At 41.6% G+C, this 144,179-nt stretch overlaps 8 protein-coding genes across 15 annotated transcripts in view; 3 read left to right on the forward strand and 5 right to left on the reverse strand.

Moving 5' to 3' along the window:
• pah (phenylalanine hydroxylase) overlaps positions 1-1,267 on the forward strand; it is a 20,258-nt gene extending 18,991 nt beyond the window's left edge. For all 3 annotated transcript variants that reach the window (XM_084049996.1, XM_084049997.1, XM_084049998.1), the window contains one exon: positions 464-1,267. In XM_084049996.1, the coding sequence (XP_083906122.1) occupies positions 464-507 (44 nt within the window). In that variant the 3' untranslated portion in view covers positions 508-1,267. The remainder of the gene's footprint in view (positions 1-463) is intronic.
• Positions 1,268-3,018: 1,751 nt separating this feature from the next.
• On the forward strand, positions 3,019-12,049 carry th2 (tyrosine hydroxylase 2; the record flags this gene model as incomplete). Its single annotated transcript, XM_084049911.1, has 12 exons — positions 3,019-3,261; positions 3,628-3,802; positions 4,006-4,094; positions 4,284-4,351; positions 4,489-4,539; positions 5,027-5,172; positions 6,222-6,357; positions 6,461-6,530; positions 6,639-6,695; positions 6,980-7,075; positions 11,472-11,605; positions 11,890-12,049. 12 exons carry the CDS (start codon positions 3,019-3,021, stop codon positions 12,047-12,049), a joined length of 1,425 nt encoding a protein of 474 aa, XP_083906037.1.
• Positions 12,050-17,187: 5,138 nt separating this feature from the next.
• nup37 (nucleoporin 37) lies at positions 17,188-33,702 on the reverse strand. Of its 2 annotated transcripts, none has more exons than XM_084050243.1 (10): positions 33,641-33,702; positions 31,169-31,382; positions 30,941-31,062; positions 28,659-28,731; positions 28,340-28,434; positions 19,776-19,866; positions 18,605-18,786; positions 17,722-17,772; positions 17,508-17,601; positions 17,188-17,402 (listed from the first exon to the last, which is right to left on the reverse strand). In XM_084050243.1, exons 2-10 carry the CDS (start codon positions 31,322-31,324, stop codon positions 17,289-17,291), a joined length of 978 nt encoding a protein of 325 aa, XP_083906369.1. In that variant the 5' UTR covers positions 31,325-31,382; positions 33,641-33,702; the 3' UTR covers positions 17,188-17,288. The 2 variants fall into 2 exon arrangements, with proteins under 2 accessions (XP_083906369.1, XP_083906370.1); XM_084050244.1 differs by having other exon boundaries at positions 31,169-31,379; positions 33,641-33,694.
• Positions 33,703-34,651: 949 nt separating this feature from the next.
• parpbp (PARP1 binding protein) lies at positions 34,652-47,145 on the forward strand. Of its 2 annotated transcripts, none has more exons than XM_084050514.1 (11): positions 34,652-34,721; positions 36,079-36,233; positions 36,591-36,827; positions 36,950-37,057; positions 37,888-38,061; positions 38,519-38,673; positions 42,278-42,446; positions 42,583-42,764; positions 42,958-43,045; positions 45,380-45,575; positions 46,163-47,145. In XM_084050514.1, the coding sequence occupies exons 2-11, from the start codon at positions 36,084-36,086 to the stop codon at positions 46,465-46,467; spliced, it is 1,764 nt and encodes a 587-aa protein (XP_083906640.1). In that variant the 5' UTR covers positions 34,652-34,721; positions 36,079-36,083; the 3' UTR covers positions 46,468-47,145. The 2 variants fall into 2 exon arrangements, with proteins under 2 accessions (XP_083906640.1, XP_083906641.1); XM_084050515.1 differs by having other exon boundaries at positions 46,166-47,145.
• Positions 47,146-47,238: 93 nt separating this feature from the next.
• Positions 47,239-49,517, reverse strand: pmch (pro-melanin-concentrating hormone; the record flags this gene model as incomplete). The annotated part of the gene is made up of 3 exons (XM_084049525.1): positions 47,239-47,297; positions 47,748-47,889; positions 49,278-49,517. 3 exons carry the CDS (start codon positions 49,515-49,517, stop codon positions 47,239-47,241), a joined length of 441 nt encoding a protein of 146 aa, XP_083905651.1.
• Positions 49,518-60,469: 10,952 nt separating this feature from the next.
• igf1 (insulin-like growth factor 1) lies at positions 60,470-80,463 on the reverse strand. Of its 4 annotated transcripts, XR_014600199.1 has the most exons (6): positions 80,271-80,463; positions 76,637-76,805; positions 66,000-66,262; positions 65,664-65,699; positions 64,379-64,665; positions 60,470-64,141 (listed from the first exon to the last, which is right to left on the reverse strand). XR_014600199.1 is itself a non-coding variant. In XM_084049723.1 (5 exons), the coding sequence occupies exons 1-5, from the start codon at positions 80,304-80,306 to the stop codon at positions 64,606-64,608; spliced, it is 483 nt and encodes a 160-aa protein (XP_083905849.1). In that variant the 5' UTR covers positions 80,307-80,463; the 3' UTR covers positions 64,375-64,605. The 4 variants fall into 4 exon arrangements, 3 of the variants coding, with proteins under 3 accessions (XP_083905849.1, XP_083905848.1, XP_083905850.1); XM_084049723.1 differs by lacking the exon at positions 60,470-64,141 and having other exon boundaries at positions 64,375-64,665; positions 66,081-66,262; XM_084049722.1 differs by lacking the exon at positions 60,470-64,141 and having other exon boundaries at positions 64,375-64,665.
• A 6,311-nt stretch (positions 80,464-86,774) lies between these two features.
• On the reverse strand, positions 86,775-101,289 carry LOC311039802 (uncharacterized protein). Its single transcript, XM_084049789.1, has 7 exons — positions 101,150-101,289; positions 98,741-98,946; positions 97,433-97,534; positions 95,976-96,071; positions 95,686-95,796; positions 94,690-94,816; positions 86,775-89,902 (listed from the first exon to the last, which is right to left on the reverse strand). The coding sequence occupies exons 1-7, from the start codon at positions 101,175-101,177 to the stop codon at positions 87,234-87,236; spliced, it is 3,339 nt and encodes a 1,112-aa protein (XP_083905915.1). The 5' UTR covers positions 101,178-101,289; the 3' UTR covers positions 86,775-87,233.
• Positions 101,290-108,008: 6,719 nt separating this feature from the next.
• The window catches only part of LOC311039748 (ankyrin repeat and BTB/POZ domain-containing protein 3-A), a 182,527-nt gene continuing 146,356 nt past the window's right edge, over positions 108,009-144,179 (reverse strand). Inside the window, exons 4-18 of the mRNA XM_084049710.1 lie at positions 142,707-142,914; positions 137,205-137,357; positions 132,712-132,877; positions 128,337-128,426; positions 125,014-125,115; positions 121,555-121,648; positions 119,927-120,062; positions 116,198-116,433; positions 114,350-114,528; positions 113,866-113,971; positions 111,648-111,750; positions 111,369-111,450; positions 110,258-110,326; positions 109,862-109,975; positions 108,009-109,056 (exon numbers count right to left, since the gene is read on the reverse strand). Of these exons, the coding sequence (XP_083905836.1) occupies positions 108,823-109,056; positions 109,862-109,975; positions 110,258-110,326; positions 111,369-111,450; positions 111,648-111,750; positions 113,866-113,971; positions 114,350-114,528; positions 116,198-116,433; positions 119,927-120,062; positions 121,555-121,648; positions 125,014-125,115; positions 128,337-128,426; positions 132,712-132,877; positions 137,205-137,357; positions 142,707-142,914 (2,072 nt within the window). The 3' untranslated portion in view covers positions 108,009-108,822. The remainder of the gene's footprint in view (positions 109,057-109,861; positions 109,976-110,257; positions 110,327-111,368; positions 111,451-111,647; positions 111,751-113,865; positions 113,972-114,349; positions 114,529-116,197; positions 116,434-119,926; positions 120,063-121,554; positions 121,649-125,013; positions 125,116-128,336; positions 128,427-132,711; positions 132,878-137,204; positions 137,358-142,706; positions 142,915-144,179) is intronic.

The raw sequence follows: 144,179 nt of genomic DNA on the forward strand, positions 1-144,179 counted from the left end.
TGTGCCACGTTCAGCCATGCATGCATGTACATGTGCTGTATTTCTTTACTGTTAACTTTAGTAACCACTATGACAATGGTCAGGTTGATGTGGGAAAAGTACAGTTAGATGAATCTACATGTGTCCGACATCTACAGTGTCCAGAGAGCAGTTAGGGGTTAAGTGTCTAGCCTCAGTCAGATAATCAGGCTAGGGTGGGACACCTGATTGGTTGACAAGTACAGAAGTACAACATCTCCGCTCCCCTGCCTGAAGCTCATAAGTGCAACATCTCCGCTCCCCTGGCCAAGCAGGGAGTCCTGTCTTGGAAGAACTTTGGTAGACATTTGGTCTCATGTGGAACCCGGGTAGGACATAAAAGTAGGACATACATATAATGAATTGCAGCTGTAAATATATTTTTAGTGTCTTCCATCTATTAGTGCACCTCCCCTTTGAAACATGTCTTTGTGCTTTATTTCAGGTGAGATGGGAATTTTGTGCAATGCCCTGCGGAAACTGGAGTAAGCCAGAGTGGACATGGTCTTTGAGCTGATGCGCACATACAGAATCTCTCATTTCTTTGATAGAAACTGTCATTTGTTAATGAGGTTGTTGCCCTCATCAAGATATTAGCAGGCATATCGATTACTTTCCTTTGTATGGTACATTTAAAACAATTATGCAAGACAAATAATGACAATACAGTATGGCTGTAATCCCAAATGTAGTATGTTGTTGTCTATACACACTATGGCAAAATTATTATTCAAAAATAATAACCACTGTTTGTTTTCCGCTAATAGCTAAAATTGTCTTATATATCTTATTGTAAATATTACTCTATCATTTTTTTCTTCATAATGTGTATGATTTTTGTTAATCAGTAGAAACAAATAATCAGCAATTTTAGTAAAGCAATTTTAAGTTTAGCAGCTCATTGATAGTGCTATCGGCTACATCAGCTAATGGTTAAAAGAATATGCTCATTTGCTTCAATGGGTAACATGAGGCAACAGAAGTAGGCTACATGTAAAATCCATGGGTGTTAATTTAACTCTGAGAGAGTACTATTAAATGGAACCAAATGGACCGCCAATGTACTGTCTCAGAGCAACATTAACACTGAGGATTTTACTTTTAGTTGGACAATTTTCTAGGGCTTTGGTGTATGAGTGAGGTTGTTTCCCTTTAGTCTGCATTGCAATACCACTTAGCTAAATGAAATGTTTTGTATGCATGAACTGTTTTGTAATTGATGTGACAAATAAATACCATTACTGTTGTATTCAGCTTTTAACGTGTGCAATCCACCTCAATTGAAGATCTGCTGTTTTCGGCGCCTGACACCATCATATGACGGAGCATAAATTAAGCCCAAACAAACCCTCAAAGCTTTAAGGTTTATTTTGTTTACTTTGAACTGACATAATTTCCAGAATGTAGACAATCAATGACATGTTTCATAGCAAAAGCCAATGGTAGTGATCACTTCCATAATGGGTTATTTGATATGAAAATCTTTAATGAATAGTCTATTTGAAAATGAATTTAATATAATTATTTTTTTATTGAACACCAGAGGGCCTACTCCAGTTTGTATCATGATAATGTGTCAAAATGAATTGAATTTATAAAATTGAGTTTATAAAGATTGTTATTAATCAAATCAATCTTATTGAATTTTCGATTTGTGCAACGGGCAACGGCCATTCTCTTTTTACGAATGGAGCGAACTGATTTGATTCTGCTGCTGCACAACACAAATATATTTTACAAAATAATCAGAGTGATTGACTCTTGTAGCTCAATACTCTGCCAGACAACAGAAATCGGATCTTCGGATCTTTAACAATATTTCTTTAGGGGGATATATTTTCTGGATACAGGTCGATGGGCACCTAAACATGTTGTTGGCACTGGGCAACTCAAAATATTTGTTTTCCCTATATTTGTAAAATAAAAGTAAATACAAAATAAAATATCTACAAAATAATATATATTACATACATATATTACATACATACATACATATATATATTCATTTTGCTGCTCTTGTCTCTTTAATCAAATCATTAGGCTGATGACAAAATGTCATTCAAAACCACTGTGGTAGCCTACTGTATATCAGGTATTGTTATTTAACGGCTAGACATTAATCATTAGCCTAAGTCCAATGCTAATATCGAAATCATTTTGTGACGAAAATCATTTGTTTTAGAAAAAATGGGCGCACAGTTCACCAGGCCAAAAAGACAAGGTGACTTGTTTTGGATACACCTTACATTGTGATTGTATAATCTAGGGCAGGGGTCTTCAATAGGGGGTCCTCATAGTTACTACAGGGGGGCCATCAAATGCTTGTGTGATAGGAACTGTTTTTTACATATACCACTTGAACCCTAGAATTCCTTTTCTGAGCGAACATTAGCCAAAAATCTACAAGATCTACAAGCTTACAACGCCTCATGATGCGAGGTGCTGTGAGCTTGTAGATCGGCTATTTCCAGAAAAGAGGTTTGGTGTAGAGGAAAAAAGAGCATATGAAGTACAATTTTTCTAAGTACTGAGGGTTTAAGTGGTTAACTGTCTGAAAATACACATTAACATGAATCCAATATGAAGCTATGAAATCTATGAAAAGGTTTAATCTGCAACATAATGTTATACAATATGTAGTGGGGGCCCCTGCTTCATCACTCTCTCAGCTAAGGGGGTCCTTGGCCTGAAAAATTGAAGACCCCTGATCTAGGGCCTAGGTCTACTACACTTTGAATAGCATTAATTGCGGTTAAAGTGGGCTAATCTTAGAGAATGAAAAAGCCTGGCATGGCTGACGCAAATCACCAAACATGATTTGCATAAAGCATTCGGATGACATGGTAGTAGAGACTAGGCTATATAAAACCTGTCTGTGCCTTTGGCACATTCAGAGGATCTGTCGGCACATTACACTTGAAGAAGGGGGGGAATATCATCCTCTCTGGCTAAATTATTATCTTGAAACCTGCTCGGACTCTGCTTTGGACAGACTAAAAAATGAAGACGGATCAGAGTGTGGTGCAGACTGGACCATTTAGTGGTAGACGGCAGAGTCTGATTGAAGATGCTCGAAAGGAGCGTGTAAGTGGTTCCTCTTCCCCGGGGCCAGCATCAGCATCAAGGTGCGGAGGAGAGAACTTCGTCTTCGAAGAGAAAGATGGCAGGGTCACACTGAACATCCTTTTTGCGCTCAGCAATGAAAAGAACGCATCTTTTTTCAAAACCGGAAAAATATTCGAGGTAAAGTCTAATGTTTGCTTTAAAAGAATATATAATATATATTCTTTATTCTTTAAAAATCGTAAAAATGTGTGAAAATCTTTGACTATATTATAGTCAAAGATTTGCACACATTTTCACGATTTTTCAAAAATAGCAGATCTACAAGCTCGTAGCGCGGCACGAAGTGACACGCTACGAGCTTGTTTATCTGCTATTTTTGAATAGCCAAAGTATAAAATAATGCTATTTGGCTAAAATGACACAGATGTTTTCCTGGTTTTAATGGGTTAAAAGGTTTGTAAAACAACTCATTTTTTATTTTTCTGTGAAAACGTGTTGGGACTTCGTGATTCTCTCAACATCCTCGCCTTTATCTGTTTTTAGACATTTGAAGCCAAACTTCTGCATATTGAAAGTCGGCCGGGAAGGAGGTCGAAGAACGGCGTCACAGACCTGGATTTCTTCATGAAATGTGAAGTGCACAGCGCTGACCTTGACATATTCATCAACTCACTCAAAAGAGTGGCTGAAGATGTTCGCACACTCCCAGAGGACAGAGGTAGCGTATCCTAAGTCTTTAGATATAGGATATTATTACATTGTATTGGCATAAATTACGTTTTATGATTTTGCTATAAATGCCATTAATTAGTGAATACATCTAACCATCCATTCAATATCTTCTTTCTACTTATGGTTACCAACAGCCTATATGTGTAAACCAGTAAGCCAATTAACATCTTTGTTTTCTTTTGTTAACAGTTCCCTGGTTTCCCAGAAAGATAAAAGATCTGGACAAATGCAACCTGCTAATAACAAAATTTGACCCAGACATGGACCAGGAGCATCCAGTTAGTATTTCCCTCTCTTACTTAAATTTGTTTTGCTATATTGTGTGGATAATCAAATAAAGCCCCTTTGACCATTCACATTGTGACCGTTTTGCTTTCACGTCATACCCCAATTATGATGTAAGAATAAAATACCCATTGTGTTAATATGGTCAATGAAGGATAAGTTACAACACATTTCCTTTGCAGGGATTCAGTGACTCGGAATACAGGAAAAGAAGAGCTTTCATATCTGAACTGGCCTTCAACTACAAACAGTAAGTCCCATCGCAAAACAAAACCCAGGAAATAAAAATCTGCTGAAAAACGCTTGTACGTTTGCACGTCTCCAGAAATATTATTTACCAACATACAAGAAAATGTCAGCATCTATGCTGTCTCCCAACTCCTGCAGGGGTGACCCACTACCCAGAGTGGAATACACAGCAGAAGAAACAGCCACATGGTGAGATTCCTTTCTACACAATGTAGCCTACTACAGATGTCAGAATGACTCCAAACATGAATATGTGATAATATTACGGGCATCATGCGTCCCAGACGATGGAAACTGCCACCCCCTAGCGTTCAAAGTTAACCTCTAATTCAGATCCTCTGTGCGTTTTTACATGAGTAATCTGATGTTAGATCCACGCTGAGTGCATCTCAGTCCACAGTTGTCCATCTAGATGTGACACCTGTTGTCTGCAACCATACATGCATTTGCCACTTTAAACCTGGTGTCTCTATTTTGTGCAAGTCATTGTAGGCGAACATTTTCAAAACCTTTTAAATTTTTTAAAATGGGCTAAAATAGCTGATCTATGTGTCGCATCACAAGCTTGAAAATCAGCCATTTTTGCTATTTTGTTAAATAGGGCTTAAGTGGTCAGTGGTACGTGTTTTTTTTCCGAATTGACACCTCTCGATACAATGTTGCTGTCATGTTAAAGGAAGGAGGTATACCGGACCCTGAGGGGAATCTACCCCAGCCTGGCGTGCAGGCAGTTCCTAGACGGCCTGCAGCAGCTGGAGAGAGAGTGTGGCTATGGAGAGGACAGCATCCCACAGCTTCAGGATGTCTCTGCCTTTCTGAAAGGTACAGTAGGGGGAGCTAAAGAGAGAGCTCTGCGGTGGTTCTCAATGTGGGCTCTGGCGACCCCCAGGGGTCCCCAGGAGGCAAATGGACCCTTACAGGTCTATAGCTCTGACACTATACAAACGGAACCAAATGAACCCTTACTTATCCTTCTTTTCTTCCATTTGAGTTAAATTAGCAGTGATGATTTTACAAGGTAGATTGGGGTCCTGGGTGGGGGTCCATGGCCTAATGGGGGTCTTTGGCCTATTAAAGGCGGCTTTCCATATGCATGGCCTCACCCCACACCGACCACTTGTGCCTCGGTTTCCACTACAATGAAGTGGGTAGAGTGGTGTGTAAGTGGTACTAAACTGGTGCCTAAAAAGTACCCAGTCCTGGGTAGGTCTGAGCTAGGCCAAGCTGGGCCACGTGCACAGGTGATTTGCATTTGTATACAGGACAGTTGGCCACTCACCTACATTCCATTGTTAGGCAAAGATTTACATTACAAATGAGTGTGAATGACCGGAGTCTGCTACTCATACCTGTGGATTTGAGCAGGGGTACTTTTGTGTAATGGAAACGGTAGATATTTTGATGCGGTGTGGTGTGGTGTGGTGCTTAAGCTGCAATGGAAAGGGGGCTCATATCAAACTGGAGGTCCTTGAAAGGAAAAGGGCTGATATTCAGTCAGAAATGTACTATTCTGTGTCTGTACAGTATGTGGGCACCTGTGTGTGCATGTGCAAAAGATAAACTAAAGTCAAAACCATGAATTCCAAGACATCACATACTATACATACATATTATTATCAAAACACAGCAAAATCCTGCACATTACTGTGTTAGTTTAACTCCAGTTTCAATGTTAAGTCCGATTCATACTTTGTCACACGGCGGTGCCTTACACCAAAAATAGCCGGCCTACAAGCTCACAACGCATTGCAGATGCGACACGTTGTGAGCTTGAAGGTCTGCTATTTTCGGCATCCGACACCATCATGCAATTGACCATGAATTAGGCATCACGCGTCTCTTATCCCCCCGCTCTCTGTGCACGGCTCCAGAGAAAACAGGCTTCCAGCTACGTCCGGTGGCAGGGCTCCTGTCTGCCAAAGACTTCTTGGCCAGTTTGGCCTTCCGGGTGTTCCAGTGCACACAGTACATCCGCCATGCCTCAGCACCAATGCACTCGCCTGAACCGTAAGTCTGCCTTGCACTGGGCATCCATCTCGTTTTATCTGTTCCTTATGGTGCCTTTACTTTTAATTATTGAATTAACTTTCGGCTTAATCCTCTCTAACAGGGACTGCTGTCATGAACTACTAGGCCATATTCCCATGCTTGCAGATAAAGAATTTGCCCAGTTTTCTCAGGTAAACACACTGTTGATTATTTTGTCACCTCTCCATTTGATTTAGCCTAACTGGGAGTTAATCTGTTACATATATGACATGGGCAACTTTGAATATTTCAAATTCCAGGAGATTGGACTGACATCACTTGGAGCATCAGATGAAGACATTGAGAAACTCTCAACGGTAAGATGATCATGTGCACTCTCAAATTAGTCCAATTCAGCTACTTTTCATTTCATGAGACAAAAACAAAACAAGGAGCACCACATGTTAATAAATCAAAAAAGAAATCAAACCAACTGAAAGCTGTGTTGAATTGATGTTTCATTTTTAGAGATATTATCATTAGAATGATAGCTCTTTGCCACCATCTAGTGACCAAAGTAAATAGCTGCATGTTGTGTCTTCATTCCCATTCATACTAAATTGATAAACATGTCCCTCTGTTGTTGACCTCTCCCTCACAGTTGTATTGGTTTACTGTGGAGTTTGGACTCTGTAAGCAGAATGGAACGGTCAAAGCTTATGGTGCTGGCCTCCTATCCTCCTATGGAGAGCTAGTGGTGAGTGTATTCATTTTGCACTTTCCTTTGATAAAGCACACCCCATTGAAGCGTGGCACTAACATTGTTAGGATTGGAGTTACATTTCCCACTGGGTCCATCAATGCCGGTTTACTTCCCGTATATGCTTGAAGTAGGTGGCCGACCTTTCTAGTCTATTATTTCCAATGGAAGAGTGAACGTGAACACAGCTTCTGAACAATGCTTTAGCCCCATGGTCACTGAACTAAATATTGGCACCATAATGACATGACATCAGCTTGTGACTGCAATTTGTTCTTGTTCGCGGATGACTTGGTTCTCCTGGTCTCGGACAAGGACAAATTGCAGGTCGAAAAAACCCTTAGCTCTGAACTCGGTAAAATCTGTACCTGGCTCGCTGATAACAAACTATCATTACACCTGGGTAAAACTGAATCCATTATCTTTGGGTCCAAAATAAACCTCTACAAGGCTGATGGCTTCACAGTAAAAGTGGGTGACAATGTTATCATAAGAAAAGAGGAAATTACCTACCTGCGTTGTATTTTAGAGGAAAATCTTTCCAGTGAAAAAATGGCAACTAAAGTAATCAAAAAGGTCAACCAGAGAACAAGATTTTTGTACAGGATCTCCTCACTGGTCAGTAGGAATACATCGAGGACTCTAGCAGGAGCACTCATCCAATGTCACTTCGACTATGCATGCACCTCATGGTACCACAGCACCACAAAGGCCTTAAGAACAAGGCTCCAGACATCCCAAAAGGCTATACACTAAAAACAAACGGTGCTATATAGCACCAAAATCGGTTCTTTGGCTCGTAATCACAGGGGAACTGTTTTTGGTGCTATATAGCACCAATCTTTAAAGGTACTATATAGCACTTTTGTCAAATGGTGCCATATAGCACCTGTTATTAAGGTGCTATTTAGCACCATTTGTCAAATGGTGCTAAATAGTGCCAGTCTTTAAAGGTGCTATAGCACCTTTGTCAAAGGGTGCTATATAGAACCACAAAGGTGCTATATAGCACCACTAGAGATGCCAAATAGCACTATATTGTTTACAGTATAGTACGGCAATTAAATCATGCCAGCTACCACCATAGATTACTTAATATATCATTAATAAATATACACTCAATGTCGCTAACTTGAACATCAGCGCTGAAATGTCAGGACAAAATCTAGAGAGAATACTGACTCCTACAAGCTACTCACAGATGGAGTTGTACATTCTTTTTTACTGTGACAGGAAGTTTGCCTGCATCCTTCAATTTCAGAACAACACAACTCCAAAAAGGTCAGTTTCTTGTTCAGTCCTTTAGGGTACTGGATTCTGAACACAAAATATACACACAATAGGAGTCCTAGTGCCATGGAGATGTACTCACTCTCATCTGTGATCACCTGGCCATCCAATGTGAGCACAATGTGGTCATACTGCATTGGTGTTGGACATGCCAGAAGTGCTGGTCTGAGCTTGGCCCTGGGGAAAAGGGAATAGCATTAAGCATAAGCATCTTGTCTCACATTTATTTGAAAGGCAAATTCAACTACTTTCATACTACTACTGAAATTAGTGATGCACAATATTAACATTTTGGCTGATATCTGATTAACGATCAATTGCATACTCAAATCGACTGATAAAAATACTGGTATTGCAATACAAGTGTCCAATAAGGTTTACCTTACACCTCTTACAGTAACTGTAATACTGGGTACAGATCAATAAGGAGGCAATTAACACATGACTGTACTAACTAGGATGAATGTTAGCCTATAACCATATAATCAGCATGCTAATTTATATTAAAATAAAATAATAAAATCATCAGTAGCTAAATAAATTACTCTTATGGTAATCTCCATCAGCATCTCAAAAAGGCTTAACTCTGTTTTTAGGAGGGAATCACAATGTATGAAATCCACTAATATAGCTTATTATTATGAGAAACCAATGAAAGTAGAACTAAACCTAATATGTGAGCATTTGTAGGTATAGGCTAAGTGGGCTATGCAGGGGGTTTACTTACTTAAAATCTAGCCATGGTACCTCAGTTTAAACACAATGGATAAGATAAACACTAGCCTAAATAATCTTCAATGTGATGCATTAACACTTTCATACCAATACCTACTCAGTTATACATAAATAATGTAAATAGATAAATATGGCGACTATAAAATAGGGTTATAGTGGTCAATAACTAATTTTGATGCTATTTTAACTAATTTTGCTTGGGGCCCACTGACAGCCCTTTAAGCCCCTGGACCTTACTTTGAGAACCACCATAGTACTACATAGCTAAATAGAGTATAAGCTCATGTCATGTGTCACTATGCGACCATTGTGAGCTTGTTGTAAATAGGATGTTTTCCCTATTTTCACTTATAATGACATGTCCAAAAATAGGGACGCCAGGTTGACAGTTGTTAAGCTCTGCTCTCAGAGCGACACAATGGTTCTAATAATACTATCATTTGGGCAACTCTACCCATCAAGTGTTTTTTCCACATGGGAGGCTCATATTGTTAACATACTTAATATCCATAACAGCCATTATCACCGTCTTCAAAGCCACCAGAATACACAACAAAAACATGGTAGCCTAGGCCTACAAAATCGCAAATTACCAAAATAAAGTTTCCCCAGTAACGTCAAAAGCCACATTCTTTGCCATTAAACACTCACCTGTCTTTAAGCTGCTTTCTTCTATCTTCTTGATGAATCAACAGTGAGTTATATTATTTTATTCTCAGGAGGATTGTACCATTCTGCTCGTGACGAACTTCAAAGCTCGCGCTGTGGTCCAGCGTCCCTTCCGCTCTCATCTTCGCTTGTCAAAAAGGACAGATCTACAAGCTGCACGGTTGCAATGAGACCTGTTGTTAGCTTGTAGATCTGTTGTTTTGTAACATGACACCCTGCATTGTGAACTTTGACTTGGAGCCAAGTCAGCCAACCAATAAGAAAGAAGCACTGATTTTACGTCACTTGGCAGCCATTTGTAGTTTTCTTCAGTTTCCAAGAGAGTCCAGGAGATACACCTCGGGCTTAATAGCTTACTAATAGCCTGTAGGCTATTAATAAGCTACTTATTGATGATGAACAAAAAATCATGTATTTGACTGACATGTGTGCATGCCTGTTTTGTTTGAATTAGACATTTGGGCAGGCCCCATATAATTATTAGATGTATTCGATATAGTGTGATTATGAGAATGCTGTATTCAACTACCCCTACAAAAATAGCTAGGGCACCCACATATATATATATATATATGTACACATATACATATACATACATATGGACAGGATTGATATATTGAAAGGATTGAGAACCACACTGTTCTATAGGACTTCAGTAATTGTGCTGAGGTGCTATAGCATCACAACTATCCCAAAGAACCACTGAAGAACCCTGAGGTGCTGTATAGGACTTCAGTAATTGTGCTGAGGTGCTATATAGCACCACAACAATCCCAAAGAACCACAGAAGAACCCTGAGGTGCTATATAGCACCACAACAATCCCAAAGAACCACTGAAGAACTGCTAAGGCACCACAACCACCCAAAGAACCACTTACACCTTACACCTACACCTCATCTAACCCCTGCTAATTTTTGCTAGGGTGGGATGACTCAGGGTAGAGGACAGAGTACAGCAACTTGCAATGGGCCTGGTCTACAAGATACACTACACCACAAAGACACCCATATACCTGCAAACTACTTCAAAAACGTCAAAGATGTCCACAAACACAACACCAGAGGGAGCTCCACAAATCACGTTCAACCCAGATTTGTTTCAAACAAGGGGTTAAATTTGTTCTACTATGCCACCAAAATGTAGAATGCCCTACCAACAGTCATAAAAAGTGTGTGAATCCTTACTCTCCTTCAAAACTGCTCTAAAAGAACACTAACAGGTGGCTGCAAATCGAAGTCCAAGCCTATCACCAGATCTTTTTGATTACTAGTTGTTTATGTGATGTTGTTGCGTAGTATTGTATATTTGTCTGTCATTAAATGTTTCGATGAATTGAATACACATGGACCCCAATGGAAACAAGCCATAGTGCTTTCTTGGGTTTTAACCCTTTTAGTAGACCTTGTATAGAACTGCACTTTCTGTTCTTTTTTTTTGGCACGCTGTTAATAACTTTTCAATCAATCAATCGTCAAAAGCCACATTATCTCCCCACGATTTTCAGACTAAAATGAGCACCTCAGACACTCAGATCCGGCTGAAACCATGCCCAAATTTAGGACCATACATCATAGATGACTGATGGCATAGACTGACCAGAAGACTGAAACGCTGTTATTAGACCCTGGCTTGTTTTCTCTCCTGTGTTGAAATCCCTTATACTTGCTACAATGACAATCTTGGACTTGTTGTTCCAGTACGCCTTGTCCAATGAGCCAGAGTACAAGCCTTTCAACCCAGAGGAGACTGCAGTTCAGCCTTATCAGGATCAAGACTTCCAGCCGGTGTACTTTGTATCAGAGAGCTTTGAAGATGCCAAGGTTAAGTTGAGGTATATATGAATGAGTATTCCATATTTCTGCTTTAAAAGTAACTCAACACAAGTAACTTGTTATTCAATACTGCTCATATTAAGACGATATTACTATTATCATTATATTAGGTATTATTATGTCCGTAAAAGTGTTATTTTGTTAATAGAATGTCCAAATGTCGAATTGCTTTTGGGTGAAAGCATATTTTAGTGTATTTCTGTCATACAGACCTAATACGTAGAAATGTGTATATGTATTACACCTTATTATATTTGCCTGTATATCCATGCTCTCCCCTTAGGAAGTACGCCGCGACAATCAAGCGTCCGTTCTCAGTGCGGTATGACCCGTTCACATGTACCATGGAGGTTCTGGATCAGCCCAGTAAGATCCAAGGCATGCTGAGCCAGATGAGAGAGGACCTGAAAACGCTTCAGAGTGCCCTGGAGAAGCTGGGCTGACATCAGGGATACAAACAGAGCTGTGTGGCCATAGGACACTTAACGTTGGGTAGACTGAAACATTTTATGGCAAGAACAAGGCCATATATTTTGTCCCGTGGAACAATGGTCAACAGGTGGAAAACGCTGAAAGTGTAAAGATAGACGCATCTTAGCGATGAGCGAGGTTGTGTGATCATGTATTTTGTTATGTATTGTGGAGAGAATGTAAAATGGTTTATTTTCATGGCAATCACCAAAGAACATCACAGCAAAATAAAAATTGAGCTGAGAAACATTTGTCTGAGTTACAGAAAATGATTTAAGATAATACACCGATGTTTGCCATACTGATGAAAAACAGAGAGACAGAGAGAGAGAGAGAGAGAGAGAGAGAGAGAGAGAGAGAGAGAGAGAGAGAGAGGACCACTACAATGCAGGACATGCATTTCTACCATCTAATTCCAAACCGACTGTTTCCATTTGGAACATTTTTTGGAAGCCATTTGTCTTCGCGTGTTATTAAGCAAAAAGGAAGGAGCTAATTATGAATGATTTAAGTATCGTGTTCCCTGTGTTGGTCAAGGCTCGAGCCAACACTGGGGCCCCAGTGCATCAGTTGGTCCAGGTCACCACGACCGCATGGCCGACAGACGCACTTCCGTCCTTTTTAGCTTTTCTCTTCGTGTGAAACATCTCCTGGAATCAAGCCTCAAATTTGCTTGATCGATGAAAATGTATGACGGAGTCATCCCCCCCCATCTGCAGTACTCATAAAGCCTTTAGAAGTAGCCTACATGGTGGCGGGTGAGGCCTCCAGTGGTCCAGCATGTGTGGGAAGCCTTCCTTTCCCATAATTCCACTGTATAGTAAATCAAGCCTGCTTCAGCCTCTCTGGGAAACCCAAGCCTCTCTGTTTGCAGAGCAGAGAGAAAATGGGAGAGAGGGAGAGAGTGAGAGGAGGGAGGAAAAGTGGGAGAGAGGGAGAGAGGGGAAAGAGTGATCTACTGCTTGACTGGTGTGCAGAAAAGCACACACATCCACTTTCTCCAACCAGAAGTCAAACACTTAATAATTTCTAGTATCTCATTCTACATCCAGCACACTCAAATCCACAAATCCCCATGAAACCGCTGCTGGGATCCAAATCTGCTGAGCTCTAAACAAAAGCCAGTTACCATGGCAATAAGATGACTAGTAAGCGTTCCAGCTAGATTCTTGTGCCTAGCATACTCGCCACAAATCCCAAATGCTGTATCATCCTGCCTCCAACCATAAGTGTTTCCTTTGTTGATGTCATGGCCTCCATCACTACCTTGGCTTGGACACCTCTTCTCCGAGTTGGAAAGAGGGTCGTGAGGTTCACCTTGTCCTCAGGCCCGACGACTAATGCCTAATTTATGCTCCGTCGTATGACGGTGTCGTGAGACGAAAATATCTACAAGCTCCCAATGCTGTTGTACGACGAAGCACAAATCCAACTTAATAAAACATACAAAAGGGAGGCCACTGCATACAGTAGGACAAAGTGCTTTCACACTATAGTGTTGAAGTCGTTATGGTGTCTTCTTACAAATAAGTGTGTGGTAAAAATGTTGATTAGTGGAGATAATCTTGAAGAAAACATAATTTCATAAACCTTTGTTTATTACTGAGTGCATTTTATTAATTTAACCAAATGAAAAAAAAAAACGAAAGAAACCCAACAAAAAAAAACGCTGAAAATCTACATCCATGACATAAGTCACTCGTGGGTTAGCCTACAAAAAGATGCTATCCACACTCTATAGGTGCTGGTCAAAATTAGATTAACCACAACCGTTTATGTCAACTATTATTGCACACTGAGATTATCAGTGAGAATTCTGCTCATATTCAGTGAGTGATAATGACTCTTTGTACTCAAAGATCAACATAATCACTTCATTCTGGGAAAACACGGCACAACAAACCAGACACGAGATTAGATCAAAGCCCAGCCTCAAAGAGCTTTAATCTCTCTTTTTTTTTGTTTCTACTCCTATCATTCTCCTCATTAGTTTTTTATTTCCTTTCCTTTTCTTGAAGCCCATAAAGCTTAGCTGGCATGCAGGGCAGTGCGGGAATTAGCCAGGAGGAGATTAGGAGGAACCGGTGAGGAGTGTATAGACTGTCTGATCTCCCTTTGATCCATTTCACTCCGTTATCACATCTCTCCACTAGATCAAACTTTATGCAAAGAACAATGGCTTCATTCAGATTACATAAGAGGTAACATGAAGGCCGGTGGCCATAACATTTTGGACAAGAAATCATGGTTAAGTACTACGGTGTGATAGATGGGATGATGAAGAGGGTGGTTTGTCCTCCTCCTGTCACAATCCAATCAATGTAATACTTTTTTTTAGATTGAGGGTTATATACTGCCACAATCCAATCTGTTTATTTATTTGTCTAAAATTTACTTTGTCTTGTTTATTGATGCTGACATTGATTGTCACTAAGAAAAAAGAAAGGAGCAATTCACATCCATATTTGTTTACGACGACATGCTCAAACAAACATGTTCATTTGAAAGACATGCCGCTTGGCCAGTCGTTTCCTGAACAGGGTTAAAGGAGACTCGACACTCAAAAATAGGGTGCCGCTGACCTAGCGGCTAAGGCACATACCACATATTGGCTCTAAAGCCTGGGTTCGATTCCCGAGCCCGACGATCTTTGCTGCGTGTCACTCCCCGACTCTCTCTACTGTGTACTATCAACAGCTAAGGCAGAAAAAGGCCAAAAATATATATATTAAAAAAAAGGTGAAGGTGGATTGACAAATGTAGGATAACTGTGTTATTCCATTTACAAACCATCAGATGGCGGCCTTGAGTCATTTTGAATCACAAAGGCACTAGTCTCTTGAGATTCGTGACTCACCTTTCTGAGAAAGTGTAATCTCAAAGAGCAATTCTCTTAAAAAAGAAGTTAATATACCCTTTTACAATACATTCAGTTGGAGGGTACAGAAGAAAACTGAAGCTTCTTGCACCGATATACTGATGTGTCTGTGTCTCATGCCGAAGCTCCAACACCACTTATTCCTAATAACACAGCAAATGTACAGTGGAGACCACTGCAAAGCTTTAAAACGAGAGCACTAGAGAGCAGTAGCATGTTTTGATTGTGGATGGTGGTTTACGTGTCGTGTCCAAGAAACACACAGGTTGACGGAACAGGTTTGAAAGAGCGCCGGTCTCTTCTCTCCCTATAGCCTACCTGAACCCAATCTTTGGTGCAGATCGCTGCACAATAAAACCCACTGTTTCAGTTCTCACATGCATTAATGGGGTACAATAAAAGGATCAATTACATCCCAAGACACCGCTAACCAGGGTTCGATTTGTAAAAAGAGTGGGAGACATTTTCTTAACCACTTCTCTGCTATTTTAACCATTTTAGAAAATTGCCAAAATACGGATGCCAGGGATAATGTGATAATGTGATAATTTTAATTAAATTGTTAAATTGTGATATTATCAGACAAATACAGTTAGTATATCAAACATACCAGATCCAGTATATCAATACCAGACAGTCTACCTTTCAGAAAAGGGTATCTCAGTCTGACCAGAAACAGGGATAAAACATATGCCCACCGCACCAGCAATAAAAAAAGAATGACCAGAGGGGTATATCAAAAGCACAGGCATGACCTTTCCACCTCCAGAGAAACGAACCCTGCTGCTAACATATTACACACACACACACCCCCCTTGGTAGGAAGTCAGGGATGTGTGGAAATATGCGATCGGCTGTCTCCCACAATGATTCACGATCAAGTTAATTAAATATGTGTCCTCTGTAGTTTACTGGATGCATAAATGCCATGTAGTGGATAGGGTGGATTTCTCACGCATAGTATCCTATGACAGTACAACGAGTCCATGTTTTGCCACTGGGTATTACCAGCTTCTGGCACAAAGCTACTCGTCTTGCATGTTCCGTCTATGGACTGCTGACAATTATTCACACCCGCTGTCACGCGATGCGCATCTCTTCTACTTGCATGCAATGCATCCTTATTCTCTGAAAAGACCAACTCCCTCATCTCCCCTGCCAGGCAATCGGTGCCAGCCACCCCCGCCCCCCCTTTCCCCAAGCTTTTCCTCCGATCACACTTCTTAGGCCCTTTCACCACCTCCTGTTTCCTGCTCGTCTTCAGGGTTTATCCAATAGCTGGGCTCGGTGCCAGACACTGGGGCTCTTGAGTACCTTCCTGGAATTCCTGATCTCGACTGTTCCATGCTCTGCACGCAGGTGTAATTGAAGCTAACTGTTTTTAGTACCCGACACCTGTTGTGGATAAGCGAGAAATGGAGACAGAGAGAGCGAGACAGACAGAAAGAGAGCAAGCGAGGGAACACACCTGTGCGGTGATGATCATGTTGACCAGCAGAGTGGTGGTGTGCTGGGCTCGCACATTCCTGTTTAGCCCATTCAATCAGGGAGCGCATCTCTGTCATTTTATATTTCTTTGGCTATTCAAAAATAGCAGATATACTATGAGCTTCTAGATCTGCTATTTTTGGAAGAATCATTTTGTGCAAATCTTTGAATATATTTTAAAGCAAACATTTGTAACTAAAATCTTCGCTTCTGGGGGGTCCCTGGAACAAAGGATTTTAGAAATGTTCGCTTTAAAAATATATATATTCAAAGATTTGCACAAAGATTTTTCTAAAATAGCAGATCTGCACGGCACTATGAGCTTGTGTATCTGATATTTTTAAATAGCCAAGCCAAATCTAAAATGACAAGAGATGCGTTCCCGGAGTGAATGGGTTAGTACAGCTCACTCTCAGCTTCTTGGCAGGACATCACAACAGACTACTGATACAAGCAACACTTCAGAGAAAGAAAAGCAGGCAGCTCACAGAAACCAGACCAGCACCTGGCCTCTATCCCAATCTGACCTGAAGTGGCAGTCAAGCATAAAAAAAATAAAAGGATACATGTATCTTTTTTCAATAACCACGTGAACCTAGCGTCCCTATTCTGGGGTGAACATTTGGCGAAGATGGGAGATCTACAAGCTTGCGATCTTGTAGATCGGCTATTTTCGGGGAAGATAGCCGATAGATAAGTACATAGGTTAATGCATAAAGTCCACACAAACTCACAGGATACTCACAAAAGAAATACTTTATTGAAAATATACCAGAATAGAAATAGTGGACCATGTGTGTCTTAATGTTTTTGCATTGATAATATATCATATGTGCCATTAAACGTTACATCTCAGTCATCCAAAAAGAAAGCTTGCGGTCACCTCCGATCACGCAGAGTGGTAGTGTTCTGTGCCAGCTTAATCCCGCCCCTACTCTGGCTGATCCAATCATCACGGGCTGTAATGAAACGAGGAAATGTCCTGAGATTCAAAACAGCACGTTATATGAACACAAAAGTACCCTGTGCTCATGCCATGCCACTTAAATAGGCATTGAACTGACCTGTGGGTGTCCAAGATGGTGGATGAGTAACTGGCTATTGATCTTTCCCGGACATCCAGTAGTGCAGAAGATGTTCTCATTGGCTCGAGACCATCTGAAATAAACAATGAAATCCCTTCAACTGCAGTTGTCATTGCTTTACATAGCATAATCGTTTACATCATCGCTACTGAGAAGGAATGGCTGTGAATAAGGGAAAAATACAAATTCTTACTTGAACAGCCGTGCTTTGTCTATGTGAGCTGGTCTTTTTTCTTGCGGGTAACTGCAGAGGATCAAAAGAAAGAATTAACCACATTAACTTTGGCGTCCCTATTTTGGGCAAAATCTTTCAAAATATGCCAAGCTTTTCCAATTATTATTTCTAAACAAATTTTCAAAAATATAGAAAACAGACGATTTGCAAGTTCACAGCTTGTACATCAGCAGTTTTTGCTATTTGTATACAATGAAGTATACAGGGCTTAAGTGGTTAAAACCGTGTTAGGCAACAAGTGGCCCAAATTCTAAATCCTGACCTTTTTTGAAAAACTTTTGAAAAACCCAAAAATGTATGTTGCTATATACTGTACATATAGCAACAACTACCCCAAAAGGGGTTCCCGGATTGAAAGGCATAGTTACAAGTTTCATAAGGTTTCTATCTAAGAGAGAACTTGAGCTCCTGTTCAATGAAAGCGATTGTTTATCTCTGTAAAAAAGGGAGAATGTCTATCCGTCTGCTTTTTATTTTACTTTACCGAAAGGTCCTCATTCAAGGATGTGGACTTCACAAAATTATGACCTCAAGTATTTCTGTGCACCTGTGACATTTGATAACACACACAGTTCTATCAGTATGCAGTTAAAACACACAAATCTTTCTTTAGTCACTTTTATAGCAAATATTGATTATTGTGTAAGACGGTCTGCCAAAGTTGCAGATCTTAAATTAGCCTTTGACTGTGTTCTTGCCCGTCATCTATTGACTTAGAAAGAAATTGGCCCGAGGCCAAACTTACTTGCTGACCCCTGGGTTAAAAGATCACACAGTGCACGATTAATCCAAATCTGAAACATCTAGCAGCAATAGAACAAGAGCCGCATTTCCCATTTACCTGGAGCGGGTAATGTCCCAGATGAGCCAATCGCTCCCCACCACAGCGCCAACCTTGATGGTATTGGTGAGGCACCAGTCTGCTGACATCAGTGGTGACTGGCCACAGTCCAGCGACAGAATGGCCTGTTGGGTAACCAGGTCATAGAACCGAATGGTTCCCTTTTTCTCCGCCACCATAAGCTGGAGAAGACAGTGTGTTTTTTTTTTGTATCAGTGCAGTGAGGTCATTTAAGCCAGCATTATGACAGTGTGACATTGTTTGTGATTGATGCTACAATTGAGTTTACATACAAACGACCAGTCTAATATTATTTGGCACACGTAAGCATCCTGGTTAGCCCATTTAGACCGGGAAAGTATCCCGTGTCATTTTAAGATTTCTTTGGCTATTCAAAAATAGCAGATCTACAAGCTCATAGCGCGGCAGCGAGTGCCGCGCTATGAGCTTGTAGATCTGCTATTTTTGAAAAAAAATCTTGAACATTTGTGCGAATCTTTGAATATGTATATTTTGAAAGTGAACATTTTAACTCAAATCTTTGCTTCTGGGGATTCTACAAATGTCTTCTAAATCCTATTTTTCCCCCCCTTTTTTTTTTTTACGTATGTTGCTATTTATATATCAGTGATTCTCAAACTTTTTCATGTCAAGGACCCCCAAAATTATATGTATTAGGCCGCGGACCCCCATCTGATTAAATATTTAGTTCGACGGACAGAAGCAAAGATTTGAGTTAAAAATGTATTTATATATTCAAAGATTTGCACACATTTTCACGACTTTTCCCCCCCTAAAATAGCAGATCTACAAGCTCATAGCGCGGTACTCGGTGCCGCGCTATGAGCTTGTAGATCTGCTATTTTTGAATAGCCCAAAGACATCTTAAAATAACACAGATGTGTTAACCTTCCCGGCCTCAATGGGTTAAGACCTTCCGTATTGCAAACAAGACGTTTACAATAGTTGTGTGACACTAAAAGAATGCAAAGACTTTATCCTATTCACTGTGGCTTTTTGTGGTCTGTGTATGTTCTGTCTGTTTCCATGGGAATTTTCACAATATTCTCTTATTTCATGTATACTTCTGTGAAATGTTTGACCACAAACAGGATATGAGCCAGTGTGAGTCTCTGGAATTCTCTGTGTGCAATGTGGTGGGACTTCTTACCTTGAAGACCTCCTGTGGATGCCAGCACACGCTGATGCCAGGGGAGCTAAGTCTGAGATATGTGGTTTTATTGCCATCCAGGTCCCAAACCCTGTAAGAGATGTATGAGTTGAAATGAGATATGAACCACTTAGCATCTGAGGATGAAAACATGCCCTTTTTTTTTTTTACTAAAGGAAATGAAAATAAATGCAAAAGAAGGCTGTGGTATACAGTACATACAGGCTGAGAGGTAGAAAAAATAAACTGTCAAACATAGAAACTGTGCATGAGAGGTGTGTGACGTGACAGGAGCATTGCAGGTCCTAGTTTGCTCGAGTGGGAAAATCACAATATAAAACCAACTTCACAGGTATATTTTCACAATATTTAAGGTTTTAGAGTTTCCTTCTAAGCTCAAGTGTTGAGAGTAATATGACGAGTGGTTCTTGAAATTCAAAGAGTCCGCCAGATCAGTTTGTATCATGTCGACGAGGCCTTTTATACAGACAAGATGTTTGATCAGTTCTCAGGCTGGCAAAGTGACAGGCTGCTTCAGCCAACAACATTAACAACTTCGGTTTTAAACAAAACAAGACCGGTTAAGTACTCAATTAAGAACTGAACAATATTTGGATTAAAGCAGCTTTGGACGTCTGTCGGAACAAGACACGAGGAGGACTTGAAGCAGACAGTCCCCATACACATCTCTAGGCTAAACATCAGCAGGAACAAAGACATTTAATAGTGTGCGTTTCCTCTACGATGCAAGAATTCTCCTGCACAGGGCTGTAGCTCAACATTTCCACTAGCATGTCCTGTACACACGACACAAACCTTGACTGGGTTTTGTTGCACAAGACATCCAAGTGCTCTTTCTATTCAGAGTTCATCATTTACCCAACTCTGCCAGTTATGAGCAAGTGATGTGCAGAATTTTCTCTCTCTTCCAGGGAAAAGGGCTTTTGCCTCTAATCTGGGCCCTGAGCTGTGAAGACAGACAGGCTTACCCTGGACTCTTGTTACAGAGAAAACGCCAGCCTCACATTACGGTGAGCGACGATAGCGTAGAGTCAGTGGAGGGAAACATCACCCTAGTCCGAGTCAGGCGCTACGCACCACTCACATTACAGCAAATGTTTCGCTGTGGGCGGCCCGTTGCCATTCACTGTCTGTGGAGGACAGCAAGGATCGGCAGAATGCACGTCTAGCAAGGCAAGAGGGGGCACAGAAGAACCTTGCTTTATGCCATACATGGGAAACTGGCGGCCCGGGGGACATTCACTTAATGCGGCCCGCAGGTTAATATCGGAATACTGATATACCATTGATTTCAGCTATTACAATTCCAAACATGCAAACATCATAAACATGACCCGCTTTAATTACTTTAGTCTATATTAGTAGCTCAATGGCTAGTATTAAAATTCTATTGTCTTTTTTATGTCCAATGTATTTGTATTTAAGTTTATAAAGTTAACGTAAGTATAACTAAATGCATTTGAAATTAAACAAAAAATGCTTTTCAGGATTCCAATTCAAAAATAGCAAAAATAGCAGATCTACAAGCTCGAAACAAGCTTGTAGATCGGCTATTTTTGTTACTTTTGTGTGACATAGAATGCCGAAAAAAGTTAAAATACAAAGAGACAGTATATGCAATGTGGCCCTCTGGAGTGAGTGTGGAAATATAGTGGCCCTCTCCATCATCAAAGTTGCCCACCCCTGCTTTATGCAAATGAAATTGAGGGGTTGCGTGAACGCTGCTGCAGCCAATCAACATCAAAGCTCTAAAAACACAAGCTTTGTGTAAGGGGGGCCATTTGCTGTAGAGCTTAAGATTTCTGCCCGAGCCCGTCGGTCGGAACCCAGCCTAACAGTCTAAATGGAAGGAGGTTAAATCAAAATGTTTTCTACTGCCGTGTGGATTACCAGGTGTCTGTAACGACCACGATTTCAGATCAAAGGCTTCGTTCATAAACGAAAATGAATGAAACTTACTAGGAGTTACAAAGCGATCGATCATTTTTGCCGCTTGTTTTGATCAATTTGATTGTATATAGAAGCATATGTTGAATGAATTCAACAGGAGTAAATGCAGTGCTGCAGGCAGCAGCTGTCAACAGTCTGTCACTAATGAATCAGCGCACCCCCTCACAAATGTTGAATCCAATCGATAACTGCAGAGTGGGACAGTCACTTTGAAAAACAGAATGAGCGCAACTGCTAGTTGTGAGAAGGTAGAATTGTTCTTCATGAATAGCCTAGCCAATAATATTTAATAAAGAGGAGAAAAAGGCTGCTGCTACCGTTCATAATAATGTCGGGCTTCGGGCTGGGTCGGAACCAATTAGTCAATTATGTAACAGGCTTTGGGTCGGGGCTCGGGCTGACGTTCTGTCGGGCTGGGTTGGGCCGGGCTCAAACATTTAGGCCTGATTAAAGCTCCAATTTGCTGGACACTTAAAAGAGCGATATGTTTTTCAATGTAATCACTTCTTAAAAAAGAATGGTCAACTCTACAGCTGAATTATGACTATGATAGTAAAAGCAGCTGAGAAACAGTGCAAACATGCATGCAGATGTAATAAATCACTTGGATGGGAGAGAGCTGTGGCTCCTGAGACCAAGATCTATGGTTAACCACATCTGAACTCAAATACCTCCTTAAACACAACCTCAACAATCCCAGAGGAATGGAGGAAAGGTGGGGATGGGAGAGCGCGGCTTGGGAGGCTGCAAGTGTTTCTGGGAATATAAAAAAACATACAGATGATTATGAAGCATGGGAAGGCGCTGACTGATGAGGTCATGCAGGAGACATCATCTTATAAAGTCCGAAAGCAGCTCCAAAAGATCATCTAAATGTCAAGTATGTTGTTGGAGAGATGAACGTCCCCAGTGATGCGGCATGGGGGGAGAGGATATGCCCCGTCTCAGATGAAGACCTCAGTAAATATTAAGACTTTTCCCTGCCTCGTCTCCCCAGCACCAGCAGCAGCAGATAGAACCCTGTCAAAACTCTCCCCGAGTTCTCCGTTCCTCCTGCCCGTGTGCTGCAGACCCAGCCAGAGCCTCCTCTGTGGAGCGTGAGTGAGGTCGAAAAAAAACCCTCAGACCACACCAGGCAAACAAAGACTAAACCCCTCTACTTTCAGACCAATGGCCAAGCCGAGTTCAATCGCACGCTACGCCACCGCCGGCCAAACCGTGGTCAACCACTCTGCCCTTCAAATGGAGAGGAGCATCTCCCCAGCAAAACATAACCTCTGCCGAATGAGGTTAAAGGCATGAGACACGAAAAACATGAGCAACTGCCTCTGATAAAGCACCGAGCAATTGCACAACACTACGTCAAGCAATAACACTCTGCTTCCATGCACAACAGAGTTGAAAGGAGAGACGAGCATTTGAAGTCCTGCATTGTAATATCTAAGTGAGGGAAAAAAAACTGTACGACTGGAGCATTATGGTTTGTCAATGTTTTCCCTGAAAATGAAGGAAATGGGAACACCGTTAGCACTGCGTGATCTGATTTATAGTATAGCAGGGTAAATAATCACTGCGACTCTCTGGAGACCCGAGAACTGGATGAGTCAAACAATAATCCCACTCCGGTGCCTCGCAGAGCAGCCCAGGTTCAGGCGCACATCGTCCCACCCATCACGACCACATCAGCATCCATCTTTTTCAGGCATGTTCAAGTTTTTTTTTCCCCCTTCTCCAAACAATAACATTATCTTTAAAACCCAGACATTTGGACTGTTGAAATAATTATCAAAGAGATTTGTCATTTTTATTGGACTGGCTTGTTGCCCTTACTGTGGGCCAGTGATAGAAAAATCCTCACACTTGTGTGGATTAAAATGGGGAGAAAAAAGGGAGCAGGCTTGGTTTGTGGCAGTCAAGCACAAGAAAGATCAGTTATGAGGAACAGAAGACACAACATCCGGCTTGTTGGGAGTGGGACTAGTTCCTCTTCCCAAACCTTACAAAATAGGAAAACATGCAATGCTTTACACATTGGATGGCAGTGTCTCTACCTAACAGCCCCAGCCCTTATCCCCTCTCGTGTACTCATCAAAGCCAGCCATCAGCAGGGTGAAGCTGTAAAATTTGATTGCCCAGAAAATACTCCCTTTCCCTTCCATATAGCAAAAACATTAACACAAAGATACAGTACATACTAGGGGTGTCACGATTCACTTACCTCACGATTCGATTCAAAATCGATTCCTAGGGTGCCGATTCGATTAAAATTGCGATTCTGCGATTTATTGCGATTTTCTAGGGTGCCGATTCGATTAAAATTGCGATTCTGCGATTTATTGCGATTTTCTAGGGTGCCGATTCGATTAAAATTGCGATTCTGCGATTAATTGATATTCGATTCTGCGATTTATTGCGATTTTATAAAAAAAAAAAAAAAAATATTTAAAAAAAAAAAAAATCGATTTTAATATTTTGAATCGATTTTTAAAATCGTGGCATTAAGAATCGCGATTTATTCATGAATCGATTTTTTTTGACAGCCCTAGTACATACATACCTATACAAATGCATGGAGAAACATAAGGAATGCAGGTGCTTTCACACAAGTGTACTGCATGATATGATGCAATTAACACCTGATCATGCACTGACTGTGGCATGTATAAATATGGTGAGCAGGCACAGTTGATCTCAAGTTTGGATCAAGTTGGAAAGAGAAAAAGATCTGCTGTAAGTGACTATGAAAGAGTGTTCATTATTGGGGCACAAATGGCAGGAGGTTCAGCCACAAAGACTGCAAAAAGGGTTTCAATAGGAACAACGATTAACTGGGTGTTATCTGCATTTCCACCTATGGGAGCGACATCAGTAATAGGGCTGGAAATTGTGGTCAAAAGCACACATTCAATGGCCGTGATGCTTGAGCATTATTTAACCCATTAAGACCGGAGGCTGATTCTACAAATGTCTTCTAAATCCTAACAGTTTTCTGAAAAACGCATGTTGCTATATCAGTGGTTCTCAAACCTTTTCATGACAGGGATCCCCAAAATGTATATGCATTTGGCCGCCGACCTGACCCGCATATTTTGTTCCAGGGATCACCAGAAACAAAGATTTTTGAAAAATAGCAGATCTACAAGCTCACAGCGTGGCACGAAGTGACACGCTATGAGCTTGTAGACCTATTTTTTGAAAAACTCTTCCTCAGGTGACTGGGAATGACAATGCATTAGGATGTGAAAGATTGTGTCTTCAAGAACAGTCCATTGACAACTACATAGAGAGGGATGTTATAGTAGTAGGGTTGCACTGTACATGAACCTCTAATTACAAAGATTAATGCACATTTGAGAGTTCAGTCAGTGGTGTACAGAAATGTGGAAAAACGTGATATGGTCAGATGAGTCATCCTTCACCATATTCTCCAAGAGGGTAAGTGATGTGTGGCGTACACCAAGAGAATGGCACAAGCCTGAATGAATGCTAGACCCGTTCAGTGAGGGGGCTTCTGTTATGCTGTGAAATGCATTTTCCTGGCATGGTTTGTCCACTTCTCCCCTTAAGGGAAGGGAAGGGAGGGAAGGGTCACTGCAAATCAATAGCGTGTCACTGAGTGATCAGCTTTATCCTATGATTAACCCATTTAGACCGGGAAACAAAAGTCATTTTAAGATTTCTTTGGCTATTCAAAAACAGCAGATATACAAGCTCATAGCGCGGCCCGAGTGCCGCGCTATGAGCTTGTAGATGTGCTATTTTTCAAAAATCGTGAAAATGTGTGCAAATCTCTGAATATATATATATATATATTTTTTTTTAAACATTTTTACTCAAATCTTTGCTTCTGGGGGGGGGTCCTTGAAACAACACATTTTGAGATGGGGGTCCGTGGCCAATTGCATATCATTTTGGGGGTCCTTGACATGAAAACATTTGAGAACCACTGCTTATAGCAACGAAAGTTGCTATAATCTATAATTCTAAGGATTTAGAAGACATTTGTAGAATCCCCCAGAAGCAAAGATTTAAGTTAAAAATGTTTAAAAATATATATATTGAAAGATTTGCACAAATTTTCACATTTAAAAAAAAAATAGCAGATCTACAAGCTCATAGCGCAGCACTCTGTGCCACGCAATGAGCTTGTAGATCTGCTATTTTTGAATAGCCAAAGAAATCTAAAAATGACACGGATGCGTCAACTCTATTAAATACTTTAATCCTGATGGAAGTGGTCTCTTCCAAGGTGGCAATGCACCCACCCACAGTGCATGAGTGGTAACTGAATGGTTTGAAGAGTATGAAAATCTCTACTGATGTGAAAATCTCTACTGATGAAGAGTATGAAAATCTCTACTGATGTGAAAATCTCTACTGATGAAGAGTATGAAAATCTCTACTGATGTGAATCATACGCTATGGCCTTCGCAGTCCAGATCTCAACAGAGTTGTACACCTATGGGATATTTTGGACTGATACATTAAAGATTAAACAGTGCTTTCACCTAGCACCATTGTCAAAACACCAATGGAGGGAATCTCTTTTGTTACAAGAATAGTGTTCCATCTTTCCAGTAGAGTTCCAGAGACCTGTACAACCTATGCCAAGGCACATTGAAACCGTTCTGGCGGTTCGTCATGGCCCAACACCTTACTAAGACATTTTTATGTTGTTTTTTCCCTTTAAATTTGTCACCAGTCTGTATAATGCAGCAGCAGGTGCATGATACTACCGAGTTCATCGATGAACCCGGTCAACCCCAAAATACCTTAAAACAACTGCAGTTCTCCTGTGTGGTCTGTAGGTGGCACATGACACACGCCACTTCATCTAAATCTACTGATGCAAACCCGTGAGCAGGTCACACAACAGAATTTCAGAGTGATAACATCAAACAAAGGCAAACTACGGTGGAGAAATGATGATAATTGAGAGGAGACGAGGCTGGGGCGCCTGATTAAATGCTGTGCCGTGTACTATAACTGCAGACTGCCAATTGACTGCATTAACACGGCTGCATTAACATGGCTGGCGGAGCGGAGACTAAAATGATTGCTGAACAAACTGCCAAAAGTAAAAGGAGTGATGTAGAGGTCATAAGACTACTCGTGCATGCATGCATTACCCACACACTCTCACTCCCTTTTCTGCGGGTCCACTTTTCCCTCTCATATCAGGGGCTCCGTTTGTGTGGGCTAACTGGAAGGTCCTCTACTGTTAACTTGATCTATCTCTCGTTCCGCCTTTCTTCCTCCTGCGTCCCATATTTTCTCAACATGACAGAATTTAAATCTTTCAGCAGATGGAGCACACTCCTGTTTTCTCTGGCCGGACGGCGGAGGGAGGGTGAGAAAAAGAGCGGATGCTAGTGGAAGAGTCTCGTCGCCTGCTCCGGCCTTGATCGCCTCCCATTGCTCATTGTGACTGATGCCTCAGCAGCACTGTGGCAACATAGGGGCATCCAGCAGGTTGTGACAGTGAGTGATCGATCGGTCAGCCATACGAACCGCTGTGAAAGCGGCCATCATAAATCGAAGACACGTGACGCGATAAATAACACATCTAAACACTGATGTCAAGATGTGTGGAGCTCAGCGTCTTCTCCTGTCAGTTATTATTATTCAGTTCTTAAGTGAGGTAATTCATTTAACCCATTAAGACCTGAAGACGATTCTACAAATGTCTTCTAAATCCCAACAGTTTTCTGAAAAACTTATGTTTCTATATCAGTGGTGCTCAAACTTTTTCATGTCAAGGACCCCCAAAATGATATGTATTTGGCGGCGGACCCCCATCCCAAAATATGTTGTTCCAGGGCACCCCAGAAGCAAAGATTTGAGTTAAAAATGTTCACGTTAAAAATATAAATATTCAAAGATTTACACACATTTTCAAGTTTAAAAAAAAAGCAGATCTACAAGATCTACAAGCTCAGTGCCACGCTATGAGCTTGTATATCTGCTATTTTTGAATAGACAAAGTGTAAAATAATGCTTTTTAGCTCAAATAAAAAAAAATGACACATGCATTCCAGGTCTTAATGAGTTACGCAATCCTTAAAATTTGATTTGTAATATGTAACTGTAAAAAAAAAGAAAAAAGAAAGAAATGAATGAGGGGTGAGACTTGTAATGTAAAACAGGTGTTTGTTGCAAGTGACTCAGTCCACTGATGTGAGGGAGGGTTGTCCCTAGGGTGACCCCAGCTACTGACACACTTTGTCCCCTCCTCTCCGACCGCTAATTGAAAAGACACATTTGGGGACCTTGTTAAGAGTTTGCCCCTTGGAGAGGAAAATCTCTGGCTGGCTAATTGGATTTCCATATTCAACCAATTAGCTAGAAAAGCTCCAAAGCGGCCGTGTTCTTACGCACAGTCACACCGGAGCGTGTTGTGCTAAGCGTCAGGTTTCACTGTGGAAACACTGTCAGGGCTTTCTGCACCATTAACAGAGAACAGAACTCACAATCGAGAGTGGAGAGGAACGAACACACGCATGCACGCACGCACACACACACACAGACACATACACACACACACAGAGGAACAGGAGGAGGGAAGAGAAAAAAAAGGAGAAAGTGGTTTGGACCTGCAAGTGTGGTCGTCGCTGACGGAAGCAATTTGTTTCCCCTCCGTGGGCTCAAACACCAGCTGATTAATGTAGCTGGTGTGTCCTCCCATCACCTAGACAACAGCATACAAAAACAAAACATGTAAACAAACACAAGTACACAATCAACTAGCCGTTAGACCGTGTCAGACTTACTCATTCTAGCTAGAGATAAAATATAGGCGTATTATCCAGCATGTCCCTGGGTTTTCTACTCGATACATAATCATTCATTTAATGCCAGCAGACACGGGCAACTTTGGCCAATGTGGTCCAGAAGGAATCGATGTTCCACTACCTTTACTTCATGCTTATCCTGAAGATCTGAAGTCCACAGACGGAGGTTTCTGTCGGCAGCAGCAGTGCAAAATCTAGAGATAGGAGACAAGAGATAGGAAATGGAGAGACAACGAAAGGGAGGTGAAGAGAGACGAAGGCAAAAATAAACAAGAGCAAGAACATCATAACAGAATGACACTATATTGCCCAGACAGACAGACCTATGCCTATTATCTATACATGTCTGTCTGTAACTGCCTAGACGGACACACCGTCCTGTGTGTGTGTGTGTGTGTGTGTGTGTGGTAGAAACTTGGATGACGATCAATAGAATCTCTGCCAGGGAGATTCTAATTGCACCCTAACATAAACATGGAGAAAAACAAGATTCCTCACGCCATTTACGCATTTCTCTGTACAGAACCTGAGCAGAGCCAGGGGGAGGACTTTCCCTCTAATCAGCCCTAGTATATACCCAGCGCCTGCAATTATTCACACAATTACACTAACTCACTTATGACAAGAAAAACACACACATATCACCAGAATAAACAGACAGCGGTTCACACGTTTTCAGTCGCAGCTGGATTTGGCATGATGTCACTACAAACACCCCGACATGCTCCAGGGTATTACTAGTACAGTAGATTAGATTATATGAGCCTACTAGACCTACCAATTAGCTAGTACAGCATGGAACGCATCCGCACTCCCCCCACCCACCCACTTTTTCTTCTCAAAGTTCATTGCCAAAGGCATTTTTCCATTGACCTTTCATAATCATGCATAATACGACAGGTCTCAAACTATTAACAAATGAAAAAGATTTCAGGTGTGGTGCTCCAAAGGTCTGGGATGATGTTTTATATCGACCATATTCACACAATGGCCATTTCTTACTTACTTCATACTGGGGGGGGGGGGGGGGGGCTCTCACCAGAAGTGAGAGGGCTTATCACTTCCACAGCGTATTAGCCAACAAAGTGGAAAAATAACAGCTTGGATTGTGATTCTTTTCTACTTTGGACCTTTAAGCACCGATAGAATGCTGACTTACGATTCCAAAGTTGTGTGTGTCCACAAAATCTCCCACTCATTTTCAACAGAGCAGATCATGTCTGCAGCTCCTCATTGTGACAGCAAACTGGATTCTTTGCTCTCTGGTTATTAGCTTTGAGAGTGAGCGAGAGTTTTGCTCCAATTTCCCAGATACAGAACATGAACCTGCCTCAAAAAAGGTAGGAAATGGCCTGAGAATTCTTACTAGTGTTGATTCGCCATAATAACTTTTGAAAATGTTTTAATCGAACATTGTTAGGTGCACCGGTGGGTAAATGGATAATGCACCAGCCATGTGGTTGCAACATCTCCAGTTTGATTCCGGCCCAGAGCCGTGTGCTGCAGGTCTTTCCCACTCTCTATATTCCCATCTGAAGAAAACAAAAGAAAAACTGTCTAACAAAAAACATTGTAAACAACAGGTGGGTCTGCCTCTCCTTTGCTGATGCTGGACACGATGCAGAAGTGCGCATTTAGGAAAAGACACATCCAGCTCTCACACTGGTCCTGTCCAGGAGGTTGCTGACTGGACACCACAGGCCGGCCAGGGAGAACATGGCAGCCTCCCAGCTCAAGGAACCCCCCCCCCCCCCCGCTTTATCCCCCCCCTATGTAGGCCCCTGCCTTTCAGGCACGCCCGTGAGAACATTGTACTTTTCCTGGAAGGCACGGCTACGTGCAGAACGATGGGAGGGATGGAACCTGAGTGGGCAGCCATCAGCGCAATAACATGCGCGCACGTCACAGGGCCGCCTCAAGGGCCCTGCAGAGTTAACCACAGAGGGCCAGGAAGTATCACTGCCTTTCCTTTTCAATTACGGCAAGCTGAAACACCTCCAATGGGACCACAGCCTTCCCATTCGCCATTCCAATTAGCAGGAAACCCTTGCTTTCTAACAACCCGACAGTCAGGCTACTTTTCCTCCTGTCCAAAGCCACCTGAAATAACTTTGCTCATTTTTCTGGCAGCTGCAGAGTGACACTCTGAGGCTGTGATGATGACTAGATTCCCCAAAGCACAGATGCTTTCTCTCCAACTTCTTCTTGTTCAGGTCAGTAAAAACATTCAACATTCAATAATTACTGTGTGGTGGTAAAAAGGACATGAATGTCAGGTTCTAAATAGGAGAATGAATTATATTTAATCCCATTAAAATGACAGACCACCACTTACATAATTAATTATTATAATAAAGGTGCCCAAGTAGTCGGTACAAGCACAGGCTGAAGCAACCAACTTACCTGACCGTGGGTATCCGGTCCAATCGTGACTCAGGGCTCCAAGCGAGAGCGTCGACGCGCGATTCATGATGGAAAGCACGGAGCACGACAAATTCAACCCCCTCTATCTCCATATCCTCCTCCTGTAGGGAACGCATGGTTTGTATTCATGGAAGGGAGGGGCATGGTTGACACCGGGGGCCAATAGGGCTACAGAATATGGGCATGAAGCTGTGTCGTGTCACTCACCTGGAAGAGGCAGGTGCCCACTACCACGTTGTGATTGCCTCCATAAGCCAGGAGGGAGACGGCGCTTCCACTGTCGAAGGGGCTGAACTCTGCCACATGGACGTAGTCATCACATGCCACTGTGTAGGTAGCAGTACGACTGGAATCCTCTTGCATTCTGTGTCCTGGTAAACGCTGTGTTCAGGCCGGGGCGTTGCACCTTACCTTACACCTGCTTCACAGTGAAAAGGGATGAGCAGCATGGATGGACCAGTTACCTTATATTTGATGGGCTTAAAAAAAAATTATAACAATAATAATGCTTGGCTGACAAAATCAATGTTAATAGTAAATAAAATGCATGTTAATTATGTAAAAAGACAGAGCATCATCATGATCAGGGCTCCAGGCTGACTTTTTAGTTGGTTGCAGAGGTGTGCCTACATTTTCCATTCAGGTGCACCAGCATATAATTTAGGTGTACCCACCCACACAAACACACACACATGCAAAATGTAGGGTGCACTGGTGCGAACACTTTTAGTTGCATTGGACAGATTTTTAGGTGCATGTGCACCCAAAATAGGTGCACTCTATAGTCCTGATCATCATCTATAGTCTATCCTTTAACTAAACTCATTCTGTGAATGAATATACCCATTGCCACTATATATGTCTATGAATTGAATACCAAGGCCCTCATTGGAAACAAGTCCGCAAGGACTTTTATGAACGGACCTGTTAGACAAAGTATTTTAAATGTAAATGTGTTGTTTTACATTCTTTTGCCTAATAAAATATTCAATCAATCAATCAATTGTATATCACCGGAATACTCAGCTCTAATATAACATATATTATATGATATCGTATAAGTTTCTTTAGGTCACTGTCAGCTTTTTGAATCCTGTACGTAGAATGTACACAACTAGCAATTCAATGCTGTAAGTAATGTTTTGCATTCAACGTTTACTTTAATTTCATCACAACTCCAGTGGGAAACCATATCTCTTACAAAGCATCAACAGGCTCCAATGATGACACTCAGCAGAATCATTAATGTTCCTTTGAAGATCATACTGACATATAAACACCATCCCACCATGAGCAACTCCATATCAGGACGGTTAAGATTTATAATGAGATGAGTTATATTATGTCAAATGTCTAAACACTGCATGATTATATTGTTTGTCAGTCACACTGTCTGTCAGACTGTATTTACACCAGAGTGGTCCCAGCTGAGCTCTAACTAGCAGCAAAACGTAGTAGTTACAGTGGTGTAGAGCAGTGGCTTTCAACCAGTGGTCCTTGAGGGGGTTCCAGGGGGTCCCCAGCCAAATTAATAGTTAGGAACCAAATTGACCCTTATGTGTCTGTAACTCTGAGAGTGTACAAATGGATTTGTACACTCTCAGAGTTAAATGAACACTAAAGATGATGATACAGTGTAGATTAAGACACCCAAGGAATCAAAATGGTTGAGTCCCTGGCATATCTTTTCAAATGGGGGTCCGTGGGCTAATATGTGTAAATTTGGGGGTCCTTGACACGGAAAAGGTTGAAAACCACTGGTGCAGAGTAACTAAGTACATGTCATGTACTCAAGTACTGTACTTAAGGACAATTTTGAGGTATTTGTACTTTACTTGAGTATTTCCAATTTCATAATAACACTGGTTATGATCATAGTTATCTTTGGTACGCAGGCGCAGCTATATAAGTAAGCATGGTTAACACTCTGGTCCATAGCGTTAGAAGGAGTTCTAACCTTGCCGCTATGTTATTTTCAAGCCGTTGCCCGCACAGCCCCGGTAGCGCAGGCTGCACAGCCTCTCGACTTTAGTAAAAAATAACAAATACACTTTGGCTACTCACCAAAACAAACACGGTTTTAAAATATAGAAAGCCTACTTTCCTTAGTGGGAACACTCGGAGCCCCCCACCTCACGTCTAAAATACACTTTTTAGCCAGAAAAGCAAACATTTCACCGGAAGGAAAAATCTGGTCAATAGAAGAATTCCATTGACCAGATCTGTAGGGGACGCAGTGGAGTAACTAAAATATATTTTTCCATCTGATGGTTTATGTTACATTTTGGTTAAAAAGTGTATTTTAGACGTGAGGTGCGGGGCTCAGAGTGGTCCCACTAAAAAAAGTAGGCTTTCGACATCTTAAAAACGTCTTTGTTTTGGTGAGTAGCGAAAGTGTATTTTATTTTTTCCTAAAACGAGAGACTGTGCAGCCTGCGCTACCGGGGGGTGTTCAGGCAACGGCTTGGAAAGTAACACAGCGTTAAGGAGAACTCCTTCTAACGCTATGGACCAGAGCTATTAGTACACAGCTAGTCCACTTTATTAGCCGGAGATATAAACACATGGCTTTATTAGCTTGTTCTGTCATTCCAAAGCTCACTGAATGGCCCTATCTAATGTTGCGTAGCGAGGAACGATGATCGCCATTCAAAACACACACTAACTGATAATAATTACCTAATTATTGGCGAATGTCGCTGAATCATGAGGCTGGATCCGCGCGTTTCAGAATGTTTTTCAAGCTTTTTCCGGGTAGTGTGACGTCACGCAGAATGTTCCATTTGACTGAGTAACGGCAGGGGTGCTCGCACTATGAGGACGGATAATCAGTGGGGGGGTGATGAATCGTCGTGTTAAATTGAGATACATGATTTAATGTAGTTGTTTCTTAAATAAAATAAAAGACCAAATGTCCACATCGTAGCTTTTTTTTAAGTTTAAGTAGAGACGAATGTATGTGTTGAGTCAGTAGCTCCAATCGACAATTGGCAGCATTACGGACTCTTCTGATTGGCTAGCTTTGGTCCAGAGCGTTAGAAGCAGTGCTCCTCCCATGGACTGAAAATTCCACTACTGTGCGAGATCTCCAACTTTAGTAAAAAAAAATAAAGACAACTATTTCGCTAATCATTAAAAAAAAAAGCTGTTATATGTTTTTGAAAGACTATTCTCCAGGGTGGGAAGACTCTCAGCACCCCACCTTTTTTGTATAATACACTTTTTGGGCAGAAAATAAAATATGTCCGCCAGATGGAAATTATGTTATTTACTCCACTGCGCCTTCTACAGATTTGGTCAATATAAATTACAATAGACAAGATCTGTAGAGGGCGCAGTGGAGTAGGTAAAATCATTTCTGTCTGGCGGACATATTTTATTTTCTGCCCAAAAGGTGTATTATACAGAGAAGGTGGGTCCTGAGAGGCTTCCCACCCTGGAGAATAGACTTTCAACAACACAAAACAACCTTTGTTGCAATAATTAGCAAAATAGTTGTCTTTATCTTTTACTAAAGTTGGAGACCTGGCACAGTAGTGAAATGTCCAGTCCATGGGAATAGCACCCGTTGCTAACAGAGCGTTAGGGAGAACTCGCTAAAGCTCTGGACCAGAGCTACTGATTGGTCAGAGCATGACGCGTCACAGGCGATTTAAAATTCGAAAACAGCAGCTGTGTGTCGGAGAGTTTATACTTTGTTGTGTGTGGACGACGTGTGTGTTGTTGAGAACTGCGGCGATATCACACTATCTATCAACAGGTAACATTATTAACATTGAAGGCTAATTTGTTGTATGATTCACTCACTGTTGCCACAAAGAGTAAAACTCTGTGTTGCCCATTAGAATGAGATTTAGAGCATATAAACGTGTTGTATACCATAGGGGTCATCAATATGTCTGTACACGGGCAAATGTGTCCGTGGTAATGGTCTTGTCCGTGGCAAATGTATTTTTTACACACTATTATAATGTTGTTATTTTGATCAGAAGACCCAATATTTCAAATAATATCAAGTCTCCAGGTTTTCTTAAGAATATGTAGCCGCAAGCAACTCTTAGATGCTACTTTTGCTTATAGGCTCTATTCACAGCAGCCATATTATGAAGACATTCACAGGTGTTGCCAATGATATTGATGAGGGCTCTGTTCCATTCTGCTCAAACAGAGTCAGGGTGCTGATTGTGCATGTTGGCCCACTGGAAACACTCTGTTACACCAGTGGGTCTACAGTTGGGGGCCAGGGACCCTCATGGGCTTCCAAATGGCCCCACAGGTGTGTAACTCTTGAGAGTGTACAAATGGAACTTACGGGTCCATTTGGTTCCATTTGTACACTCTCAAAGTTATGGGGGTTGTGGAAACCACTGTGCTAGACTAAATGGAACAGAGCCTTCATTAGTATCATTGGTAAAGTGATAATATGGCTGCTGTGCATAGAGCCTAACATCCAAACAGAAAAGTCCTATGATCTGATTGTGAGCTATTTTCACCGTTGTTCCAAACTCCAACACTTAGAACATTTTTCACCTGCATGGAATCTATTGACAAAGTAGCTCATAACATGTCTATGGTGGATTTTTATGAAACTCTGTTTAGATGGGGTGTCAAGGGTTGGTATTGCAGCTCTAGATTCCAGATAGGATCTAGGAGTTCCTTGCGGCTACAGAATATGTATGACACTGATTTACTACACACTATGGCATATTGGGAGTCCAACTAGTACTAGTGGTTCTGAAATGTTTTCTTTGCAAGGACACCCTTAACTCTGAGATTGTACAAATATGACCAAATGGTTCCATTTGAACTGAATTACAGATGTGTTAGCGCTTTGTGTTTCTGGTAATATTATTGTCCACTCATTTTGTATGTCTGTGGCAAACATTGCATTTTGACACAAATGTCCACCACAAGCCAACATGGCGATGAGCCCTAGTTGCATTTGGCTCTTCTTTTATTTTTTAGCTAAACATAAAAGTCTATAATGGAGTGAGGAGAACGAGTGTAGTTTATGACATTATTCATGGCCCTTGGGCGCCAACATTCTGAGCCCACATTTTCTATTTGTGTGTGTGTGTGTGGGTGTGTGTGTGTGTGTGTGTGTGTGTGTGAGACAGGAGCAATGGCAACTGTAAAAGACAATCTGAAGACCTTGGTAAAAGTCTTCAGGAGAGAATGCCATAGAGTTCTTAAATCAGAGAGAACCACGATTCATGGAGCTGATGGCATGCTGATGGTTCTACAACTTACCATGGCCGAAGTGAATAAACAGGTAATTATTAGAAGAACCCCCCCCCCCTCACTGTAGACTTCAAACCACTACTGTGGTCCTAATTACGCTCTTGGTCCAAGTGATAAATCCACCCAAATGTGTAGTAGCTCTATGAGCCAAATCCACATCATCGTCATCCCTGGGTACTTTACTGTACCACCTCAGCCTGAGGGAATCATTAGTCAAAATGTCATGTTCACAACCAATGACATTACCACAGATTTCCTGTTGAGACCGCTCATGTCCCATTTTTAGACTCTGGGAGAAGTTCTGCTTATGGCCTTTAAACCCTGATTGGTTCCAGGCAGCCAATAATCATGGCTGCTGCCTTCTCTGTTTTCTCTCTCTCCCTGACAGGAGAATGGAGAGTTCAAAGTGGCTCTGAGTGATGTTCTGATGGCCTGGAAACACTTACTGTTAGACAAACTTCACCTGCCCCTCGAAAAAAACTTCCTACGCCCAGAGAACTATGATCTCATCCGGGAAGCGTACGAATCCTTCCTAAAACGTTCCAACACCGTGGACCTGGTTGATGTCCACTCTATGTACAAACAGCTGAGACTGGAGATGGACCCAGAGGAGCCTGTGAGCCCAGTGAGTAGTAGGGCCTGATTGAAACCAGGCTTTTGATTGTGGATGATTAGATACGCTACTGTCTAAGAGATGAGGCCAGCAAAGTTTATCGCTGAATCTTTTATTTTATTCTGCTGCCAAAGGTCCAGCTGTTTGATTTTCTGTCGGGCAACAAGGAGGCCCCAGTTTTGGCAGATGCAGCGTCAGTCCCTTCAACGCCATCCAACAAATCCAGGCCTCACAGCTTACAGGTATGCCATCACCATGTTTCATGTGTTAATATAAATGTAAGCTATAGAAGTTAAAATGTTCTGTTAATTGACTGACTACCCTAAAGAAAGCTAATGAACGCACTCGTATATATGGTAGGTGTATTATTAACCACTTTCATCCTGGCATCCATATTTTGGGCATGTCATTATAAGAGGATTCTTTTTAAAAGAAATGGCAGATCTGCTCTCCCACAACTTGTAGATCGGTCACATTGTTTTGAATATGGTTTAAGTGATTAAGAATATGAAATGCTATGTTGTCATGGCATAGACCATAAAGAAATGCAACGGTTACTATTTTTTTCCTTTCTCATTCTGGCATGAATTCATTATTTATTTTCCCCCAGGTTTTGCTGCTCTCGTTTACTCTTTGGAATCCGACTCACTCTTATTAACAGGAACTTTAAATCATATCACTTAGATTTAAGAGAGCAATGTGAATTCAATTACCAGGCAGATGTTTTAAAACGCAACACAATGTGGGCCTGGGACGCAGGCTTCTTTAGCACAGCAGCCTCCTTTCCTGCAGCTGTTCTCTGTCACCTGCTGATTCATGAGTGGTTAGCAGTGGCTTGCTACTGCACTACCAGCTAGGCTGATGAAGTTTAGGAAGTTTGGGTTCAAACACAAAGTGGAAGGCAGACGACTGCTGTTTGCTATAATCTAATGCAGCTGACATAAAACTACTGTTCCTGCTGCCTGCTGAAGAGTACTGCCTCTAATCAAATGTTGAAGTTCCAGTCATTTTCACTCGTAGAAAGTTGGCAGTGTATTTGGATTCATAACCTACATCCTCTCTGCCTTTTTAGCAGATGAAGAGGGTGGTGAGGAGAGTGTTCTGCTCCTATCTGGACTTGCTGGTGAACTCAAAGAATGACTTGGCCTTAGCGTGTACACTGGACATCCCCAGTAGGGCGCTTGGACGAAAAGCCTTCACTGACATAAAGCATGCAGCACGTAAAAGCAACAATTCATTCTTTTTGGTAAGAAAAGAGAGTCCCATTGAACATGCATTTGTTACTTTAGGTCAGGGATCTTCAACGTTTTTCAGGCCAAGGACCCCCTAGCTGAGAGAGATGAAGCATATTGTATGAAATTGTGTTGCAGATTAAACTTTTTTATAGATTTCATAGATGGCTGTATTCATGTTAATGTGTATTTTCAGATAGTTAACCTCAATATTTAGTCAACTTGACCATTGGCTCTGTACTTGGTCTGCTCTTTTTCCCTCTACACGATTCTCCGAAAATAGCCGATCTACAAGCTCACAACCCTAGATCGGCTATTTTCGGCTAATGTTCCCCACCACACAAAGATTTGGCGGACCCCCTGTAGTAACTCTGAGGACCCCCTAGGGGTCCCGGACCCCCTGTTGAAGACCCCTGCTTTAGGTGAAAAAAAAAGAGATTCGGTGCAACATTTGCTTATGGTGTTCAACAGGCTGTTTCATCCTTTGTGAGGGCCATCCAGCTTGGAGGAAAAGGCTACGCCCCCGCAGAGTCCGACCCATTGAGGAAACATGTCAAAGGCCTGTCAGATTTTGTCCAGTGTGTAGACAACCTGGAGGAGATACTGGGAGAGATCCCCAACGCCAGGTACACAGTAAAAGTTCTTCTTAGTCCTTTCTGTCTCGCCTACGTTCTTGGCAAAAGACCAAATACATGTTTGTTTGAGCGAGGGTACAGATGTGCATCACAGCCGAAATTGAACCGCTGCTATGGGGCAAGCCGTAGCTGAGTGGGTAGAGGGTAGTGTCTGGTAGTAGTCAGAAGGTTACCGTTTGCCTCCAGGCCTGCCCATGTCTACTTGGCAAAGTGTCCCTGAGCAAGACACCCTTAAACGCTCCCCCAATGCTCATCACGACCATCTGAGAAGCCATCAGCTGGGTGAAGCTGACACTGAATTCCCACCATGGGGTTAACAAAGGTCTTCCCCTCATTATCTAGTAGGCTACTAGCACACTCCATGACACAATACACATGCATCCATTTGGGTCCACAGTAAGTCTCTTTTTGAAATAAAAAAAAAAACAAATGAACATACACAGGATTTCACTGTGTTTGACGGTGAGCTTTTGGTGTTCTGTTGAACAATTTAAACCCTGTTGTGTATACTTAGTTGAAGGAGGTCCGCAATGGATCTATACTCATCCTCCCCCCCCCCCCTCAAGAGCAAAGTTCCTAGCCAAAGATTGACGATCTACAAGCTCACAACACATCGCATTGCAACTCGAGCTTGTAGATCAGCAATTTTTGCCGAATGTTCGCCACCAGAATAGGGAAACTAGGGTGCATGTGGAAAGACCACACACATCAAGATCTCTGGCAAACTCTCATGATCTGTTTTACCATCATGGCATCAAACCCCACCTGTTCCATTGCTGTATACAGATCATTACTTGTCTCCCTCCAAAACCTTCTAATGACAGCGAACTCGGGTTTCTATGATAACATTGAGATTGCTAAAGCATGTTTATCTTTGCTACAACAAAGCCTTTTTTTTAAATGTTAAATAATTTGTTCCTTCTTAGGTCTGCTTACTTAGATGAATTATCATCAAACTTTCAGCTCCACAGATCACCCTTAATGCTATTACAGAGTGTATATGTTCTTCATCAAGTCTTTGGCAATGCAACACAAGTTGTTATCAGAAATAGTTTGGTAGGACTGAGCTTTGAGGTAAAGCTGTGGAAGACAAATAATTTGAGGAGGACTGAGCTTTGAGGTAAAGCTGTGGAAGACGTCATCCTTTGTACCAGTCCCAGCTGAGTGAATATAGCTCGGTCAAGTTGGACCACATTGTAATGGCAGCATAGTATTGGACTGACGACCTCCTGTAGATGTTTTTACCCCCGGCAGTAGCAGAGGGATCTAAGAATGTCCTAAACTTTGGCCCTAAACGAGATCTCTTGATAACCACTCGCTGAATTCTGTGCATTTACTTTCCTTTACCCATTAAAACCGGTAAAGTACATTTTTGTGTTGGCTATTCAAAAATAGCAGATATATACGAGCTTGTACATCTGCTATTTTTTTATATTTTTGAAAAATCTTGAAAGTGTGAGAACGCATTTGTAGAATCAGCCCTCTCGTCTTAATGGGCTAGACTAGAGCCATTGTCAGGTCAAAATGTCAACTTTACAGACAAGATTAGCAAAAATGTGAATAATTTGGGGCATTGGTTCTTCTCTGGCATCCAGGGAGTGTGCGTGCACAGTTTCACGCCGATCGGTCCTACGGTGCCGGAGATTAGCTGTACACAGACAGACGGACACACACAGACTGAGGGACAGGGGCGAAAACATGGTCTCGGACACACCTTCGGCCTGGCGGAGACAATAAAAATTGTGTGGATGTACTCGGGACACAAACACCAGTTCGAAAGAATACATTTTTGGGGAAATTAATCGCATGGAGAGGAAAGAAATCACCCCCAGAGTGTGAGGACCGTAGGGCTTGTTCTTTAGTGGTTGTTTAGTTGTCAGTTCTTAGTGTCTCCAAAGAGTAGTCCCTTTATGAAGAGGCACCATGTGAACCAAGCCAAAACGGGTCTTTCAACAACCTGCACCTTTTGCTCCCCTTCACACCCTCGGTGGAGTACTGTATTTCCTCACACAAACACCTTCTATGGAGAGTTCAGGGCCCTTTGTTCCGCTAACATCTGTTTTCCCAAATGATTCAGTTACTGAGCCTCGCTCGCTCTCCAGAGCTAGGTCAGGGTTGGACGGCCGCCTTTCCACCTTGCTATGTTTACATTTTCTGATCTCTTTAGCAGGGAGTGCTACAGTGCACACTGCTATTAGGCATATACAAAAGTGATGAAATTGAACTGATATGCCAAAATTGAAGCATTGACCTGGTTTTGCTTGGCATGGTGGCTTGGCTTCTTTTGAACTCCTGATGACTGACTAAAATACATGTTAATGCATTGGCTCTAGAAAGATCACATTTGCAATGGGATGTAGAAGAAAACAATCCACGAAAATGTAAATTATTTTCCAATGACTCTTGGACAGATGTGTTACAGATATACATATGTCAATTGGGCCACATTTTCTCACGTTCAGGAGACGAGAGTAAAGATTTAGTAAAGTTCAACTTTATTTATTTTTGGGTTCAAACAAAGTATTTTGTTAAAATGTTAAAATACTATATTCTGATAGTAATCATTGCTATAGAGTGTTTGTTCAGTAACAGGAGTCTCCATGTCTCTCCAGCTCTTTAATAAACAGAAAATACATTTTTCGGTAGGTGTCAAAATCTCAGCCAATCAGGAGAAAGTACCCATTTTTAAGCTTAATTTGTATAGTGTTCCAGTTCCAATTTTGTCTGCTCATTTCTTAGTGTCATCACTTCCAATTTCACTTGTTTAATCTATATCCTGATTGAGTTCTCTGTCCTGGTTGGATAAAATTGGAAATGAAATTGAAACTGAAACGAAAATGCATTTTCTGTTTAATAAAGAGCGGGAGAGACAAGGAGACTCCTAATACTGAACAAACACTATAGCAATGAGTACTATCAGAATATAGAGCTATTTAACACTTATTTTAACCAATGTAAATCACTTACCCTACCTTTAAGTAATATATCTGCATACCGTAACCTGAAACGATACTCGCCTTTTTCAACTTGGCCCACAAGGCCCTTGATGTCATTAAGAGACAAATTCAGGGGCCGCTCCGTCAACAGTAAATGGAACCCTGAATCGGTGGACACATTACGATGCCCTGGATGACTTTTATAGGGTACATTTTCTGATTCATAACTCTTAGACTACGAGGAAATGAAGCTCAATTGGATGTATAAATAATACTGAGACCCAATATGTCCCAATAAGTTTCCTCAGGGGTTCTGGAGAGGATCCAGTAGACATGCTTGGAGGACCTGGAACAATATCTTAAGTAGAGATTCAGATTAGAACCATGCCTTCTGGTTTCTAGACTAAAGTGAAGTTGTTAGGCGTTCATGGTGATAGGACTCTCTGCAATCATAAGAATAACCTGACCACCATTTTAGGATTTGATTTTCTGTAATCGGTCTGTTTTCTTGAAAGAGATCCTACCTTTGTAAACTAAAGGGTGTGTGTGTGTGTGTGTGTGTGTGTGTGTGTGTGTGTGTGTGTGTGTGTGTGTGTGTGTGTGTGTGTGTGTGTGATGTATCTTACATTTCTTTGACTGACCTAGTATTTGATCCTCAGTGCATGTGGAGCCAGGCTGGTGTCTTCCATCAGGGCAGTGCTTGTGAAGGGACGCAGCAGTGGAGATGAGGTGTGTGCACAGGCTGATGAGACTGCAAAGGACCTGAAGGAGAGGATCTCTCAACTACACCAGAGCGAGACACAGGGAACGGGGATAAGTCCAGCCAGGGTAAATTTATGACCCCTGTGTGCAACCATTTCAGTTTGGTGTATTTTCAAAGTCTATATGCTGCAGTTAGTGCTACAGCAACTTCCTCTTAATTACATTGTAACTACGTTAACTAATAATCCCCCCCCAACCCCAGTTCAAATCACATGCCATCAATCACGCCACTGCGTTGGGCGGTCGGGAGACGGTGAAAGTGCTCCTCGCTATACTGGATGAAGAGGCAGTGGCTCCTCCCTGTACCAACAAGGCAGATCTCCTGTCTGAGGACCAGCCTGTCCTCAGTGAAGTTGAGGGGGCCTGCATCTTTACACTGTTCAGGTTGGCTTTGCACAGCTGCTCATATAAAGATGAATAAGACTCATCTCTGAATATGTTAACAGCAGTCACACTCTGGCTTTTTTTTTTTTTTTTGGGACGTTAATGGGGCCTGAAGCCTCGGTTAGCGTAACCTTCTAGCTCTTGTAATTTATAAACTTATTTTCTCTGCCTGTGTTTGTGGCTCTGACTCCAGGTCCCCCGAGGTGTCTACTGGATCCTCTCCAGAACCCCTGAGGAAACGAGTCCAGAGTCGGCAAGACCTGCTCAAGCCCAAGCCCAAGGTAACGCAGGCCCCCTCATCCATGAGACCAAATCCAAACCATCAGTTACTCCAAATTGAATCAGATGTACAAACATTGAAAATAATGTCTTTACATCCTGTAATTTCTCCCCGGTATTATATTATTTATTTGCTTAGCTGAAGCCCTCATCTTAACTGGCTTCCACCATTTCCGTTTGCACAGCTGCGTTTTAGCTCCAAGTGTTAGTTTAAGGGTGTTATTTGAATCTGTAGAATAAAACTACTTATCGACGGAGGATCCAAACCATCAACCCTTCTGGTGTCCCATTAGCAGTGCTTGGGACCTTGTTGTGTTCACTGCCGTACACAGCTGCATCAGCTTGTCGCATCACGTGTCCTCATATTCCTAAAAAAAATCGCCTCAGGCTTCTGATGGTTCAAGATGAGACATGGTAGAGGTCAGTGACAGAATCCATCACGGTGCAGTTATGAAAGTTGGTTTGGGGTAAACGCTCTTCTGCCTGTGTGTGTGTGTGTGTGTGGGCTTTTGTTGTTGCAATATAGGCTGTAGAAAAAGGTTGATTTCAATAAAAGTGTAGGTTTGCATTTACCTTTTACAAAAGTAACCCACCCACACCAGAGTTTCCTTCACCATGTACTATGTGTCCATAACTGCAGAGACCTATAAGATACTGGCTCCATCATTTACATTGAGAGATGAGGCTTGTTCTTTTAACACAAAACAAACAGTTTGAACTCCTTTCAAACATGTATTCTAAACCATTGGTTCTCAAAGTGGGGTCCAGGGACCCCCACTTGGTCCTTGGAGGGGGTTTCCAGGGTGTCCCCAGCTAAATGTGTTAATACACTATCACAATGATTTAAACCCCTTCATCCATTTCTATGTTGGCTATTCAAAAGTAGCAGATATACAAGCTCACACGGCATGTCACTTTGTGTCGCGCTGCAAGCTTGTAAATCTGCTATTTTTGATTTTTTTTTTCTAAATCTTTGTGGGGGTCCCCGGCACAAAACATTTTCAAATGGGGGGAGGGGGGTCCACGGCCAAATATACGTCAATTTGGGGGTCCTTGGCACGAAAAAGTTTGAGAAACACTGTGCTAAACACATTTTGTGAAATGGCTCCTTTATGTGATTGCGCAAGCAGATGTCATTTCAGCTCCCCACAATCTGGCCGCCTTCCTGTTTGAGTGCGCTGTAATGGTCCCAGGGTAGCTCACCGCTTCCTGAACTCGGTGAGCGGAAGCTTTCTGCATCAATTTCACTTTGAAGATGCCATATCAGTCGCGTAACCCGACTAGCTGGGGGAAACTTGAAAGGTTATTGTTTCCTGTTGTCTGCTGAATGACTTTATCCCCAGACTTCTCCAGCGGTTTCATCATGCGCTGACGTCAACTGGCACACAGCGGCCGATGGACAGATTTCAATTTCTGCATCGGGGATCTCTCAAATTGCTTTCCTCCAATCCCTGAATGGAATAATAAAGCAATTAATGCCAAATTATTTGCTCTCTGTGATGTCGTTGATATTGTGCATTTTCAACCTAATTGTGCTATGCTGTAGGATGTTAACACCTGCTGCGATATCTCATTTCCACTACCGTGTGTGCGGCTCACATACTGTAGAACTTGAGAAATTGCTTGCACCTGCTGTATTGTCTGGAATGTGCTGGTCAGGTGCCTCCAGCGGTGGTTCAGTCGGTGCACAGGGGTTATTTCAGGACAGCCGTCCCCCTGTGGATTGGGGAGCCATTCAAACAGACAGTGCCACCTTGGGCTACCACCTGTTGTAATTGGATTAGATGTTCTCAGTCGGTCATAGTTTTTTGCTATGTTCCTTCTTCCATCCCCTCTCATTGTTTTCTGGGGCGTTCCAGATATGGTTTATTGGCATGCTATCAGGGCAGGCTACATTTTTAGCTCCATTATTGCAGCGCGCCTTGGTCTTAGGGTTACTGTTGTTTTAGGTGCTCTTTTGAGAGGTTCTTTTGAAAAGCCTTTCTCCCAGGCTTTGATCCCTTTGTGCTTTACAGACCCACCCAGCTTTGCACACTGTATTTCTTCCCCTGGATTCCTCCTCCCTACTGGGGCCCACTACACTGAAGGGTGAAATCCTTTTGATTCTGATAATCCGGAGCCGGCGTAGATCAAACAGTGGGTGAAAGCAGTGGATCCTTATGCCCCACGGCTAGGATTGAGGCCCTCTCGTGTACTTGACTTCATTATAACTAGGCTGTCCTAAAAATAATACACCCATTAATGAGCTGCCATGATGCGGTCAAATAGATGTGTTTGTAGTGATGCATGATAAAAAGGTGACCGTTTACAACAAGTTCTGTTTTTATTTATTCCAGGCTAGTGCGCACATCATCCAATCTCAGTTTGCATGTACATATAAAGACGAGGAGCCTCGCCTAAACCGTGTGCTGGACTTCCTAAGCACCAGCCAGGTCCCCACCTGTGTGCATCCAGCCCCCAAACGTGATGACACCGCAGCAGTCGACAAGGACTCGCATCCAGAGCTCACCTCTCTTGAGGACCTGGGCACAGGTACAGATTCAAGCCATATTCCAGGAATCCATCTTTATTTTCACTGGAGACCGCATGTACTGTGCTAACACTGAACGGCTCCAAGTTTCAATACAAATGCTGTAACGTACTGAGTCCCAGATCCCCAACCCCCCACCCCACTCTGTTGGGATAGGCTTCCATTCCCTCTGACGCCACACATCTGGACCGGAGCCCGGTCCCACCTTCCCGGCCGCGGCCTCGAACCCTGCCCAATCCCAGCCCTGGGACTGGTACTTACCATCAACCTTTAAATGATTCCCCATTCTATAAAACCTGCTCACCCCCACATCTGTAGTAAAAACCGAAAGAAGCATGTGCACGCGCACACACACTTCATTTTCTCCCGTTTCCCTTTCACTATTTCTTTCTGTGGGAATTCAGGCTGTGCTCCATCAGATTACATGACAAATGTTCAATTTCAGCTCAGTTCAGTAGAATAAACACACAGCCTGTTTAAACACAGGGCTAACGTCAGCAATTTCATCACGACCCTCTGCCCCTCCCTCCCATTATTTCTTTTACCAGATTGTTAACCTTCCTGTAACTCTTTGTTCCCTTCTTTCCAGCAGATGGTAACACAGAGTCCTCCAGTAAGACGCAGAGAGGTGTACGCCAGGGGGCTGCTTTTGGGCCGAGATGTGGAAATGCCCCGAGCCGTGGAGCCGGTCTGGGCAGTAAGAAAGAGGCCAAAGGCAGCAAGAGGAAGCAGGTGGATGTTGACCAAGACGGCGCAGTAGAAAACCAGCCCCCAACAAAGAAATGCCCCCCTGGTGTCTCTGGCAAAATGCCAGCTAAGAACCCCACCAAGGGTCAGAGTAAAAAGAAGCTGCTTGCTGGACAAGGCAAGCTAACCAGCTTCTTTAGAGTGTAATACTCTCAGTGCACTCTCAGTGCATATCGTTGCTGTTGCGGCAGAAATCTCCATATTTTAACTTTTTGTGTTTTTTTTTTGTAAATTAATGCCCTACTTGATCATACTACAGCGTCACACAAAAGTAGCAGATCTACAAGCTCGTAAAGCGGCACGAAGCAACGTGTTTTGAGTTTGTAGATCTGCTACTTTTGCTGTTTTTGAATCCTGAACATTTTGGACCACCCGACAGAGACGATATGTTTATTAACAGTGTGTCAGCTGTGTGACATTATGGGAGTCGTTTCAAAATGCATTAGATGTATGAAAGCTAATTGAATGCATGCCAGAGATAAACATGGATGTTTTATTTTGTGTGCGAACGCGGCTGTGCGCGTTCGTTCGTTCTCCAGTGGCACAAGAGCCATTGTTGCCCTAAATGTGGAAAATGTTAGTGCTGAGTGCCTGAAACCCAAGCAGATCAGTTTGGTAGCAGATCAGTGGGAGCTTGGATTCAGATTCATCTCACTCCAAGACGCACTGCCAATAACCTTTCTGCCTCAAGCGTCTTTCATCGCTGTCATCGACCTATAGTTTTATACTCCCCAAATCTGTTAATAGCACACCATCAAAATCCACACACTGTAAATCGGCTACAGGATGTTTCGTATTAATAAACTTTTATTTTGTTTTACACATTTTTATGTTTTCTCTTTGTCTACCATGCAACACATTTTCAGGAACCATGCAACACAAGGAAGAAATTTATTTTACAGCAGCTTGAAGGAGAGCCTAGAGAGCTCTCTTATCGTAGCAGGGTCGGTAGACTCTTCCTATCATACATCGCAGAACTAGACACGGGGACAGAAAGAAAGGACATGTAATAAATTGGCTTCATTTTGGGACAAATACAAATATTAGACTATATATATATATACACACATTTTTTTTTCTCTCCACACAACAGAAAAATAAACATTCAGAACCTAACCTAAGGGTGATAGGCGATCTACAAGCTTACACATTGTGAGCTTGTAGATCGACTATTTTCAGCAAAGATATTTGCTGTAGGGGGGCCTAGTATAGACCCCTGGGGGAATCCGGTCAGTAAGTATAAAGGGTGATAGGCGATCTACAAGCTTACACATTGTGAGCTTGTAGATCGACTATTTTCAGCAAAGATATTTGCTGTAGGGGGGCCTAGTATAGACCCCTGGGGGAATCTGGTCAGTAAGTATAAAGGGTTTAAGTGGTTAACTCTAACAATGTAATACACATAGAGTAGGCGTCCCGATACTTACGGTCGAGGTCGGCCTCCCTGCGCTCAACATTGAAACTGTATTCAGCAGGAGTGTGTTCTGAGCTGGGGTCTGTGAGCTGAGCCAGGCCGTGGGCAAAGGCTGGATTCAGACCGCGTCTGCGGTGTCCTTTCAGTCCTGTGTCCTGTGGAGCAGTGCAGCATTTACACATGTGTGGAATGCAGTATAGGAAGATCCATCGACCCATTTGACCCGATATGAAAACATACTGCAAATCTTTGAATATATATGTTTTAGAGCGAAATGTTTTAACTCCGATCTGTGTTTCTGGGGGTCCAACTTATGGAGATGGGGGTCCACGGCCAAATGCATAATTTTGGGGGTCCTTGACATGGAAAAGTTGGACCACCGCTGATATAACAACATACTGTTAGGATGTTGATTTTTTTTTTTTTTTTTTAATCCCTGGATCAAAATATTTGGTATTTTGATTCAGATATTTGATCCATATTTGATATTCTGGGGCAAAGACTCAAATCTTTGTCCCAGAAGCAAAGATTTGAGTCACAAATGTTCTCTTTAAAAATATATATATTCAAAGATTTGTACAAATTATCACACTTTTTTTTTTAAAGTATAAAATAATGATTACAGCTAAAATCTAAAATGACACAGATGCGTTCCTGGATTGAATGAGTTAAAAAGATTGCAAATGACTGGTATACCGCATAGAGAGAACTCTGTTTGCCTCTGGTTGGATCACAGACCCCAACATGGAAGAAATGTGTCCTACTTGGGCAAGTTTCCACTCACACACCTAAGCCATTTGAACTGTGGCAATGGCCAGTAGGCCCGGTTCTTCTGGAGGCCCTATTCAACCAAATGGCTTTGTTTCCTCTCATCATGGCTCCACTCTGTTCCATTACCGCAGAGATAATCACCGCGTTCACGACACGCTGGAGACACGGCTGCCAGATAACGTCTTTACACATCTCAGCCAAACGTTTTGAGGGAACAGAGACATACTGTATGTCATCATTCCTCTCACTGTGTGAACCCAATAAAACCTTTTACACTTTTGTTCATCTGACATGTTCATCACACAGTGTTCCTGGCTTTCCAGCAGTGCAGTAAAAATGTGACCAAACTGGTAATGTTGGTTGCCAATTTTAAGATGTTTAGGATTTTTTTTTTTTAAATGTATACTGTGTACATATACTGTGTTGTCTTTCTTGAAAGAATTCAAAGAACACATTGTCGCACATTGCATTGCTGGACCCTACTTTGCAGTTTGGCGACAAACCCACCTAAATCGGGAAGCATTTCCATACCACATACCCTTGTGATCCATTGAATGAAAGTAGGCTGATCTTTAAAGGATAAACTCTTTATATAATAGGCCTAACTCTAAATCGAGGACATCAAAAAGTAAAAATGTAACTGTGTCTAGTGTCTACTTTGAATAGTGCACACTGCTTTGAATACCTACTCTATAAAACATGGAATTGTTCAAATATGACTTCTGTCAAAAGTTAGATGAGATTAAGTACTGTATGGATGGGTGCCACTTACTGACATGATGATGATCTTGGGGTTTACATCTTCAAGGTTGTCCAGGAAGAGCGTTCGTCTGTAAATGGGGGCCCCTCTGATGGGGTCCGATATCCCCTCATCGTCCAGTAGTGACGCCATGCTGTCTGGTTCCGTTCTGTCATCATCTAGCTTGCCTGCAGGTATGGCTGAACTCACTGAATGGCTGCTCAACTCGGAGAACAGCACCAGAGTAAATAAGACGGAGTATACCGAGATCATGATATCTTTTTGCACGTGCGGTCTTGAGTCAGAAATTGACACTCGGCAGACTGATCTCACCTCACCTGTCAGTGACTGTCAACGGTCTGGCAGCCCCCTTTTATAGCAGTACTTTTAAGCATGTGTGCGTTCTGATCACTGAATGTAGTTACATTTAACCACGTTATAAGGTCTCCTGTTGTGATGTATCTATCAGCATTGGTGGACACATCACTGCGTAGGCCATAGGTCAGAGCATATTTGTCAAGCAGCCACAGGTTCCCCATGGTAAGTGAATAGGAATGAATAAGTTGAATCACGGAATTACTCCTTTTTTATGGCATGGAAGAATTCATTCAATTTAGTGGAGAAAGGATACTTTTTTAAGCTCCTGCACACTGCCACATAGTGTCACCGAGGCCATCGAGAGGTCATAGGGCTGTAATTATTTGCACCTCTCTTCTGTTACAATCCACATGCTGTAATGAGTACAGCAGGAAACCAGACGGCGACCAACTGTGCCACATGAAAAACCTCTATTGAATGAATGCCCACAGTGAGATATCTCTGAGAGGCATCAATGGTTGTTATGATGGACAGTCCAAACATGTAGCCTAATTTAATAAGATCAGTCAAGGGTTATGTCCTCCAAACACTGATCAAGAAATTCAATTGATGATGATGACGACAATGATGATCCTACTTGGGAAATTTGTTTCAAATGTCATGTGTGACAGCTCCCATAGCCTAGAGCAGGGATACTCAAATAGCTGAACCTGTGGGCCACATTACCAAAATGGCAAGGGGCCAGGGGCCAGTTGATAAAATGACAACATTAAAGGGACAGTTCATGCCTATAATTCATTTGGGGGAATGACCCATCAAGTTCATTCAATTTCATTTACAAAGATTAGTGTGCTTGAATAGCTCAGTTGGAAGAGCTCTTGATTTCAGACCACAAGGTCATGGGATCGAATCCTAACACAGGAAACTCAGCATTTGAGCATTCTGGCTCCCATGGGTCTACTAACTTTTTTCTCCTTGAAGTGACCATTGCCATTGACAATGCATTGGGCGCTTAAAGTTAAATATTTCAAAAACTACAAATCATTTCAAAGTAAAACATCTCAAGGATGCATGTCCACAGTAAGGTGGATTTTTTTAACTGTGAATGGAGTTTCTAGGTGAAATTGTTTTTTTTAGGAGCACTTTACAATAATGACCCGTTATAAAGCATTTATAAACGTTTATAAGTAGTTTGTAGACTATTAACAAATCATTAACAACCTGTTTGTTGACATTCGTAAATGATTACTAAAACCTTTATAACTACAGTTACAAATCATTTGTAAAGTATTAGTAAGTAGTGAACTATTCATGAATAAGCCATTTATATACATCTGTAAAAGATTATTAAATCATTTGTAACGACCCATTCTAAAGCATTTATAAACGTTTATAAGCAGTTTGTAGACTATTAACAAATCATTAACAACCTGTTTATTGACATTCGTAAATGATTACTAAAACCTTTATAACTACGGTTACAAATCATCTATAAAGGTATTAGTAACTATTCATGAATAAGCCATGTATAATACATCTGTAAATGATTATTAAATCATTTGTAACTGATGTTACATAATATATACAAGCTATTGGTAGCTTGTTCATGTTTAACATATGCTTTGTTAAACATTCCTAAAGTATCTATAAATCCTTAGTACATGTTATTATGTGCCCTATAGTAAAGTGAAGACAGTTCATCATTTACAACTGTCTGTTAATGTGTTTGTTCATGTTTAACATGCTTTGTAAAACATTCCTAAAATATCTATACATCCTTTGTACATGTTATTATCATGTATGACTGTCTGTTAATGTGGACTTTCTCCTTACCTGTTGCAAACTACCTGGCTTTCATGAATGCAGACACCAAACAATTACTAGAATTATCATTCATGTTAAGCAAATGATGCGTAAGACATTCGTAAAGAGTATGTAAACCATTTGTGGTGTTAGGGACCAAAAAAGTCACTACAAAGTACTACCAATCAACTCTAAATTGCCTGAAACGTACTCCAAACAGGTTTTTGGGGGGACGATTTTGGCCTCCACACTTACTGATTATTTTGGATTTACTTGTCAGCCATCTGTTAGCTCAATGGGTTGAGACGCAGTATTCATGATCCAGAGGCCATGAGTTCAAATCCCATTGATGTCTTTCCTATGATTCTTTCCTTTGCAGACTGGCTTCCAGAAGATCAACTGAAAACTACCAGGAAGGCTATATTTGTCATCCAACTGTTAGCTCAATGGGTTGAGACGCAGTATACATGATCCAGAGGCCATGAGTTCAAATCCCATTGATGTCTTTCCTATGATTCTTTCCTTTGCAGACTGGCTTCCAGAAGATCAACTGAAAACTACCAGGAAGGCTGTACTTGTCAGCCATCTGTTAGCTCAATGGGTTGAGATGCAGTATTCATGATCCAGAGGCCATGAGTTCAAATCCCATTGATGTCTTTCCTATGATTCTTTCCTTTGCAGACTGGCTTCCAGAAGATCAACTGAAAACTACCAGGAAGGCTGTACTTGTCAGCCATCTGTTAGCTCAATGGGTTAAGACGCAGTATACATGATCCAGAGGCCATGAGTTCAAATCCCACTGGTGTCTTTACTGTGATGCTTTCCTTTGCAGACTAACTTCTGGAAAAACAAGTTAAAACCACCAGGAAACCTGTAACTCTCAGCCAACAGCGTAGCTCAACTGGTAGAGCGTCTGTCCAATAACATGAATTGACTTGACTTGGAGTGGGTTCGATTCCCACTCGAGTCAAGTGTCCCCGGTAACTTGAGGCAACGGATAAATTGACTGATATCCTTAGTGATGCTTCCCTTTGCAGACTAACTTCTAGAAAAACAAGTTAAAACCACCAGGAAACCTGTAACTCTCAACCAACAGCTAAGCTCAACTGGTAGAGCGTCTGTCCAATAACATGACTTGACCTGACTTGAGTGGGTTTGATTCCCACTCCGAGTCATGTGTCCCCGGTAACTTGGGCCAACGGATAAATTGACTGATATTCTTCGTGATGCTTCCCTTTGCAGAATAACTTCTAGAAAAACAAGTTAAAACCACCAGGAAACCTGTAACTCTCAGCCAACAGCTTAGCTCAACTGGTAGAGCGTCTGTCCAATAACATGACTTGACTTGACTTGAGTGGGTTCGATTCCCACTCGAGGCAAGTGTCCCCGGTAACTTGGGGCAACGGAGTTAGTCTGCAAAGGGAAGCATCACTAAGGATATCAGTCAATTTATCCGTTGCCCCAAGATACCGGGGACACTTGACTCAAGTGGGAATCGAACCCACTCAAGTCAAGTCATGTTATTGGACAGACGCTCTACCAGTTGAGCTATGCTGTAGGCTGAGAGTTACAGGTTTCCTGGTGGTTTTAACTTGTTTTTCTAGAATTTAGTCTGCAAAGGGAAGCATCACTAAGGATATCAGTCAATTTATCCGTTGCCCCAAGTTACCGGGGACACTTGACTCAAGTGGGAATCGAACCCACTCAAGTCAAGTCAAGTCATGTCAGGACAGACGCTCTACCAGTTGAGCTATGCTGTTGGCTGAGAGTTACAGGTTTTCTGGTGGTTTTAACTTGTTTTTCTAGAAGTTAGTCTGCAAAGGGAAGCATCACAGTAAAGACACCAGTGGGATTTGAACTCATGGCCTCTGGATCATGTATACTGCGTCTCAACCCATTGAGTTAACAGATGGCTGACAAGTACAGCCTTCCTGGTAGTTTTCAGTTGATCTTCTGGAAGCCAGTCTGCAAAGGAAAGAATCATAGGAAAGACATCAATGGGATTTGAACTCATGGCCTCTGGATCATGAATACTGCGTCTCAACCCATTGAGCTAACAGATGGCTGACAAGTACAGCCTTCCTGGTAGTTTTCAGTTGATCTTCTGGAAGCCAGTCTGCAAAGGAAAGAATCATAGGAAAGACATCAATGGGATTTGAACTCATGGCCTCTGGATCATGAATACTGCGTCTCAACCCAATGAGCTAACAGATGGCTGACAAGTACAGCCTTCCTGGTCCTTTGACTTGAACAACAAACAAGACAAATAACTTTTAAAAAAAATGTGTTACAGCATAAATATAAATCTTTTTCATGGGGGGCCCTGACACTACATCTTTTCACATTGGGGTCCACTGCCCAAATACATGTCAATTTGGGGGGTTGACAACAAAACGTTTCAGAACCGCAGATTCCAAGGAAACAGCTGTAGGTGAATGGATAGAGTCACTGACTAGTGAGCTGCAGGTAACAGGTTCAAGCCTCAGCTACAGCAGCAAGTCAGGATGTCAAATCAAATAGGTATTATTAGGAGTGAAATGGTTGTGTTTCTTCACCCCAACTGCACATGACATCAGTTTACATGTACGTTATTTTCAGTGATGAAGACAAACCGCACAGACGTTCACTGTACTTTAGTACATTTTGTAAACTTATGACTCTGAGTAGAGTATAGCCTGACTTAAACAAACAAATAACAACTTAGTATAGTCAGATTATTTTTTACACAACTTACATTTTGTAATCAAACTACCGAAACGAAAGTTGGTCACCACCGAAACGAAAGTTAAATCCGAAATAATCACTAAGTGTGGAGGCCAAAATCGTCCCCCCAAAAACCTGTTTCAGTTTCAGGCAATTTAGAGTTGATTGGTAGTACTTTGTAGTGACTTTTTTGGTCCCTAACACCACAAATGGTTTACATACTCTTTACGAATGTCTTACGCATCATTTGCTTAACATGAATGATAATTCTAGTAATTGTTTGGTGTCTGCATTCATGAAAGCCAGGTAGTTTGCAACAGGTAAGGAGAAAGTCCACATTAACAGACAGTCATAAATGATGAACTGTCTTCACTTTACTGTAGGGCACATAATAACATGTACAAAGGATTTATAGATATTTTAGGAATGTTTTACAAAGCATGTTAAACATGAACAAACACATTAACAGACAGTTGTAAATGATGAACTGTCTTCACTTTACTATAGGGCACATAATAACATGTACTAAGGATTTATAGATACTTTAGGAATGTTTAACAAAGCATATGTTAAACATGAACAAGCTACCAATAGCTTGTATATATTATGTAACATCAGTTACAAATGATTTAATAATCATTTACAGATGTATTATACATGGCTTATTCATGAATAGTTACTAATACCTTTATAGATGATTTGTAACCGTAGTTATAAAGGTTTTAGTAATCATTTACGAATGTCAATAAACAGGTTGTTAATGATTTGTTAATAGTCTACAAACTGCTTATAAACGTTTATAAATGCTTTAGAATGGGTCGTTACAAATGATTTAATAATCTTTTACAGATGTATATAAATGGCTTATTCATGAATAGTTCACTACTTACTAATACTTTACAAATGATTTGTAACTGTAGTTATAAAGGTTTTAGTAATCATTTACGAATGTCAACAAACAGGTTGTTAATGATTTGTTAATAGTTTACAAACTACTTATAAACGTTTATAAATGCTTTATAACGGGTCATTATTGTAAAGTGCTACCCAAAATCTTCCATCGGCCTCCATTATAAATCTCTGGACTTTTAAAGGAGTACAATTCTAAAACTATGAAACATTTTAAAGATTCCTTTTCGGGTAAACATGTCCACAGTAAGATGAACATTTTAAAGTTTAAATGGGGGTTCTAGGTGTAAGTATGTAGGACTAGGACTAGTAGCCTGCCAACGTTTCAAAAACTAAGTTTGTACTTTTTCCCCTTTAAATGTCCATTTTCATTGACAAGCATCTTGGTTCCAGACTGGACTTCTCTCCCTCCGAAGTTGTGAGGGACCACAGAGATTCCAGACTAATACGTTGAATTTTTAAATTGTGAATCAAGTGTATAGGTTAAAGTATGAAGGAACTGCGAGGTGCCAAAGTTTTCAGATGTACGTTTTTGAGTATCACTGTTCTAGATTTGATTTGATTTTATTTGGATCTCTTTTAGCCGAGGCTAATCTTCCAAGAGTCCAGCAAGCAGAAATACAATACATTACATACGTACAGTGTACAATACTGATAAAAATTACAATAAACATATTGCAACATACCATAATGTAAAAACAGTACCAATATACAGAGTTACACAATAAAAAGATGTAACTCATCTCATATACACACCTACTACTAGGCCTTAGGCCTGTTGCACCTAAGGGATGACCATGGATACCCATGATGGACTATGCATGGCAGGGGCGTCTCCTCCCTGAGCCAGGCCTAGACCTGACCGCATACCATTGTAAAAACTATTTATTACTATAAAAATAGGACACAGAATAAAAAAGCACAAATCATTAAACAAACATCCAAATTATTGCAATGAGTTCCATATTTTGACCGCCCTAAAAATAAAAGATCTGCTTCCCATGATAGTTTTTATTTTAGGTTCTAGAGGAGCTTGTGATCCAATACTTGCACATACTGTATCTATATTGAATCATCAAGGATCTGCGCAGAGGTAATGGTCACCATGCAGTTGGTGGGGGAAAAAAAGAAAGGTTGAAGATTTACACAAAAAAACAGGGGTTATATTGCCAGTTTCTCCTCGGCTCTTAAGAACACAGTAGAAAGCTTACCTTAACATCACAGAAGCCATAGCACAGAGATGGAGAAATGGGACATGAATAATAGTTATTGAGCCCAGCTGAAGTGATTTTGCTTGGAGCAGTCAGCCTTTATTTTGTAAGTATTTTTGTTGGAGGGTGAGGACCTCTACTGAAGGACTGAACTGGTCCATAGAGGCATGGTCGTTCCAGCAGAAGCACAACTGAACTTCTGAGCTTCACACTCTGTTTTTCTAACCTCTCTCCCTCTCGCTCTCTCATAATACCCCCCCACCACCTATTTGATTCCATTCATGGGAATTTCTTTTCTTTTCCTTTTTTTCCTTCTTTGCATTATTCTTTGTTCACGCATTGTTGTTCATTGAAGACATTGCATGTTTCTGGAAAAAGAAAAAGGGGGGAAAAAATCCATAATTTGCCTTTCTTATTTTGTGTGTATTTTCCACATTTGAGACCTACATATATCACCCCATCTCACACAGCCCTGCAGCAAAGTTTCTCCATTCCATCAACCACCCTAATCCAATGAACTCTGAGCAAGGGGTGAAGGTCTTTATCTGGTAATTCAGAAATGTTCCTTGGTCTGAAGTTCTAGGAAGACATTACCATAATGCTGTAACAAAGAACATTAGCATAAAAGCCAAAAGTCAAATCATCTTACCAAGACCAGATGTGATTTGATGGGCATCCACGGACATTATTTATCAAACCTCCTTTGAAGTGAAGGGGACCTTCAACCACATTCACTCAAACCATCTATATGTTTACTCACTGGAAATGTTCCCATAGCCAAATGAAACAAACGTCAAATCATAAACATTTCTGATGTAAATAAGGTTTTTAAAGCAATGATTGAGCTGTCATCAGTTTACCATAGTTCTGTCTATGGGGAGTCATAATTCTATCAAGATTTTATGCGCTTCTTGGCACATTTGGTGGACTACATTTTGAATTCCCACGTAGCATAACAGAACATGCTGTGGAATCGTTTTTTCATCACCTCTATCCACTGGTTGCATCACCTGTCAGAGTCCAATGCTGTAATTCAATCATTCTACTACATAAATTCTACAACTTTCTGTCAGCATAAAACAAAACCCCTCAGAAGTCGGCGCCATATGACATCAGTAGCAGCATCATTTCATTGTCCTCCAAGGGCCAACACATTATTTCCTGGTCCTCTGTTAACACACTGCCTTTCATCACAGACGCTCTGCCCCTACAGTAAGAAGCATTGTCACAGTGGAGAGGAGTTTCCAGTTCCAGGGAAATGTGACGCGCCAGTCCTCCACCACGCATGATGCCTCATGTGTGTGCCATCTGACTTGGGGTGCACGTGTAGGGCCTCAAGTTGGGTGGGAGCCTGGTGGGCTACATATACAGCAGAGATGAGTATAGTGATGGTGGTGGTAGTGTGGTGTGTGTGTGTGTTGGGGGAGGGGGGGGGGGGGGGGGGGGGGGCTACAATTGGGCAGGTCTTTTTGTTGCCCAGAGAACAGACCTTGGTTTCCTGGAACAATGCAGCTGATGAGAAGCTCTCCAAGGAAAATAAGGCTCTGACATCATGGGTTCTTAAAGCACACAGCTGAGCCAACACTCTCCTGCTATAATCAAGCCTCAGTGAATTTCCACTGTCGACTGAAATTGGGGAAGAGAATCTCCTCCAATGGGTATAAACACTCTTTTCTTTTACATCGTTGCTGTCTTAATCTTTAATGTAAGTGCTAATATTGATGTACAGGAAGGCTCCTAGTGCTTAGAACCATGTGTGTACACACAGTACAGTATGCCTGATCATGGTTGACAATAGACAGCCACGATTACTTTGGTAAGTTGCCGGACAATGCATAAATTTGTCATGAAAAGGGACCTTGGAGGGGATTGGCGGGGAAGCACAAACAACTGAACTTGAACCGAAGTTTTTATTTCCTTTCAGAAAATCCTGTCTTTAACTGTGTGGAGCATTGAGGCGTCACATTTCCCTGGAACTGGAAACACACATGACAGCAACAATGGTGCTGTAAACCAACTGCCATAGTCCATCAACTAAAACACATAGAATAAAAATGACATTAGAAAAAGAAACATGCCCACCTCATGGTGCAGTCCTCAGGTCAATAGAGAGCCATCTCAGTTGGCCACAGAGGACAAGGGTTAATTGAACACTGTGACCTTGATGACCTGTCCCTGCCCATCTCCATGTCCAGGTCAACACTTAACCCCACCAACTTGCACGTACACACACACACACACGTACACACACGCGTGCGCACACACGCGCGCACACACACACACACGCGCGCGCGCGCACACACACACACACACACACACACACACACACACACACACACACACACACACACACACACACACACACACACACACACACACACACACACACACACACACACACACACACACACACACACACACACACACACACACACACACACACACACACACACACACACTCACACACAATGTGCAGTACATACTGTACCTAATATATTGGGTGACTTCTTTCCATTTGGCCTGACTGACCTCAGGATGTGAGAAACGCTAAGGTTAGACACAGTAGTGTTAATCAATAATGCTGAGTTCACAATACATGAATAAAATTCATCCTCTGGATTTTTAGAGTAGGTAATCAAAACCCAGTGTCCTTTAGAGAAACGAAAGGAGAGATGGAGCCTGATGGAGCCCCACAGCCACGTTTTCCTCCAAAACAACCAAGAGGATAAGTAGTAGAATTGGTTTGTGCCATAAAATAAACCACAAGGTCACTCAAAAGACAATTGTGTACATAAGTTTCCGAGCTGCGGAGTGTGGAGAGATTGTATTTCAGGGTTGGGTCCAAAAATCTGTGTCCTCAGATGCACTCAATCCTTGAGTGCAAAGAGATCAATAAGAAGATATTGTGTTCCCCGTGGAGCCTTCCTACCTATTCAGGATATTCCAACATCTCAATTTGATGTGTCACCAATCCCAAATTAGCAACCACAGCTCCTCAGCAGACCCACAGAAGAGGCTGATTTTTTAACACATCCTGAGGTTTGCATTTTTTGTAATAATTGTAATTTGATGATACATCTGTATTTCCATTGATAATTGGCTTATTTGCCATGGCTTGGTTATCCACCACTATTGCCCGATCACCTCTGGCTCAACAATCTTTTGTAATATATTGCAGTGCACTAGATTATGCATGGATGGTTTCTTTTGGTTTCACTTGAACTCAACATCCTGCAAGCTTGCTCACTGCAATTGGACCATTAGGGTGAAATAATTGATCGGGTATTAGTCATCACAAGGGATGAAATAACATCCATGATAGCCAGACTAGGCCCTTGCCAGCCATCCTGAACCACATTTCAATCTGTTATGTCGGCTGAACCCTGCCAGAGAGCCAATTGATCAGTGAAAACTTGATTGTTGATTCTTGATTGTTCTGCTATGTTTTCCATTAAAAAGTGCTGACAGCGATTGAGTGCACGGCACTGTCAATGTGAGCATCCTCCTCCAAAGAGCTGAACATGCAGCTCTCCCTTCAGTGAACCCCACACCCCACACTGTTTGCCTTGGCAGAACGTGCCATCTTTTTAGGAAGTATCGCATTGTCATTCATCGCGTGTTTGGTTTCATTCAGGGGAGCAGATCTGCAGTTTGAGTTATGGCCCAATAAATACCCAAACGGCCATCTATCCCTTATAGGATTTGCACATGCTTGCAGAGACAAAAGTCTGCTTTGTAATCATCCACTATTTATGTGTCTCAGTCCACTGGGTGCCTCATAAAGTATGCCCCATTCTGCAGAGTTTACCTTTATGATATTGCGTAAAGGGCAGAATACTCTTTACAAGATGATTGTGCTTCCCTGAGGACTTGTATGCATACCTGCCAACCTCAGACCGTCCGATAACAGGAGATCTTTTCCCGGGGGGGGGGGGGGGGGCTCTTGACCACTCTGGGGGTCCCCCCCCAGAAAAATCAGACATATTGGTTGGATCGGCGGTGCCACGTAGGTGTGAGGGTAGCGTAGAGGCCAGAACCTGAGTCTAGTAGAACATAATCACGATTCAAAGAACCACTTTTAGCACTATTTAGCACCATTTTTGTTTAGTGTGACATATGATCTACAGCCTGTAGATCATGTGTTTACCTGTAGACTACAGGTAAACACATTTGAACATGAAGTTGATGATCAAAGTGACAGCTTCTGTAACCTAAATGAGTGCACTTGTGAACTGCAGAAAATAAATGACCAGCCATTCTCTTAATGTTGACAACGTGGTTTATTCAGCAGGAATGGTGAACAATCTGTCATAATTGTATTAAACATTTTCTACAGAAGGCAATAGAGCACCATAAATAACAGCGCTTGAATCAAACAATTTCTTTGACAGTGAAAGTTTATGGAAATCATCGTACACTCGTGAAACGATGATTCATTCCCACATTTTGCAGTTGTAGGTTCTATACAATTTGAGATGGCCGAGTCGGGTCATTTTAAAGTTTGGTTTGTGTTATTATTGTATTTCTTCATTGCCTTCAACTTCACCAGATTGGCTTCCACTTGGCTTACTTCAGTTTTGTTTTTGATACAAGCTTTGCTCCAGGGACTATAGAGACACACTATGGCTGTAGCACTCCATCAATTAATATGCTATATGATCTGTTCTAAAGTTTGGTTGAGACCATTCATACTAGATGGCAACACAACTGTGTGAGGCGTTGTTTTTGTTCAAATGATGCATCTTTGGTATCTACTATACATCTATAGACTTCGGAGGACAAATATTGCCTACTGACCAGTTTCATTTATTATTATTTAATCTGGTTAGATCAACTGATGAGGGGTTTTTAAGAAACTTATATCAAACAACATGCACAATTCAATCTGAAGAATAATGGTGATCATAAGAAACACATAAAAAGCACTGATGAAATGATCAGTGAAAACAAGTTTAAATTGACTGTTTTATTTAACAGTGCATGGTTTGAACGATATAAATTAAATGTCTGGCTTATTCATAAATGTTTCCAATTGTTCAGTACCTAGGCTTTCAGTGAGGTGCATATAGCAGGGTACATACACGTCTCAGGATAGACAAAAGCATACCATGACTTTTAACAATCTTAATACAATTGGAAGATCACAGTTCACAGCACTTTCATCAAGTTCCCCCCACCCCCTTTTTTTTTTCTTTTTCTTTTTTGGCATAGGGATCTGTACTGAGTAACAATAATTTAAAAACAGTAGAAAAAATAGCATTTTGCCTTCTTGGGAACACGACATCTTTTGACTTTTCCATGCATTCACAGATTTCACACAAATACATTTGCTCGCTTACACTGCGACCTTGTTGAAACAGCATACAAATAAAAACACCATTAAAATGGTGGCCGCAAGGCTGTGCAAAAGGGAAGACCTCCAATGTAAGCCCTGCTATCTGTCTGACTTTCTTTATTTGCCAACTCTTGCAAGTAACAAACTACAAAATAGCACCATTATACAGTGGATAGGAATTTCTTAATACAGTTTTGTTATATGAAACCATCATGTACAATGATAGTAGTAGAATGTATAGGATAACATAAGTGGGAGTACTGTTTTATTATTATACACAGCCAGGCAGAGGAGACAGTGCCACAGGTGAGCTGTCCTGGGACGATATTGGGACAATTTGAATGTCACATGGATGCTTGTGCAAACAGACGTTACTGTCAATCACAACACAAGGACTTCTCAGAACTGGCTTTTCATGGAGCTTGTGCGTGTGTATGTGTGTGTGTGTGTGCACACGCAAGTGTGTCTGTCAGTCTGTGTGTGCTTGCCTGCATGTGTGTGCCTGAACCTTGCTCACGGTTGCACAACTCATTTACACTGTCTGTGTTTGTGTGTACAGTATGTGTATTTGCAAAGTATTTATTTAGCTTACTTGTATTGTGAGAGTATTGCAAGTTCTTACAGTAAGTGTTATTTTTGAGTTGCAGTGAGTTGAGTTTTGTCAAGATTACTGTATGTGGCTTCCATGTGTCCATTCATGATGTTATGGAAGAATCAACATTTGTGGCTTCCATAAAATAAAAAAATCAATATGAGCTAAGATCAATCAATTATTAATCGCCCCAGTTTTTTTTACAGATTTGTGAAAGTATATTGAAATATTCAGTTCTGCAAAAGAACAAGAATACGGAATTCTAGTCATTAAAGGCTCAGCTCAGGACTTGAATAAGAATCAGCATGGGGATTATTGAGACAAATACTACTTGGATATATATTGGTTTAACTTGAAATTAACAGCCAAAGATTTTAATAAGTCTCAACCTGAATTGTTGATCACTGGCGACTGGAACTGAGAATTAATTTTTAATCGGATTTGGTGACAGTTTGCAAAAATGATACTGACAAAATGCCCTTTGCCTCATCGTTATGTATTCCCATAACGTACTGAATGTACTCTAAATACAGCGGCGTCTCTCAAATGATCCACTTCTGACCATCTAAGAAACACTATTTACCTGCCAGATAAGTCTTGTTCACTGTAGCTCTGGGTCGTTTGTTATTTTGTTTTTTGACATTCCCTGATTCCTCTTTTCGTACCTTATCTGTGTTTTTATCTATTTAGATTCTCTGCAAGGTCCCTGAGCAGAATATGACAACTGCTCGGTTGCATGTTCTCCATGACATGTGCAACATGGGAGGGATTCGTGTAAAGCCAGATCTATACAACGTCATACGACGGATCATAAATGACTCACACCTTTCAGACTGGACTCAAACATCGTCTTTGTGACTTTGACTTGGATACAGCCACAGTGAAACCAGGACTTTGATGCAAGGTGATTCAACTACAACATCTGTCTGTGATTACATACCATAGATGAACTGCTTGGGATGCATATAGAATATCTACGTATGTCAAAATAAAATCAATAATGCATAATGTATAACGCCAATGCAATGCTTTTTGGGGGGTCACATCTGCAAAAGAAAATGTTTTTTTTTTTTAACACAAAGCTAATCATGTTTAATTAAAACAGTAATTGTTATATGTGAGTTGATGATAATGTATCCTGTCTCACCAAAGAAGTGTAACCAACCATTCAAAGTACGGCCAGACCTCTCAGTGTCAGATTTACCTCCTCAGAGTTCATGGGAGAGGATGACTCTTGGATTGTTTCCCATACATAGCCAACTGCTTTCTGATTGGCCGACTGCCAGACGTGTCCCAACCTTCCAGGAGCCAGGGGATGCTGCTCCTCGTGATGGTATAATAAGCTCTTGCTCACATCTCAGCAGCTGAACTTGTCTCTGTTACATTGCATTAACAACAAAAAACAACAAAATAAAATCGTCCCAATATGGCAGTGTTTCCCAACCTTGGGGTCCAGGCCAACCTTGGTGTGGCGTTAAAGATCACTGGGGAGGCGTGAGGCCATGTCTGTTTGGAGGTATGGTCCAACATTTTAAAACATGTCGCACGAAATCACTTGTTTTCGTCCACTGTCTGCCTGTATGTTCTCAATGTGATATCAGTCCAACTTGTCATACAGAATCTATTATCCTGTAACTTTAACATAGCTAACTTCCACATGTAACATCATTGTAAAGTACAGTAATAGCAACGTATTTTAATGTAACCACCTTCAACCTGCATCCCTATTTTGGGCGTGTCATTATATTGTCAAAAGTAGTCAACGTGTTTTTCAAAATCTTTCAAAATGTTGGGAAAATAGCGGCAATAGCAGATCTACAAGCACATCACGCTAACGCATAGAATGCACCACAATGTGACGCTCTGTGAGCTTGTAGATCACCTATGTTCGCTATTCACTGTATGAGAAGTAAGAGTAGTGGTTAACATGTCTGATAAAACACAAGCGCGTATCTGCGCTCACGTGTCGGGGGACTCGTGTCAGAAGTAAGGAAGGGGGGCTGCAAGGAAAAAAAGGTTGGGAACCCTGTTGCCAGATTCTGTGAGAGAAACAAGCAACCAGGTCTAGGAAAACCAGCCCAAAAGAAGCGACTATGGGCCACATGAGCACTTTAACACATACATCAGCTATTTGAAAATAGCAGATCTACAAGCTGACAACGCGTCGCGATGCGACGCGTTGTGAGCTTGTAGATCGGCTATTTTCAAACGAAATCTTGCAGGGAAATTATAATAAGCAGATCTGGCAACCCTGGTTGGGAACCACTGCAATATGGAATGGCGCAGTGTATAAAATAATCAGAATATCCCTCATCCAATCCCTCACACACCACTTGACTTGCAGGCTTCTATTATATTGTAGAGCTTATTGTACCATTGTTAGCATCCACATTGGGTTGTTTTACAGTGAACCACTCCACAGGGACACCAGGTAAGGCCTCTCCCTCCCCTCTGCCCAGGCTGCTCCACATTTGTCCATTAGCTTGCTCTCTACATTCGGTAATTTCTCCCTCCTGTGTTCCCTCGACTTGAGTTCTTCTGATGCACCTCCTAAAATAAAATAAAAAAAGAGAGAAAGGTTTTAGACACGACACAGGTTAAGCAAGCGGTGTAACAGCTTTGGGTGTGAGATACCCACACAGACAGTGGATGAGTGACTTCATGAAATGGGGGAAACTAATGCCACGTCTTGGAGAAGATTCATACATCGATGCCTCCATTTAAAGTGGCACCGCAAATCCACAAATGAATGAATGAGCGATGAGGAGGCCATTGCGTCCAACGGATAGGTTGAATATGATATGCATGCGTTATGACTGGAGGCCTTTGCATGCATCAATCTGTTCTAGTGAGACGCCGGAATGTCAGCATATGATGTACTGTAGGAGAGTAGAGAGAATTTGCCCTGGGAGAGAGAGTGCTGTCAGGTTGACCACAAAAACCACTTAGTTCCTTCTCTTGCTAATGGTTTTTCTTTTTTCGAGAGAAGGGCAAAAAGCATCGAGTTGAATCTTAAAAGGTTCACGGTGTCTGGATGGTTGTCAAATAGAGGATGAGACAGTCTGCCTTTAGACTTTAATGGTTTCTTTCTTTGGCATAGTGCTTTAAGATTTCAGAACTAGGGGCAAATTAGTTATTTTCTATCAAATTGTTCCCATACTGAGATAAAACCGCATACTGCTGTTGAAGCACGTCACATCGTATCAATGTAATCATTTCCTTCTCACAAAGTAGAGGACGCATTGACGAAAACTGATTATAGTGGGTTGCCATAGTTGGCAGAGTTCTACGTTTATTCCTGTGTCGTTTCTCTAAGTGAGGCATGCAAGGAATCAACTTAATTCCGTGCTATATCATAGTTAGGCATGCGTCTTTCTCTGGTCATGGAAACCCTTTTTTGCATGCTGTGATCCACATACAAAGTAAAATCCTGAGTGTTAACGTAACTCTGAAAGTGTAATTACAAGTCCATGTTTACGCGTTCACAGTTAAAGTAACACTCAGAATGTTGTTGTGTAAAGAGTCCTCATCACCTTGAAGAGACATACCTTGCAAGATGAATGACTATGTCCAGATAAAGGTCTCTGTGGGGGGTGGAAAGGGATCCACTTTAGATGGATTGATTTATGTTGCTACAGTATGCAGTAGTAAGGTACAGTATCAATGTCTGTGTCACTAATCAAGATTTCTATTGATCTTTTTGCCCTTAACATTCTGGGGATATTATGTATGCATGCTTTACGTTTTTTTGCTAAATGCCCTCACACACCAAATGCAAAACCAAAATTACGAAGTCTATACTTCTTTGGTCTGTTTTTTCCCCCCCTTCTGTTTGCCTGATGATTAATCTCTTTTAAAGTGTATCTGTTCGGTGCTGTGCTCACCTTCTTGTTTTTTGTCTTGTCTGGCTGCTGTGCTGTCCTACGCTCTGTGCTCTTGTCCACTTTGTGCCCTGTGGTACTAACCTTAGGTGTTCTTGGTATGTCTGTGTGGCGCTGTGCACGCACAGAGCGAGCTGCCTTGCTAGTCTTGGCAGGTGCACAGTACATCTCCAGTCGCCGCAGCTCACAGCTTTGGAAGCAGCACTCGTCCACAATGCCACGGTTATGTGATCGCCGTGCGTTGGGGCCATAGCCTGTAGGTTTACCTGGGCCAAGAGGAAAGTGGGTGGAATTAATTAATGGTATTGCAAACTTAAAGATGATATGGCTTTCATGTAAGTTTATCACCTTTCCTGCAAAGACATTTGGTTGCTAGTGATGAATGGCAGGGATCTTTGTGTGGGACTTATCTTTACGTTTGTCACAAACTTGACAGCCAAACAGGCCAGTTATGTCTTGAACAGATACAAAATCAACTTGACCCCCCCCGGGGCCTTATATTTAGGCACAGAATGAATCAAAACTCTGTAACAAATGGTGGCTAGCATCCAGACCACGGGGCCTGTAATAGTGGAGTGCTAACGGCCAGGTCATGGGCCTGATTACGCTGATATATGGACAGCCTTAATGACATGGATTTCTTCAGTGTACATTTTACAGTGTATCACATTGCACAGTATGGACCCCTTTTGGCAGTCAGTCTCCTGTAAAAAGGGGGTCGTAGTCACCCCAAAGTTGCGAATATCACGTTCTGCCGTTTTTGCCCAGGTATCTTTTACCCCGAGGCCAAACCACAGGCCCTGTGGGCCTAATCAACCTGCAGAGAAAGCAGGCAGTCCATCAGACCACACCTCCAGTGGCTACGCTCCACTCTTCATTCACATTTTCATTTGGCGAAAGAACCCGAGAGCTCTTATGGCTCACACAGAGCCAACTTGGATGTTGAAGATGGAGGCATGATGCAGCTTTCTCATGCCAGGAAACAGAAGGGAATAGAGGTAAACAGAGGTTTAAAGGTCGACAGAGGTATATTATGCAGAGGACTACAGTGGAAAATGGATTACAGTGATAATAGTTACAGGACCGGTGAAAAGTTGCTGCCTTGCAATTTTGCTTGGGCATGAAGTTTCAAGTTGCAATGACACCAATAGGCAACTCCTTTCACATGCCCACAGCTTTCAACTCCATTCACCCCCCCCCCCCCCCCACCCTCCCCAAAAAAAGAAAATAAATAAATAAAAACACCTTCTTTCAGTGGCCTTTATAAAAACTCCTTCTCTCCATTTACAATTCCCTGCACACCTTGGGCAATATAGCCCTGATGGGCTTTTCCCTGTTACCAAATGAAATAATAATAATTTAATATGGCATTTACAAGGAGGAAATGCCTTTCCCCCTCAGAGTTAATAGCTCTTGGCTCGGAAGGCTGCCGGTGCTGACAAAGTGCATTAACTTCTGCGCGCTCTCTGCCTTGTCCTGACAATGTTGTTTTGGAAGGAGAAGCGGCTTTCATTCAGAAACAGAAGCATCTTTCTCCTTGGAGCTCCCGACACCCAAGATACAGTGGAAGTTGATGGAAGCATGAATGAGAATACCAAAAAAACGTTGTGTTGTGTTGTTCATGCGATTGGATGCTACATGTACGCATACCCATAAGTGCAGTGGGAATTTCTAAAGGGCTCAAGCATCTGAGAAATGAAAAGAAAATATTTCTAGACGAGTAAAACAAAAAACAAAAAAAGGGGGGGGTACTTCTGTAGTAGAAATAGTAGTAATTTCTCACGGTTTAAAATGTTCTTTGGACTTATGCATTTTCTTTGTGTATTTGAATTACAAATTAGAGACGAAACATGTTTTGGAATATATTTGCATACGTATTTTAAAGAAACAGCATCCACTAGCTGACTGGTTCTCAATGTGGGGTTCGGGGACCACCAGAGGTCCTTGAGGGGGTTCCAGGGGATCTACTGATCTAATGATTGATAGTTAGGAAAGAACCAAACTATTTTGTACACTCTGAGAGTGTACAAATGAACCTTGGTACCATAAATTAACAGGATCCTACAGTGTAGATTGGGGTCCCAGCGATAAGAATAATTTTAAATGGGGGTCCGTGGCCTAATGCACATCAAACTGGGGGACCTTGAAATAAAAAAGGTTGAGAATCACTGCAGTAGCTCACCTCTGTCGCATTGTTTGACTATCTATCCTATCCGTCGATTGTCACCCGATGTCTACCAAGACATTTAGAGAAGATATGCTACAGAGCCCCTGTGACTAGGATTATATAATAGCCATTGCAAGCCACGAGTGCTGTGTAGCACTTTGGCCTGTTTTCCAGTTCCACAAAATAAAGCCTTACAAATTAACTTCCGCTATTATTCTCAAAATAGCTCGCAACCCCGCTGCACAAACAGCTGGACAGGAGAGAAAAATCAGCTGGCACGGGTTGTGGCATGTAGAATAATCAGCTAAGGCAGGTTGGGGAAAACATGCATAATAATAATCAGTTGGAATGGGGTTTGGAGGGTTTAAATGCAGCATTTCCAGTGATAGCAGCAGTAATCCCTCATAAACAAAAGGTTTTTTTTTTCTTACTGTTGTAAAACAAATAGGGTCAACACTCTATCCCTGCCAGATGCACGCACCTCAGCTCTCCAAGCCAAGCTATGACAACGTAGGAGGGAACCATGAGGAAACGACCATTGTTTAAGCATCGTCCTTTCAGGTCACTATAGCAGACATAATCAGTTATCACGATAAGATTACTTAGCTTAGGGTACAGTCAGTAGATGCAGGGGATTGGAATGGTCTACCCATAGGAAATAAAACAAAGTCAAAGCACATTCTCACGCCTGTTGTGTCAAACAGGTTACAAGTTGGGACAGGATTTGACAATGCGGTACCCGGTTTGATGTGTGGGTCGCCCCTGCATCAGACAACACAACGGGATGGTCCCATGGCAGTGCCATTGCATCAAAAGGACAGTTGATCAGATTTTCCCTCAACTCCACTTCCAATACCACTGCAAATGGGGGCGGGGGGCGGGGGGGGGGGGGGTATGCTCACCGACAGTGTCTACTGTCTACACAGACCAGCATGTGTTGTGAGAGAGCCTCTACTTACTTCTCACGGACTATCTTGGGGATGAGGATTCCAAGCTACACTACCTTGCTTTTTTCCGTTCACCACTACCGTCAAAATACTGCACATCACTTGGCAGACGGAAGATAAAACAGACTTTGCAGAACCGCCCAGAGATACAGAGTTTTTCACCGGTTGTCCCTGTTGTATTTAGACAGAGATACGGTTAAAGTTCAGCACATTTCTCTTCATTAAGAAGGGGCAGTCTTCCATCCGTTTCCTTTTGAATACTTTGAACTCTGTAACACCAGCCATCCCCGTCATAAAACAAACAGTCTGCCCTTTTTTGTTTTTAGTAACTACTCCATTTGAAGAGGCTATGCGGTCAAGCAGAGGCCACGCTACGTCTAAAAACTGAGGTTTCTTCCTCTAACAGACACAACCCACATAGCATTCATTCCTCTGAGGAACACTATAGAAAAGTGAATGATGACTGGATTCCCCCATTCCAAAGTGGCACAGCAAGGACCGGAGTTTTAGCGCTTGGTCGTGGTCAATAAAAAACAGTGAATTCTTGGAGCCAGTGCATACTCTGCCTGCAAAGTGTCAGGCAGTTTATGGCTGGACTGGGACTCCGAAAGCTGCTATAGAACTGGAAACTAACTCTTTATCACTGGTTAACACAAAGGGTTTATGGCAAAGCTCAGTTTCCCTCACATTTTCAGCTGAGGTCCATCTTCTTTTGTGACATAATTAAAATCCAGTATGAAAGTGTATTCGGGGGTTTTATGAGACAAGTCCAAGTCCCAGAAGGGAGAATATGCCAGACATGCCGAGCACATCAACTGTAAATCAAAAAACAAGCACTTGGCAAAACTTTGAACAAATGCAAGCCGACATTATATCCTTATTTTCACTTTGCACTTTGTGCATTAAGACAAATGGATTACGGCCAGTGAATGGATGGACAGTTTCAAGTTGAAAGTGCTGTTTAGTCGGCAAGTGTCCTCAAATCCCTCATGTCTTGACTTCAACTAATGTACAGATCAAAATCTGGACCACGCCTGCATGTCCTTTTTCATGAGATGCCGCTTTGTTCCTCGGAGCAGTAATTCAGAGAAGGGTCAGAGTTTTACAGTACATTCAGGCCTCAATGGGAAAACGACACCTTTTTCTGAGTGATGGGGAGGACACAGGAGGGCTTTCTTCAGAGCTCGGTTGCCTTCCGCTGTGTGTGTTCACACAGCGGAAGGTTGTGTGAACACACACAAGGAGTTCACACTAGTTCACACTAGGGAGGAGGAGGAGGAAGGGAGCGCTGATCATCCTGTAATCCACATAATCCCCTGCAGCACTGGGACAAACCCTAGCTGTGTGGCTGTGTGTGTGTGTGTGTGTGTGTGTGTGTGTGTGTGTGTGTGTGTGTGTGTGTGTGTGTGTGTGTGTGTGTGTGTGTGTGTGTTTTTGCGTGCATGCATATCACTCTGGTGTGTGTGTGTGTGTGTGTGTGTGTGTGTGTGTGTGTGTGTGTGTGTGTGTAAATGCTTGTGTGTTCCATGCGTGTGATGCTTTGTTTATACCAACTACAATGCTCCAGTCACAGCTGCTTTCAATAAAGATCACAGAGACAAGCAGTGATGAGGGGAAAGTCTCAATGACAAGCAATTTCTCCCCTTTACTCTCCTCCTCTCTTTTCACTTTCACCAAATTACGCTCACCCTGGCCTAAACCATTGAATACAATTTGAGTCATCCAAAATTGACAGCTCTCAAATTCAATCTCTTTGCCTTTAAATGTAAACACCACCACACCGGAAATGCATGGCGGTAAAGTTCCATAAATAAAGACACAGTATTATGATCCTTTTAACTTAAACATAAGTATAAGGCAAGGCTATCGCCTATATCGCTTATGTTTTTTTTTGTTTGACATCTCTGACAAGCAAAATAATTGATGATGGCTAATGGTTAAGTCCTCTTGGACTATGCCCCTTCATTACACAATATCGAATGAGACAACTAAGAGGCCATTGGCTTGGGATCAGTATTCTTTTATGAGTGTATTTTCACATGCCTCATTCAGGGAATGTCTATCTCCTTATCCCATGCAGATCACCCTCCAACCCTAGTGTCTGCTAAAGCATTACAAAGACAACTGAGGATTTCTAGGTCAGCCTAATAATTGGAAAAGCTGACCATGGTAGAGGATTGATCGATCGATTCTTTCTTTCTTCCTCAAGCCACAGCTTGTTTCATTATCTTCAAAAGAGAAATAAAGAGAGAAAGAAAGAATTTCCACCGACTAGTGTTTCACATTCCTGTCAGGGTAATGAAATCCAAAGTCATGAAATGCAAGTGCAGCTACTTTAGCAGTGACATGCATCAGGTGGATTGGCAACCCGTGCTCACCACAGTGGGCCCCGGTGTCACTGCAACCCTCTCCCAAGACACATCATCAGTCAGAGGCCTGCCAAGTGCAACATCATGACCAGACCGGAGGGGAAGAGTTCAGGGCAGGAGCAATGCTCCATTGGCCCAGCTGTCTCACTACTGGGTGCTAAAGATGACACAACCGAAATGGATTCTCCAGATATTTTTAGGTGAAAAAAAAAGGCGATCGGTATATGCGGTCCTTCAAATAGTTAGAGAGAGAAAGAGAGGGGGGGCATATTTTCCACTGCACAGCACCCTGTTGTACATACCGTACAATTATCTTTTCAGAAAAAAGGATGCACACACACACACACACACACACACACACACACACACACACACACACACACACACACACACACACACACACACACACACACACACACACACACACACACACACACACACACACACACACACACACACACACACACACACAGATGTGGCATTGATAGATGAACAGTTCACTGACTGCTCAGAATACAAATAAAGCAATGAAGGCAAATTATTTCTCAGAAACCACAAATAGGTCAGAAGAGGTCTGATACTGATCAATCAATCCTGCACGGACTTAAGAGCTGCTCTGGCCTCTGTTCAATCGCTCCTCGTGAGATTACAACTATATGGACAACAGCGCTGTGCTCCAGGAGCCTGCTGTGCGAAACATTCACAAAAGATTTAACAAAAAGCCACTATCGGTAGCTGACACATCATCAGCGTCTCTGAACACCCTCGCACCTCAGCGGAATCTTTGCACATGTTTAAGATTTCATCAGCTTTAAAATATGTCTGCTTCTGTTCCGTATGTCCAAGGCACAAGTCCCCCAAAGCCAAATGTGAAACATAACGATGCTATAAGGCAGCAAATGGTCCTGAAAACAAAACCATATCAGCCACAATCAATTGCTTTTGAGACTGCAACAGTAGATTCAGTGTTACTGTAATGCAATCAATGACTGAGAAAGAGCATCATTGTGAATTCTCCATTAATCTTGACGGTGCTAGAAACCAATATGTCTTCTGCTATCCTACAATAAATGTGTGATATCTCTGCATATGTGCCTGCGTGCCGTACAGTGTGCGTAATGTGTTATTTGTCCTTTGCACATCTCGAGAATTATACTATACTAGAAGTTCGGGCCGCTGCGCGGCCCTCACATCTAGCGTCCGCGCGACGTCGCACTGTGTAGGTGTGTACATGTAGTGTGCAAGGAAGTAGTAGTGTTGAGTAATGTGATTGAGGCAAGAGAAGTATTGGGTATGAATGTAGGCGGGTTGTTGTTGATTGAAATGAGATTGCATTGTTTGTTAGATAGCATGGTTTATTGGCATGGTGTGATGTCGGACAGTGTTGGTGGCAACATGTAAATGTGAGAAAGGCAAAATAGCAGTGAAATGAAAAGACATCCAGAATAACATTAACAGTGAAGCATTAATCAGGAGCAGGTGTACAGTATGTTGCATTGGGGGGAGAATACAAACAAAGGCAATGGCAATTATGTTGAAGAATGAAGGTCATTTGTCACTATGCAATCAGGGAGTAGCAGCACATGCAAAGTGTTTGAATGAGCATGATTTCCTGTTGTCTCTGTGTCGTTCTGTGTACTGCGTAGTAAAGTTTCCTGTTGTCTCTGTGTCGTTCTGTGTGCTCTGCGGGGGTAGGGGCTACGTGCAGTAGAGGGGGTAGGGGCTACGTGCAGTAGAGTTGCAAGGCAACAACACGTGGACGTGTGTGGCATTGGTAGCGTCGCTGAGGACACTGGCATTGGCCAGGGCATCCAGGTCCTTTATAGTGATGGCTGTGCCCCTGTCATTATGGTGATGTCAGATAGTGTCAGACATCTCCATATATGGAGCTGCCTATATCAGTTATGCCCAAATATGGGACCGTGATGGCTGTGCCCCTGTCATTATGGTGATGTCAGATAGTGTCAGACATCTCCATATATGGAGCTGCCTATATCAGTTATGCCCAAATATGTGGGTTCTCTGATGTCAGACCAAAATAAGCACCCGGAAGTGAATTTCGCGCTGGGGAAGAGATTTGCATAGTATTGGGGCATAATGCGTTTCATATTTATTGTACATCATGGAAGTAGAGTAACGGTATGGGAAGCAGCCGGTTCAGAGGCAGAATATTGAGGAATTTTGGGGTAAAATGTGGAGTTAGTTGGGCCATGTGTGTGCGTGGAGACCGCGCACACACACATGTGTAGCCCCATGAGTTTGGCCGTCAATTATAGGTGCAAGATATAGATTTTATTAAGGATACCCATTAGCTGGTGCACATATGGAGTCAAATGCACATAAGGGAGATAACATGCACTGATGTCACATAAACCAAATGCACATATATGGAGATTTGATTTTCAATACATTAGTCCATACCCGTTGGGGATATGAGCATCGTTTTCATAGACCTGCTTACCTATTCCTCTGACAAAATGTGACAACACTGATCACCGTATCGAATGCACATATATGCAGATCCTCAACACTAGAGGTTCGGGTCCTTGTCCCTTTTATGCCCATATATGGAGAGCTCTGTATCCGTCAGTCCTTGTCCTTTTATGCCCATATATGGAGATTCCTGATGTCATCAGTATATGCCCATATATGGGCATGCCCCCTATTGTGCCCATATATGGAGCTGACTGATTTGTTTGCACCTGATGTCATGACGACCCATTGAGGTTAGACAACACACTCCATATTTGGGTGTAGCTGCATTGGGAACTCCTTACATGGTTATATGGCTGAGTCATGGTGACATGAGCGTCAGAGGTCCATCCGCCGGCCGGTCCTCCCTTAAGCCATAATATAGGATGCACTGATGTCAGACACAACAGAAGCCATTCAACATGAACTGATGTCAGACACCACATAACCCCCAAGGGCCCCCGTCAAATTCACAAATATGGAGTGAAATTCCCCCGTCAAAAGCACATATAAGGCGATAAATGCACATATAGCCCCTGTCAAATGCAAATATATGGAGTCTTATATGGAGATCAACATACACTCAAGTCAGACACAACATAAAACTCCTGCGGATAGAATAGAAACTTTTAAGGGCCAGAAAGGCAGCTGAGAACAGGCAAGTGACACTGAGGAAATAACCAAGCAGCGACGTGCCCAAAGTTGTCTAGACACAACATAAAACTCCTGCGGATAGAAGGATCGGCGGTGCAACATAGGCGTGAGGGCCACGTAGCATAGCAATCTCCTATCCTATATTAAATTTGGCTAATGGGAGGACTGGCCCGGCGGACCACGTCATCCCGCTCATGTCACTATGACTCAGCCAAAACCATATAAGGAGTTCTCAATGCAGCTATGCCCAAATATGGAGTGTGTTTTCTAACTTCAATGTGTCACCATGGCATCAGACACAGCTTCATATATGGGCACAAAAGGGGGTATGCATCAGCTTCCCTGAATGACCAACTCATCTGCTTCATGGATTGGCCTAGCTTTGCTTCACGTTTGTGCCGCTGCACCAATATAAATGGTCGCGTGCACAATAGAACTACTGGCGACATCGGGGATCCTGTATCTCCATATTTAGTCGATCGGTCATATGATAGCGGGTACCGCATCGGGTACTTTGACAAGTAGGCCGATGCCTGTTTATAAATAACCCATTGTCAATGGGCCATTGATTATAATATCTAACTGTGGTCCTGTGGTAACAGGTACAGCACTGGGTACAATGGGTACAGCGAGTACTCTCCGACAACAGGTATCGTTTGCATCGTTTCCGACTTGCATCGTTTCTGACTTGCATCCAGGGTTGCCAGATCTGCTTATTATAATTTCCCCGCAAGATTTTATTTGAAAATAGCCGATATACAAGCTTACAACGCGTCGCATCGCGCATCGTCGACGCGTTGTAAGCTTGTAGATCTGCTTTTTCAAATAGCTGATGTATATGCTAAAGTGCTCATATGGCCCATAGTCGCTTCTTTTGGGCTGGTTTTCTTAGACCTGGTTGCTTGTTTCTCTCACAGAATCTGGCAACACTGCTTGCATCGTTCCTTGTGTGGTCCACGAGTAGGTAGTTATTTCTCATGCAAATTCCAATTAGCAAGTACACAAAGGCCTACATCATGTAGAGATGTTTGGTCATCCAGGGACAGAGCCAACATATTCATGACGGGGACATCAACCAAGCTAAATGTCCCCGAATGTGGCTTCATGCTGGAGAGCGGGAAGCTGCTACAGCAGGCTGGTTGGTGAGTTTGTAACGCATTTCACACCACATCTGCCAGAACCATGTAGGCTACTATAATACAATTGTAACGTCCAAGAAACATGGCTCTACACTGCAATATTCTGAGTGTCGATTTAACTCTCAGTGTGAAAATGGACCATTTGGTCACTGTCAGATTTAAATTGACACAGAGGGCTTTACAGAGCTGGGTCATAGGAACAGTTGGAGCCAAGGTGGTAATGAGTAGTTATTCTCCTCTCTGACAGAGAGAGAGAGAGATCAGAGTACATGTCTGACGGAACACTAACTGCTGGAGGAACATTGCACTTAACCTCAGTAGCTCCATATATCTGGGCTGGCTTCAGTAACCTTAATGGAAAATAGGAGATTTAAATCCTGGATTCTTAGTGGAGGGTTTTCTTTGGTTAGCTTTCGCTTTTCTAGTGGAAAAGAAATCACTGCAACATTGACTCCCCCCTCCCCATTCTTAGAGATTGTCAGCCAAATTCCACTTAAAGCCCCATTCCCATGGGCAGAGCTGTGATTTGCCATGAGTACAATATCCATATAGCTGCTTAACATCAATCTACACTTTCAGAACCTTTGACAAGATACAGTCATGCTATTTGAGCAAAACCCGGGCATCAAGCCATATTACTCTATTACAGTCTGCAATGAAGACAGATTACGCTAAGGGATATCACCTCTTCTCTGATAAGAAAAGATGTAAAGTGAAGAAATGCAAGGAATGGAATGAAGGAGGCGGGGAATTAGAAGAATGCTTATATATGAAAGTCAAAGAGAAGTAGAAAAAGAAAAAATGCTGCTTTTTTATTTATGAGGTAGTAGAGGTGCGCATTAGAGCTGTGGGACAGATACAAGCTTTATGAATAAATAAAAGGTGCACTTACTGAAATAAAAGCCTCTGTCTCCACACACAAACTGCAGCGTGTCCACTAGCTCCGCCCCGCACAAGGTCTCCGGCCCCGCCCCTGTTGCCGTCGGAGTGAGGGTCAGGACGCACAGCAGTAGTGACAGGGTTGACAGGGTGTGGGTACAGGAGATACAGCACATTGCACACTGCACACACGCACACACACACACACACACACACACACACACACACACACACACACACACAGGACACAGAACATGTAGCACAAAGACACAGCATAAGCAGTGGTGGAAGAAGTACTCACATTTTTTACTTAAGTAAAAGTATCAATACCCTATTGTAGAAATAGTCTGTTGCAAGTAAAAGTCCGGAATTCAAAAATGTACTTCAAGTACCAAAAAGTGAAAGTACTCATTGTGCAGAAGATCCCATTTCACAAGTTTTCAAATGTATAAAAAATCATTTGAAAATAGCAGATCTACAAGCTCACAAGGCATCGCAATTCGCAAAGCAAGGCGTTTGATGGGCTTGTAGATGAGCTATTTTCAAATTGCCAAAGTATATATAGGTCTGAGGTGGTTTTGTAATAATAACGTAACTAGTAACTTGAGTTTTAAAAATAATTGTAGTGGAGTAACAAGTACAATATTTGCCTCTGAGATGTAGTGGAGTAGAAGTACAAGTACTGAAAATTAGAAATACTCCAGTAAAGTAAAAAATACCTCAAAATTGTACTCAAGTAAATGTACTTAGTTACTTTACACCACTGATGGAACATAGCACAAAGATAGGGGAACATTCCCCATTTTAATTGCCTTATAGCTTCCTCGCCGGTGCAACCGGTTGAACATCATTAGTGTCATCATCATCATCATAGTCAGAGAAATTAAACACTAAAGGGGAAACACGGTAACCGGAAAGCTCGCCCCAAAACACGCTCGCCCCCATTTGTTTTCGCGGACCGCTCGCCCCCAGTGGTTCTTGTATTCTTGTATTTGTTTTACTGAGGATAAGGTTAGAAACACGTTTAGGGTTAGGCATAGCTTTACTGAGGTCAAGTTTAGGAATAAGGTTATGTTTTGGCAGCGGTGTTTTGGTCGCTACACGGGACACCACGGCGTTCCACTGGATTTTTTTCCCGCGCAAATTACCCAAATGGCTACTTTGCATAACAGGTTTACACACGTGCATGTGACATCATTAAAATACCGTTCCCCTGAAGAAAATAAATCACCATTACACCACTGGGTTTTGGCACCGTTTCACTGAGGTTACATTTAGGAATCAGGTTAGGTATAGGCATGCCATATAGTTTACTGAGGTTACGTTTAGGAATAAGTTTAGGCTAGCTCTGGTCCATAGCGTTGGAAGGAGTTCTCGTTAACGCTAGGGTACTTTCGATCCTTTCCCCTCACACACGGTCTCGTCTCGTCTTTAGTCAAAATAAAAAAATACACTTTTGATACTCACCAAAACAAAGACGATTTATTGAGTTGAAAGTCTACTCTACTTAGTGGGAACACTCTGAGCCCCCCACCTCCCGTCTAAAATACACTTTTTGGCCAGAAAAGAAAATATTTCACCGGAATGAAAACATATTTTTGGTTACTCCACTGCGCCCTCTACAGATCTGGTCAATGGAATTTTTCTATTTGACCAGATTTCTCCTCCCGGTGAAATATTTGCTTTTTAGGCCAAAAAGTGTATTTTACACATGAGGTGGGGGGCTCAGAATGTTCCCACTAAGAGTAGGCTTTCAACTCCACAAAACCGTCTTTGTTTTGGTGAGCAGCAAAAGCGTATTTTTTATCTTTACTAAAGACGAGAGGCAGTGCTGCCTGTGGTGCGTGTGCAAAGGCTCGAAAGTCCCATAGCGTTAAAGGACGACTTCACCGATTTTCAACCTATCTTCATATAATTGGTCCTCACTAATACTCACGATAAAATGGTAAAAAAAAATTCTACTTGGTCTGTGTCTCATAGGAGGGCTGTGGACAGTCCAGAAACCTGTCTACCAGTGACATCATCGTTAGGCATGATTTTTTTCCCCCAACAAACACGAGAACAATGGCTTCTTTTATTACATTGCAACTTTCCAGGAATAGAAAGCCTGCAGTTTCTATTAGCTTGTATTCCCCATTGATGATGTCACTGGTAGACGGGACTCTGACCTGTCCACAGCCCTCCTCTGAGACACAGACCAAGTAGAAAAAAAATTGTACCATTTTATTATGAGTATATTACTGAGGACTAATTATATGAAGATAGGTCGTCCTTTAAGGAGAGAACTCATTCCAACGCTAAGGACCAGAGCTAGGTTTAGGCATAGTTTTACTGAGGTAATAAGGTTTTGGCACTGTTTTAACAAGGTTATGTTTAGGAACAAGGTTAGGTTTAGGCATAGTTTTACTGAGGTTACGTTTGGGAATAAAGTTAGTTTTAGGCATAGTTTTACTGGTTACGTTTAAGAATACCATACCAGGTGGCTACCGTTCCAAGGTCGCCGGATTTGCCCTGGGGCGACTGTATTTTGGGGCGAGCGTTTTGGTATTCGAAACACCTGGTGCATTTACAGGGAATGTGGACTAAATGTAGCCTACAAATGCAGAGCTACTAGCTACGTGTATCTATCATAACCTGGATGCTCCCAAATGGTGCGCAAAGGGAACATGCGCTCCAACTAAAATAAAATAAAAACCTACTTTTAATATTTGTCTCACTATCCGCGTTTCTTTCCCATGTCAAATTCTGCTTTAACTTCCTAAACTAAACAAATATGAATAATTATCAAACACCAAAAGGTGATTTAAAGTTTTACCGGCTGTTCAAATAATATCCGACGTCTTTTGAAGCAATTATTTCTGCTGCAAAATTTTCAATCAATGCAAATGTGGCCCCGCAAAGCTCAAAAAAAGGAAAAAGAAAAAAAAAAAACGATGCAAAAAGACTAAGACTAATTTATGAGCCAGGGTTTCTTCTTGCCCATGATCCAAAAGTGAGATGGAAAACGGCTCCCGGGCCAAACCCAGTAGAGGAAGCTAAGTGGGCCAAATATACATAATAAAGAGAATAAACACAGGACATGATCCATCTACATCACAAGCCCAACCACACGGTCCGTATGGCCAAAGGACCCCTGTTAGACTTCTTAAGCTCTCCCTAACACGAGGCATATGTTAAGATTTTTAGCACCCAATATGCACACTCAGCAAAAAAATACTTTCAAAGTTCAGAGCTACAGTATGCAAAAAGGCACCGGGCAGGCAGATCCGAGCGCACGGCGACCGTGCGACTGCATGGTGGAAGAAGTCCATTTATCCAGGGATCAGAAACTCGTGCACGAACACATGTTATTAAGATTCACTCGTTAATTAAACCAATTAAAGCAATGAGGACCGTCTCTCATTTCTATATATATATAAAAGAAAATCTTTGGGGGCATGCAGCCATGCACTATAACTGATAAATGTGCATGACAACTTAGGAAGAACAAATATTAATAAATGCACATTTAATTGACATGCAAACGTATCACAAAGAACCCACACATCTGCTTGCATATTGCTGGTTTAGCCTAGATAAGGATGCTCTATAGTGAATAATCCAAGGTGCTAATCTTATTGTCAAAGGAAATCAGGTATTAAAGTTACCTTGAAGACATCACATAAATGCCACTGAACAGACATCCCCACGGGTCTCCGCACGACAAAGCCCAGCAAAAATGAACTTGTTTGAAGTCATTAAAAAACAGAGAGAAAAGAGGATGAGATGCAAGGCTGTAATGTCACATCTCAATATTCCACACTTTGTTCCATTGCGCAGGCTCGTTTTGGAGAAGTGAGATTTAGTCGAACAGGAGACGGATTTAGGGAGAAAATCCCTCACATTTATCTACATTACACAGACATTTTCAACAGGAAACAGCTGGGACGGAATTTGCCTCCTACTCGTCCTAAGTTATTCATTAAGGATTTTTGGGCACATGTTCAAATAACGTCATTTCTCTCTTTTTCTAAAGAACGGGATTGAATTTTGATCTCTTTTAAGACTTGGTTAGTAGTTCACATCGAGATAGAACAAGCGGCACCGCGCCACCCAAAGTATATTTTAGGTGCTGAAAGCTCAGAAACGTGAAGTAAAAAGAGACTCGGCGTTATGATTATGGACTGCTCTGTCCTTACCGCGACTGCTTGTGCGTAATGTGGGTGCCTTGCAGTCCACAGACAGCTCATATGAACAGTGTGACTTCACATCATTTTAATCATTGTTAGAAGTTTACTCAAATGACCATCACAATTGCTAGAACCTTTACTTCAAACCATTTGAAAATATATAATGTTAAGATTTTTCAAAAATAGCAGATCTACAAGTTCACAGCACAGCACAAAGTAACATGCTATGAACTTGTATATCTGCTATTTTTGAATAGCCAAAAAGTATAGGCTACATTTGAAAAAATATATATATTCAGATCTACAAGTATACATTTGTGGGAAAAAATACTTTTTTTGTTACATAGAGAATCTAAACATTTAAGCTGTCCTCTCAAAATCCTTTATTCTATGTGGAAAGTCTTTAGACAGGGAATGCCATTTCTGACAGGGTGACTTGAAGATTTTCCTTACATGCTCATGTTGAGCAACTGTAGTTCTGGACTGCTCAGCCAAATGTTCTACCGAGCAGTGCACAGTGCACTCACACTCATTCAACACAAAATGTGCCATTGCCATATAATGTGAAGTTGTCGGTCGAGTCTTTTCACAATTATTGGAAAACAGGGGGCAGACGGACCACCGCCTTGTGCCAGGGCTTAAGGAGAGAGGGTATCATCACTGATCCAATCATTAAACAGGAGATCAGTGCTGACTGCTGACCCAATCATAAAGCAGGACATCTGAGCATATCCAGCTTGCTTGGACGGAGCAAGTGCATCATAATCAAGGTTACGTGCATGTAAAGGACTATAGACATACAACAGCATGTTAAAACACATGCAAATTCCCCCATTGAACACAGGAGATACTCCGCACTACACTGACCATTTAGTGTAATTCAAGTTTAATAGATTATATGGACTAATTGACACCAATAAGAGACTTCAAAAACACTGCACATGCTGAAATGGTGACATGCAGATTGTCAGAGTGCAAACCTTAAACATTTCGGCTCAATTAAGATTACAGCCACAGAAACATTGCAAAATCCTTTTGTCTTTTAGGGTCAGTCATGCCTATAACGTACAGCTTACACTACTGGGTTAATTGAAACTACTGCAGAACTGCCATGATCTCAATGTGTGTATATGAACATCTGTGGTGGTACAGTGATACCAGCTCAGCTGCACGGAGGTGGATTTTATACACTCAGACTGCACATTGTTCATCTCTGTTTGCACTCCCCAGTGAATTGCGTCATAGTAAGGAGCTGCTGGTACATGGAATATGATGATGCTCTTCTGATTAAAGGGACAAAGCTGCTTTCAAAACCAGATGACCTTGTTTGCATCAGATCGGGGACACAGCCAGTCACTGAAGCCTCTCTGAAAGGGAGCCGTTCTCTGATATAGAAATATTGCATCTTTGCCCAATGATTATATCAGATTACAAGAACAAGCTGCCGTATATCAATCACAAATGTTGCTGTGTTCTGAAAGCATTCGATGAGAGCTATCAATGCCATATGTCTTGTTCGGGTGACTGATGGCCCAATTGATCCCCCCCTCCCCCCTCCCCAACTCTCTCGGGCCTCTGGTGATTACAGATGACAAGAACAAGCAAATGTATCAGCGTTTTATCACAAAGTTCCCTTTTATCACTACTCCTGTGGTCTGGCGGTATTGATGGGACTGGGAGCCTGCTGATGCAGTGCATCTGCTGATGCAGTAGGCAGAGGCTGACCTTCCCTCATTCACCCCTCTAATGTCCACCACTCAGACCTGTCCTGCTGCCAGCTCGCCTCTCTGACTCTTTACTCTTTTGTTGTAAGACTCTTGCTCCCGCTCTCCCTCGCCCCCTCAGTCTCCCTTCCCCCTGTCCCTTGGCCAGTGCACACCCCCCCCCCCACCTCCCTCTAGCCTCGCTGGGGAGAAGGGTGAACTCATTGACCAGGAAAGGGCTTGTTTTCACTCCCAGGGTTTTCTCGCTGTAGGAAGCGAGAGAGAGCATTTGACGTTGTCCCGTCCAGCCGAACATTTCCGAAATGAGAGACAATGGTCTACAAATTTAAATGGACAAAGAAGAACGAAAAAAAAGGAGGAAGTAAGAAATGTTGGAAGGAACGGGGCCTAATTTACAAACCGGCATGGGTTCATGCATTACAGTAGTATGGGAGGCTGCGGGGCGCGCGCGCGCGCGCGTGCGTGCGTGCGTGCGTGCGTGCGTGCGTGCGTGCGTGCGTGCGTGTGGGGGGGGGGGGTGGGGGGGGGTGGGGTGTGTTTGCAGGGCTGGTACTCAAGCTGGGAGGGGATGCGTGAGGTTGGGGATAACTGGGCACAGACAGAGGTTCACATGAGGACACATATACACACACACTTGATTATCCTTCTCTATTCTCTTGATTAGTCTGAGGATATTAGGGTATCTGTTGCAAGTGATTGTAGGGGTAATTTGGGGCCTTGTCTTCTTTGTACATTACTTTCTCAAACGTGGTTTTTCAGTCAAAAGAAAGAAAGAAAGAAAAAAAAGACAACTGGGTGTGGTACCACCTTGTTTGAGTTTGTGTGTGGTACTAATGCACGTGGTTTTTGGTGATGATATGCTATCAAAGCCCTTTAAGCATTCATTATACTTTGTCATGCAGCAATGTCGCACACTGAAAATAGCCGATCAAAAGCTCACAACGCGGCGCCGTGAGTTTGTAGATCGGCTATTTTCAGTGTGCAACGTTGACGTACGATGCAGAAATCAGGCATTAGTGTGCCATACAGCGTTCATATGGAAGAAATAAGGTGCGTCATGGAGCAAAGCGAGAAATGGGGTGCTTGTTTTGATACTCCATGTTTCCGTAGTAACATGTAGGGGTCAAATTATTTTGGCAAAGAGGGCAGGAAATTCCGTGGCGCCTGTTGATGATCAAACTATTGAAATGAGAAAAAGAAAAGGAGAAAAAAAACACTTCTGTCAGATAGTTTGACTTTGTGTGATCGCTGAACCTGCTGGAATCTGGATTACTGCAAGAGAGGACGGAAGAATAAGTAGCACAGAGTTCTCAGAAAGTTTCAACAAACTGTTATTACATAAATCTCCCTGAAAAACTAAACCTGAAGGCCTGACGGTGGCCTCACACAGTCACTTTTAGTGGAGAACACGATGGAGCTGGACTCAATCCACCTTCTTTATGCAGGTTCCAAGCAGCCTAGACCAGTGGATTTCAAAGTGGGGTCTGGGGACCACCAGGAGTCCTTGGGGGTGGGGGGGTTCCAGGGGATCCTCAGCCAAATGACAAGTGGTTTCATTTCAATTCCCCTGAAATACAACACAAACATAATTATGTCCATTCTTAAAAGACCACTTCACCCATTTCCAACCAATCTTCATATAATTGGTCCTTAGCATTATAAGACAGTTGGCCCTACCCATTGGAACTGCTCAGTCTATTGGGGGTTCACTTCTTTTCTGTAGCTTTTAATGTTGTTTGAATCTTTGTCATTTACCTTGCTTCATGTTTTTATCTTTTGCTTTGTCCTGTGACTATGTTGTTACCCTCACTTTCCCCTCAGAACTTGGTCGATTTCGATTGTATATAAATAAAGTTTGATTTGATCTGTCTATTCAGTCTGTCTCTCAGACGAGGGCTGTGGACAGCTCAAAATCCTGCCAACCAGTGACATCATCGGTAGGTAGGTTTGGTCATTTCAAACAAGATTTCAAACTTTTAAAATCTATTTTTATTTTTTATTAATGCAAGAACAATGGCGTCCATTTCAGTGTGCCAACTTTCCAGAAAGAGAAAGGCTGCAGTTTTTATTAGCTCAATGATGTCATTGGTAGGCAGGTTTCTGAACTGTCCATAGCCAACAAATGAGACGTAGGGCGAGTAGACAGAAATTGACTGAAGGAATAATGATATGAAAATAAGGTTGAAAATGGGCGAAGTGCTCCTTTAACTATTTATTTCAATATCACTACTATAAATCTATTTCTTACATACAATTACAACATTTAAATCAAAACATACTTTCAGAATATCATTGGGTCCCTTGAGCAGAATCATTATTTGAAATGGGGGTCCATGGGGACATGGACAAATGAAAGTCAATTTGGGGGTCATGACAGCCCCGATGCCTAGATGCCAGTAGTTCACCGATTTCTCTATTGTACTGATGTTTTCCCTTTAGTTTGTTATGTCTTGATGTTGCCGTGATGTTTCAGTAATGAGGGAATTTCCGACAGTGGGATTATTAACAAATGCAAATGACACTACCGACACCATGATGGCCATGAGACCTGTCGAAACCTGTGTAGGCTGTTACAAAACCTTGGAATGTTCCACTGAGTCATCAATAAAATTGAAAAACAGAATCATGAACAAAGGGACAATAATATGTGGCCTACTGTAATGATGTTGGGATATACTGGGGGGTTTCCACAACCACATAATATGCATGTGATAATAACGGAGAGAAAACTGAATGCATATGGAGGATTCCATTTTCAGATACTATACTAGTATACTATATTGGACGAAAAACCCTTTTAATGTCACCGATTTTGCAGCAAGATGACATATTTATACCTGCATATACGGTAGGCCTACCTTTCATAGTGAATACACAGTGAAATCCCCAGTGTACCTCAAATGTACTCAAGTGCACAAATGGGGGTCAATTTGGTTCCATTTGTACTTAAAGCTGCAATCCGTGAATTATTTGAATGAACAAAATTATATTTAAACCAATTTGTATGATAGAGTACGTTAATAGTTAGCACATCTGGTTGGGGGTGGTCTCCCTGCTCATCCATTGAGAAAATTAGACCGTGGTGTCTGTGACCCTGGATGGGACACCTGTGTTGAAGTGACGCAGCCTGAAGCTCATGAGTGCAATATCTCCCCTGGCCAATCAGAGATTCCATCTTAGAAGTAGGGACAATTTAGAAGTTCGGTCTCCCAAGCCGGGAGACCCGGGTTCAAATCCACACAAAACGTACAGATTGCACTTTTAAATGAACACTGAGGATTACACTGTGCGCGCCGTGCACCGTGTGAGCTTACTCACCCCACAGTGATGAAGAGTGGTTTGGGGGTACGAGCCACTGCTCTTTCCCTGGCGGGCTGGCTGACTGTTTGGTGGGGCCACGGAGTGGGTGCGGTGCTCCTCTGCCCACTGCCTGGCACAGGGGTATGTCTAGGAAGAGAGCCCTCGCCAGGCCTCAATTATGGGGGAGTAATCCAGGACACACTGAAGCAATTACAGGCCCATATAAATCAATATGCTTTGGGTTTAAAAAGTGATCTGCTCCCAACACTCTCTGGATAGGGTCTGACTCAGTTCGCCTTTGATTTCTTGAGAGCGGTTTTCTGTGAAACCAGGCAGAGATGCTGCACTAGCTGAGGTTGAGCTGGCACGAACCCGGGCGCTCAGATTAATTTACAATCAGGTGGCGCAGACTGCAAGTTCACTTTCAAAATCGAGAAGTGCAGCGGGTCAGCGTGCTTTCCAGCAAAATAAGTCTTCGGTTGTCACAGTTATGTAATGAAGGTTAGTTCGGAAGAATTGCAACACACTGCAAAATCTAAACTGTTCCACCACAGTAAACCAGTTCATATCAGTCTCATGTTTTTTTGTTTAATCCAATAGGTTGTTGAGCGTCATAATGGTCGAGATCTGTGCAACTATCAAGAGGCCATGGAACGGTCAAATCTGCTCTTTCTTGTAAGTTACTACTCTGGCAGCAGGGGGTGACTCACCATTTTACTCTCCTGTGCAGTGAGTGCTGCAGACTCAACATAACAACTACACTGACACCTCGTGGTTGAGAAAATACACTACATTTGCTAGAACCATACCAGATACTGAGCACCCACTGGGCATGTTACTTTTGAGCCACTGCATCGGTTACATTATCTAAAATAGTAAACAGATTATAGTTAAATAAACATTCAAATTATCTTCAAGGTTCATTTATTTCAATGTATTTCATGTAAGCAAAAACAAATATGATTCCAATATGTACATCCATTAGATTAGCTTAATTCAGCAATACAAAGTAATACTCCAAAGAAAGATCACTAGTACCAACTAGGAATGTAACATTCCTAGGTGCATTGCGAGACAGCTGTCCGATACAATTGTTAAATGATTAAATTAGATTATTATTAGTTCATTGAAGTCTGTGGCCGTACTAGTTCATTTTGTTTTAAAAAAAGGTTTAGCCCATTTAGACCTGGAACGCATCTGTGTCACTTATAGATTTGAGCTAAAAAGCATTATTTTACACTTTGGTTATTCAAAAATAGCAGATATACAAGCTCATAGTGCGGCACCGAGTGCCGCGGTACGAGCTTGAAGATCTGCTTAATTGTACCTACTACCTTGCTGTAGTGGTGGTAGAACTGAAGAGACTAGCATAACAGGTAGCAAAAACATATAAAACAAAAAACAAAACCCAGACTTACTACTGAAATTCTATTCTCACTTCTGTGAATGTGGGCACGATTTTCACTTCATGAGACAGTGAATGTTCACAAAGTGATTTCTTGTGGGTGAAAGCCAACCCACATTCCTCACACACGTGACTCTTTAGCTTTCCCGTGTGCGTCCGCCTGTGTTTCTTCATATGATAGGACAACCTAAAAGCTTTATCACATATGTCACATTTAAACGGCTTCTCTCCCGTGTGGATTCGCATGTGTGACTTCAGGTAACCCGACTGGATGAAGGCCTTTCCGCACAGATCACACTTGTACGGGCGTTCCCCGGTGTGGTACCTAGTGTGGAGCCGGAGTTCATTGGACGTCAGGAAGGTCTTCCCGCATTCAATGCACTGATGCGGCCTCTCGCCCGTGTGGATGAGTTCGTGTCGCTTCAGCGAGATCTCCTTCATGAACTGCTTCCCGCAGGTGTTGCAAGGGTACCTCACGCCTATGTGGACTTGCTCGACGTGGTTGGTCAGCTGCAGCTTGGTCCGGTAGGCCATGTCACATTGCGTGCAGACCCAGGGCTTCTCCTCCGAATGAGTTCCCATGTGCACAGACAGCTCCGATGCCGACCGGTAGCATTTTCCACATTGCCAGCAGAGGAAAGGCTTCTCGCCGGTGTGTTTACGCTGATGCACCGTCAAACAGTTGGACGACCTGAACTTATCCGGACACATGTCGCAAGCGTAGGGGAACTCTCCGTTGTGGACCCTTTCATGGACAGCCAGGTAGGAAAGCTGGGAGAAGGTCTTCTCGCACTGAGGACAAGGATACGGCCCGGTGAAATTATGCTGCTTCTCGTAGTGTTCCCTCAGGCGTCTCAGTAAGGTGAAGGTCTTCTCGCACATCGTGCATTGGATGGGTTTGTGCATCAGCTTGTGTCTCTCGAAGGCAGCTTCACTTGCGAGTATCTTTCCACACTCTTTGCAATAGAGCGGGTTATGAATTCTCTGGTGAACTTTCAGCATGGTCATGCTCTTGAATTCTTTTCCGCAGTCGTCGCATTTCATGATCTCCTTGTCCTCTACTTTGCATACATTTTCCTGATGCTCCTTCAGAGCTGAGAGGTATTCAAAGTGCGTGCCACAATTGGAACACCAGACTGGGATCTTGAAGGGTGCGCCCTGGTCACTGGTCAAGCCCGCCTGGGCGGATCCTCTTTTTTGCTCCTTTTTCAACGAGAATCGCACAATCTTTTTATGACAGATGGCGTAGATCTGGTGTCTTTTCAAACCGTGCATGTGCTTGAAGCGCCTCTTACAATGAACACAATGATATGGACGATCCTCCGTGTGACACTGCATGTGTTTATTAAGCGGTTTCACACTGTCAAAGGCCCGTGCACAGACGGGGCACACATGTATTTTATTAGCTTTTTTGTCAACTTGTTCCATTATAGCTGGCGGGGTTTCTCCCAAGGTAGTGGCAGTTGTGTCCAGACCACTGTCCTTTTGATCAAGACCACCGCTGCTACAACTATGCTGGTCAGCTTCGGCCAATATCTGCTCCACAGACTTGCTCTCTTCCTCTCGGATGCCCTCGTGACCGTGGATGAGCTGATGTTTCTTCAACGTGTCCTTGTACTTGAAGCCCTTCTCACAAGTAATACAAATGAAGGGACGCTCCTCCGTGTGAGATCGTAAGTGCTTCGTCATGTCTGCACTGCACGGCAAGATCCTGCTGCAGATGGGACAGATTTTGCCATCCGTTATGCCCTCGAGAGACACTATGCCCATTTCCGATGCCTCTGTACCATTACCCACCAGGTTGATCGTTTGGAGGTCTTTGCTCTTGCATATCTCCTTCTGATGTCTCTTTAACACGTACAGATGTTTGAATCTCTTCCCACAGTAAGCACATTTGTATGGACGGTCCTCAGAGTGGGACTTCATGTGCCTCTGCATGTCTACTCGACGAGCAAAATACTTCCCGCACAGAGAGCAGTTTTTGCATTCTGGTGTGTCAGAAGTGCTCGGTTCAACTACTTCCATTTCTACTTCAGCCTCGTCGCTCATCACGTCTTCCCTTTCATGGACACGCATGCTGTGTCGAGTCATGTCATAGTGATCCCTGAAGTGTTTGTTGCAGTCGGGGCACTTGTACCTGAGCTGACGATTGTTGGAATGCGTTTCCTGGTGTCGTCGCATGGCGGTGGCACGCAAGAAAGTCTTGCCGCACTCGGGACAGGTCTTGTCATTCGAGAATTTTTGTCTCTGCCTCTTTCTTGCTGAAGAGTTTTCATCTTTCTTTTCGTTTAAAGCTTGTCTCTTCAACTGAAGTCTTCTGCTTTGTTTCAGTGGTTGAAAAGACGCTGGTTTGAGGCTGTGTGGCACGTCATGATCGGTTGCATCTTCCTCGCCTGGCCCATAAGCCCCTAAAGCTTCCTCGCCAATCACTGATCCGTCTTGAACCTCTGATTTAACAGAGTCTTGTTCTTCACCCAAGACTGCTGGCTGTTCAATCTGTATGTAGTCTAACAGAGTCACCGTTTCACCCTCCACCTGCACAGTCACACAACCGTGCATCTGCTCTGGTGGAGTTTGTAACTGTATGTGGTCTGCATCAATCACAACTTTCTCCAGTTGAGGGAGAGACAGAGCTGAGAGAATGCAGTTTCCATAGGAAGATGGAATGGACTGCGTTTCATCTGTAGGAGGAAAAGAATAAATATATTTAAAGAAATTACAATAATTACAATCATCATTACATTATATGTAAACAGGACATGAATCAAATAACAGCAAGGCCTCCACAATTTTAAGAATGTAGGAGAATCTAACCCCAATTTATAATGTAACAATAATGTTCAAAATAATCTTTAGATTCTGCACACTGAAGAGTGAACAGAAACCAGAGTCCTGTGAGGTTACTGCTCACCTCGCAATATCTGATCGAATAGATTCTATAAACCACCCAACGGGCATCGTTCCCAATGGGTATTAATACCAACGGGCATCGGCCTAGAATATAAAGAAATATGAAATTGTTTATGGCAGTTGACCACTTTTTTGTCTGTACCAAATGAGGACATTTGGTACATTTTTGAGTGCATTGCCATTTTGCCCCAAGCCCCTTTTAATTTGGAACTCTGGTCAATGCTAGCTAACTGGTACACTAAATCACACACTCACAATTAACCTTATTAGCTGCAGCTGTGTTCGCTGTGACATGCTCCTGATGTAAATGCACCCAAAAGTGCCTGTTGTCTCACAAGTGCTCCCATAAGTTAATTGCCTGGTGCCAGAGTCGCACTTATGACCTGGTGGTCATGTGACTGTGTAGTACACTACATGGTAACTGTCGCATTATGGATATTTATTACTGCATACTACTACGAGGAATAGCATCCAATATACAGTACATACTGATGATGCGGCATGCAGGTTACAAGTAAGTACAGCTTATAGGCTACATAGTGGAGTCAAAAATGGAGGTTCCGTGACCATCCTCTGGCAAGGATGGTTTGACGATTGATTTGACCTCTATGGACCCTTTAAAAAAGATTTAGCCTCCAGGTCCCTCCCAAAAATCCCGGCATTTTTTGCTAGACAGCCAAATTCAAAATGGCGCCCGGCGCCATCTCTAAAAATTAACTTTTGATCTGGATGACCTAGAATCATGTATGAAGGCACTTTTCCATACAAGTCAACCATGAGGATTCCAAATCTGACACAATTTTTATTGTAAGACCTCGTTTTGACTCCGAAATTCAAGATGGCCGACATCCAGTAGAGTAAAAACGTATACCCAGGGGGCAAAGGGGGGTATGCTGCATTTGCCCTGCCATAAAAGGTTGGCCACCAGAAATAATATCTATGACCCAGTAGGATCACAACCTATATGGACAACAAGGTCACCTTGCTGCTGGAAATCCAATATGGCCGCCTCAATATTATCAGAAAATAGCTTTGGCAATAACTTTTGAACCAGATGGGCTAGAAATAAAAACTTGGTGTCTATTTCATGGTTTCAGAGCATGAGAAAGTCAATGGAATACTTATCTTTATGATAAGTTGTGTCTGGACCTTTCATTTGCATATTTCCAAGATGGACGCCACGCGAAAATGAGTTTTGCTATGACTTTTACAGTGACAGCTGGCTGTTATGGCAAAAAGTCTGCTTTTTAAGCAATATGAACACATTTGGTCAGTTTGAGCTTTAATTTATATGTTGTCAATATGGCTGCAGTCATAATGTATGGTATTACATTTTCCCTCAGATTTATTGATTTATAGATCTATAGTTGTGGGGATGATTGCAGAGAAAAATCGGAGAAAAAGCCCACAATGTATCTTATGTATCATTTTAATAAACTAAATACAATATAAACAGACACATGCACACTCCAAGACTTGCCAAAAACTTCAACTTTAGGGCTATACAAATTAACATAGTGGTATGCATTCAAGTAACATAACAAAAGATAGACTACTTAGTGACAAATAAGAGTAAAGGCGGAGTTGAGGTTGCCTACAAAAGGTTCATTTTGACCTCTATGGTGCCAAGCCAATGATACTATGGTACAATGCTATTCACTGTCACTGTTGTCATGTGTTGCACTGATCTTGCTGCATCATGTCTCTAGTCCCTGGCAACGGCATCCTAAGTAGCATGGAATTGCCTTCTTTGCACGGGAACAGTTTTTCTGGCAGCCTTTGATACAGCTGCATGATATTGCCTTGTTCATTGACACAGGCCAGGCTGGCTCGGTAGATGCAAGGGGGACTGCATTGCTAGCACTGAGAGACCATCCATACTCTGCGAAAGAAGGAATATCCGGCTTGGCGATATGTGCACATTTATCTATTATGGTTGCTAGAACAGCTCTTCTCAGGTGCAGGTCAAAGGCATTCTCTGTCGGGGGAGGAGCTTTAAGAGGGTTGATCTATTATTGAGGAACTTACACTCTAAGCTTACTCAGGTCAAAATCCTCCTGGTGGTCCGCTTTGGATGTATATACAGCAATTGTGAGGTCTCGTGCCTTATTGATGGACGTCATCTGAGAGGGAATCATAAGAGTTTTCACCAAACTCCTCAAGTGCAGAGATCCAGACGCATGATGGCCTTGAACCATGCCTTCTTCCCAGTGAAGAAGGGATAGCTGGTGGTACAGTATCTCTGCCACTTAAACTATGGATAAAGGGCAGGGCACGACACTGTGGGAGCCCCAGTGCTGATACCATTTGATGGATAGGAAGGTATGAATTTTGCTCTGTTCTCACCCACAGCTCTGGAAGGCATCTGAGATGGGTTGCTGCATAGTAAAGGCACATGATGATGATGTCTGTGTCATTGGCATGGATGACAACTCTGTCAACTTTGTCATTCTGGACACTGTACAGGGTGTGGAGTATTATTCTTGTATCAGCCTCCTGTTGTGTGGAATCTAGTGCAGGGACATCTTCAATAGACCCCTCCTTGATCACCACACTCCTTGTCTCTTCTTTAAACCCCCCACCCAGGTAAAGATGTGTTGGACCAAGGGCCGACTTAAGTTTCTCATTTTCACACCATTCGTCACAGAGGAAACTCAATAGGTTTGCCTTGTTAGCTGACACAGCAAAAAACTCCTGAGGATCTGGAGCTGTGTAATGCATACTGACTTCATATTCTTTGGTAGGTTTTGGTCAAGCATATCTGTGTTCTTGCTCAGCTGTCTTAAGACTAGGTCCACTGTACCGGTCAAAACAGAAGTGAATGATCTCTGTGCCAGCAGGCACATCATTCAACAGCAGACGTTGGTATCGTTCAGCGATTGTTCCAAATGCTTCACCTTTCAGGAACGACCAATGGCGCATGGCATACATGGCATCAATAACTACTGCTGTTTTTATGTCTTCTGTAGGCAGGTCAGGGATGCATGCAACTTTGGTCTCCTCTTTCAGGACCTTAACAAGGCTTGCCTTGGTACCTGTTCTCATCCTGCCATCTTCCTGGAAGAGGGAAGGGGGGAAGTCACTGCACTCGTGGTTGCCTATAAAGTCAACAAGGTTGAGTTCTCCACCACTGGCTATGATTTGGGTCATGCGCAGGAGGGCAGTAATTTCATTGCTCTTGCCAGGTGCTGAGGTTTCCCCTTAGATTTTTTAGATTTTGTGTTTTGAGTGTAGAAAGTGTTAAGCTTCATTATGCTTGTCTTCTTCTGTTCACTGGACAGTGACTCACACAGTGTCTTCAGACGCAGTTCTTTCACACTCATCAAGTCGTCCTTGACTGTGGAATCAGCACACTGTCCTGTAGATATGTTGATCATGGATGATGTGCTCACTGTAAATGGGTTAGTCTCCACTGCTGCCTTGACTACCATCTCTGCATCCCGGATTACACGACTCTGACCAGACTCATGGTGTGGGTCTACCATATTGACAACATATAAATTAAAGCTCAAACTGACCAAATGTGTTCATATTACTTAATTACTTAAAAAACAGACTTTTTGCCATAACAGCCAGCTGTCACTGTAAAAGTCATAGTAAAACTCATTTTCGCGTGGCGTCCATCTTGGAAATATGCAAATGAAAGGTCCAGACACACCCAATCATAAAGATAAGTATTCCATTGACTTTCTCATGCTCTGAAACCATGAAATAGACACCAGGTTTTTATTTCTAGCCCATCTGGTTCAAAAGTTATTGCCAAAGCTATTTTCTGATAATATTGAGGCGGCCATATTGGATTTCCAGCAGCAAGGTGACCTTGTTGTCCATATAGGTTGTGATCCTACTGGGTCATAGATATTATTTCTGGTGGCCAACCTTTTATGGCAGGGCAAATGCAGCATACCCCCCTTTGCCCCCTGGGTATACGTTTTTACTCTACTGGATGTCGGCCATCTTGAATTTCGGAGTCAAAACGAGGTCTTACAATAAAAATTGTGTCAGATTTGGAATCCTCATGGTTGACTTGTATGGAAAAGTGCCTTCATACATGATTCTAGGTCATCCAGATCAAAAGTTAATTTTTAGAGATGGCGCCGGGCGCCATTTTGAATTTGGCTGTCTAGCAAAAAATGCCGGGATTTTTGGGAGGGACCTGGAGGCTAAATCTTTTTTAAAGGGTCCATAGAGGTCAAATCAATCGTCAAACCATCCTTGCCAGAGGATGGTCACGGAACCTCCATTTTTGACTCCACTAACAGGATTATAAACAAAGCCAGACTCTCTTTCCATTTTGTGATGTCACACTCGTAACGATGTGAGCTGTGATTTGATTGGTTTACTTTGCGGGGCCATACATATAGGGTGCGTTCGGAAATTGCGCACCGGAGCGCACTCGCCTATTAGTTTGTATTGGCCAGTGCGCTCAGTGCTGTATTTCCGAACGCACCCATAGTAAGTACATACATGCAAACTGTTCTGTAAAAAGCCCTGAAGTCAAATGACATTTTTTTTTACATACAATACAGAGAATACACACAGCTTAGAGGAGACTCACCAATGACATCTAAATGTCCAAGAAGTGTTGAGTGGAATCGTAGCACATCCTTCAGTTGTCGCGGGTCAGGAACAGACTTAACACATTCCTCCAGGGCAGATGGGACTGCACTGAGCATGGAGGCAGTCTGGAATACAGACAGGGTATGGAGGTCAAAAACCATTATCACTACAATGTTGAGAACATTTCATGTGCTTAAATATGATATAAAATATTGATTTAGTTAATGTGCCAGTTTCAGGATTTTGATTTCTCCGATGAGCAACCATTAACTAAATATTTAGATAATGCTATTCACTAGCAGATATGAGAAACTTGTGTAATGCTCCGATTGGTTCTGCACAGATTAACCACAGATTTAGTCCGACATATCTTGCCCATTCTGCCCCAAGCCTCGGTTTCAATGTGCTTTGGCTACACAGAACCACCCACTAAGAAAGCGATCGGCTCTGTGCCTAAATGTAGTCCCAGGTTTTCAGAAAATGGCATACCCGTTTTGTTTCATTTTCCCCTACATTCATTTGATTGGCTCAGCAGCAGATTTGAACTTAACTTACTCCGCCTAAGTTTAAGAAACTTTCATATGACAACAACAAAAAGTTAATCTATGCAACATTGTTTAAGAAAATGTTATATTATATATTATAAATATTAAAGCCATAACCCCAAACTGATATAGACTGTCTGTGAATAGCTACAGTACTCTCCGGCACTGTTGAACCGATCGCCATGAAACTTTGCACCCACAGTCTATGTTAACTGACAGGCAGACTAGAGATCTGTACTAGATGAGCTGTTAAAACATCACTGCGTTTAAATGACAATACATTGCAGCAAAATCCTCAGGACAGCATCAAAATGGCCAGTCAGTTGGAAAAACAAAAACAAAACAAAACAGAATAACAAATCAACGGAGCAAAGGCAAGACTTTGACTTTTGCTAGAGAAGTGTGGAATGTGACAGCGCTGGAGAACAAAACGGTAGTGGTTTCAGTACCTGTTGAAGGTCTGGTATGGGAAAGAGTCTTTCCACTCGGGACAGGAAGTCCAGCATGAGCATTTGTAGAGCATTGTCGTAATCAGGGCCAAAATCCACAGGGAATGTCTCCTAGAACAAATAATGAGAATTCAGTTTTGACTTAAAGCATTGCATTACCATTATTATGGTTTCGCTCTCCCCTCCAGAAACAATACAAATACAAGGATGACAGTACACTTTTTCATTTTTCCTCAAAGCATAATGCCTCGTCATAATCAACAATAATCAAACTGATGAATGTCACTAACCTGGAAGAACTTCTCCCTCTCTTCAGGGTCTTTTAAAAATGATTCAATTTGATCCACAAAGTTTGATTCTGGAAATTCCACGTCTGCAAAACAGGGCTAAAAAAACACAAAATAAAACAAACATATTAAAGCCCATCTTCTAGTGATGTATTGATTGACTGGTCATCCTAACCATACCACTGGAAATCAGGTTGGTGGCAAAAATGTAGCGAAGAATAAATGTACGAAACGTGCACTTGTTGTCTCTGCATCAATGGCAGCAATCAAGTTATCTATTGCAAATGCTATCATAGGAAAATATTGGATGCTCAGATAAAATATTCAGAGTTCTCAATAATTAAAGGGTCTGCCCGGGTTGCCCTTGCAATTCCAAGCATAGGGACGTTTCCTTTAGGGCAATTTTACATATTAATTCAAGGCCAAGTCCCCACGTACACAGCTGTTTTTCCTTATAAAATTGCACAACTACACCATACACACGCTAAAACAAAATCTCTGTCCACATGAAAACACAAAAAGCGCATGTCATCGCACTGACACCTGCAGTCTCGCGATGACAGCCCAAACAGCCCAGTCCAAATGTGCACATAATTGAAAAACAAGAGATCAAAAAACAATGTGTGATATGTCTAGTCTACTTTTATTCACTTGAATTTGACAAACATTCTAAGTTAGTGTTGTTTATTCAAAAGCTTGTCCACCTCTCAATGACTTCAATGCATTCCATCACTATCTGCGTTTGCCTCCAGTAACGTATGTAAGCTCTCCCCCCCTTTGCATAATCTTGTTAATAGTAACTGCACGTTTAAGTGTCAACATGTAAAAAGTTGCTTTAGCAAGGTTAGAACGAGCGCTAGTTTGTCCACATCTGCAACTGAACCAAATATAATGTAATCCTAGGGCTGTCACTATTAGAAATTTAAGTTGACGATTAATTGTCACATTAATAATTGCGAATTAACAATTTAATTGTGTTTATGGCATTGAACATTGGAACATATGAATAAAAAAATACATTTCTGTTTGGCTCTTAGGCTTCGTAATCAAAATTGCACAGGAAAGATATGTTAAATAACTGATATACAAGGAAATAACCAACATTTATTAATTTTGTAAAAATAGGGGAAATGGCTATCTACAAGCTTACAACGATCACAAAGTGACGCGTTGTAAGCTTGTAGATCAGCGATTTCTGCTATTTTTATGTATGAATGAACGATTACGACAAAATAATTGAAAATAATTGCGATTAGACGATTATGTAATAATTGTGACAGGCCTATGTAATCCTGATTTAAATAAAGTTGATAAAGACGCAAGATGATGTCATCACAAGCAAAAAAATAGTGCACACTATGACAAAAACACTTTATCTTGTCCACATGGCAATGCAAAAACTGTGGTCTTCGCCTCATTCTAGGTGTTCGCATGTATATCACTTTTCTGGAAAAACAAACCTGCGATGCCCAAGTGGATATCAAAGTTCTGATTCTTTCCAGGTGCATCTCAATGGCCTCTGTGTCCGTTATCTGCCCAGCCCGACACAAATCAAGAACCACCTGAAACACAAAAACTGGGCATCAATCACAATTTAGGCATTTGGCATAAGCCATTATCCAGAATGATTTATAACGTTCGGACTTATCTGTCAGTTTGGTCTTAGTCGACCAAGACTTTGTTAGTTGATTAGTCGTTCATGCTTTTTTCCCCCATGCTAAATTAATTATTTATTTAGAAATGATGAGCACAATCAGCACATCTCTTGAAAACTCTATGTGTAACCCTTTAATTCTACCTGTCCATAGCCAGTAGCCATTGTGAAATCAACATTAGAAGTCAGTTCTCAATCTCACCAATCTGAAAAGGCTGGTCTCTGCAGGATTGTGCAGCAAAATGATTCACACATTTTCCAATTAAATCAACTATTCGCTTAGTCGACCAAATAAGACACCATACATATCTAAATAACACATAATATTTGTGAATGAATAATAAACACATACATCAATCTAAATAACATATCTCTGCTGTCAGGCAGAAACCACTCAAGTCCAAAACATTACAACAACATGTTTACTGTCTGCCTCATCAAAGTTGGTATTGTCACTTCATATATTGTCAGATACTTGCATGTGTCATAATCATCATCACTTTACCCAAATCCAGCTCAAGTGGAGTTATGTTTTTGACCAGTGAATGTGGAGATATTCGTTCATGTCCATCATTGGTGAGAATGACGAGGTCAGACGGAGAAAAAAAACCTGAGTCGTTATAGAGTTTGTTTATCTTTCGCTCTGCAGCTGCTTTGTGTGCCACCGCAGGGGAGAGGGGGTGGAGTTAGAAGGTTTGACCATCAGTTTGAAGATCCAATAGACCAATTATTTGTTTACCAACATTGAGACTGGATGCACAGGCGATTGTTTCACGCAATCAATTCTCAACCTGTTGTTTCGGGGTGCGCTGGTTTCAGGACACCCCAACCCCCTCTTGTGTGTTGGCTAGTGAGGCGCGTCCTAGCGAGACCTGACAGAATGGGTTTCATTGCGCACATACTGGTTGCACGCATACTGGTTCTTATCAGTGTGACGTTGTGTGTTAAGGGGTCTATGGAGTTAGGAGATTTAGTCAGAAGCGCTTTTTAAAACTTTTGGACCACAATGGAAACAAGCCTTAGGCTTTTTTTTGTGTCTCGCCCATTTGGTGTTTTTAACCCTGTTGTACTTTTGAAAATGTCAATGAAATATTCAAATCAATCAAAGTCTCACCCTTGATCTGAGTCCCAAAAGGATCTGGGCTTTCTGATCTGGATTCAGGAGCTCAGGAACCATGTCTGTGACGGTGCTGATGAACTCCTCCAGCAGCCCGTACTCCTGAACGTCCCCCATCTGGACGACCTGCCACATCGCCGCGGACAGCAGCCTCAGTGGTGGGATGAAAAGGCGCAGGGAGGGCAATGTCAGCACAGGCGGACCTATGGGGAACATAAAATACTTTAGATATATAAATGCTTTAGACCAGGGGTCTTCAACGTTTTCAGGGCAAGGACCCCCTAGCTGAGAGAGAGATGAAGCAGGGACCCCCTCCTCTATATTGTATAAAATTGTGTTTCAGATTAAAGTTTTTTTTTACTTAGTCTGCTCTTTTTTCCCCTCTACACCTATAGCCTCTTTGTTCCCCTCAGAACAGGAATTCTACAGTTCAAATGGTTAATGTAAAAAAAACGAAATCCTATCACACAAAGATTTGGCAGACCCCCTATAGTAGCTCTGAGGACCCCCTAGGGGTCCCGGACCCCCTGTTGAACACCCCTGCTTTAGACCAGTGGTTCCTAAACTATTCTGGATCGGGGCCCACTTGAAAATCCTGAAAGCTGTCTGTGGCCCACCCATCTGACCACTTAACGCGGCAGCTGGCCATTAGGCTACCGTGTTAAGTGGTGAGAAGGGTGGGTCGCGTGCATTTTCAGAGCATGATTATTTGATCAACCAATGATCAATCAATCGATTGTTTTGTGGCTTGTATCAAGAATGAAAACTCATTTTTCAAGGTCTTTACCACTTAAACCCCAGCATCACGACAAGCTCACAACGAGACGCATTGCGTCGCGTTTTGAGCTTGTTGATCTGCTATTTCCAGCTAAAGCTTTCCCTACAATGTCAGAAAACAGACAAGACACTCGTGTAGAGAGCCCTGAGGGATTTAAGTGGTTAAAGAAAAAAATACCATGACATTTCTTCTACATTAGTTGTTTTATATGAATGCCCATTATTAATAACATTTGTGTTTTTGCCAATTATTTGGGGATCCACTTGCAATATCCTCACGGGCCACCACTGGGGCCCGGGCCACAGGTTGGGAATCGCTGTATGACCATATTCAATGCTCCACTCAAGACTATCATGATCTTGACTTATCCTATGATTCAATGCTCAACACAAGACTATCATGATCTTATCCTATGATTCAATGCTCAACACAAGACTATCATGATCTTATCCTATGATTCAATGCTCAACACAAGACTATCATGATCTTATCCTATGATTCAATGCTCAACACAAGACTATCATGATCTTATCCTATGATTCAATGCTCAACACAAGTCTATCATGATCTTATCCTATGCTCAACACGAGAATGCATGTAGCATTTCTGGCAATGGCTAGGTGAGTAGATTAACGCCAAAAAATACAAGAGAAATCAATGTTAAGTTACAGAATTAAGCTGAATCTACGTTCACAGTAAAGGAAGTAATGTTGCACTTAGAACAGACGAAACTATCTCCGCATAGGATTTACTAGTAATGAAACATAACTGTCATATTATGACAGTCATGGATGAACTTTAACCTGGTGTTTGCACTCTATATTTACGGCCCGTACATCTACATAAACCTTCAGATTTCAAATATAAAGTGCTTACCCCATGGCCACGGATGTTTCTATTATGCACGGGCCCTAAGAAATAATCGTATCTTCCGTATTGTTCAATAAAAAGCATTTTAATCCGATCCATGGCCATTTTTTCCATATTTCCTCCATATGCTTTCAACTACGCGACCCTATCGGTTGGGAGGTTTACTGCACTCAGATACACTATAACTATGAAAAAATGGCCAACGATCGGATTAAAATGCTTTTTATTGAACAATCCGGAACACGCAGGTACTTCTGAGGGCCCGAACATAATTGTAACATCCGTGCATTCCGTGGCCATGGGGTAAGCACTTTATATTTTAAATCTGAACGTTTATGTAGATGTAAATGAAAAAAGTGCAAACACCAGGTTGAAGTTAATCCATGGATGTCATGATATGACAGTCACGTTTCAGGGCTACCTTCACAGACAGAGGAAGTAACGTTGCACTCACAACAGACGAAGCGACATCCACATAGGATTTACGTATTCAATGTTATTATTGTATTGGCAGGATGTTTATCTAAGCAATTACCAATTGACAAAATTCAAAATTAATGACATGTCACAGTTATGTTTTCATGTTATTGGCCATTGAGTGAGTGAGCTCGGTGAAGCTAGCTGGCTACTTAGCATCTAGCTCGTCGTCATCTCCGAACGGGCGACGCCATGTTGAAAATCGGGCGCACACAATCCTACTGGGAAACTAGAGAAGTTGCCACGAATTCAACCGTTTATACATTCTCTTATTGCCTTACCGTCCTCGTCATGGTCCGGTGATTGCATCTTGACTTTGATAAAAAACAACACCACTCCTATAAAGGGGGAGTGGAGTCAGTGTTTACTTTAAAGCGTTGAGAGGAGAGTCGAACGGCTTGGCCGGCCGTGTGGTGCAGCTTGGCGGGGAGGAACAGCAGGAAGGGCGCACTGTTGCCACATTCTGTGAGAGAAATAAGCAACCATGTCTAGGAAAACAAGCCGAAAAGAAGCAACTTAGGGCTGTTATGTACTGTTATGTACTGTCATGTACTGTTCTCATGTCTTACTAAATAAAGTACATCAATCAATCAATCAATCAAACCATGCATACATCGGCTATTTGAAAATAGCCAGTGGTGGAAAAAGTACTCATATTTTTTTTACTTAAGTGAAAGTATCAATACTGCAATGTAGATATACTCCGTTAAAAGTGTAAGTCCGGATTTCAAAATTTACTTAAAAGTACAAAAGTATTGGTATCAAAATGTACTTAAAGTACCAAAAGTAGAACGTATTCATCATGCAGAATGTCCCATTTCGCAAGTTTTCAAATGAATAAAATGTGTAAAAAAATCTTATGAAAATAGCAGATCTACAAGCTCACAATGCCTCGCGATGCGATGCATTCTAACAACACAAATTTTGGGGGGCTCCCCTGGCACAAAACATTCTCAGATGGGGATTATGGGATACATACATGAACATATTTGACAACCACTGGTTAAAATTCGTACAAAATTGTGAAGCAAGCCCAAATAAACAACTACACTTTAGAAATAAGCCCAAAGTCGCTTATAATAAGCGGACATGGCAACAGTGGAAGGGCGGCTCGATAATAATGCTGTGACTGCGCAGTCGACGCGAAGAGGCTGCTTTAGGAACCGGATGTACTTCATAACACTGTGAATCATAACAGTTTAAAATGCATCGTTTCGTTGTTTTTGTCCCAACACGAATGCCCAAAAATCTGTCTCAGACGCCGTTTCATTTCTTGAGTATCACAAGAGCGCCGTTAAAGGCGGAATTTATTAAGAAGACATCATATTAGGACAATGTTTTGGAGTTCCACCTGGTAAAAACACACTGTTAACCACTGGATGGCGCTAAATTGAGTTTAGCTGAGTCGAGGCACTTCCAGTTCCAGTGGTGTAAACTAAGTATTTAATCAAGTACTGTACAGTACAGTACTTACTTTAGTATATTTTTGGTTAATATAGTTACTTTGTATATTTAGATTATTATTACAAAATAATAACCACTTCAGCCCTATACATTTTGGCCATTTGAAAATAGACGATCTACAAGCTTGTAGATCTGCTATTTTCAAAATATTTTTATACATTTGAAACAATTTGAACACATTGAAGTACCACTGTCCAGCCCAGAGTCAAGAATATCCTAGAATGACCTCTCACTTGAATAATTAATAAGACTATCTACCTGTCTATCTATTATATATACTTTTGCATAAAAGGTACTGGTAGGTGGTGTTGTATACAAGGGGAGCAAGGACTTGGCTTCACTACTCTCAACAGACCTAGACTATGCAGATGACCATATCTGCCTGACCATGTAGAGAAGGCACATCAGGTGCTCCTGAGTTTTGTTCAAGCTGTGTGTACAATTGCTGTCATTTTGGGACTCAATGACTGAGTGGCTATGAAACACGTTCAGTGACAGTGACTGTTTGTGGATCCGGAATTGAATGCTGATGTGAATCTACAGTGTGGATGTTGTGTTGTTTCTGATGTTGAAGGTGGTGAGTTGTGACAGGGTACAGTACAATATGTGTATGTGGCTCTTGGTCACTTCAATTATCCTTTGTGTGAGTTTGCTATTTCAAGCTAGAGGTTTTGGGCTTTGACATAACAGCCATGGAATTGAATGTGCATGGTGTGTTGTGTTGTAGGTTGTAGCTGATGTTGAAGGTTGTGAGTTGTGACAGGATGGCGGTATTGGTTCATGACTGGCTAGGGCTTGGTGGCAAAACTCATGTCTATGTAGGCCTATTCCTCGTGGTCATCTCTTTCTTTCTTTCTCTCTCTCCCTCACAGATTGACTTTAGCACCATCATGTGGAAACTAAAACAATTGCTCGCAACAATGTTTTGCTGAGAGTTGAACTTGCAGTCAGTCGCAGTTGGAGAAAGCGAGAAGGGCAGATCTATAGACTGAGCAAAATCAAGGGATTTACTTTGCAAGATAGGAAACCTTTGAATCTAGAAAGGTAACTGTCTTTTTTTAACTTAAATATAAAACTGCTTCCACATGGGCTTTTTTATTTGTGCTTCTAAGGAATTGACAGACTGCTATTTCCCAGATGCTTATAAACCAGCAATTAAAATGTTATTCTTGACTCCCTTTTGGTCCAGCTTCAGGTTTATCTTCCGTCCTATACCAGTGATGGAGAGATTCAATCAGAGAGGTGCCATATTTAAATATGCTACAGTTTGAAAATAGTTGAGATTATTATTACTTTATGAAATTTAAATGATGTTAACCTATCTTTTATCCTTTTATAACACTACATTTCTTATTTGTGTTCTCAGTCATGGTCTCTTTACTCCTCAACTCTTTCAGATCGGTCTCTTGCTACTGCCGCGCGCAGAGAGAAGTTACAAGTTGAGCGCACCCTTCGTTCTCTGGGCATCCAATACCAACAGAAGCTGGCTGGGGTGTGCGGTGCTCAGTTGCAGCTGAGAAGAGCTCTAGATAGGTTGAATGCTTCGCGTTGTGAAATCAAATGGTATGGGGAGTCACAATCTAATGTTACTCAAGGTTCAGCAACAGCAGGTGTTCTCCTACCGATGGCCGTACCAGCAGCACCCAGACCCTGCTGTCCAAACCGCATATTATGTTCCACTTGCAACCTCCGCTTGCGTCTGGCAGATGCCACAATGCGCCGGTTCACCCCCAGTCTGTGGACTATGTACTGTCAGCCAGGCCAGGCCAGGCCAGGCCATGCTTACACCTACACCATGCCCCGCTTCATGGAATACCGGAGTCTCACTGCCACCGATAACTCCATTCGATATTTGCCCTTCATTTAATATACTGAAAATGAATTATATTTATGTGGTATGTCAGAAATCAGTTTCACATTGTAGCCGGAATTAATACAATCATATCACAGTGTTGTCCGCTTGACCAGGCCAACGTACTGCAGAGGAAAAGTATAACCATCTGAAACAATGTTTTATCTTGCCTTTTCAGGTGATTTTTGTGTTGTAATTTGCATAATTTATATGTATGTGAGCTCTCAAATGCCTTTGATCAAGGTTAACAGTTTGGAGAGATTATGAATGTATTACAGACAGACAGTGGCACGGTAGATTGAAGAGGATAGATACAGATGAATAGAAGGGGGACAGACGTATAGAGGTAGAGAAAGAAATCCCCCAAATAGGAGTGAAAGCCAAACCTTCCCCCCAGACCATTTTACGACTCTCAAACACAGCATTGTTCTTTTGACTTGAATTTCTGGAGACCCCAGACATTCCATTGGCTTTGTGGGGGAGCTGCCATCAGGTTTAGTACCTCGAGCCATTTGTTCAGTTAAATTGATCAGTAAATCCTTCTGGTGCTGGCCTCTGGCCATGGCCATCTACAACTGTATTCATAGGAGATGCTGTGGTGTCCTGGCTCCTTAGTCTTAGGACGGTGTCCAGTGCCGAAAATAGACGATCTACAAGCTCACACGCTTTAGGTCAGCCAGACACAGTACAGTCTTGAAGTGGAAGAGATGAGCTTTCTGTTATTCTTATTAATAGGGCACACTAACCATCTAGATAGATGTAGGAAAACTGTATTGATAACAATAATCGTACTACAAATGAATTAACAATAAGAATTAATATTGTTTAAAGTGATCGTTTTATTGGCTGTACACAAATGCATGTCATGGAACAATTGCACTGTTGCATGAGTGTAACATTCCTTTTTTATTGTTATACTCAACCAAATCCCTGCTATTCACACCATGTATAATTTAGATTTTATATTTATATATATTTATATATATTTTTTTGTACAATATACATGTTCTCATCAAAGGAAAAAATAGCAAAAAGTATCCCCCTGGATTCCAAATCTAGTAAATAGTCCATGCATGTTTCAACTGGAACTACCATAAACGTTGCTGATTACCAGGAACAAAAATGCAGGCAAAGAAATGCTTTGACAAATTAAGAGAATTGGCTTATTAGACAAAGTTGGTGCACAACGCACATCCCAGACGACATTGAACAAAAAGAGCCATGCCAATCTACCACTGATTTACCCTTGGACCCATTTTAAGGCCCATAGTAAAAAATGTACATATAGGGTCTTTGCTAAGTCTTTTTTGCTGGTGTCATAACAAAGAGGCAAACAAAGACATGACGTAAAGCTCACTGTGTGTTCTGTTCTTGGCTTAGATTCATTACACCATTTGAATAATTAGCAAAAAGACAAATGTACGCATATTCTAAAAGTATTACCCCTTTTGACCAAGTATATGAGTGTAGTATTGTGTATTCTAAAAAACAGTGCATGACACCTTCATGAATCTATAAATAAACCTTTGTTTCCATGGAGACTAAAAGCCTATGGTCAAGTATTTATTTTAAATATCATTGCACAGTTAAATAAATAGAGGTCTTCAAGTGGGGAATGTTTTATGATAGCTGTTATGCAACATTGTTCATAAAGGGAATTTATTAGAAGTTTCATTAAAGTTAAGATTAATGGAAGGTTACCTTTGAAATGAGTGACTTAAACAGAAACGGTAATGGAACATGAGTAGCAGATTCTGAGTTCTTCAGTTGCTTTCATGGATATTTCAATTAATATTTATAGTTCATCTTTCTGGAATATTTTAAGTGTGATGTACCAAGTAATAGAACTCAAGGGAATATTGCTTAATTTTAATATCTTTATACAATCTTTTGAACTTTTGTACAACAAAATAGCTGTGGAAATGTAAAATAAAATATATAGCGTTATGCATGTAGGTAAGAAAATAAAGTTGGTGAATATATTTAATTTCTGTAACTATTTACAGATTTAAATGGGCTTGCTATTTACCCATAGGCCCAAGCTAAAATAATAGTAAGTAATTTTGAGTGTGCTACAACATTATTTGTATTGTCATGAGATTTGTCAGTGTGTATCATACTGCATCAAAGACAACCACCACAAAAAACATGAATACAGTTTATAGACATCTACACTTACACTGAACGGGATCTCCCAGGGGTCTATACTTGTCTACACCAAATGTCTTCGCCAAAAGCAACCAATCTCAAGCTCACAATGCGTCATTACACAACACTGTGCTAGCCTTAGCTCTGGTCCAACGCTATGGACCAGAGCTATGTTAGCCTGTAGGTCTTCTATTTTTGCAGAATGTGGGTTGAAGCTTAAGTTCGGTGTTTGTTTGGGTTAGGTGCTGGACTAGACACATTCCATCCAGTAAAATTAATTTACAAATGGATCTCTGAGTTATAGATGGGAAAATGTACTTTACTGTGTACATTGTGGAAATTATGAAAATTGGAGAAATATCAATCCTTAAGTTTCCAAACAAAGTGGACAAATTGGGACAAATGGGGATTAGTAAATGGGAAATGTAATGGAAATGTCTTCCAGTCAATCAGGGCTTTTTAACCACTAATAAACCCTATTAAAAAAAAAAAAAAACAGCAGATCTTCTTCACGCTCACAACGCTTGAAGATATGGTACTTTTGAAAATGTAAGAAAAATGTTTAAATTCTTTGAAAATATTTCACATATATGACATGCCCAAAATATGGACACCAAGTTGAAAGTGGTTAAACTATAACTACTAGTCACACTTACAGTACTCTATCCATTAAAAGTGGGTTCATCATTAAATGAGAGCGCTAATCACATCAGTGTCTGTTTGGTCCATAACTTTAGTCGTAGATTTTAAGCTACCAATTACCCCGAAATGAATAATTTTATCTACAGATTCAATTAAACTGATATGAATTTTCAGATATATGCATTCAAATGTACTTTCTATTGGATTATTCAATATAATCAACTGTGATTCCTTCCTTGGAATGCATCAGGAATAGAGAAACAACTTTAAGTACTTCAATAGGCTGCTAAACGATAATCTTACACTGCCCTATCACTCTACATGACACAAGGACATGTGTGACACACGCGTACACACACACAATACACGCACGCACGCACACACGCACGCACGCACACACGCACGCACCCACGCACCCACACACACACATACACAGAAAGCAAAACATAAGACTCACACACACAGATTAAACATGCAACTTTGCATAAACAGAAGCATATAGCTTGAACATAGACGGTTTGAGGAACACATTCAGTTGAGCGTGGTGGTGTTAAGCCAAGCATGTGTGGATGTGGGTACTGTACAAAAAGAAGGAACAACATGACTACTTCCAGGGCCAATGTACCCTGCATCAAAATTCTTTTAAGAAAATCATTCCAGTTCCATCTCCAGGTCATGTTAATGTGTGGTTTGCTATAGATAGAAAGCAGCAGGTCGGAGCATGCCGTACTTCTGTCCAAAGGTAGTCAGTGAAGTAAACTCCGCCCAAGAAGCAATATCAGGACAATTTAGTTGAGGGAGGGACCATGCAAATTGATGACAGTGTCCATGAAACGATCACAAGTTCATTTCCAGTTGAACGTCCATATTTCAAGCTCAAACCAGTTATGGATTTGTCGGGTTGACAGTTGAACAAGTTCAAAAAGCACGGGAGTATTGGTCGTTGTGGAAGTTCCTCTGATCGGTTTGGCCTCAGCTCACAGTAGAGAACACAGTAAAATATATCCAACATATAAACAACGAAAGATGAAACACACACACGTCCATTAACCACTTAAGCCCTATTTTCCAAAATCTTCGAAAACGTTTGAACATTTTAGAAAATTGTCTCCTATAATGACAGGCTTCAAAATAGGGACGCCAGGGTTAAAGTGATCCTCATAATGCAGCCTCTGCTACTATTCTCTTCTATTATTACATTTATGATCTGCATCTGTTGCTGTGTTTGACAGATTTGTGATGGTGCTTTGGCATGTCTCATGATGACCATATGCTGTATGTCACCTCATCAGTATTTAAGTCTCCCACAATGAAAATGCGTAACTGTAAACCAAGGTCTCGTTAAAGAGATTAATTGCTGATGGAAAAGTTGCATTCATCAAGAGTCAAAATTCTGATCTGCCTTTTAAAAGCGAAACATGTATTCCATGCGTATCTCCCATATGAAATACATCTGCACGTTTCATAATTATGGTTAGGGCAAGGTAAAAGCATAAGTGTGCGCATCGCGGTTTCCCGTACGGATGTCAAAGTGATAATTGTCAAGGAGATGTTTCGATGACAGTGCTCGAGCCTCTGTGGAAAATGCAGTGTTTGCTTCAGACAAGCGACAACGCAGTGACAGTGTTGCATGAATATTCCTCCTCTACCATCCGTGTCATGTAACGTTAAGTGGCGGTGGTCCCTCGAGAGTTGCTGCGACAGGAGAACGAACAGAGACAGAGGCGATCCCTGACGATAACACCAAGCAGCTCCTCCAGCAGCAACGGCGACATGACGGGTGGATCAGCTGTAGCGCGAGACAGTGGATGTTATAGGCTGACCCGGGTTGGGGCTCTCTGGAGGAGGTCACACGACAGAGCCCTTGGAGGTGGACAGGTGGATGGAGTGAATCCGGGTGGCCAGTGTCCTCTCCAGGTCCTGGAGGATGTCGGTGCAGATGCCAGGGCTGGATGCTGGGCTCTCAGTCGGCGGCAGGGGCTCATATAGAAGCTGCTTGAAGGCCTCCAGTTCAATTAGCAGCACCATGTTCTTCAGGAAGTAGCCCTCAATGAAAGCCGTAAGCTCAGTGGCACCAAGGAACTAAAGGAGAGAGAAAGGAGCACAGGAGAGAAATAATGCTTTCCGATAAACACCGTCAAGCGAGCGTTTGTATTGTGCGATTAAGTCACATTAATTTAAACTGCTATTTATGTCATGAGTACATCCATACAGAACATCAATACACAGCGATAAAGCGGCGCATTTAATTTTGCGAAATGAGGTTGATTTTTCACCCCGAATAAAATCCTCATCCACCTGTATGAATGAGGCAACACCAATTTATTAGTTTGATGTGTAATATTCACGGGAAGGGAATCTTTTTTAGTCTAGGGGGAAGGGAAATTGAGTTTACTGCTTCACTCACTGTTAGGGTAGTCTGCCCCAGCGTGTCTGATATCTGGTCTAGAGGGGTGGATTCAAAATCTCCTATTGGTTCACCAATCCGTGCGCCCGCCCCCCGCCCCGCTCCGCGCCCCTCCTCCTCCCCCAATGTGCAGCATTGAGAGCCCTGACGTCACAACATTTGGAGCAACGCCCACTGCACTCTGGTTGGTTGGGGAAATGAAAGGTTGACTCCCACTTCCTATGCCAGAAATGTCAACAGCTTGGTCCAGGCTTTATTTTTTTAGCAAAACGCGAAGGAAAATAAAAGCCTGGAGATCGAGGCTAGGGGTCAAGTGTCTTGCTCGGGGACACTTCACGACTGGGTGAGACAGATGGCCTAAGTTCCACTATGGCAGTTGGCAGCTAACGCTCATTAACACTGTACCCTATGCCAGCGATTCCCAACCTGTGGTCTGGTCTTTCCAGTGTTGTTTGTGATTTAGGAGAGGCTGGGTCTCACCTTGGCATGTTTGTAGAGATCCACGCAGGTTTCCGTGGTGATGTTCTTGGAGCAGATAATCTCACAGTGTCGCTGAAGGGCCTCTAGTTGGAAGAATTTGGCTGCAGACAACAGCTGCAAAAGACAGTAAACCCAGTGGTGGGTGAAGTACTTTTACTTAAGTAAAAGTAGCAATACCACAGTATGGAAATACTCAAGGTCTATGCAAAATTTTACTTGAGTCAAAGTACAAAAGTATTGGAATCAAAACTAACTTACAGTGCCAAAGTAAAAACAACGTGTCGCATCGTGACGTTTTGTGAGCTTGTAGATCGGCCATTTAAATTAGGGCATAAGTGGCATAATTTACAGAATAATAATGCTTGTACTTTAAAGCACGCGTACTGCAACTCTTACCTCCATAATTTCAGTGTTTCGTATGTGCAAGGCCTCAGTGCCACCGTAGTATAGATACTGCATGACCAACTGGAACATAGAAAATACAAATACAAAACATAGAAACATTGAAATGAAGAATCATCTTTCTTGGCCAAGCCAGTTTTGTGTGATGCAGTGAAGCCACAGACTTCCATTTAATAAGATTATTTTTTTCTTTTCTTTTTAATCTCTGGGACTAATTTGGTCTAGAATTCCTTTACTGTCTGATCAAAATAGCCATTCTTTAATATTCTCCAGTTGCATTTACTTGCACATGTTCAATAATTGTGAAGATTAACTATCAATCATTTAGCTGGGGACTGCCTGCAACCCCATCAATAGGCTCTATGCACAGCAGCCATATTATCACTTCCTTCACAGGTTTTACCAATGATACTAATGAAGGCTCTGTTCCATTTAGTCTAGCACAGTGGTTTCCACGACCCCCATAACTCTGAGAGTGTACATTTGTACACTCTCAGAGTTACACACCTGTAAGGGGCCATTTGGAAGCCCATGAGGGTCCCTGGACCCCAACTGTAGACCCACTGGTGTAACAGAGTGTTTCCAGTGGTTACATGGCGGCTTTCCGACATGTCGCCTTTCCAACGTTAACGAACCCTATACCTAACCCTCACCCTAACCCTAACCGCACGCGGAAGCCACTAGTCGGAGTGGCGAGATGTCGGCGTGGAAGACTGTTACCGTTTCCAGTGAGCCAACATGCACAATATCAGCACCCTGACTCTGTTTGACCAGAATGGAACAGAGCCTTCATTAGTATCATTGGTAACACCTGTGAATGTCTTCATAATATGGCTGCTGTGAATAGAGCCTATGGGGAATAGAGGACCTCATAGTGCATGAAATACAATCATACTGGAATGCATTGGGTTTATGGTTTAAGGTGTGTCAATGATGGGGGGAAAAGCTGTAACCATTTGTTTTAAACATCTCTCGTCCTCTTTTTTTTCTTTTATAGATACTAGACCGGTGCCCGCTGGGCAAACACGACAAATGGGTCCGTTTGGGGTCCAACACTACCCCACTGTCAAATGAAAGCAAACGGTCCAAGTCCACACAGTCTTACCTGGAATATATTGTACTTGACATGGCTGATCTCAATGCAGGTGTTCTCTGCAGCTGGTCGGTTTTGGAGCAGGGACTTGAACCTGTGTGACACAAGGATGACATATAGTAGTAATAAATATGTAAAGTAGACCCCCCCCCCCCCCCCCCCCCCCACACACACACACACACGCCCCTGAGTATGACGTAAGAGCAAAATAGTCGCTGTGTAAATATGGTCAAAAGTAGTCCCACTGACTCCCACACAGTACAATGCACTTGTATAATTATTCCATTTTACCTGGTTGAAGCCGTAAACAGCAGAACTTTATGTGCATAAAATGGTTTTCCTTCCACCAAGAAGGTGACATCAGACATGTCCTTGTTATTAAGGAAGTGGGGGTCTGAAAGAGAAGATGGGTAGGAAAGAGGAGACTCAATTAAACAACCCACAGCCTCATCAGTAGTGGCTCCCAAAGCTCAGAGATGGAACTACAATAGCCAGGCATTCAGCTGCCAGACATAAATCACACACCTAATTAACCTGTTCATCATTCGGGTCAGCAGTTTCCAAGTGGAACAATTCCGGTTTCATTACTACTTAAAAAAGGCTGCAGAATGGATCAGATTCTCAGTCCTTTGAACTGTTTTCTGTTGTGTACTGTTAAAGAGCCACATAGATGGAATCATAAAATTAATCTCAAGGTTGCATAGTTACGTACTGTCTGTATATCAAAATTAATTCAGTTTTTAAAGCACTGGCATATAAGTAGGCTACAAGCATCTTGTAATTAAAAAAAAAGGAAAATAAATCCTAAACGTCAACTAAATCCTGTATTTGCATTAACACTAGATGGCGCTAGAGGGCTGTCCTTCCATGTTTCTAATAAAGCAGACCAGAAATACTAGGTATGCCAGAGGAGGTGTTTTTGTGAAAAGTGTCTTGTTCAAAAAGGTAAATGACCAGTCCACCATGACATTCCAGGCCCTGCAAAAACATCTTCCTAACAAGCATTCACACACAGCCCTCCACCAAATTCAGTTTTTGAATAAATGTTTAAAAGCACAAATGAAAACTCTACATCATCACAGCTTTCACCTTTCTTTGTTTTTGTCTTCAAAAACAACAATAAATCAGTGATTTTCAACCCTTTTCATATCAAGGCACATTATTTATTCGGCATTTGAGCCAGGGACCACCATTTGTATGAGATTTAGCCTCTCAGGCCCCAAGACTTGTATTGATGTGGTACCATAGGAGAGATAACAGGCAAACGCCCTTACGGGTCCATTTTGCTTCATTTTACTCTATCAAGAGTGAAAGATCTATAAGGGTCCATTTGGTTACCAACTCTCCATCATTTAGCTGGGGACCACCCGGAACCCCCTCAAGGACCACTGGTGGTCCCCGGACCACTGGTTGAGAACCACTGCAATGAGTGAATTATGGATGATCCATGTTTGGCAACCCAGCTCTGATAATATAATTGTCAGAAATATCATTCTTAAACGATCCTGCATTTGAACAGCAATTCATATTACACAATCCCTCAAAACAAATTAAATATGAATACAGTTCAAATTAAAGTCATGTAAACGCTGGGACGTGCAGTTACTCCCCCAAGCAGTGGTGATGGAAGTTCTCCGATTTTGGATTTAAAGGACAACTTCACACATTTTCAACCTATCTTCATATAATTGGTCCTCGGTAATGCTCATTATAATATGGCACCATTTTTATCTATCCCGTCTGTGTCTCAGAGGAGGGCTGTGGACGGTTCAGAAACCTGCCTACCAGTGACATCATCGATGAGGAATCCAAGCTAATAGAAGCTGCAGGCTTTCTATTCCTTGAAAGTTAGCATGCTATAATGGAAGCCATCGTTCTCAAGTTAATAAACATCTTAATAAAAAGTTTTAAATCTTGTTTGGAAAAAAAAAAACTTTCAAACATTCAAACAACTAAACAATCAACAGTATAACGAACAACATCATTATTAATCATGTAAATCTGCAAAGTAGTAATTAAGCTGTCAATTCAATGTAGTGGAGTAAAAATGACAACAGTTGCCACTGAGATGTAGTGGAGTAAGCATAAAGAAATGGAAATACTCAAGTAAAGTAAAAAGTACCTTGAAGAAAATGTACTTGAGTACAGCACTAGTTACTAGTACAGTAAAGCAAAGCAAAGTTTGTTGTTTACCCAGGGTGTTGGACTAAGTGCGGAACTTATTTACAGCCAGACCCTGCATGGAAGCCTTGCTCAAGGGCTATTCAGCGGTGATTCATGACTGATGTGATGAATTGGGGAATCGAACTAGGGACCTTCCGGTATCAAGGCCGCCCCTCTAACCACTAGGCCACCGCTGCCACGATGGCTGCCACGATGGCCACAGTAGTAGTTACTCTAGTCACTAGTATATACCACTGCTCCCAATATTCCCTCTCACTCCACCAACAATTAATTTATGGCACAAAACATCAATGTAGGCGTTCTGAATGCTGGTTCCTTCTCTTACCCAATCGGGAGGTCTGCTTCTTCTTGATTTCTGTCAGTTTAGGGATGGGGAACGGCCCGTAGCACTGGGTGAAAATGACTGACAGCTGCTGGCTAATCACCTCATTCTGCAAGATATAGACACACACAAAAATGCAGAAATGAGAGATATATGCAGATTCGAGTTTCTTGTTTTTTTGTTCCATCTAGGACAATGTATAATTATGCAAATGTCGACAACAATTCAGTGCTTGAGCAAATGTGCAAATACTCTATGTTGTCAACCACTTAAGTCTGATTTATATACAGTATGTCATGCAAATAACCGATCTACAAGCTCACAACGTGTCGCATTGCGACATGCCCAATAATGACATGCCCGCCTAATGAGTGCCAGTTTAAAAGTGGATTCTTTTAAATGTGCTTTGTGAAATCAGGAGGCTCAGCCTTTGCTTTGCCTAATGCTTCTTCTAACAAGCAATTTGTTGGCATAAAGACTGACGAACCTTGCTGGCTCGGAGGATCTGGAACATCAGCGGCAGGCCGTGCGTGATGAGCTCCTCGGTGTACTCGTCCTCCTGGATGCAGCTGAAGTCTTTGAGCAAACCTTGGATCAGTGGGCGTCTGTGCTGGATGAAACAGGTGCGCAGAGACTCCAGCCAGGTATGCAGGGTCCAGGGAACGCCTGGAGGGAACACCAGCAAAGTGAACAATGAATACAAACAGACTGTCACACGCTATAGGTCTTGTAGGCTGTCACAACCAGTGGTGGAAAGTAACTAAGTACATTTACTCAAGTACTGTACTTAAGTACCATTTTGAGGTATTTGTACTTTACTTGAGTATTTCCAATTTCCAATACTTTTACTTCTACTCCACTACATCTAAGAGGCAAATATTGTACTTTTACTCTGCTACAATTATTTGAAAACTTAAGTTACTAGTTACTTTGCAGATATACATTATTATATTATAAAACACACATTAACCACTTTAGCCCTATTTTATACCTAGGCTATTTGAAAATAGCCGATTTACAAGCTCACAACGCGTCGCATCGCGACGCGTTGTGAGCTTGTAGATCGGCTATTTTCAAACATTTTAGCACTTTTACTTTTGGTACTTTAAGTACATTTTGATACCAATACTTTTGCTCAAGTAAAATTTGAATTCCGGACTTTTACTTGCAACAGAGTACTTCTACATTGCAGTATTGATACTTTTACTTTTAAGTAAAACATTTGAGTACTTTGTCCACCACTGGCAGGCTGTCACAACAGCTTGAGGAGAACAGAAATGTCTCCATCATTCTGTGGCATTATTAGTACAAAGGGAAGAGTGGAAATTCTGATAACGAATCACATTGGACATGATGGCCATTGGCCGGTAATTGGCGCATGCGTGATCTGATCACAAATGATTGGCACAAAAATGTACTATGTATGGTAATGTAGTCAATGAGAGTCAGTTTGCGGTGTCAGTAATGTCAGCCCTCTGCGATGACTATTAAAAAGCTGTGTAGCACATGAACCGTGCAATGTCAGGATGAAAGTTGATAATTGCCACATGTACTGAATGAACCTCACTCTTGGACCTTGTGCCAGTGAGCTACAGTGTTGATTTCGTCGACTAAAACTATGACGAAAAATGTTCGTCGACTACCTTTTTTCACTGACGAAAACTTAATAAAAACAAACAAAAAAAAGTACGCTATGATGACTAAAACTATGACTGAATATGTTGACAATTTCGTCAACAAATAAAAACTAGACTAAAATGTTAGTGAGGGACGAGTGGAGAGGAGATCCAGTAGAACTAAAAGACGCTCGGGTGTTGCGCTCTGAAAATAGCAGATCTACAAGCTCACAACGCGTCGCGCTGCGACGCGTTGAGAGCTTGTAGATCGGCTATTCTCAGCATGCAACCAAGTGTAAAATCAGCCTTTAAGACGCCATCAAGGCACCGCCAAAATACAGTCGACTAAAATCTTATGATATTTAGTCGACTAAAACTAGACTAACAGTAAAACCTTTCAGATGACTAAAATATGACTGAAACTAAATGGAATTTTATTCAAAAGACTATGACTAAAACTAAATCAAGATTTGCTGTCAAAATCAACACTGCAGTGAGCTACATTCACAACTTTGACCTGAGCCATTATTGACTCTGCTAGAAAAAGAGACCTATTTTCAACGTCGTTTCATGGCTGATTGACCAGGCGTGATTGGGCGAGCGCAACGTGTATAACACCACAGCAGAGGTACAGGACAGGTACAGCATGAGCACAGCCCCAGGACAGCGGGTGGCGCCAGAGAGTGAGGCCAACAATGGCATGTATTAGTAACTCTGACCTAAACTGCGGATGTCTATGGTGATGTCCACATGGCCATGCTCAGCGCTATGGTACATGGCCTCCCTCAGGGCTCTGAGTTTGGCCTTTCCTGTTCGCAGGGTCCCTCCGCCGTTGGCCTGCGTGGCCGTCGACCTCTTCTCACTGGGATCCGAGCCCTCGGCCAAGATCTCCTCCAGGGACAGGCAGTCGCCCTTCTCCTTCTCCGCCTGCGCTAAGAGCTTCCGGAATACGTTCCTAGGGGGGGAGAGGTTGGGTGAAAAGATAGGGAGTGGGGAGAAGATCATGACAGGGTCAGCAGTGGGAATTGGGAGGGATAAATGTCAACACTCCCTGCTGACAGGTGCTGCCTCAGCCCGTAGGAATACGTGCAATGACCATTATCACCCTCCCCTCCAAATTAGCCTCGCCTATAAACCCCATATACAATGCAACAGTCTCATGTTTTATAACTTGATTCATTGTCTTTTTTGTATTGTCCCTGTCAAATAAATAAATAAATAAATACATTAATTAATTAATTAATTAATTAATTAATTAATTAATTACAAAAAAACAAGAAGAAAAAAAAACAAAGATGAGACGAAGAGAGACTGAGTGTGGAGTTTGCATGTTCTCCCTGTGTATCCTAGGGTAGTTAATACCCTCACAAAAACATGTAGTAATCCTGGTCGCTATACCGCCTCCCCCATGACAGCCGGGGCGCCTGATGGAGGGCCACGCGCTACGTCCTACCGGGGAAACTCCCCCCTGTCAGGTGATAAGACGGTTAGTTGGCTCTCATGCATTGAAGGAGGCATGAGCTCGGCTTTGGGCTCCCTAGACTGGCGGGGGGAGTGTAGCGCCCAGGATCACTTCTTAGACAATTGGCACCGGGTGAAAAAGGGTTGCAAAATCATGGGATCAAAACATTTAGAGAAAAAGAGAGACTGTGAGGAGGAGACTAGTTCAGAATGAACTTGACCAACAGTGTATCTGTTAGCATTATTGAATATTCAATTCTGACTGGTCAATCAAGGCTGTCAGCGATTTCAATATGACAGACCACTGCTCTGCTTCCATTTTTATAAATCCAGTGAGTCAAATGAATTACTTTGTTTTGCAAATTACCATGTAGTAAGCGGCATAATGTACCGCGATGCAGTCATTACTGCAACATAAGTGCTGACAGGATGATGCAGGACCAGCATCAGTCCTGCATCAGTAGCTGTACATTATATCCCTGATGCGTACAGCTCTACTACACCTGACATGTACAGAGAAGCAATCTCTTTTTAATTGATTACGTGTGATTCGATCTGGAGAGCCACAGCATAAGGAACTGGTCTTGTTATTTTTTCATTCCAATTAAAGACTGAACACAGGTCAGGACCATATTGGTAATGGCGCTAGTGCCTCAGCTCTCAAATACTGGCAATTTAACAGCCAAACGTGCACCATTGCACCATCTGCTCGACGAAGGAAAACTCAGTGGCAATGTGCAACAACACGGTCTGTAAGGCTGTTCTTGGATCACTGCCTGCCATATAACCAGGCAGTGCCTGGTTATTATATATATAATTTTGGGGGGGGGGGGTGATAACCGTGTATTTAGATGTTTGGAGACACCCACGGCTGTCTACGTAGGGTCCGGAAACCACTATAGAACTTTCCCTTCAGTCGTGTGACCTTGAACAATGTCATGAAAATAACATTAACCCATAAGGCCTGTGGTTCCAATTCCACAAATGTCTTCTGAATCCTAACAGTTTTTTGAAAAAACTTAAGTTGCTATGTCAGCGGTTCTCAAACTTTTTCATGTCAAGGACCCAAAAATGATATGTTTTTGGCCGCGGACCCCCATCTCAAAATATGTTGTTCCAGGGACCCCCCAGAAGCAAAGATTTTAGTTAAAAATGTTTGCTTTAAAAGAATATAAATATATGAATTTGCACACATTTTCTCGATTTTTCAAAAATAGCAGATCTTCAAGCTCATAGCGAGACACTCAGTGCCGTGCTATGAGCTTGTATATCTGCTATTTTTGAATAGCCAAAGTGTAAAATCATGCTTTTTAGCTCAAATGAAAAAGTGACACAGATGCGTTCCAGGTCTTATTTAATGGGTTCTGTAGCTTTACACGCCGGGAGAGTTCTGAAAATATGTATTTATTTGGGTAAAGAAAATTCTAATTCAGTAAGTTATAAAAACTTTACTTTATGGAACATGAATTCATAGAAGTTTACCTATAACTCAAACTGTATTCTGACAGCAGAGGGAAACCCTCTGGAGCTTGCGCCACACATAAGCGTGCTCATTCTGTAATTGACCGTCTTCATAATGCTGTTTTGCATTGTTGGTTCCAATATATTTAATGGACTATATACTATCCCCTCTCCCCCTCATCCTTCATTCCTTTAATCATACGGTTTAAATCGGTGTGTTGTTTGAATGTGTGGTCTTTACTGGTGAAATGAAAAATAAAATACAAAGGTATTTACTGTACTGTAAAGTGTATTTAGTAAAGATTTATTTTTATTTTTAATTATTTTGTAAACTTATGTGCAGTGTTGGAAAAGTTACTAAAACATAGTAATATATTACTTATTACATATTACTTGTTTAAAAAGTAATATAGTTACTTTACTTATTACTCCCTGCCAAAAGTAATTAGTTACTTTACTAGTTACTGGAAAAAAAGTAATAATATTACTTTAAGTTACATACAGATGTGCCACTTCAAAACTTCACATGTCCTGCCATCGCCAAGACAGTACATTTTCAGGGGATTCCCAGGGCAATAAGAGGGACAAAGAAGGGCATTTAAAATGCTGAATTATTTTGATGATCACTGCTTTTATGATGCTAATTAATTTGAGCAACTGGTCAAATCACCTTTCGCCTCATAATGAGTCACAACACACATTCTTTTGTTCTCATGTATATGGATGTCTGTTGAAGGGAAAAACGGGGGTGTGTAGTGACAACTTCTCTTCAGGGGCAAAACAGTGCATTTTAAGGGCAGAAAAGGGAGGAAAAAATGCATTTTCATTGCACTTTCAGGGAAAGAACAGTAACGTGTGAAGTTTTGAAGTGGCACATCTGTATTACCTTAGTTACTTTCCAGTTTCCAACACTGCTTATGTGACAGCACTACTTTCTAGGAAGAGACCCCCGGGGCCCAAACTAAAAATACATAATGAATTAACCAATGAAACCCTATTTCAAAAACAGTGAAAATAGCAGATCTACAAGCTCACAGCACATCGCATTGTGAGCTTGATCTGCTATTTTCACTGTTTTTGATATTTTTTTCTTGGGGAAATTTACAACCATGCATTGACATTAAAAAGAAAATGTACCTCGTAAATCAAGTACTGAGTATTTGACAGGAGGGCTTATCAATGCCTATTGGTTCCCCCTTCACCAATGAGGACATTTGTGACTCTCATGTCATATTTTATGAGATGACATAAACAGGTCAAATGGGGATTCAGTGGATGAATGATATTAACAATTTATAGCAAATGTGCATATCTACTTTGGTGCCACCGTGCCCGGTGTGTGTGTGTGTGTGTGTGTGTGTGTGTGTGTGTGTGTGTATCTGAGCATGTGTCTTGCCACAAAATGGTGGCAAATGACGAGCAGCGAAAATAAATGATTATTTCCTGTGTGTGTGTGTGTGTGTGTGTGTGTGTGTGTGTGTGTGTGTGTGTGTGTGGGTGCGCGTGCGTGCGTGCACATGTTTTACCTATGCCCGTGTGCTGCTGCCAGGCTGTAGGAGTTCATGTCTCCCAGTGGGGTGGAGGAGATGCCATTTCGACACATGGTCCCAATCAAGGGGTCTGCGCCTCTCTCCAGCAGCAAACTGACCAGCTCAAAGTTCCCTGACCACAGCAACAAACAAACAGCAGCAATGAATAAATGTAGCTGTCGTGTCCATGGCCATTTATTTATTCCTTTCAGTTGAAATCCAGCATCTAAACAAGAGATGTCAGGACACGTTCACCAAAGTATTATGTTGTTCAGCAAACGTCATAGTATATGACGCATGTCCATCACAAGCCTCTGCAGCCATGCAGCAATGAGCGGTGACTCATCAGAAATGTTCTGGCTTTTTCTCATCCACAGAATTGCAGATTTTAATTTAAGGTAATTAATTAAATTGGGTGGCGAAAGGTGTAATTTATATAGCACTTTTGGGTTGAGAACAAAATGAGTCACGGTTAATCTTTGATGCACTGCATCAGCCTTCACAGAAATATGAATTATCTAATGCACGAGCGGTAGATAAAAAAAAAGAAATATGTATATTCCAAAGATTTCAGACAGTTATATTTGGGAGCACGAACAACATTACTAGAAACAAGACAATCCAAGGTTCTTGCCTATTATAGTGTCTCAAGAAAAAAACATTGCTCTGTTGAGAATAAATCAGTGGTTGCATTGACATTGATGACTCAAGGCGCAAGACACATCATGCTCGTGCAAACATTTTTCCTGTGCCTTTGTCACTGAAATCTAAGTCAATGTTAAGCTAAATAAATGTGCCCATATTCTCATAATGTATTGCTTCTACAAAGCCCCAGCCACAAGCTTTCTATTCAAGAAATCAATCAAATTGGCCGTGACTCATTTCATCCTCCACTAATATATCTGCTACAGCAAAAATGCATTTAAAAGACTGAATTCACTGTCCCTTGGTCATAGCAACAGCATGTCAACTTTATGTCACGCTGTGACATATTTCACCATTACACAGTATTAATAATTTCATGAATTGGAGCGAGCGAACAGTATTCATAAAGCAGTGATATGTTCTTTCACCACGTTACCGTGGTCAAGGTCTGACACATTTTGCCCTAAAATAGGGTGGTTATCAAATAAATGTTTTAATTAAATGTTTCACTTGTGATATATAGAATCAAACATACATATCGTTGCTGTCGCGCAGAAACCAGCTAACTCCATTTTTCCACTTTTGCATTTTTTCCCCCCATAAATCAGTACGTCTGTCTCTGTGTGTTGATAAAAAAATATTGAACCAATGAAAAGTATTAAAAACCAGCTAAGTCCACCAAAGGGGGGTGGAGTTAGCTGGTTTTGCTGACTCCAGGCTCCACACCCTTTTGACCTCCAACCTCATTGTGAGCTTGGAGGTCCATTCAGCTGTTCTGTATGGATGTTTTATCCATGCGTGACCGAATTACATGCATGAATACAATGTATTCATGCATGTAATGCAGTCATGCCGGGACAAAACATATTCCGATAAAAATGAATGACCAGAGGGGGCATATCAAAAGCAATAGGCGTGGATTTCTCCCCTCATCCACTCCAGCTAATCGAATGCTGGATGCGAGGCCTTGGTGTGCTTACCCGCAGCAGCAGCCAGTTGTAGCGGCGTCTCCGTGTAGTTCTCGGCTCCGTCCTGCTCAGCACCCTCCACGTTGGCTCTGTTATCCAGCAACAACTGAAGCAGCAGTGGAAGGAGGCATGAGGGAGCGAGAAGACAAGAGAAAAGAAAGAAAACAGGCAAGAGGAAACCTCATCTTAAGCCTAATTTATACTTCATCGAGCGGCCATTGTCACTTGACAATCTGTTATTTTCGAAAAGCTCTGCGGTGGTATGACAACGTATGAAAAAGGCGTTACAGTCGGGCTTATCGAGATGGCAAATCTTAACTGATGGAGACCTATTAGCTCACTGCAACACCTCCAGCCCCACTCTGAGAATCAACTATCCTTTCTCATTAAGTGTTCTTGTTATCCCCCCCGGCCGGAGCGGCCAAGGCGAGGGATTATGTTTTCACTCGCAGGAGTCTGTCTGTCTGTCTGTCTGTCTGTCTGTCTGTCTGTGACCACCTAATCTTGGGCACGGCTGGAGCGATCGGCATGAAACTTTGCACGCACACTCCCAGTAGGCCAAGGGATCTGCCCCCAAATTCTTCAAATCAGCCTCATGGTGGCACTATAACAGGTTGCTTCACCTTTTGGCCTATAAGTAGATAAACCTTCATTGATCCCGCGGGGGAAATTCAGGCGCCACATAACTCTAACTCTAACTAATAACTGCCTAAAGGCAATTTATTCCACCAAATTAGGGAAAAATGGTCTCATGAGTCAATGACAATGACCGTCAGTCAAACATGGTTTCGATACTCCTTACCTTTTGCCTGCAATTGCCTCCACAAATTTGTGGGCGGGGCCTATTTCTTACAATAAATGCCATATATCGTGAACGCACCATCCAATCCAAATTTCAATTGCATGTAGAGCGGCCCTCTATAGAGCGCTCCTCAACTGCTTTCATTTCTGCCCATAGGGGGGGGGGGGGGTGCCACAAACAGTTGCACCGTCTGTCGTACCCTGCAGCCTCCTCGTGTTCTGGCGGCTGCATCCCGCGACCGACACGGCCCTGTGCAGGCAGCCCGGCGGGCACACATTTTCACGTTTTTTTTTCTAAAATAGCAGATATACAAGCTCATAGCGCGTCACTCGGTGCCGCGCTATGAGCTTGTATATCTGCTATTTTTGAATAGCCCAAAGATCTTGCGGGATCTGCTCTCTGAGAGGTGCATTTTTTTAGTTGTTGCACTTGTTGCATTGTGCTTTTTCTGAGAAGCTCAGGGTTTAGGGTTGACTTGTATGACTTGAGATATACTCTTTGTGTTGAACAAAGAAACAAAATGGTGGCTGATCCTCTTCCACTCCCCGACAAACACTGAAATAACTGCTCAATGCAATTGGTGCCGATTAATAGATTTTTCGGCATACAATGCTCAGTGGTGCTTTCAGCCAGCCTCCATTTGAACAGTTTCCACTGTCACAAAATGCATACAAAAATGGGGAACGAAGCTCCGAAATGTTGACATTCCTCAAAGCCACCTAGCAAGTTAAAGGGATATTTCACTTTCAAAAAAACTTTGGGTCATTTTATCGTCTACCCAGGCTTTTGTGAGCCCCCCAGACATAGACATTAGATATTTAATATTAATTTTATCAGACACGCCCCCTTCCTATACAAAACCATTATAACTTCAAACTCCATTTTTAACATGTTAGATTCATCAAAAACATCCGTCCTTGGTTCTGGTGACTCACCCCAGGGCCGGTGGAGGGCTGATCGCCGCTCTAGGCGAGATTCCTTTGATGCATGCGCGCAGCGCGCGTGCGTGGGACCCTTGCGAAGCGCGCGCGCTGGGCGGATTATGATACTTTTTTTTGTGTCTTTGGTTACTTTATTTCGGTTTTAGGGTTAGGGTTAGGGTTAGGTTAGGGTTGTGTTATTTAATTCTGATTTTACCGATTTATTATCATTATTATTTTTTTTCCCGACTTTGTTTGCCGCCTCTCCAAACTGCCGCTCTAGGCGGCCGCCTAGGTCGCCTTAATGGGTGCGCCGGCCCTGACTCACCCTGCCCTCCTAATACGCGAGGGGGCCGTGTTTTTTCGATAAATCTTTTCATTTATTGTTTTTGTTTTTTTTATCGTATTACATTTTTTTAATTTTCAAAAAAAATATTTAAAATAAATGAAAAAAGTAATAAAAAAAACACGGCCCCCTCGCGTATTAGGAGGGCAGGGTGAGTCACCAGAACCAAGGACGGGTGTTTTTAATGAATCTAACATGTTAAAAATGGAGTTTGAAGTTACAATGGGTTTGAATAGGAAGGGGGCGTGTCTGATAAAATGAATATTAAATATCTAAATACTGAATCAAGCAACTTAAAAACGGTCTGGAGGGCTCACAAAAGCCTGAGTAGAAGATAAAATGACCCAAAGTTTTTTTGAAAGTGAAATATCCCTTTAAGTGATATCTGATCACTTATAAGACCATCTTCAGCTTCAAACCCAGTGAATAATATCCTCAAGGTCAGTCATTTACACCTCTTAAGAGCATGCATGATTGAAAACAAATATCTGAAGAGCCTTGCCTTGATTGGGAAACAGTCTAGCTTATCCCTCTCCAGAGGTACTTGAGATGATTAGGAGCAAGGCAAAGTAGACAGGATCTGTGGTATCATTTCTAGAATCATTATCATAATGCACCACAATAATAATACTAATCATCATCATCATCATCATCATCATCATCATCATTATAATCATTTTCTGGGTGCAAAGGCCAGGTCAAGGACCACAGGCTGAATGTTTATTAAGCCCAATTAATACTTTGTTGCATGATGGCGCCGCGCTCTGAAATTAGCCGACCTACAAGCTCACATCGTGTCATAGATGTACTCAGTGGTGGAAAAAGTACTCAAATGTTTTACTTAAGTAAAAGTACCAATACTGCAATATAGAAATACTTACTTATACTGTTACAAGTAAAAGTCCAGAATTCCAAAATTTACTTGAGTAAAAGTACAAAAGTATTGGCATTAAAATGTGCTTAAAGTACCAAAAGTAAAAGTACTAAAATGTTTGAAAATAGCAGATCTACAAGCTTGTAGAGCTTGTAGATCTGCTATTTTCAAATAGCCTATGTATAAAATAGGGCTAAAGTGGTTAATGTATGTTTTATAATATCATAATTTATATCTGAAAAGTAACAAGTAACTAAAGTTTTCAAATAATTGTAGTGGAGTAAAAGTACAATATTTGCCTCTGAAATGTAGTGGAGTAGAAGTAAAAGTATTGGAAATTGGAAATACTCAAGTAAAGTACAAATACCTAAAAGAATTACTTAAGAACAGTACTTAAGTAAATGTACTTAGTTACTTTACACCACTGGATATACTGCGTTGTGAGCTTCTAGGTGTGCTGTTTTCGGGGCGCGACGCTGTCATGCATACATAGCATAGATTGGGCATTACAGGTCATAAACGTCACTACCTGCACAACAGGGACGTGTCCGTGTAACACGGCGAAAGTGAGTGGCGTCCCCTGGCGCGTTTCGGGATAAACCGAGGGGTGCTTGTTTACTGTGCTTGGCACCTGGGAAGTCATAGGTGAGGTTCAGGGAGAGAGATACACAGCCATTAACATTCACAGCTCAGGGCGAGAGAAGGGGAAGAAGGAGCGAGAAGCAATATGAAAGAGAACACAGTAAAATCGTCTGTTCGAGTAACTCTCGAGTGTAAAAATGGACCCAAATGGACCCGTCCATTCTCACACACTCAGGGTTAATCTAACGTTGAGGATTTTCTTTACTGTGAAGCAAAGAAGGGCAAGATGGCAGAGAGGGAAACCTCGAGCAGCTTGAGTTCGTCTTCGTTATTCAGTCCTTGTCACATATTTCACACTGCCTCCGCTGTAAAAAGTGCGACTGTGATGAATGTGTCTCACTAAGGCAACGCTCGCTAACCTAACCACATCCTGCACCCTGCATCCTGTCTGTCTACCTAGCTCCATCTTTTAAATTGTGCTTCATTTGAATGGAGACGGATTTGAGAAGAGGAACAGACAATTGACAATGCCTACTGATGCTGTCAAGACGGGCAGTGGTGACTCACAAACAAAGCAACTAGACAGACTTTAGGAGACAGTTTGAGGCCTATTTTCTACTGTAGCTTTAAAATGATGAATTGTAGATGCTACTCATCATCCATAGATTCAATAACAAAAAAAAGCAACAAAAAAAAATGCCCTCTCATATTGCAGTCTTTCCTTTTTTAAATTTCACTGAAGGGAGTATTAAAGTATCTGTCTTCATTGTGCTGAATACCAAATGTGAATTATTCATGTTTGGTAGCTTCACCAGAAATGCAGGGTGTTTACTGGGAAACCACCACTTATTATGATAGACGGAATGTTCAGTTATTTGTAATTACAACATTGCTTGATGTGGATTGTTTTTAGGTGAATTGTTCGTTGAACATTGCTTATTCTGATCCAACATGTTTACTACAGCCAGTCGCTTTGCTTTTGAGTCACCACACAGCAAAATCTGGAGTGTTCATTCAACCACTTTCAACCTTCAGCCGTCCCTATTTTGGGCACATCATTATAGGTAAAAATGTTCCCAATCTTTTCTGGAATAAGCAGAAATAGCCAATCTACAAGCTCACAACACAATGCATCGTGACTCGTTGAGAGCTTATAGATCGGCTATTTCTCCTGCGTGATAACGCCATACGGCGATGTATGAAATAGGGCTTAAGTGGTTAACGTAAAAATGTGAAAATGGACGGGTCAAATTTTTACCCCTTCAGATTTAAATTAGCACTCTGGATTTCACTGTGCAGTGTGCATGCTAAAAATGTTATGCATATGTATGCACGCAACTGATAAAACTCTCACAATCAGCCAACAACATGGGACACTATGAGTGAGACGCATGTTCAATGAGGCATTTCTCCCCTTGTCTGTTCTTATTGCACAGCAGATACTATCAGAACTACACACAACGGGATCCAAACTAATCCACTCTAGATAAGCTGTTAAGGAATGTTGTTTGACCACCCCTGTGGGTGTTCTGAAAGGGTGATAAACGATCAATTAAAGCGTAATGAAAGCTCATGCTTCATAAGTCTGTGGCGGCAAGTTACATTCAGTGCACACTAATCCACTAATCCACTATTGATGCAGCTTCAATTGCAGTATAAAACTTCTAAAAGAATGTTTAAAAGAGTAGTTCACCCCAAAATGACTTTTTCCTATCGATTAGTCACCCAATGGAGACTTGAATTCATGGATATTTTTGTTCGTCAACTACCCTTTTTTGACTGACGAAAGCTAAATAAAAAGTAAAACTAAACAAAAAGTAAGCTATGATGACTAAAACTAAGACAAAATATGCTGACAATTTCGTCGACAAATACAAACTAGACTAAAATGTTAGTGAGGGACTAGTGGAGAAGAGATCCAGTAGAACTAAAAGTCATTTTATGTTTGGTTGGGCTAGGGTGTCTGATAATAGCAGATCTACAAGCTCGCGACGCGTTGTGAGCTTGTAGATCGGCTATTTTCAACATGCAACCAAGTGTAAAATCAGCCATTGCAACGCCATCAAGGCACCGCCAACATACATTTTAGTCGACTAAATCAACTGTAGATTTAGTCGACTAAAACTAGACTAAAACTAAAACCTTTCAGACGACTAAAATATGACAAAAACAAAATGGAATTTTATTCAAAAGACTATGACTAAAACTGAATAAAAATGTGCTGTCAAAATCAACACTGCCTTTGTGTCTCCTAATGGAACCACTGCCTACCGGTCCGCTGGTCATCAAATTATTGGCTTAGGAATGCGACAAAAACAAAAGAATATCCATGAATTCAAGTGTCCAGGGTGTACTATCCCTTTAATGTGAGGAAAAGAAGGCACTCCACTGGAGACGGGTCAGTGAAATATATGTCTTGCAGACAATTTTCTCTGCTACTGAATTGATCAATGACTTCTGACCAGTTGTCAGCTCTAAAGTGCACTTCATGTAATTAGCCCCCACAACAACAGAAAGCATGCCCAGAGCAGATAAGAAAAGCCAAAGAGCAACACAAAAGATGGAGCTTTGTATTCACTATACAGGAAAATCCTCAGTATAGAACACTGAGGAGTTTGCTGTGAAATGCAACATTAAAACATACAATACAGAACAAATCAACAAATGCTATATGTATCGTACATCCCCCTCCACCCCCCCCCCAAAAAAAAGAGAATAAGAAGAAGCATTATCCAACATAACGTGACCCGTGGTGGAAAAAGTACTCAAATTCTTTACTTAAGTAAAAGTACCAATACTGCAATATAGAAATACTCTGTTACAAGTAAAAGTCCAGAATTCAACATTTACTTGAGTAAAAATACAAAAGTATTGGCATCAAAATGCATTTAAAGTACCAAAAGTAAAAGTACAAAAGGTTTGAAAATAGCAAATCTACAAGCTCACAACGCGTCGCGATGCGACACGTTGTGAGCTTGTAGAACGGCTATTTTCAAATAGCCTACAGTATGTATAAAATAGGGCTAAAGTGGTTAATGTATGTTTCATAATATCATAATTGATATCTGAAACTAGTAACTTCAAACTTCAAATAATTGTAGTGGAGTAAAAGTACAATATTTGCCTCTGAGATGTAGTGGAGTAGAAGTAAAAGTTTTGGAAATTGGAAGCACTCAAGTAAAGTACAGATACCTCAAAATTGTACTTAAGTACAGTACTTAAGTAAATGTACTTAGTTACTTTCCACCACTGCATCTGGTCAGAACTAACCTCACTGTTGATGTCGGCCCCGGCATCCAGGAGCATCTGTACCATGGCTTCATCTCCACGAACACAAGCGTACATGAGAGGCGTCATCCCCTGGAGGAGAGAGAGACACAGAGAGGCCACAGCAGTGTTGATTTCGTCGACTAAAACTATGACGAAAAATGTTTGTCGACTACCTTTTTTCACTGACGAAAACGAGATAAAAACCAAGCTATGATGACTAAAACTAAGACTAAATATATTGACAATTTCGTCAACAAATAAAAACTAGACTAACATGTTAGTGAGGGACTAGTGGAGAAGAGATCCAGTAGAACTAAAAGACAAGTCATTTTATGTTTGGTTGCGCTCGGGTGTTACGCTCTGAAAATAGCAGATCTACAAGCTCACAACGCGTCGCGTTGCGACGCGTTGTGAGCTTGTAGATCGGCTATTTTCAGCACGCAACCAAGTGTCAAATCTACCATTACGACGCCATCAAGGCACCGCCAAAATACAGTTTAGTCGACTAAATCGACTGTAGATTTCGTCGACTAAAACTATGACGAAAAATGTTTGTCGACTACCTTTTTTCACTGACGAAAACGAGATAAAAACCAAGCTATGATGACTAAAACTAAGACTAAATATATTGACAATTTCGTCAACAAATAAAAACTAGACTAACATGTTAGTGAGGGACTAGTGGAGAAGAGATCCAGTAGAACTAAAAGACAAGTCATTTTATGTTTGGTTGCGCTCGGGTGTTACGCTCTGAAAATAGCAGATCTACAAGCTCACAACGCGTCGCGTTGCGACGCGTTGTGAGCTTGTAGATCGGCTATTTTCAGCACGCAACCAAGTGTCAAATCTACCATTACGACGCCATCAAGGCACCGCCAAAATACAGTTTAGTCGACTAAATCGACTGTAGATTTAGTCGACTAAAATATGATGATATTTAGTCGACTAAAACTAGACAAAAACTAAAACATTTCAGATGACTAAAATATGACTAAAACTAAATGGAATTGTATTCAAAAGACTATGACTAAAACTAAATCAACACTGCAGAGAGGCCACAGTACTCTAATCCAATCCTTCCCAAACGTTTCACCTCCAGCCACAAAGGAGACTTTTGACGTCTCCCTGGGACCCAAACTTATAATATATATTTGGAAGTAAAAAGTATTTTATCCAACCACAAACTTAAATCCTTACGTTTAAATTACAATACATTAACCAGATAATTGATATATTGTTAAAGAACTTAAATAGCGATTTAAGAGAGTAGCATACAAGATTTATGTTGTTAAAATGTTTCAAAAATATTCCAATATTCTTAATATATTAAATAGCAGATCTACAAGCTCACAACAACGTGTTGTATGCTTGTATCTGCAATCTGCAATGTTTATAGGGTTAAAGTGGTTAGATGCACAAACTGTATTGTTTGACACAAATACACTAATGTAATTTAAGTTATGTTAATGTTTTCCTGCCACAAACAATTATTAATTATTATCCCTCCTTCTAGATAATCAGTTCTCGCTGTTCGGATGTTGATTTGACGCTCCAAGAATAACACCACCGCAGCATATGCAATTAGCCTTCTCTCGAATTCGACACACCTACTCACATTCTGCTCCAAGTCGCAGGATGAAACCTGCATGAACCAATATATCACCTACTGTTATTGCAAGAGTGAGGGGATAAATAGGGAGCCAGTTGAGTGCACTCTTGGTAGCAACACATTCCTGTTTATTATTATAGATGCTAGACTCAACCGGTGCACCTTTACAGACACATAAAGCTGTCTCTTTTTGATGAGCCCCTGAAACCCACACTTCAGCATCATACGTCTGATCAGGGCCGGTGCGCACCACAAACGGATTGATACAGAGAGGTCCATTTGTGACTCACCCATATCGACAGCTTTTATCCTCTTGTGGTGATTCATTCATAAATACAACCCAGGACACTGATGCAGTGAATTAGCAACCAGCTACAGGCAGATCAAGGACTCTGCCCCATAATGAAATACACCAGTTACTGTGTGTACAAAATGACGCGTGATGAAAGACTCTACACTGATCTTATGACACCCCGGTAATGGCATTTGTTCCTTACTGCCATTTACCTGGCTTTATAAGGAAATAAAGTGCTGTGTCTGACTGCTGCCTTTTTCATTTATATTAGCAGTGGGCCAGTGGCATTAACCCATTAAGACCGGGAACAAATCTGTGTGTCATTTTTAGATTTCTTTGGTTATTCAAAAATAGCAGATATACAAGCTCATAGCGCGGCACTGAGTGCCACGCTATGAGCTTGTAGATCTGCTATTTTTGAAAAATCGTGTAAATTCGTGAAAATCTTGGAATAAATATTTGCACACATTTTCATGATTTTTCAAAAAATATACTATTAACTATTTTTGAATATCCCAAAGAAATCTAAAAATGACACACAGATGCTGCGTTCCCGGTCTTAAAGGGTTAAGAGGGAAATGTCAGTCAACACTATTATGTCATATTCACAACTACTACTAAACATTAATTCTGTTCTGGCCTTTCAAAGCTCATATTCATACTGAGGAATACATTGACCTGCCAGCAATACTGCTGACTTGCATGTCATGAAACAAGGTGAAAATGCAGGCCTATTAGGATGACAAGAACAGCTTTGTATTAACAAAGGTTAAAGAAAATCCTATAGACTTTGGAGTGCATTTTATTGAACGTATACGGGCACAGCTTCCTGACCACGGAAAGTCAGATTGCACAAGAGCAGTGGTGGAAAAAGTACTCTGATGTTAAAAGTAGAAATACCACAATGTAGAAATACTCTGCTACAGGTACAAGTCCTGCATTCAGAATTTCACTTGAGGTGAAAACTATTGGCATTAGAATATGCTTAAAGCACAAAAGCTAAAGTAAAACTTTAAAGAATTTGTCCAAGTTTTTTTTAATATAGCCGATCGGCTATTTTCGAATAAACAAACTTTAAAATAAGGCTTAATTGGTTGCTGTACGTTTTGTAATACAAATCTAAATCTGCAAAGTAAATTGTAGCAAACGTTTTCAAATAATTGTAAAAAGTACATTTTACCCTTGAGATGTAATGGAGTAGAAGTATTGAACATTTTAAATACTTAAATACTGAAGTAAAGTAAAGGTACCTCAAAATTGTACTTAAGTAGCCTACAGTACTTGAGAGAATGTACTTACTTTCCACCAGTGCACATATGCTATTCCACTTGGCACCACAAGGAATAACCAATCATTCCATTGAGTGAGGAAGGTGGAAAACCCAAATGACATTAACACCTGGACACAGTTACCGGGTTTTATTGACCCAAATGACCAACCCATCTGTGTTGGCACTTGGCAGCAAGGTAATAAGGGTTGTGATGTCAAGAGCAAGGTTATGGCAATTGCTTACCATCTTTTCTGAGCTAAAATGATGAGAGGTGACATTTACCTGAGATTATAGATTCTAAGTACCAACCGTAACGATACCAGTGCTGCACTCATGGTCTCACATCATTCAGTGTAAGTACCAACTGTGACGATACCAGTGGTGTAAAGTAACTAAGTACATTTATTCAAGTACTGTACTTAAGTACAATTTTGAGGTACTTGTGAGCTTGTAGATCTGCTATTTTCAAACATTTTTGTACTTTTACTTTTGGTACTTTAAGTACATTTTGATACCAATAATTTAGTACTTTTACTCAAGTAAATTTTGAATTCCGGACTTATACTTGTAACAGAGTACTTCTACATTGCAGTATTGATACTTTTACTTAAGTAAAACATGTGAGTACTTTTTCCACCACTGGACGATACCAGCGCTGCACTCATCTGTCTCGATTGATGCTAGCGAATAGCGATTGATCAAGATATGGCTACCATGCAGACATATCTTAGCTACTCGTTTTTGTTACTTACGTTTTGTTTTCTTGACCACAACGTTAAGAATGTCATTTAGATAGCATGTTATTTAAACAGATGCTAGGTTAATTGTTTAGATATCCTATAGTTTCATACAGTAGTATATTGTTGTTTAGACAAGATGGTTTACCTGGGATCCTAGTTTCTTGAGGCGCTACGCTGTCTCTCTGCATTCCATGTACGTGATTACCTTACTTATTGACAGTCGCTCTGGATAAAAACGTATGCTAAAGGCCTAAATTGTAAATTGCACTGCATAAAAAGATAGCACATTCCATTACTCACTGTGAACAGCCTGTGCCCAGCAAGCGTGTGAACTTGGATGGCATGTTTAGTAATTAACCTTATGAATGCATGTGGCTGGTGGCGGGTATAATTCTCCACTTTGCCTGTGTGTGTAGGTGTGCGCTGTGTTAATGACGTGCATGAGTGTGTAGGTGTCGGACCTGCTCGCTCATGCTGTTGATACCATCGGGGCCCAGCAGGTTAACGGCCTGCTTGACCAGGTCCGTTCTCCCACAGTTCAGCATTCTGAAGCCCAGGTCCTGCAGGAACTTGGCCTCCGTGGAGGCTGCGTCCAGCTTCCTGGAGGCGCAGAAACAATCGTCCGCCCTGGAGAGGAAGACGTGCACCCAGGGGTCATCGCCATGCTGACTTATGGTGGACATTTTTGTCAAAATGTAATTGTTGCCACAGACATACAAAATGAGCGGACGATAATATTTCCAGAAACACATAAAGAGCTAGCCCTGAATGACCATAACAGGTCTGTAACTCTGAGAGTGTACAAATGGAACCAAATGGACCCTTACGGGTCCATTTGGTTCCATTTGTACACTCTCAGAGTTAAGGGGGTCCTTGCAAATAAAACATTTGAGAACCACTAGTACTAGTTGGACTCCTAATGTGCCATGGTGTCTTTAGTAAATCAGTGTCATACATATTCTGAAGAAAACCTGGAGACTTAACATTCAGTAATTGGATATTATGATCAAAATATATAATATTTATAATATTATAATATATTATAATATATAATATTATAATGGTGTGTAAAAAGAAAAAAAAATGCCACGGACAAGACCAAGTCTTTGCAACGGACACATTTGTCCGTGTACGGACATATTCATGACCCCTGCATGCACCACATGCATGACTGTGATTAGTCGGAGAACTGATCTGAGAAACCACTTTTACCACTAAAACCCTCTATTCTTAGTGAAACAGGCCTGAGTTACACCAAGTTATTTTTGGTTGAAAATATTGTTTCTCTGGCCTTTAAAAAACATATCTTGGTAAAATAAATTGAAGTAAGGGACCCACCTTTGAGAAACAATTTCAAGAGCTGAGATGTGTTAATTCAAAGTCAATTAAGATCGTTCTGCAAATGGTAGTGTTTAATTTCATATTTGTATTTTTCATTCCTCTGCTTCACTACAGTGGCTATTCTGATGTAAAACATTCAGCTGTCAGTCATTTTGTCTGGTTACAAAAACATATTCATGTGTGCGTGTGCGGTAAACACATTTATCTACCATGCTACAAATAGCTGTTAAGCTCACATTGTGGCTCATGTTTGTAGGTTATCACAACAACAATGCTGTTTTTTCATAATGATCGACAACACATTGCGTCATCTTGGTATTTTTTTGTGTTCCTTGAAATAGCTGTCAATCTCAACATATTGAAACTCGACATATTGAAATAATATAACAAAAGCAGCCTGATAGTTATGGAAGCCCAATTCTGTAAATGTGATGAAAGAAAAAGAAAAAGAAAGATACTGTCATAGTGTCATTACATTATAACTTCAAACTCCATTTTTAACATGTTAGATTAATCAAAAACACCCGTCCTTGGTTCTGGTGACTCATCCTGCCCTCCTAATACACGAGAGGGCCGTGTTTTTTCGATTACTTTTTTCATTTATTGTATTATTTTTTTAAATTGTATTTAGATTTTTATTTTTTTCATTTTCCCCCAAAAATTACATTATTACAAATAAAGGAAAAAGGTAATTGAAAACCAGAACCAAGGACGGGTGTTTCCGATTAATCTAACATGGTAAAAATGGAGTTTGAAGACAATGGGTTTGTATAGGAAGGGGGCGTGTCTGATAAAATGAATATCAAATATCGTAATACTGAATCAAGCAACTTAAAAACTGTCCGGGGTGCTCCCAAAAGCCTGAATAGACGATAAAATGACCCCATTTTTTTTTTTTTAAGTGAAATATCCCTTTAAGGCTTGCAGGTAACTCATTCCACAAAACTGCTGTAGAGTATAAAGAGTCATTTCCCATACAGCTTTTGAATCTGCTATTGTAGGTACAAATTCTGCGGATCTCCCTCTGGTGAACCGAGTTCATCAAAAACCTTAGAAAAGTAATTCCATAGCTATTTGGGTACCACATTGTTCACAATCCTGTGGACCATACGCATTTTAATATACTTTCTCCTCCACTGTGAGCCACTTGAGGCTAATAGAATGAGCAGGGAAAAGATGTGTTCTGGGATGGAGTTTAAGGATCAACCCAACTAATTCATTTTGAGAGGTATTTTGAGACACTAAAGGCCCAGGTGTCATTACCATGCCAGCTTGTGATGGACATTTTCATAAAACTTTATTTTAGCCAAAGACGTATAAAATGGGCAGCCAACTAGAAAAAGTGCTCCTCAGAACATAGGTCTCCGCCAGGTCAGGTAGGTTATTGTGTATGTTCGGAATTCGCCAATCATGATGGAATATGGAAAATCGGACAGCTCCGTCTTGATCACTTGACTATAGAGATAATGTGTACCGATTTCCGTGATGTTTGGACAAAATTTGTAGGAGTACATAAAAAAATGTGTTTTGCTAAAATCGGCCTACTGGTGGCGCTATAACAGGACAATGTGAAAAGGGTGGCATTTCTTCCTCGGCCTAGTGGGAATGTGTGAAAGTTTCACGGCAGTCGGACGCTGCATTTATTGTATGATTTGAGGCATTTTGTTCAACACGAGCCACTCCTGCAAACTTTAGATGGCAATCTTAGCCAATCAGGATGGAATCTCGGCCACACCTTGTGCCTGACGGAGACAATAACATTACCAGAAACATAGGCCTAGCCCTAAATGTATACTACTGGACTCCTAATGTGGCATATTTACAATCATTGTACTGTAAATATGCCACATTAGGAGTCCAGTAGTATACTGGACTCATCATTATGACATAGCACAACAGATGAATTTTGAGTGCAGTTCATCCATCACATCAAAGGGAGAATTCTCCATCTCTCTCCATCCGTTTGTAGCTATTGAGTTTTGAATGGACTTTGTCCATCATACCAAAGAAATAATTATCCATTTCCAAACACATAGCTTTTATACAGTCGCGTATTTTAGTTTCGAGTGGAGTTTGTCAATCACACCCAAGAAATAATTCTCCATCTACATCCACTTGTAGCTTTTATGTTTCATTCAGTCACTCAAGTGTCCTTGGCTGATTAATCTATCCACTAATGGTTCACAAACACACCATAAGAGCCTGTGCTCTTATCAGCCAGGTACTCAAACATAAACAACGAATCAAAACCTTTCATTCATACAAACACTTTCAACACTAGCCTACTCTTCTTACAAAGACACTGTGCCAGGCCCCATGAACAGAACACACACTGGAATACCTACTTCTTATTTTCTCAAATTCAAAATCAAAGCCTGTGCAATATAAAGGATTTGCACATAAATTATGCTATCGAACATCAAAATGCATGCATGCAATATGAAACAGGCACTAATAAGTCACCATAATTGTTGTGTCCTAGGCTAGCACACAACAATGGACAGCAGGCAACTTGTCTTCTTGATGAGAGTGCCAGTTGTTCTCACGTGAATATGAACATTCTGGATAACTCAAGACCATGATGGTGAGATACTAGCAATTTTATTCAGATTGTATTTGAGTAAAGTTTAGCAACAGCCACATTTGTCTGTGTAGGGACAAACTGATGACCCCTGTAAAAGGACCCTATTTACAGTAGACGATCTATGAAGATCTCTGTCTCGCACTGCTCGGCTGTTTTTAATAGGATTAAAGAACCTAGGTAGTTCACATTGTGAACTACCTAGGTGCATCTTAGTCCGAATGATACACTGTCTAAATAGTAAGGAAATGTCGTGGGCAGCACTGTCACTGAGACAGAGTTAAGACCAAACAAAAGCTGGTCTAAATGCAAAGCGGCAAAGTCTGTGCGTAAGATACCAGTGCACCCCGTTTTTATCCAGACCACATCTCATTAGAGCAACCCATGGGTGCTAAAAAGGCACAAGATAATTTGGAATTTAAACAATGTGGGTATACTGCATGGTCTGAAAATGCATCGCTTGGAAATTACGGTGCACCAGTGCCGCTTTGCGCCGGGCCGAAAATAGGGCCCTAAGTCATTATTTTGAGAAGGTTTCTCATTATTTTAGCATACTAAATCATTATTTTGAGAACATTTCTGATTATAATGACTTCCCGGACCACATTTTTCCACATTGGCAAACATGGGCTTCAATAGATATCCTAGTCGTTTCATTTTAACTTAACAATGTTTTGTTTTTAGAGCGAGCACTTACGAGCTTGTAGATAATTAAATGAGCTGGCAGTCTCCCTTTAGCACCAGCAGAGATCAATGAACTACCAAGTAAGAAACATGCAGAGAGAGTGTGTGTGTGTGTGTGTGTGTGTGTGTGTGTGTGTGTGTGTGTGTGTGTGTGCGCGCGCGCGCACACACACACATGCATGTAGGCATGTTTGTCTGTTGTGTGAGAAACGTAGAGAGAGAGAGAGACAAAGAAGAGTTAGAGGCTGAGACAGAAAGAGAAACAGACTGACAGAAAGACGGGGGAGAAGACAGAGCATTAGAGAGAGTGTGTGGGAGATACTGAGATAAGGAATATCATGTCCATACTTGAGCTGCCGTGGTTCACAGTCCACCCCAGGCAGGAGAAGCCTGGCCGCCTGTCTCACATCGTCGCTATCCACAGAGAAGCTTCGCCGGTGCTCTGTGTGGGCCACTGCCACCCGGATCCACTCCATCAGCGGGGGCAATACCAGAAAGGGCCTGCAGGGGGAGCACAGCTCATCAGAGTGCAAAGTGTAAGGGATAAAACAGCAACATGTACAACAAAATCCAGACAGAGTGTTGATTTCCGGAATTAACTGTGCAAGAAAATAGTACTTAAAAGAAAATAAATCACAGTGACTTTAAACTTGTTGTATCTGATAGTATTGTCATAACACATTCAGCGGGCCCTACTAACAGTTCAAGTAAAATAACTTTTGAACCCAAACATTAATAACTACAAACTTTCTCATTAAAGATAGCCTTCGAGATGACTGAAAACGTAATTTCCACTGACTAAATATTCATAATCTCCAACTCAGTTAGTCTGGACCGCAGAGATTGAGACCTCGAGGCTGCAAAGTTGAAGCCCTAATGCTGTTATTAGCTACTTTAATCAAAAGCAGTAATGAGTCCTCCCCAGTTGACACGTTCATATTTCATCATTTATTCTACAACCGGGCCCCCCTGCTACCTCTCTGAACTCCCGCTCCCTCAGGTCGGGTGATGCCAACCTCCTGGACATCCCCAGGACAAACAAGCGAACCTGGGTGACGGGGGCCTTCTCGGTGGCCCCGCCCCCTCACTGTGGAACTCACTCCCAGCTCACATCAGAGCTGCACCCACCCTCACCACGTTGAAAACCACACTCAAAACCCCACCTTTTCAGACTCGCATTCCCTACATAAATCCCGACCCACTTAGACCAGGAACGCATCTGTGTCACTTTTTCATTTGAGCTAAAAAGCATTATTTTACAATTTGGCTATTCAAAAATAGCAGATCTACAAGCTCGTAGCGCGGCACCGAGTGCCGCGCTACGAGCTTGTAGATCTGCTATTTTTGAAAAAACGTGAAAATGTGTGCAAATCTTTGAATATATATTATTTTAAATCGAACATTTGTAACTCAAATCTTTGCTTCTGGGGGTCCCTGGAACAACATATTCTGAGATGGGGGTCGGCGGCCAAATACTTTTTGGCCGGTCATTTTGGGGGTCCTTGACATGAAAAAGTTTGAGAACCACTGATATAGAAACATACGTTTTTCAGAAAGATGTTGGGATTTAGGAGACATGTAGAATCGGCTTCAGGTCTTAATGGGTTAACTAGTTTTTCCTAATAAAGTTGTTTTTATTTTGTTTCTGTAAAGCGACTTTGAGTACCAAGAAAAGCGCTGTATAAATCGTATGTATTATTATTATTATTTATTCTTATACCAGACAGTGTACCTGTTCTAATCACCCATCCTGTAAATTACCTAATAACCATCTGCCTGCATCCTTTCTCTCTGTGCCACTGTGTAACTTTATGTCAACCCCTTCCTGAAATTCTAATTATGACATGATGCCATAATATATTGCCATCCTCAGAGAGCAGGATTTATTACGCCATTTTTTATTAACTTAGTGAGAAGGGAGTAGAGAAGGCTCACATCTCCATGCAATTATTATCCACAATATCCAGCTCCAGTGGGATGACTCGAGACTTTGAATTGCCCAAACTGACAGATGAATGTGAACCGAACTATTTAAGGTGAAAGAGATAAATATAATACAGCTATTCTATAGCACCAAATGTTCTTGAGACATTTTCGTCAAAATCCTTCCCGTTATAGCCATAGTTTACAGTGCCTCACAGATCCAGCACACCACTTACTATTCAATACTTACTAAGACTAATAATCAGGCTTACATCGTTGTACAGTAATGGTGTTGGATAAGGCAGAAATACTACTCTTATCTTTATTCTGCAATAAAAGGGAATAAACACATCTTATATATAGTTCACCACAATAATAGTAAAAGCAGGAGTCTGTCGATAAAGAAACAGCACTATAAAACTCCCTTGTTAAAGACTATATTTCTCTGTGTGAAGGAGAACGTTAATTTGTGCAAAGTGAAAGGTTCTTGATTGGAGCTTATAGATTGTTCCAAAAGCCCAAATGCACGAGGGCTTATCTGAATAAAAGGAGTTAAGTACCGTCCAGCCATACACCTAATGAATCCATTTGTAACCATGATGCATCATTGTGTTTCACTGGCCAACTTTCTGGGCACCAGTTTCCTCATAGCGCAACAAACAATTACTCTTTCTACACCTACTGTCTGTCAGTAATTCAAACGCTGGCAAAAACAAAACCACAGGCTCCTTCAGCATCTTCAGCTGACTAATTTGACTGTATAGTGACCAGGCCTCCCTTTTCTCAGAAAATAAAACGAATTCTCAGCGATAAAACGAATGTTTGATGAAATATTTCCCATTCTGGGTTTCAAAGAAAGAGTGGCTCAGTCTGGAAGGGAAACTTTGCTGGTTTATGTCATCCAGTGGTAGAGCCAGCTGGCCAGCGGTGAGAGCCATTACACACAAGCTGTGTAAAGATTACTTCTTTAGAGTAAATACCTGGGTGAAACAAGTGAATAGATTAGAATTAGCTGTATAGTTGCATAATATATTTGAACTGTACTGTAGCAAACTATAAGATGTAATTAATCTTCTACAATATCGATATCTGATCTTTATTTGTTGTTTGTCTGCTCCATGAGCGAGAAACCGGAAGATTCCATTCATTGCCTGGCGAAACAGGTCTCAAAATCACACTTTCAGCACATACTGTAAACAAACACAACCAAAGTTTGTGTTAATTGGATTCTGCCAATTATACCAAAACGAGTTAAGTGATTTGACAGTCTTCATGTTATATTACCCTTCTCTAGTAGCCTACAATAAAAATCGATATGTCAAGAATATCAATATGCAAAATAGGAAAACATAACTTGCATGGCAGGACTCTATTTCTATGCACAGCATTATAGTGGAGTTTGGAAGGATGGTCATCTCATAGTCCTCTAATCTGGGCTGTGAACTAAGTGGAAGTTGCATGGCCACGAATATAGTAGGAAACAATGAAAAAAAAAAGAAAGATATTTTGTGCATTTATAGTAGGAGTTTCGTAAAGACACTCGAAAACTAGATTTATTTTCAGCCAAAATGGGCCATTTTTTGGTTTCAGTTCAAGGTTACATCAAAAGGGGGATATTGTTTAATGTGCTCTGATGCTCTAGTGTCAAATCCATTGCCGCAATTCCCTTCCCAAATCTTCACTTAATACAAGGCGACATAAAATAATAAAACCCTCAAAGACAACTGTATTCCCTTTAATCTTTCTGTGTATCTCTGTCATCCCTCTATGTTATCCAACTGTGTCTATGTTCTCTTCCACAGTCTTTGAGCAGAATTCTAAATAGAGCATTTTCTCTCGAGGGACCAGAAAGCCTGCTGACATGTCATTCTCAGTCCAGCATTCTCCACACTGCCCGGGGTCACCACAACAGCATTTTATCCCCTCTCAGTGGAGAAGAGAGAAGTTTGGAGGATGTGTCCATCAGTCCCACTGGGCTCGATCAACGTGCGCAGTGACTAGGAGAGAGTCAGGACGAGCAGTACCAACCCACGCAGTATGTCTCAGACTCGCCTCTGGGAAGAAGAATGTAGGACCATCTGTGCTTGAGGTCATTCAATCGTTGTACTTCTACTGATGATGCACCATGAACTGACAATGGGAAAGTGCCTGAAAGGACCCACATGTGCCCACAAATAGCAGGAAAAGGAGGGTGCTTTTGTGAAGCTAGCACAACTTGTACTACTACAAAATTCAGCGCTTCCTTTTGTGTCCTGTTATCACTGTCCTCCTATTTACATTGTTTAGCTATTACATTACATGACATTACAGTCATTTAGCAGACAAAGCGACTTACAATAAGTGCATTCAACATAGGTAGGGAACAAAACTACTAATCACCAGAAGTCTTAAGTGCATTCTCTTCTAAAACTAGCAACTAAGACAGTAAAAGTGCAATATATCAGCTACCTACTTTCTTAAACAGATGAGACAAATAGGAAAATCAAATGAGGAAGAGCTAAAACAAATAAGTATCGAATAAACAAGATCCAATAAGACAAGAACTCATGCAACTAATTGACAACAAGTAGGCAAGGCGAAGAGGAAGGGTAGTGTTTCCTGAAGGTGGGTTTTGAGCCGGCGGCGAAAGATGGGCAGTGACTCTGCTGTCCTGACATCAGTGGGGAGTTCATTCCACCACTGTGGGGCCAGAACAGAAAAAAGCCGTGACTGTGTAGATCGGCCAGAAGGACCACTGAGCGACGAGGCAACCAGTCGCCCCGAGGTGGCAGACCGAAGTGGTCGGGCAGGGTTGTAAGCATTGACCATAGCCTGGAGGTAAGAAGGAGCTGTTCCTTTCACTGCCCTATAGGCTAGCACCAGGGTTTTAAACTGGATGCTATGTATGGAAGCTATGTTCAACAACAAGAACATGTCAAATTTCAGTACAAGGTTCGCCACAACGTCCTTTGTTTGTTTAGGCTTTGTTTCATCTACTTTTAATTATTCACTATACATTTGGCTCTTTGAATAGTTATATCAGCATGCCCATATATGGCCAATTAGGCAAATACTGATGATATCATGGATCTCCATGTATGGGAATGAAAAGGACAAGGACTGACAAATACAGAGATCTCCATATATGGCCATAAAAGGGACAAGGACTGGCAGACACACAGATCTCCATATATGGTCATATCAGTCACATTGGCGGTGGCACGTAGGTGTCGAACTCTAGACCATTGGTTCTCAAAGTGGGGTCCGGGGACCCCCAGGTGTCCTTGAGGGAGTTCCAGGGGGTCCCCAGCTAAATGATGGATAGTTAGGAACCAAATGGACCTTATGTGTATAAGGAGTAAGGTGTATCAGAGTGTGTACCAAATGGACCCTAACAGGTCCATTCCATTTGTACACTCTCTAAGTTACATTAACATTGATTTTACAATATAAATTGGGGTCCCAGAGATATAAATGCCATTAAATGGGGGTCCGTAGCCTAATAATGCATGTCAAACTGGGGGGTCCTTGAAATTAAAATGGTTGACAATCACTGCTAGAGCTGTAAAAATCTTCTCTTATGGGGGTCCCTGGCATATATTTTCAAATGGGGGTCCACAGGCTAATAAGTGTCAATTTGGGAGTTCCTTGACATGAAAAAGTTTGAGAACCACTGCTCTAGACGGAGGGTAAGGGAACTGGTTGGAATAACATGTTCCTTCCATGCGCTACGTCCTACCGGGGAAACTCCCCCCTGTCAGGTGACAAGAAGGTCAGTTGGCTCTCATGCATTGAAGGAGGCATGAGCTCGGCCCTGGGCTCCCTAGGCTAGTCGGGGGAGTGTAGCGCCCAGGATCACTTAGAAAATTGGCACCGGGTGAAAAAAGGGTCACAAAATCGTGGGATAAAAAATGTAAGGGAAAAAAAGTAAAGAAAGGTTTCACTCACCTTTCAGTTTGCAAGGTGACTTTAGATGGTTCCACATTGGGGTTCTCCCATTCCATCTGCGGACAGTGCATGAAGTAGCAGAGCGTGTAAAGGGCCTCCGGCTCCCAGTGCACAGGGCCGGTGGCCTTCTGGTGGACAGGTGTGCCATTAGTGGGGTTCTTTATGTGCAGCGGCTGCAGGTGGTGCATGGCACGGGACACCAAATCACCTGGAGGGAGACAGTTTGCACAAACAAGACAGTGAACAAGCGCACGTGCAGGCGTGATGATGTGACACAGATGCAGCATCTATTTTAAAGTGACACAAATTAAAAAAGCTCTTCTTAGACACAGGGGGAGGATGTATTTGGTCATTATACCTTAAGTCTTATAGAGTCATGTTCAGAACACTCGTTTGTTTTAGCTGCAACGTTGCGCTATAGCTCCGCGTGACATTCTTAATGACAAAAAGACAAATGCTCTTCAAAAAGTCACTCACATATTGTACCTGACTCATTCACTCATGCACAGGCCCACGTAACACTTATTACAGCTGGCTTATATTTTAAATTCAATTCATTGTATTAAATTAATCTGTTTTATTTTAATTGCTGAAATGTATAGATAATGCCTTGAGGACACAACAGTATATTTCTGACTTAATGTTCAATGATTTGTTTGAATACAACATACTGTAAACCTAATTGCCAAAGTCGTGTTTTAGAGATGAAAAAATAAATAAGGAATTTTCAAAAAGGTGAAAATCGATACCTGCCTGCCTCAACATAATTATAGTGTAAGTCTATAAGTAGTGACATTTTATAAGGTTGGAATTGTTTCAGCCCAGATTTGGCAACTCCACTTAGGTTTATTGAAGTGGTTATTATGTATTTTAGAATAGTGATGTTGTTCTGAGAGCAAAAATGCAGACCTGGACCTGCAGGGTTAATTTATCAGGATAATTAATTACTTTATCGATCTAATTATTTACTTGGTTTGGTGGAATGCTGGAGGTTCCAAGTTAATGGGAAAACCTAATACTGACTGTATTATTTAAAGGTAGGGTAAGTGATATTTTTTGGTTAAAACAAAAAGTATTTTGTTAAAAGGTTAAAGCATTTTATTCTGATAGTAATCATTACATTACATTACATTACATTACATTACAGTCATTTAGCAGACGCTTTTATCCAAAGCGACTTACAATAAGTGCAATCAACAAAGGTAGGGAACGAAAGCTACTAATCACCAGAGGTTATAAGTGCATTTTCTGCAATAACAAGCAACCAAGAGCATACCTAGCGCTAAGGTAAAAGTGCAATATATCAGCTACCTATTTCCTTAAACAGATGAGACAAAATAGCTAAGTCAAATGAGCAGGAGCTAAAAACAAATAATTGTATTGACTAAACAAGATCCAATAAACAATTCAACAATAAAACAAGCATTCGTACAACTAGTTAACAACAAGTAACAACTAGTTAACAACAAGTAA

The sequence above is a fragment of the Gymnoscopelus microlampas genome (assembly GCF_963454915.1).
Source record: "Gymnoscopelus microlampas genome assembly, chromosome: 23".
NCBI lineage: Eukaryota > Metazoa > Chordata > Actinopteri > Myctophiformes > Myctophidae > Gymnoscopelus > Gymnoscopelus microlampas.

Excerpts from the sequence above, each read along its gene's own strand:
- nup37 (XM_084050243.1), bottom strand. The coding sequence starts at position 31,324 with ATGCAAGAGGATTCCAGTCGTACTGCTACCTACACAGTGGCATGTGAT. Across the intron at positions 19,867-28,339 it reads AGCGACGACCACACTTGCAG|GGTTTGGGACCTGGATGGCA; the intron begins GTCCAAACCACT and ends CATCTCTTACAG. Across the intron at positions 18,787-19,775 it reads ATCCACAGGAGGTCTTCAAG|CTTATGGTGGCGGAGAAAAA; the intron begins GTAAGAAGTCCC and ends TGTCTTCTCCAG.
- parpbp (XM_084050514.1), top strand. The coding sequence starts at position 36,084 with ATGGCAACTGTAAAAGACAATCTGAAGACCTTGGTAAAAGTCTTCAGG. Across the intron at positions 37,058-37,887 it reads CCAGGCCTCACAGCTTACAG|CAGATGAAGAGGGTGGTGAG; the intron begins GTATGCCATCAC and ends CTGCCTTTTTAG. Across the intron at positions 42,447-42,582 it reads CGGGGATAAGTCCAGCCAGG|TTCAAATCACATGCCATCAA; the intron begins GTAAATTTATGA and ends CCCCAACCCCAG.
- igf1 (XM_084049722.1), bottom strand. The coding sequence starts at position 80,306 with ATGTCTGTTCAGTGGCATTTATGTGATGTCTTCAAG. Across the intron at positions 65,700-65,999 it reads ACAAGACAAAAAACAAGAAG|AGACCTTTATCTGGACATAG; the intron begins GTGAGCACAGCA and ends CACCCCCCACAG. Across the intron at positions 64,666-65,663 it reads ATAGTCATTCATCTTGCAAG|GAGGTGCATCAGAAGAACTC; the intron begins GTATGTCTCTTC and ends ATTTTATTTTAG.
- LOC311039802 (XM_084049789.1), bottom strand. The coding sequence starts at position 101,177 with ATGCAATCACCGGACCATGACGAGGACG. Across the intron at positions 95,797-95,975 it reads AGAGGGAGAAGTTCTTCCAG|GAGACATTCCCTGTGGATTT; the intron begins GTTAGTGACATT and ends TATTTGTTCTAG. Across the intron at positions 94,817-95,685 it reads CCATACCAGACCTTCAACAG|ACTGCCTCCATGCTCAGTGC; the intron begins GTACTGAAACCA and ends TCTGTATTCCAG.